Source organism: Mustelus asterias, unplaced genomic scaffold (genome assembly GCF_964213995.1).
Source record: "Mustelus asterias unplaced genomic scaffold, sMusAst1.hap1.1 HAP1_SCAFFOLD_112, whole genome shotgun sequence".
Taxonomy (NCBI): Eukaryota; Metazoa; Chordata; class Chondrichthyes; order Carcharhiniformes; family Triakidae; genus Mustelus; species Mustelus asterias.
In genome coordinates this window covers 3,293-147,471 of record NW_027590153.1, presented here as the reverse complement: position 1 = coordinate 147,471, position 144,179 = coordinate 3,293, and the positions used below count along the sequence as shown (strand labels likewise).

The window sequence follows — 144,179 nt, the reverse complement described above, 5'->3', positions numbered from 1 at the left end:
GCGACAGGGCACTGGGACAGCGACAGGGCACTGGGACAGCGACAGGGCACTGACACAGCGACAGGGCACTGGGACAGCGACAGGGCACTGGGACAGCGACAGGGCACTGGGACAGCGACAGGGCACTGGGATAGCGACAGGGCACTGGGACAGCGACAGGGCACTGGGACAGCGACAGGGCACTGGGACAATGACAGGGCACTGGGACAATGACAGGGCACTGGAACAGCGACAGGGCACTGGGACAGCGACAGGGCACTGGGACAGCGACAGGGCACTGGGACAGCGACAGGGCACTGGGACAGTGACAGGGCACTGACACAGCGACAGGGCACTGGGACAGCGACAGGGCACTGGGACAGCGACAGGGCACTGGGACAGCGACAGGGCACTGGGACAGCGACAGGGCACTGGGACAGCGACAGGGCACTGGGACAGCGACAGGGCACTGGAACAGCGACAGGGCACTGGGACAGAGACAGGCCACTGGGACAGCGACAGGGCACTGGGACAGCGACAGGGCACTGGGACAGCGACAGGGCACTGGGACAGCGACAGGGCACTGGGACAGAGACAGGGCGCTGGGACAGCGACAGGGCACTGGGACAGTGACAGGGCACTGGGACAGAGACAGGGCACTGGGACAGCGACAGGGCACTGGGACAGCGACAGGGCACTGGGACAGCGACAGGGCACTGGGACAGCGACAGGGCACTGGGACAATGACAGGGCACTGGGACAATGACAGGGCACTGGAACAGCGACAGGGCACTGGGACAGCGACAGGGCACTGGGATAGCGACAGGGCACTGGGACAGAGACAGGGCATTGTGAAAGGGCAATGTGAATCTCTCTAAATTTTTTATTCTGGTCTGTACAGGGGAATGTGGAAATTGAAACGTACTGGCTGAAGGGGAAGAGAGATAAGGACGGTAATGCACAGGCTGCTTGCCCACAATTTCAGACTCAAGCAATCAGCACAACAACCCTATCACCACAATCTTCACAGGGTGGTAAGAGAGAATTGGTGAGATATCCATTGCTTATATTATAGAAATGCACGGGACCCAGAGACAGATATGCTCAGAGCCACTGGGTGGAATTGTTTGTTTTCTGCATCAAATGGCGGCAGTGTGTGCAAATCCTGGGGAGCTTCTCCCAACGCATTGTGCAGCTCTGTGAGGGGCGACGGGGAGAGTACTGTCGGGCAGAGGTTGAGTAGTTTCGGGGGAGGCGGTAGAGGCAGGGGGAGAGTAGTGTCAAGGTGGGGAAATTAACGTCAGAGGAACATTAATATCAAGGTGGGGGAGAGTCATGTCTCAGGAAGAGAAGTGTTGGGGGTGTGAGCAGTATCGCAGGATGAGCAATGTTGGGGTGGAAAGTATTGTCATGGGGGGGGAGTAGTGTGGGGAGGGAGTAGTGTGGGGGGGGAGTAGTGTGGGGGGGGAGTAGTGTGGGGGGGGGAGTAGTGACGGGGGGGGGAGTAGTGTCGGGGGAGGAGTAGTGTGGGGGGGGGAGTAGTGTCGGGGGGGGAGTAGTGTCTGAGGGGGGAGAGCAGTGTCAGGGGGGGAGAGCAGTGTCGGGGGGGGAGAGCAGTGTCGGGGGGGGAGAGCAGTGTCGGGGGGGGAGAGCAGTGTCGGGGGGGAGAGCAGTGTCGGGGGGTGGGGAGAGCAGTGTCGGGGGGGGGAGAGCAGTGTCGGGGGGGAGAGCAGTGTCAGGGGGGGGAGAGCAGTGTCGGGGGGGGAGAGCAGTGTCGGGGGGGTGGAGAGCAGTGTCGGGGGGGGAGAGCAGTGTCGGGGGGGGAGAGCAGTGTCGGGGGGGGGAGAGCAGTGTCGGCGGGGGGGAGCAGTGTCGGGGGCAGGGAGAGCAGTGTCGGGGGGGGGGAGAACAGTGTCGGGGGGGGGAGAGCAGTGTCGGGGGGGGGAGAGCAGTGTCGGGGGGGGAAAGCAGTGTCGGGGGGGGGAGAGCAGTGTCGGGGGGGGGGAGAGCAGTGTCGGAGGGGGGAGAGCAGTGTCGGGGGGGGGGAGAGCAGTGTCGGGGGGGGGGAGAGCAGTGTCGGGGGGGGGAGAGCAGTGTCGGGGGGGGAGAGCAGTGTCGGGGGGGGGAGAGCAGTGTCGGGGGGGAGAGCAGTGCCGGGGGGGGGGAGAGCAGTGTCGGGGGGGGAGAGCAGTGTCGGGGGGGGAGAGCAGTGTCGGGGGCGGGGGGAGAGCAGTGTCGGGGGGGGAGAGCAGTGTCGGGGGGGGAGAGCAGTGTCGGGGGGGGAGAGCAGTGTCGGGGGGCGGGGAGAGCAGTGTCGGGGGGCGGGGAGAGCAGTGTCGGGGGGGGAGAGCAGTGTCGGGGGGGGAGAGCAGTGTCGGGGGGGGGAGAGCAGTGTCGGGGGGGGAGAGCAGTGTCGGGGGGGGGAGCAGTGTCGGGGGGCGGGGAGAGCTGTGTCGGAGGGGGAGAGCAGTGTCGGGGGGGGAGAGCAGTGTCGGGGGGCGGGGAGAGCTGTGTCGGAGGGGGAGAGCAGTGTCGGGGGGGGAGCAGTGTCGGGGGCGGGGAGAGCAGTGTCAGGGGGCGGGGAGAGCAGTGTCGGGGGGGGAGAGCAGTGTCGGGGGGGGGAGAGCAGTGTCGGGGGGTGAGAGCAGTGTCGGGGGGCGGGGAGAGCAGTGTCGGGGGGCGGGGAGAGCAGTGTCGGGGGGCGGGGAGAGCAGTGTCGGGGGGGGAGAGCAGTGTCGGGGGGGCAGAGCAGTGTCAGGGGGGGGAGAGCAGTGTCGGGGGGGGGAGAGCAGTGTCGGGGGGGGGGGGGAGAGCAGTGTCGGGGGGGGAGAGCAGTGTCGGGGGGGGAGAGCAGTGTCGGGGGGGAGAGCAGTGTCGGGAGGGGAGAGCAGTGTCGGGGGGGGGAGAGCAGTGTCGGGGGGGGGAGAGCAGTGTCGGGGGGGGAGAGCAGTGTCGGGGGGGGAGAGCAGTGTCGGGGGGGGAGAGCAGTGTCGGGGGGGGGAGGGCAGTGTCGGGGGGGGGAGCAGTGTCGGGGGGGGAGAGCAGTGTCGGGGGGCGGGGAGAGCAGTGTCGGGGGGGGAGAGCAGTGTCGGGGGGGGAGCAGTGTCGGGGGGGGGGGAGAGCAGTGTCGGGGGGGGAGAGCAGTGTCGGGGGGGGAGAGCAGTGTCGGGGGGGGGAGAGCAGTGTCGGGGGGCGGGGAGAGCAGTGTCGGGGGGGAGAGCAGTGTCGGGGGGGGGGAGAGCAGTGTCGGGGGGGGAGAGCAGTGTCAGGGGGGGGAGAGCAGTGTCGGGGGGGGAGAGCAGTGTCGGGGGGGGAGAGCAGTGTCGGGGGGGGAGAGCAGTGTCGGGGGGGGGGAGCAGTGTCGGGGGGGGGAGAGCAGTGTCGGAGGGGGGAGAGCAGTGTCGGGGGGGGAGAGCAGTGTCGGGAGGGGAGAGCTGTGTCGGGGGGGGGAGAGCTGTGTTGGGGGGGGGAGCAGTGTCGGGGGGGGAGAGCAGTGTCGGGGGGGGAGAGCAGTGTCGGGGGGGGGAGAGAGCAGTGTCGGGGGGGAGAGCAGTGTCGGGGGGCGGAGAGCAGTGTCGGGGGGGGGAGAGCAGTGTCGGGGGGGGGAACAGTGTCGGGGGGGGGAGAGCAGTGTCGGGGGGGAGAGCAGTGTCGGGGGGGGGGGAGAGCAGTGTCGGGGGGGGAGAGCAGTGTCGGGGGGGTGAGCAGTGTCGCGGGGGGGGGAGCAGTGTCGGGGGGGAGAGCAGTGTCGGGGGGGGGAGTGCAGTGTCGGGGGGCGGGGAGAGCAGTGTCGGGGGGGGGAGAGCAGTGTTCGGGGGGGGAGAGCAGTGTCGGGGGGTGGAGAGCAGTGTCGGGGGGGGGGGAGAGCAGTGTCGGGGAGGGAGAGCAGTGTCGGGGGTGGAGAGCAGTGTCGGGGGGTGGAGAGCAGTGTCGGGGGTGGAGAGCAGTGTCGGGGGGGGGGAGCAGTGTCGGGTGGGGGGAGAGCAGTGTCGGGGGGGGGAGAGCAGTGTCGGGGGGGGGGGAGCAGTGTCGGGGGGGGAGAGCAGTGTCGGGGGGTGGAGAGCAGTGTCGGGGGTGGAGAGCAGTGTCGGGGGGGGGGAGCAGTGTCGGGTGGGGGGAGAGCAGTGTCGGTGGGGGGAGAGCAGTGTCGGGGGGGGGGAGCAGTGTCGGGGGGGTGGAGCAGTGTCGGGGGGGGGAGAGCAGTGTCGGGGGGGGGGAGAGCAGTGTCGGGGGGGGAGAGCAGTGTCGGGGGGGGAGAGCAGTGTCGGGGGGGAGAGCAGTGTCGGGGGGGGAGAGCAGTGTCGGGGGGGGGGGGAGAGCAGTGTCGGGGGGGGAGAGCAGTGTCGGGGGGCGGGGAGAGCAGTGTCGGGGGGGGGAGAGCAGTGTCGGGGGGGGGAGAGCAGTGTCGGGGGGAGAGCAGTGTCAGGGGGGGGAGCAGTGTCGGGGGGGGGGAGAGCAGTGTCGGGGGGTGGGGCGAGCTGTGTCGGAGGGGGAGAGCAGTGTCGGGGGGGGAGCAGTGTCGGGGGGGGGAGAGCAGTGTCGGGGGGGGAGAGCAGTGTCGGGGGGCGGGGAAAGCAGTGTCTGGGGGGGGAGCAGTGTCGGCCAGGGAGAGCAGTGTCGGGGGGGGGAGCAGTGTCGGGGGGGAGAGCAGTGTCGGGGGGGGGGGGGAGCAGTGTCGGGGGGGCGGGGAGAGCAGTGTTGGGGGGGGAGAGCAGTGTCGGGGGGGGGGGAGCAGTGTCGGGGGGGGGGAGAGCAGTGTCGGGGGGGGGAGAGCAGTGTCGGGGGGGGGAGAGCAGTGTCGGTGGGGGGAGAGCAGTGTCGTGGGGGGGAGAGCAGTGTCGGGGGGGGGGGAGAGCAGTGTCGGGGGGGGAGAGCAGTGTCGGGGGGGGAGAGCAGTGTCGGGGGGGGAGAGCAGTGTCGGGGGGGGGGAGAGCAGTGTCGGGGGGCGGGAGAGCTGTGTCGGGGGGGGGAGAGCAGTGTCGTGGGGGAGAGCAGTGTCGGGGGGGGAGAGCAGTGTCGGGGGGGGGAGAGCAGTGTCGGGGGGGGGGAGAGCAGTGTCGGGGGGGGGAGAGCAGTGTCGGCGGGGGGAGAGCAGTGTCGAGGGGGGAGGGCAGTGTCGGGGGGGGAGAGCAGTGTCGGCGGGGGGAGAACAGTGTCGGGGGGGGGGCGAGCAGTGTCGGCGGGGGGGGGAGCAGTGACGGGGGGGCGGGGAAAGCAGTGTCGGAGGGGGGAGAGCAGTGTCAGGGGGGGGAGAGCAGTGTCGGGGGGGCGAGAGCAGTGTCGGGGGGCGGGGAGAGCAGTGTCGGGGGGCGAGGAGAGCAGTGTCGGGGGGGAGAGCAGTGTCAGGGGGGGGAGAGCAGTGTCGGGGGGGGAGAGCAGTTGGGGGGGGGAGAGCAGTGTCGGGGGGGGAGAGCAGTGTCGGGGGGGGAGAGAGCAGTGTCGGGGGGAGAGAGCAGTGTCGGGGGGCGGGGAGAGCAGTGTCGGGGGGGGGGGGAGAGCAGTGTCGGGGGGGGGAGAGCAGTGTCGGGGGGCGGGGAGAGCAGTGTCAGGGGGGGGAGAGCAGTGTCGGGGGGGGAGAGCAGTGTCGGGGGGGGGAGAGCAGTGTCGGGGGGAGAGAGCAGTGTCGGGGGGCGGGGAGAGCAGTGTCGGGGGGGGAGAGCAGTGTCGGGGGGGGAGAGCAGTGTCGGGGGGGGGGGAGAGCAGTGTCGGGGGGGGAGAGCAGTGTCGGGGGGGGAGAGCAGTGTCGGGGGGGGAGAGCAGTGTCAGGGGGGGAGAGCAGTGTCAGGGGTTAGTGGTGATGGGGGAGTAGCGTTGGGGAATAGTGTGTGTCAGGGAAAGAATAGTGTCTGGGGAGGTGGGAGTATTGTTGTGGGGGAGCAGTGTCAATGGGGAGGGTCTTGTTGGATGGGAGTAGTGTCAGAAGAAGAGATCAGTGTCAGGGCAGAGAGTAGTGTCATGGGAGAGCCGGGTTGCAGGAGGGACAATAGTGTCAGGGTCAGGGTGGGGAGATGAGTATCAAGCGGAGTATAGTCTTGGGGATGAGCAGTGTCAGGAGAGAATAGTGTTGGGGGGAAGGCAGTGTCGGGGGAGGGTGTGGAAGGGAAGTGAGTGCAGGGGAGAGGTATTGTTGGGGGAGAGGGAGTGGAGGTCAGTAAGGGGAAGAGGGCAGTTATATTTACTGGGGTTTATGTTTACCGGAGCAAGTCCTCCATGTTCCTTATACCAGGTGCCTGGATTTGAGAACCTGTTGTAAACACTAGTGACCTCACGTCGGTGAGGGGGAAGATCCCAATATGGGGAGTTAACTCAATGTGGGGAGTGATCTCAATGTGGGGAGTGATCTCAATATGGGGGAAATCCCAATATGGAGAGTGATCTCAATGTGGGGGAGATCCCAATGTGGGGAGTGATCTCAATATGGGGAGTGATCCCAATATGGGGAGTGATCTCAATATGGGGAGTGATCTCAATATGGGGAGTGATCTCAATATGGGGAGTGATCTCAATGTGGGGAGTGATCTCAATATGGGGAGTGATCTCAATATGGGGAGTGATCTCAATATGGGGAGTGATCTCAATGTGGGGAGTGATCTCAATATGGGGAGTGATCCCAATATGGGGAGTGATCTCAATATGGGGAGTGATCTCAATATGGGGAGTGATCTCAATGTGGGGAGTGATCTCAATATGGGGAGTGATCCCAATGTGGGGAGTGATCTCAATATGGGGAGTGATCCCAATATGGGGAGTGATCTCAATATGGGGAGTGATCCCAATATGGGGAGTGATCTCAATGTGGGGAGTGATCTCAATATGGGGAGTGATCCCAATATGGGGAGTGATCTCAATATGGGGAGTGATCTCAATGTGGGGAGTGATCTCAATATGGGGGAGATCCCAATATGGGGAGTGATCTCAATGTGGAGGGTGAGGCCCAGTTCCGCCACTGCCACCCCACATATTTACCTCTCCAATCCCACCCCACATATTTACCTCTCCAATCCCACCCCACATATTTACCTCTCCAATCCCTCTATTCTACACTTCTTTGGGCACTAAGGAGCAATTTAGCATGGCTAACCCACCTAACCTGCACATCTTGGAGTGTGGGAAGAAACTGGAGCATCTGTAGAAAACCCACACAGTGTGAGAATGTGCAAACTCCATACAGACAGTCACCCAAGACCAGAATCAAACATGGGTCCCTGGCGCTGTGAGACAGCAGTGCTAACCCCCGCTGTGCCACCGTGCCGCTCTTCTTTTGTGAAGGGAAAGCACAAAAGAAGGAAAACATCGCAATCTGGGAAAACTCTTTAATGAGATTCTGAATCATTTCATTACGGGTGAAGTGGGGTGCGGGGTGCAGGGACAATTTGAAAAAAATGTTCCTGGCAGATGCTCATTTTCTGACTCGCGTGGAATTTTGTGCCCATGTCACCTTTTGTACCATCAGTGAACATGGGTGCATACCTGGCCCCCTGCGTGGATGGATATATGTAAACAATGTACACAAGAAACATGAATATGTTTATATAATTGACATGGGAAATTAATAGGTATTGTGCGCATTATACAGGTGGTGGCTGAATGATGACTCTTTGTCGTCACTCATTGTTAATGAAGTTCCCTCATCCTGAATCACTGCTTCTTTCAAACATTGCTGCTGGAACATTGAAGTCTCCTATTCCAATTTTATTCCCCTTCCCCCATCTTCAGATCAATCCAATCAAGATGAGAGATGATGAAGAAACTGTGGAATCCATACCTGGGGAAATGGTTATTTCAACAGCGTCACTGGGAAAGTCATTGGAGGGGATCAGTACTAATGAGGATTCATTGAGTCAGGTGTGTAATTAACGTCTGGTTCAGGGGTATATCAGGCACCCAGGAATTACGAGGATATGTAAAATGTACCAAATAAAAGGGGCCACGAAAAGTCATTGTCCAGCAGGATTAAGGAAAATCCCAAGGCTTTTTATATATATATACAAAGAGCAAGAGGATAGCCAGGGAGAGGGTTGGCCCATTCAAGGATAGGGGAGGGAATCTATGCATGGATCCAGATGAAATGGGCGAGGTATTAAATGAGCACTTCAGTCAGTATTCATCTAAGATAAGGACTTGGTGGATGACGAGTCTGGGGAAGGGTGTGTAGATCATTTACACACCCTTCCCCAGACTCATCATCAATACCAGATAGTTTGGATCATGTTGAGATCAAAAAGGAGGAGGTATTGGGGTTCTTGAGAAACATTAAGGTTGGCAAATCCACAGGGCCTGATGGGATATACCCCAGAATACTGAGAGAGGCAAGGGAGGAAATTGCTGGGGCCTTGGGAAAAATCTTGTATCCTCACTAGCTACAGGGGAGGTCCCAGAGGATTGGAGAATAGCTAATGTTGTTCCTTTGTTTAAGAAGGGTAGCAAGAATAATCCAGGTAATTACAGGCCGGTGAGCCTCACATCAGTGGTAGAGAAATTATTGGAGAGGATTCTTCAGACAGGATTTACTCCCACTTGGAAATAGGTGGACATATTAGCGAGAGGCAACATGGTTTTGTGAAGGGGAGGCCGTGTCTCGCTAAGTTGATTGAGTTTTTCGAGGAAGTGACGAAGATAATTGATGAGGGCAGGGCAGTGGATGCTGTCTACATGAACTTCAGTAAGGCCTTTGACAAGCTCCCTCATGGCAGACTGGTGCAGAAGGTGAAGTCACACGGGATCAAAGATGAGCAGGTAAGATGGATACAGAACTGGTTCGGTCATAGAAGACAGAGGGTAGCAGTGGAAGGGTGCTTTTCTGAATGGAGGGCTGTGACAAGTGGCGTTCCTCAGGGATCAGTGCTGGGACCTTTGCTGTTTGTAATATATATAAATGACTAGTTTGATTAGTAAGTTTGTGGACGACACAAAGGTTGGTGGAATTGCGAATAGCGATGAGGACCGTCAGAGGATACAGCAGGATATAGATCGGTTGGAGACTTGGACGGAGAGATGGCAGATGTAGTTTAATCCGAATATATGTGAGGTAATGCAGATGGGAAATATACAGTAAATGGCAGAATCCTTAAGAGTATTGATAGGCAGAGGGATCTGGGTGTACAGGTACACGGGTCACTGAAAGTGGGAATGTAGGTGGAGAAGGTAGTCAAGAAGGCATACGGCATGCTTGCCTTCATCGGCTGGGGCATTGAGTTTAAAAATTGGCAAGTCATGTTGCAATTTTATAGAACCTTATGTTGTCCCTGCTGCACAGTCTGTTTTAACCCTTATACGGTGGACAAAGAACTGCGAGTAGACGTCTTCTTAGTACAACCAATATTTATTTAAACACACAATCAATAATCACCCACCCAATCAACAATAAGTTATCTTACAGGAAATACTAGAGTTCAAGTCCAATACAAGACCTTGACTTAACTTTGCGTGACTGGCAAGTACCCAAGCAGATATTGGCCTTTATCTGTGCGCTGGTCTCTGTAGTCCTCTGCGTAGTCTGGTCCTTTGGTCTGGCACTCTGGCTCTGGTCTTCCTTCCTTCTCGGGTGTGGTGGCTCTCCTCGTGTTGGTCGTTGCTGGCGACGGTCACGTTTTTTTTTTATTTATCCAATTCAATCAAGTCCAATTCAGAGTCTCAACAAGTTGAGACATTCCCGATCCAAGCTGACAAAACAGGGCTCTCACCTCCTGTCTTGGGCTTGATCTACGTGATCCAAGCTGATTGGAGTAGGCATTGCACCTCCTCCAAGGCTTGATCTCATTTGCATCTTAGTCAAAAGGCCGAGATGCCGCTTTTCAAAATTGCTTCAAATGAAGCTAAAATGTAACCTAATGACTTCAACCAATTACAGCATGTCAATACTACACTTGCGACAGTCACCGTTGTTGTAATTCGTTCGTGGGGTCAGAGAGAGAGAGAGAGAGAGAGAGCTTCTGTTGTGCAGCACCTTTTATCCCTCCCTGGTTTTGTGTCCTTTTAGGGCGGTCTCCTGATTCTTGTCAATCAATCGATCAGGGCTTGATCACCCTGATCGACAAGAGTCCAATCAGGTGCTGCCACACTGATCTCTGGGTGCGTACCCAACGGCCCAAAAGAATGGTCTAGTTTGGACCAGGGAGCGGCACGGGTTTGGAGGGCCGAAGGGCCTGTTCCTGTGCTGTATTGTTCTTTGTTCTTTGGCCATGCCTGTAGGTGCTGGAGGCACATAGGTCACATACCTCACTCCCAAACAAGTATGTTTGACCAGAGAGTGTCCATTGTCTTTGGGATGGCCTATTTCCTGTGTATTCATTTGTCTGAGTTGCAGCCTGTTTATCTCTGTCTTTTAGGCTGCAGCCTGTCGTTTTAGTTCTTGCCCATTTGTCCCAGAGTGCTTTACAAATTGCCATTTTAGGTGGCCCGTTTGGAGACAGAGGGTAACAGTCGAAGGGTCTTTTTCCGGCTGGAGGTCTGTGACCAGTGGTGTTCCGCAGGGCTCTGTACTGGGACCCCTGCTATTTGTGATATATATAAATGATTTGGAAGAAGGTGTAACTGGTGTAATCAGCAAGTTTGCGGATGACACAAAGATGGCTGGACTTGCGGATAGCGATGAACATTGTTGGACAATACAGCAGGATATAGATAGGCTGGAAAATTGGGCGGAGAGGTGGCAGATGGAGTTTAATCCGGATAAATGCAAAGTGATGCATTTTGGAAGAAACAATGTAGGGAGGAGTTATACAATAAATGGCAGAGTCATCAGGAGTATAGAAACACAGAGGGACCTAGGTGTGCAAGTCCACAAATCCTTGAAGGTGGTGAAGAAGGCATATGGCATGCTTGCCTTTATAGGACGGGGTATAGAGTATAAAAGCTGGAGTCTGATGATGCAGCTGTATAGAACGCTGGTTAGGCCACATTTGGAGTACTGCGTCCAGTTCTGGTCGCCGCACTACCAGAAGGACGTGGAGGCGTTAGAGAGAGTGCAGAGAAGGTTTACCAGGATGTTGTCTGGTATGGAGGGTCTTAGCTATGAGGAGAGATTGGGTAGACTGGGGTTGTTCTCCCTGGAAAGACGGAGAATGAGGGGAGACCTAATAGAGGTGCACAAAATTATGACGGGTATAGATAGGGTGAACAGTGGGAAGCTTTTTCCCAGGTCGGAGGTGACGATCACGAGGGGTCACGGGCTCAAGGTGAGAGGGGCGAGGTATAATTCAGATATCAGAGGGACGTTTTTTACACAGAGAGTGGTGGGGGCCTGGAATGCGCTGCCAAGTAAGGTGGTGGAGGCAGACACGCTGACATCGTTTAAGACTTACCTGGATAGTCACATGAGCAGTCTGGGAATGGAGGGATACAAACGAATGGTCTAGTTGGACCAATGAGCAGCACAGGCTTGGAGGGCCAAAGGGCCTGTTTCCTGTGCTGTACTGTTCTTTGTTCTTTGTTCTACACTTAGGCCACACTTGGAATATAGTGTTCAATTCTGGTTGCCACATTACCAGAAGAATGTGGAGGCTTTGGAGAGGGTACAGAAAAGATTTACCAGGATATTGCCTGGTATGGAGGGATTAGCTATGAGGAGAGGTTGGAGAAATTTTGTTTGTTCTCACTGGAACAACGGAGGTTAAGGGGCGACCTGATAGATCTAGGACAGATGTCAGAGGTAGGTTCTTTACTCAGAGAGTAGTAAGGGCGTGGAATGCCCTGCCTGCAACAGTAGTGGACTCGCCAACATTAAGGGCATTTAAAGGGTCATTGGATAAACATATGGATGATATTGGAATAGTGTAGGTTAGATGGGCTTTAGATTGGTTTCACAGGTCGGCGCAACATCGAGGGCCGAAGGGCCTGTACTGCGCTGTAATGTTCTATGTTCTATGTGTAGATTCAAGCCTCGTTTGAAGACCCTTCCGAGATATTGAGGATGATTCTCCCAGCCCGCTGCTCTGCTCTAGCAGCACAATGGGCCGGTAGGCATCAGCGGAGCCCGTTTCGCAGGCTCCCTGCTGAGCTCCACAGCCTCCACGCGTCTCGGGGGCCAAGGTTTGTGACATCATCAGCTCCATGCCGGAACTTGGCACGGAGCTGATTTCAATCTTTAAATCGTGATTTGAATGTCATTAGCAGGCCCGGGACTGAAGTCTCCGGGCCCCCTAGTGCTCCCCTGCACCAACCCCCCCTCCCCCAACACACACACACACACACACACACACACACACACACACAACTGCCGGGAGTGGTTCACTCCAGCAGAATTTACTACTGCTCCCCATGAATGGGGAATAGGCGGCCCAACCCTGCTGGAGGGAACAGAGGCCATGGAGGCCCCCCCCAGGAGGTCAAGTGTCCAGGAGGTGCCCCTGGGCATTGCCAGCCTGGCCCTCTGGCACTGCCCAAGGGGCAAACTGGCACTTCCCACAGAGCATCGGGCAGTGCCAAAGGGGCAGGGCCTTTTGGGGCAAAGCCTCTAGGGAAGCAATGGTGGGGCGGTGGTGGGGGGGGGGGGGGGCGGACAGTGCCACTGCCACTCTGCATAGGGATCGGTGGCTGTGGAAGGGACGACAGTGATTGGGGCTGGCCATCCGGATGGGGAATGGGGTTGGGGCTGCCACGGGAGGGGGGGGAAGGGGGGGAGGGGGGGGTGGTGTCAGGATTGCAGGGGAAGGGGGGCACAGTTGGGAGATCGTGGTTGGTGGGGTGGGCGGGGGGAACATCGGAACTTGCGCAGAGAGTTCCAGGAGGCCAGCAATTGGGGATAGGGGGTGTCGGAGGGGCAGCGATGGGGGGTTGTGGGGCTGGCCCAGTGATCAGGCTGGCCAGTGATTGGGAGGCCGGTCGTGCATGCGCCGATCTTGGTGCTGATTGATCAGTGTATGCGTAGTGGCCCGCTCAGCACTATGCTGCCGGCCTCATCAATGGGAATAGGCCCTGCCTATTTTCAGAGTGGACCCTGGTAGGGCACTCTGTGATGTACAGAGTATGGGAGATTCTTTCTGAAAATCCCGCTAAAAAATACAGCTGGAGTTACCCCCGTTTTCACACGAACTGGGGACTTTGAATTTTTTGGGAGATTCCCGGCCATCATCTCTGCTTTTGGAGTAATTCACTCCTTAATTAATCGTGTAACACCACCTCCCTTTTTACACTCTCCCTTGTCTTGCCTATAGATCCTATACCCCAGAATGTTGAGTTGTCAGTCCTGCCTTTCCTTCAGCCATGTCTCTGTGATGGCAAATCTATCACACTTCCATGTGTCAATCCATAATTTTTAATTCTGTCTGTCAAAATCCCCAATACCTCCTCACTTCCTATGTCAAACTGCTCAAGTTCCACACAGTCCCTTTTTGCTGAATTCTGTACCTATGTTCCCCTTTTTCTGAGTGCAGACCGATAAGAATATCATAGCATCATAGACTCCCTACAGTTCCAAAGGGGGGCCATTCGGCCCATCAAGTCTTCACCAACCACAATCCCACACAGAACCTATCCCTATAACCCCAAGAATGGGCAGAGTCAAGATGGGCAGAGTCTGGGTCAAGGGTGGGCAGTATCAGGACCATTGTCTGGGCGGCAAGGTGACACAGTGGTTAACACTGCTGACCCTCAGCGCCAGGATCCCGTGTTCGAATCCCGGCTTCAGTCACTGTCTGTGTGGAGTTTGCACATTTTCCCCGTGTCTGCGTGGGTTTCCTCCGCGTGCTCTGGTTTCCTTCCACAGTCCAAAGATGTGCGGGTTAGGTGGATTGGCCTGCTAGCCCCCCCTTAGTGTCACGGGGGGCTAGCAGGGGTTACGGAGATAAGGCCTGTGTGGGATTGTTGACGGTGCAGACCTAATGGGCCAAATGGCCTCCTGCTGTACTGTAGGATTCTATGATTCATTGATGGGCAGTGTCAGGGTCAAAGGTAGGTGGTGTCAAGGCCAAGGATGGGCAGTGGGCAGCGTCAGGGTCAAGGGTAGGCAGTGGGCAGTGTCAGGGTCAGGGTCAAGGATTGGCAGTGGACACAGATGTTAAAACCTACTACTTGATGTAGATCGGGCTAACATTCATTGAATAGATTCCATGCAATGCAGAAGTAGACCATTCGGCCCATCAAGCCTGCTCCGACAACAATCCCACCCAGGCCCTATCCCCGTAACGTCAGGTATTTACCATGCTAATCCCACTGACACTAAGGGACAATTTGTCATGGCCAATGAACCTAACCCACACATCTTTGGAGTGTGGGAGGAAACCGGAGCACCCAGAGGGAACTCACGCAGATGCAGGGAGAACATGCAATCTCCACACAGACTGTTACTCAAGGCTAGTATTGAACCCGGGTCGGGTCTCTGGTGCTGTGAGGCAGCAATGCTAACTGCTGTGCCGCCCATTATAGAGCTTGGGAACTACAATGAGATTGGGGTGAAAGTGGTAAGGATTGAAATGGCAAATTGAAAGACTACTCGAGTGAAGATGTTTGATTAGTTCACTATTGCTAACTCAATTCTTGTTTAGTTTTGTTACAGGTATTTGAGGAGGTTTGAAAGGGGAGAAAAAAACCAGAGGGCATGGGTTAAGGGTGAAGGGAGAAAAGTTTAAAGGGAATATTAGGGGGGGCTTCTTCACGCAGAGAGTGGTGGGAGTGTGGAATGAGCTGCCGGATAAAGTGGTAAATGCACTTTTAACTTTTAACACTTAAGAAAAACTTGGACGGGTTCATGGATGAGAGGGGTGTGGAGGGATATGGTCCAAGTGCAGGTCAGTGGGACTAGGCAAAATATGGTTCGGCACAGACAAGAAGGGCCAAAAGGCCTGTTTCTGAGCTGTAATTTTCTATGGTTCTATGGATTTCCCTGTTCCCGCACTCCTGATTCAACTGTTTTTTGTGAATGCAAAGAGGAGCTGCTTTGCCAATGCTGCAGAGGTCCCAGGATTTACTCTGTGAAACTGAAGAATGAGTCAAACATTGTTTCTTGGTTGAACAAGATACAGGTTTATTGAAAATATTCCCGAAAACAAAACAGACTAGATAAATCACAATAATTACTCACACATCACATTCACACATCACACACACACACACACACACAACTGCACGCCCCCACACTCATTCACTCACACTCACAAACTCACTCATACACACTCACACACACACATACACACTCACACACACACACTCACACACCCCCACACTCACTCACACACATTCATACTCACTCACACTCACAAACTCAGTCACACATACACACACACACTCTCACATGCTCACACACCCACACTCACCAATGTAACTGGTTTGATTAGTAAGTTTGCAGACGACACACAGGTTGGTGGATTTGCAGATAGTGATGAGGACTGTCAGAAGATACAGCAGGATATAAATCGATTGGAGACTTGAGCAGAGAGATGGCAAATGGAGTTTAATCCAGACAAATGTGAGGTAATGCATTTTGGAAGGTCTCATAAAGGTAGGAAATATACAGTAAATGGCAGAACCCTTAGGAGTATTGATAGGCAGAGGGATCTGGGTGTACAGGTTCACAGGTCACTGAAAGTGGCAACGCAGGTGGAGAAGGTAGTCAAGAAGGCATACGGCATGCTTGGGCCACTGCTGTTTGTCATTTTTATTAATGACTTAGATGAGGGCGTGGAAGGATGGATTAGTAAATTTGCGGATGACACTGAAGTCGGTGGAGTTGTGGACAGTGCGGAGGGAAGTGGCAGGTTACAGAGGGACATAGATAAGCTGCAAAGCTGGGCTGAGAGGTGGCAAATGGAGTTTAATGCCGAAAAGTGTGAGATGATTCACTTTGGAAGGAGTAACAGGAATACAGAGTACTGGGCTAATGGTAAGATACTTGGTAGTGTGGATGAACAGAGGGATCTGGGTGTCCATGTGCATAGATCCCTGAAAGTTGGCACCCAGGTTGATAGGGTTGTTAAGAAGGCGTACGGTGTGTTAGCTTTTATTGGTAGAGGGATTGAGTTTCGGAGCCAGGAGGTCATGCTGCAACTGTACAAAACTCTGGTGCGGCCGCATTTGGAGTATTGCGTACAGTTCTGGTCGCCGTATTATAGGAAAGATGTGGAAGTGTTGGAAAGGGTGCAGAGGAGATTTACCAGGATGTTGCCTGGTATGGTGGGAAAATCGTATGAGGAAAGGCTGAGGGGCTTGAGGTTGTTTTCGTTAGAGAGAAGAAGGTTAAGAGGTGACTTAATAGAGGCATACAAGATGATCAGAGGATTAGATAGGGTGGATAGTGAGAGCCTTTTTCCTCGGATGGTGATGGCTAGCACGAGGGGACATAGCTTTAAATTGAGGGGTGAGAGATATAGGACAGATGTTAGAGGTAGGTTCTTTACTCAGAGAATAGTAAGGGCGTGGAATGCCCTGCCTGCAGCAGTGGTGGACTCGTCAACGTTGAGAGCGTTCAAGTGGTTATTGGATAAACATATGGATGTTATTGGAATAGTGCAGATTAGAGGGGCTTTAGATTGGTACCACTGGTCAGCGCAACATCGAGGGCCGAAGGGCCTGTACTGCACTGTAATGTTCTATGTTCTATGTTCAGCAGCTGGGGCATGGAGTTTAAAAATTGGCAAGTCATGTTGCAGCTTTATAGAACCTTAGTTAGGCCGCACTTGGAATATAGTGTTCAATTCTGGTCGCCACATTACCAGAAGGATGTGGAGGCTTTGGAGAGGGTACAGAAAAAATTTACCAGGATGTTGCCTGGTATGGAGCGAATTAGCTATGAGGAGAGGTTGGAGAAACTTTGTTTTTTTCACTGGAGCGATGGAGGTTGAGGGGAGACCTGATAGAAGTCTACAAAATTATGAGGGGCATGGACAGAGTGGATAGTCAGAAGCTTTTTCCCAGGGTGGAAGAGTCAATTACTAGAAGGCATAGGTTTAATGTGCGAGGGGCAAGGTTTAAAGGAGTTGTACGAGGCATGTTTTTTACACAGAGGGTGATGGGTGACTGGAACTCGTTGCTGGGGGAGATAGTGGAAGCAGGTACGATAGCGACTTTTAAGGGGCGTCTGGGCAAATACATGAAGAGGATGGGAATGGAGAGATATGGTCCCCAGAAGGGTAGGGGGTTTTAGTTCAGCATGGTCGGGCCACACGGTCGGTGCAGGCTTGGAGGGCCGAAAGGCCTGTTCATGGGCTGTAATTTTCTTTGTTCTCACTTACTCACACACACACACAACACACACACATACGCTCACCTGCTCACACACACTCACACACACACACTCACCTGCTCACACACACTCACCTGCTCGCTCACACATACACACACACTCACCTGCTCACACACACTCACACACTCTCACACCCCCACACACCCCCACACTCACAAACTTGTTCACTCACACTCACTCACACTCACTCACATACCTGTACACACCCGCACATCCCCACACTCACTCACACACTCACAAACTCACTCAAACACACACTCTCACACACACACACACACGCACTCGCTCGCTCATTCACTCGCACACACGCACGCACGCACTCACACACACTCACAAATTCACACACACATACACATACACACAAACTCTCACACACTCGCACACTGGTAGCCACCAGAGTCAGAGTCTCCTCTGTGACCGCTTCCCGTGACATTTTTGGCTGGCTCAAAGGCAAGTTCTACCTTTCCCATGAATGAACTGTTCAAATGAAGCTACAGTGGTTGGAACACTCCTAGCTGTTCTTCGTGGGGTTGTCATGTTTCGATTCCTTGCCCGTGCTGTCCTACGAAGTTTGGGGTGATGCTCGATCCCTTTTCCCTTTGCCAGAAATGAACACCAGCAGAATGTATAGGCTGTGAAGCAGTCTTGTTGCCAGTTGTTATGTATGCACTTATCAGCTTCTGGCACCAAAAGAACCACAAGATAGACTTAGTAACTTGAACACTTGGAGCTCTTCATAGTAGGTGTGCAATGTTCCACAGTCAGGTCTCAGACTGCACAACTGGGAGGACCTAATAGAGGTCATAGAATCCTACAGTGCAGAAGGAGGCCATTCCACCCATCGAGTTTGCACCAACCACAATCCCACCCAGGCCCTATGCCTATAACCCCATAACCCCATGCATTCACCCTAGCTAGTCCCCCTGACACTAAGGGGCAATTTAGCATGGCCAATCCACCTAACCCGCATATCTTTGGACTGTGTGAGAAACCAGAGCAGCCGGAAGAAACCCACGCAGACACGGGGAGAATGTGCAAACTCCACACAGACAGTGACCCAAGCCGGGAATCGAACCCGGGTCCCTGGAGCTGTGAGGCAGCAGTGCTAACCACTGTGGGTCATCTGACCCACACTCTTAAAGTGCAGTATGCACTCCAAACCCCAACATACATTATACATATGTATACATATACATATATTACAGTGACCACCAGACAGTCCAGGAAGATTAAATAGGCAGTGCAGGAGTCCCCTGGTGTCCCGCTCACTAACCTGTATTTCATCTTGGAAGCTGGTGAGGGTGCTAGTATCTCAGAGGAGTGCAGTCAGAGCCAAGATTCTGGCACCACAAGCGGTTTTACTGTACAGTGGGGGAGCAAGAAGAAAGAACGGCAATAGTAATAGGGAATTTATTAGTCAGGGGAGCAGACAGGCATTTCTGCGGCCGAAGACATGACTCCAGGATGGTGTGTTGCCTCCCTGGTGTCAGGATGTCACTAAACAGCTGCAGGGCATCCTGAAGAGGGAAGGTGATGAGTTAGAGATCAAGGTACATGTTGATACCGACAATATGGGCAAAGTGAGGAATGAGGTATTCCATCAAGAATTCAGGGAGCTAGGCATTAGATTAAAAAAGCAGGACCTCAAAGTTGTAGTCTCCCGGTGCCAAGTGCTAGCGAGTATAGAAATTGGAGAATAGAACAGATGAATGTGTGGCTTGAGAGTTGGTTCAGGAGGGAGTGTTCTACATTCCTGGAGCTGGGGCTGTTTTTGGGGAAGGTTGGACATATACTAATGAAATGATCTGCATTTGAACCACATTGGGGCCAACATCCTTGCAGGTAAAAGGTGAAGATTTGTATCTTTGGTGCAGTCACCCTTTCCAAAAGGAGGACCTGAACGAGACACCCTCAAAGTTTCAAAAGAAAACAAGTGTCCAGCAGAGGGCAGCTGTGCGGCAAAGCTGATTGGCTGTCGGAGTGAAAATTTGGTTGTAGAGGGTTGTTTTTCAAACTGGAGGCCTGTAACCAGCGGTGTGCCTCAGGGATCAGTGCTGGGTCCACTGTTATTTGTCATTTATCATGATTTGGATGGGAATTTCAGAGGCATGGTTAGTAGATTTGCAGATGACACCAAGATTGGTGGCATAGTGCACAGTGAAGAAGGTTATCTCGGATTGCAACAGGATCTTGATCATTTAGGCCAGTGGGCTGATGAAAGGCAGATGGAGTTTAATTTAGATAAATGCGAGGTGATGCATTTTGGTACTTCAAACCAGGGCAGGACTTACTCACTTAATGGTAGGGCATTGGGGAGAGTTATAGAACAAAGAGATCGAGGGGTACAGGTTCATAGCTCCTTGAAAGTGGAGTCACAGGTGGACAAGTCGATGAAGAAGATATTCAGCATGCTTGATTTCATTGGTCAGAACATTGAATACAGAAGTTGGGACGTCTTGCTGTACAAGACATTGGTAAGGCCACACTTGGAATACCGAGAATACTGTATTCTCTACAAGTATTCTGCTTGTAGAGAATACAAGAACTCTATAATAGTTCTTGTCACCCTATTATAGAAAGGATATTATTAAACTTGAAAGAGTACAGAAAACCTTTACTAGGATGGTACCAGGACTTGATAAACTGGGACTTCTTTTTCTGGAGCGTCGGAGGCTTGGAGTGACTTTATAGAGGTCTATAAAATAATGAGGGGCATAGATACCATAGGTAGTCAACATCCTTTCTCAAAGGTAGGGGAGTCTAAAACTAGAGGGCATAGGTTTAAGGTGAGAGGGGAGAGATACAAAAGGGTTCAGAGGGGCTATTTCTTCACACAGAGGGTTGTGAGTGTCTGGAACGAGTTACCAAAGGTAGTAGTAGAGGTGGGTACAATTTTGTCTTTTAAAAAACATTTAGACAGTTACATGGGTAAGATGGGTACAGAGGGATATGGGCCAAATGCGGGCAATTGGGATTAGTTTAATGGTAAAAACAGAGCGGCATGGACAAGTTGGGCCGAAGGCCTGTTTCCATGCTGTAAACCTCTATGACTCTAGTGCTGTTGCGAGGAGTTTAAACTAGTTTGGCAGGGGTAGGGAACACAATACGTTAGTAAAATAGAGACACATCATGCTATAGTAAAGAAAACAAGTCAGAGTGAGTTCAGCTATGTTGAGAGTAAGGCAAGGCTGGACGGTCTTTAATGCTGGGAGTGTAATAGGTAAGATTGATGAGTTAAGGGCGTGGATTGATACATGAAAGTGGGATATTGTAGCCATCACAGAAACATGATTGAGGAAAGGGTAGGACTGGCAACTCAACATTCCGAGGTACAGGATCTTTAGACAAGAAAGAGGAGGGTTAAAAAGGGAGGTAGTGTTGCACTATTAATTAAGGAGTTAATTACTGCAATAAGGAGAGATGATATCTTTGAAGAGTCTTCAAATGAGGCTTTGTGGGTAGAATTTAGGAATATAAAGGGGGCAGCCACATTAATAATAAGGCCTGGGTGGGGTTGTGGTAGGTACAGACTCGATGGGCCAAATGGCTTCCTGCTGTATTGTCGGGATTTTATGATTAATGGGAGTGTATTATAGGTCCCTAGAGTCAGTGGGAAGTAGAGGAACAAATATGTAGGCTTCAATTAGAATAATAATATGATAATTATACTAGGGGATTTCAACTTCCCCAACATAAATTGGGATAGTCATAGTTTAAAGGTCTTAGACGGGGTGGATTTCTTGAAATGTTTTTAGGGGAATTTTTTGACTCCTTGCAGGGAAGTCTACAGCAGAGCAGTGGGGGGCATTCAAAAAGGAACTGGCGACAGTACAGATCAAACATGTTCACTATAGGGGGAAATGTAGGAGCAATACGTTCAAGGAACCCTGGATGTCTCGGACAATTCAGGACTGGATAATGGGCGGCACGGTAGCACAGTGGTTAGCACTGCTGTCTCACAGCTCCAGGGACCTGGGTTCGATTCCCAGCTTGGGTCACTGTGGATTTTGCACGTTCTCCCCGTGTCTGTGTGGATTTCCTCCGGGTGCTCCGGTTTCCTCTCACAGTCCAAGGATGTGTGGGTTAGGTGGATTGGCCATATTAAATTGCCCCTAAGTGTCAGGGGGATTAGCTAGGGTAAATGCATGGGGTTACAGGGATAGGGCCTGGGTGGGATTGTGGTCGGTCAGTGCACACTCGATGGGCCAAATGGCCTCCTTCTGCAGTGTAGAATTCTATGATTCGATGTGCAGGATATTCTGGAGGGTCTGAAAATAGATAAATCCCCTGGTCCGGATGGGATTTATCCAAGGATTCTCTGGGAGGCAAGAGAAGTGATTGCAGAGCCTCTGGCTCTGATCTTCAGGTCGTCGTTGGCCTCTGGTATAGTACCAGAAGATTGGAGGTTAGCGAATGTTGTCCCATTGTTTAAGAAGGGGAACAGAGACTTCCCCGGGAATTATAGACCGGTGAGTCTCACTTCTGTTGTCGGCAAGATGTTGGAAAAAATTATAAGGGATAGGATTTATAGTTATTTGGAGAGTAATGAATTGATAGGTGATAGTCAGCATGGTTTTGTGGCAGGTAGGTCGTGCCTTACTAACCTTATTGAGTTTTTTGAGAAAGTGACCAAGGAGGTGGATGGGGGCAAGGCAGTGGACGTGGTATATATGGATTTTAGTAAGGCGTTTGATAAGGTTCACCATGGTAGGCTTCTGCAGAAAATGCAGATGTATGGGATTGGGGGTGATCTAGGAAATTGGATCAGGAATTGGCTAGCGGATAGGAAACAGAGGGTGGTGGTTGATAGTAAATATTCATCATGGAGTGCGGTTACAAGTGGTGTACCTCAGGGATCTGTTTTGGGGCCACTGCTGTTTGTAATATTTATTAATGATCTGGATGAGGGTATAGTTGGGTGGATTAGCAAATTTGCTGATGACACCAAAGTCGGTGGTGTGGTAGACAGTGAGGAAGGGTGTCGTAGTTTGCAGGAAGACTTAGACAGGTTGCAAAGTTGGGCCGAGAGGTGGCGGATGGAGTTTAATGCGGAGAAGTGTGAGGTAATTCACTTTGGTAGGAATAACAGATGTGTTGAGTATAGGGCTAACGGGAGGACTTTGAATAGTGTGGAGGAGCAGAGGGATCTAGGTGTATGTGTGCATAGATCCCTGAAAGTTGGGAATCAAGTAGATAAGGTTGTTAAGAAGGCATATGGTGTCTTGGCGTTTATTGGTAGGGGGATTGAATTTAGGAGTCGTAGCGTTATGTTGCAACTGTACACAACTCTGGTGCGGCCGCACTTGGAGTACTGTGTGCAGTTCTGGTCCCCACATTACAGGAAGGATGTGGAGGCTTTGGAGAGGGTGCAGAGGAGGTTTACCAGGATGTTGCCTGGTATGGAGGGGAGATCCTATGAGGAGAGGCTGAGGGATTTGGGATTGTTTTCGCTGGAAAGGCGGCGGCTAAGAGGGGATCTTATTGAAACATATAAGATGATTAGAGGTTTAGATAGGGTGGATAGTGATAGCCTTTTTCCTCTGATGGAGAAATCCAGCACGAGGGGGCATGGCTTTAAATTGAGGGGGGGTAGTTATAGAACCGATGTCAGGGGTAGGTTCTTTACCCAGAGGGTGGTGAGGGATTGGAATGCCCTGCCAGCATCAGTAGTAAATGCGCCTAGTTTGGGGGCGTTTAAGAGATCCGTCGATAGGTTCATGGACGAAAAGAAATTGGTTTAGGTTGGAGGGTCACAGTTTTTTTTTAACTGGTCGGTGCAACATCGTGGGCCGAAGGGCCTGTTCTGCGCTGTAATGTTCTATGTTCTATGTTTTATGAAAAAAACTCTTATGTGAGGAATAAAAGAATGACCAGGGTGAGGTTAGGGCCGGTCAAGGACAGTAGTGGGAACTTGTGTATGGAGTCAGTAGAGATAGGTGAGGTGATGAATGAATACTTTTCTTCAGTGTTCACCAAGGAGAGGGGCCATGTTTTTGAGGATGAGAAGGTGTTACAGGCTAATAGGCTGGAGGAAATAGATGTTCAGAGGGAGGATGTCCTGGCAGTTTTGAATAAACTGAAGGTTGATAAGTCCCCTGGGCCTGATGAAATGTATCCTAGGATTCTTTGGGAGGCAAGGGATGAGATTGCAGAGCCTTTGGCTTTGATCTTTGGGTCCTCACTGTCCACGGGGATGGTGCCAGAGGACTCGAGAATGGCGAATGTTGTTCCTCTGTTTAAGAAAGGGAATAGAAATGACCCTGGTAATTATAGACCAGTTAGTCTTACTTCGGTGGTTGGTAAATTGATGGAAAAGGTCCTTAGAGATGGGATTTACGACCATTTAGAAAGATGCGGATTAATCCGGGATAGTCAGCACGGATTCGTGAAGGGCAAGTCGTGCCTCACAAATTTGATAGAATTTTTTGAGGAGGTAACTAAGTGTGTTGATGAAGGTAGGGCAGTTGATGTCATATACATGGATTTTAGTAAGGCGTTTGATAAGGTCCCCCATTGTCGGCTTATGATGAAAGTGAGGAGGTGTGGGATAGAGGGAAAGTTGGCCGATTGGATAGGTAACTGGCTGTCTGATCGAAGACAGAGGATGGTGGTGGATGGAAAATTTTCGGATTGGAGGCAGGTTGCTAGCGGAGTGCCACAGGGATCAGTGCTTGGTCCTCTGCTCTTTGTGATTTTTATTAATGACTTGGAGGAGGGGGCTGAAGGGTGGATCAGTAAATTTGCTGATGACACCAAGATTGGTGGAGTAGTGGATGAGGTGGAGGGCTGTTGTAGGCTGCAAAGAGACATAGATAGGATGCAAAGCTGGGCTGAAAAATGGCAAATGGAGTTTAACCCTGATAAATGTGAGGTGATTCATTTTGGTAGGACTAATTTAAATGTGGATTACAGGGTCAAAGGTAGGGTTCTGAAGACTGTGGAGGAACAGAGAGATCTTGGGGTCCATATCCACAGATCTCTAAAGGTTGCCACTCAAGTGGATAGAGCTATGAAGAAGGCCTATAGTGTGTTAGCTTTTATTAACAGGGGGTTGGAGTTTAAGAGCCGTGGGGTTATGCTGCAACTGTACAGGACCTTGGTGAGACCACATTTGAAATATTGTGTGCAGTTCTGGTCACCTCACTATAAGAAGGATGTGGAAGCGCTGGAAAGAGTGCAGAGGAGATTTACCAGGACGCTGCCTGGTTTGGAGGGTAGGTCTTATGAGGAAAGGTTGAGGGAGCTAGGGTTGTTCTCTCTGGAGCGGAGGAGGCTGCGGGGAGACTTAATAGAGGTTTATAAAATGATGAAGGGGATAGATAGAGTGAACGTTCAAAGACTATTTCCTCGGGTGGATGGAGCTATTACAAGGGGGCATAACTATAGGGTTCGTGGTGGGAGATATAGGAAGGATATCAGAGGTAGGTTCTTTACGCAGAGAGTGGTTGGGGTGTGGAATGGACTGCCTGCAGTGATAGTGGAGTCAGACACTTTAGGAACATTTAAGCGGTTATTGGATAGGCACATGGAGCACACCAGGATGATAGGGAGTGGGATAGCTTGATCTTGGTTTCAGATAAAGCTTGGCACAACATCGTGGGCCGAAGGGCCTGTTCTGTGCTGTACTGTTCTATGTTCTATGTTCTAAAAAAGGACTTGTGGACAAGATTAGCGAAAATCCTAAAATATTCTATAAATACATAAAGGGGAAGACGCTAACCAGGGAAAGAGTAGGGCTCATTAGAGACCAAGGGGGCAATCTGTGTGTGAAGCCACAGGATATTGGAAGGATCTTTGAATGAATGCTTCTCGTTGGTCTTCCCTCAGGAAAAGGAGAATGTAGGTACAGAATTCAGGGAAAGGATCTGGGAGGAACTTGCACAGTTTGACATAGGAAATGGGGAGATATTGGAGGCTCTGACGGGCTTATAAATGGACACATCTCCAGACCCAGATGAATCACATTCCAGGCTGTTGTGGGAGGCGAGGCAGGAAATTGCAGAGGCTTTAATGTAAACTTTTCATTCCACCTGGCTACGGGGAAAGTGCCAGAGGACTGGAGGACAGCTAACATGAAGGGTGATCGAGTTGAACCAGGAAAGTACAGACCGGTGAGTGGTAGGGAAACTATCGGAGAAAATCCTGAAGGATTTCCCCCTATAGTGAACATCTCCACTTGGAAAGGCATGGTTTGATTATGGATAGTCAGCATGGCTTTGTCAGAAGGAGGTCATTTGATAGAATTTTTTGAAGGAAATGCAGTTGATGTAGTTTATATGGATTTCAGCAAAGCGTTTGACAAGGTCCCACATGGGAGAATGATTGAGAAGGTTGAACCACATGGAATTCAGGGAAACTTGGCTATTGAATTGGACGATCAGCCATGATTCGTAATGGAGGCTCAAAGGGCCAAATGGCCTCCTCCTGCTCCTATCTTCTATGTTTCTATGAAATGGATCAGAAACTGGCTTAGTAAAAAGGGTGGTGCTCGAAGGCTGTTTGAATGACTGGAGGCCAGTGTCCAGAGGCTTGCCACAATGTTCAGTGCTGGGACCGTTATTGTTTGTTATATACAAAAAGAAGAAGATTGTAGGCTCCAGCAAGATATAGATGGGTTGTTCAGATGGGCAGAGCAGTAGCAGACGGTACTTAACCCTGATCAATTTGAGATGATGTTCTTTAGAAAAAGTAACAAGACAAGGGTGAATTTAATGAATGGCAGAACACTAGGAAGCTCAGAGGAAGGGATGGATCTTATTCATAGATCCCAAGGCATATGGAGCACCTGCTTTATCAGTCATGGCATAGAGGAGAAGAGCAGGAAGCTTATGTTGGAACTGTACAGAAGGTTGGTTAGGCCACAGCTGGAGTACTGTATGCAGTTCTGGCTACCTCACTCTAAGAAAGGGTGTGATTGCACTAGAAGGGATACAAGAGGTTCACTTGGATGTTGTCTGGAATTAAGCATTTAGTGTCATAGAGCAATATGGCATGGAAACAATTCTTTCAGCCGAAGCAGTTCATGGCGACAATGGTACCCTCCCAGCTAGTCCCAATTGCCCACGTTTGGCTCATATCCCTCTAATCCTTTCCCATCCACTTACCCAAATGCTTTTTAAATGTTGCTATTGTATCTGCCTCAACCACATTCTCTGGCAGCTCAGTCCATATACACACCATCCTCTGCATGAAGAAGTTTCCCCTCGGGAGCTTTTAAATCTTTCCCCTCGCCTTAAACCTATGCCCTCTAGCTTTCAATTCCCCTTCCCTGGGAAAAAGACTATGTGCGTTCATCCTATCTGTGCCCCTCATGATTTTATATACCTCAATAAGATCACCCCTCAGTCTCCTATGTTCCAAGGAATAAAGTCCAAGCCTGGCCAATCTCTCCCTATAACTCAGGCCCACTGGTCCTGGCAAAATCCTCGTAAATCTTCTTTGCGCTCTTTCCAGTTTATCAATGTCTTTCCTATGACAGGATGACCAAAACTGTACACAAAACTGTACTCTGAGTGTGGCTTCACCAATGGCTTATACAACTGTAACACAATGTCCCAACTCCTATACTCAGAGCCCTGACTGATGAAGGCCAGTGTGCTAAACACTTTCTTCACCACGCTGTCTACCTGTGACACCACTTTCAATGAGCTACGTACTTGTACTCCTAGGTCCCTCTGTTCCTCAACACTCCCCAGGGCCCTACCATTCACTGAATAAGTCCTACCCTGGTTTGACTTTCCAAATGCAAAACCTCATACCTATCCATATCGAAATCCATTAACCAATCCTCAACCCACTTCCCTAACTGATCAAGATCCCCCTGTAATTTTTGATAAACTTCTTTGCTATCAACGATACCTCCAAATTTAATGTCATCCACAAATTTACTAACCATGCCTTGTACATTCAAATCATTTATATAAATAACGAATAACAAAGGTGCCAACACTGACCCATGAGGCATACCACTAGTCTACAAAACAACCATCGACCATCACCCTCTGCTTCCCACCATCAAGTCAATTTTGAATCCAATTAGCTAGCTTGCCCTGGATCCCATGTGGCCTTACCTTCCAGAACTGCCTGTCACGCGGACCTTGTCAGAGGCCTAGCTGAAGTCCATACGGACAACATCTACTGCCCTATCCTCATCCATCCTCTTGGTTACCTCTTCGAAAAACTCTTAAAAGATTTGTCAGAAATGACTTCCCACACACAAAGCCATCCCTATCCCTAATCAGACCTTAACTATCCAAATGTTGGTAGATCCTGTCCCTCAGAATCCTCTCCAAAAACTGATGTCAGGCTCACTGGCCTTTAATTCTCTGGCTCATCTTTGCTACCCTTCTCAAACAACAGAACAACATTAGCCACCCTCCAGTCTTCTGGAACTTTGCCGTGGAAAGTGATGAAGCAAATATCTCTACAAGGGCCTCTGCAATTTCTTCCCTAACTCCCCACAAGCTCTGAGCGCCGAGGGGACCCTTAAGTAAACAAAAGTCATTAACTCTTCTTTACCACTTTTAAGGCTAAAATGAGTAATTTCCCTGCTCCCCCAGCATCTGGGTTGCATTCCCAACAGACATACCAACTGCTTGTACCATAAAGCTGAATTTTTAAACATTCCCCTTAATTATAGAAACATATATATATAATTATCAATTGCACTACTATCATCATACTTTAAAAACATCCTCATAACCATAATTATCTTTATTATTGGTTAGTTTTGTTCAGAATTCTTAGCTATGCTCTTAGATCTTGTCGCTGATATCATGATTGTTTTACTGCTGTCTTCCTGTTAAACACAGTTGGGTACTGGTTCTGCAATGAATATATTGTGTCTTTTGCAGGGCCATTACAAAGAGTCGTTCCTGGAAAATGCTTCAGAAGCAATGACCCAACAACAGGAATGCACCAATTTTGATGCCGCTCTGGAACCATGTGTGGCACATTTATCTGCGTCACAAAATGATGCGATGCCCATCAAGACACAACTGTGCCAACTCCTCTAGCCAGTTGCAACACTTCAAACAAAGTTTCCTTTCTTTGAATGTCATTGATTAAACAACGTATTTTAGACAAAATGATGTAGTATATTGGAGGTAACCGGCTAGATGTAGGAAGACACTCCATAGATATCTGGGGTGGAATTCTCCCCCCAAAAATCTAAGTGTTGAATTCGCGGGAAAACTGGAGGAATCCACGCTGATTTTTTTCAATGGGAGTTTACACTAGAATCTCCCACACTCTGAATAATGCAGAGTGAATATCTTTAAATTAAATTTCAGGGGGCGGGGCCTATTCTCGCTGGAGAGGCTGAAATCAGCAGGCCTCTGCACATGCGCAGTGGCCCAAACTATCAGCCTCTAGTTTGCTGGCCAGCGTCCCCACACTGCTGCCTCCCCAACCCCCCCACGACCCAATCGTGGCCCCCCTGTCCATTCGTGATGGGCCATTGGCCGATGTGCGATTCTCCTGGCCCACTGCATTAAAAAATTAATGCAGCGGGATGGGAGAATCGCCCCCTAATGTTCAAAACCTCCACACCAGGAAAGTGAAATAGTTCACAATCAATATGGCATTTCATTGATTTTACTAGTAGAATAGTTGGTCAACTATCAATCTGAGGCTCAGTCTCTTTCTCTTAATCTGTCTCCGTCTTTACTAAATCTGAACTACATTATCCTTGTCTCCGCTTGTGGTTATATTACCATCAACTGAGTCCTAGGCCATCAAACACGAGGCCAGATTTACTTCCCTGAAGGACATTAGTGAATCAGATGGGGTTATCGAACAATTTCGAACAATGGTCATCATTAGACTTTTAATTCCAGACTATTATTGAATTCACATTTCATTAGTTGCCGTGGTGGCATTTAAACCAGGGTCCCTGGGTCCACTCATACTACCACTGCACCACTGCCTCTTTGTTATTACCACATGGTCACCAAATGCCTAATTTAAAAACTGGAAATACTCAGGAGAGAAATCTGTGGAGAGAGAAACAGAGTTAAATATTCAGGTCAATGACCATTCTTCAGAATTTGGAAAAGTTAGAGATGTAATAGGGTTAATGTAACAGGGTGAATTGGGGGAAGAGAGGAAAAAGGACAAAAGAGATTAAATAACAATAGAGTTGGTTGGAACAGAATCGCAGAATTGTTACGGTGCAGGAAGTCATATGGCCCATTGTGTCCACACCAGCTCTCCAAACAAGCATGACTTTGTGCCATTCCCCTACTTTTCTCTCATGCACATTGTTTCTATCCAAATGATAAGCAGCACAGTGGTTAGCACTGCTCCCTTATAGTGCCAGGGATCCTGGTTCGATTTCGGCCTTGGTTGACCACATGGAGTTTGCACGTTCTCCCTGTGTCTGCGTGGGTTGCCTCCAGGTGCACCAGTTTCCTCTCCCAGTCCAAAGATTGGATTGGCCATGCTAAGTGTGCAGGGTTAGGGGGATAGGGTGGCGGGGAGGGCCTGAGTGGGATGTTCTCATGGAGAATTGGTCCAGACTCAATGGGCCAGATGGTCTCTTTCTGTACTGTTAGGATTCTACAAATTGAATGCCTCGATTGAAGCTGCCTCACCACACTTCCACCACACTTCCAAGCCCAAACCACTCGTGTGAAAATAATTCACACCAAACATATTTTTTACGTTTTGGGGAATAGTGGGGAAAGTGGTGGAAGGGTTTCTGAGCTGATTATCATCCCTTTGAACAGCGTTGAATGCTTCTTCCATGGCAAACAGGTTCTGGCATTGTACTTGAACCCAGAGCATCTGATCCAGCAGGATGGGTGCTACCACTGTGCCACAAGGTCTCCTGCCATCTGCTCCATGAAAAGTAGTAACCTTGACCTTCCTGCCTCTCTATCACTTTTCTATTTAGCATAGCTTTCCTTACTAGCACAAAGTAATTAAACTGTCTCCTGCTACCATACAACCATAGAAAAGTTACAGCACAGAAGGAGGCCATTCGGTCCATCTTATTCATGCCTGCCTGAGGACACTAGGTGCCCGTTCTAATCCCACTTTCCTGCACCTACCTACCAGGTACCTTGAGGTTCTGGAATTCTAAAAGCAATTCATAGAGTCATAGACGTCTACAGAAAAAGGCCATTTGGCCCATTGTGTCTGTTTCGATCAAAAACAAACCACCTAACTATTCTAATCCCATTTCCCAGCACTTGGCCCATACCCTTCTATGCCTTGGCATTGCAAATGCATCTCTAAATACTTCTTAATTGTTATAAGGGTCTCTGCCTCCACCAGTGAGTTCCAGACTCCCACCATTCTTTGGGTGAAAACGTTTTCCTCACATCCCCTCTAAACCTCCTGCTCCTTACTTTAAATCTATGCCCCCTAGTCATTGATCCCTCCATCAAGGGAAAAAAAATTCTTCCTGCACCTCATAATTTTATACATCTCAATCATGTCCCCCCTCAGTCCCCTCTGCTCCAAGGAAAACAACCTCAGCCTATTCAATGATTTCTTTCTGGTTGTATCACAGATTGGTATGGCTCCCACTCTGCCCAAAACCGCAAGAAACTACAAAAGCTCGCGAATGTAGCCCAATCCATCACTCAAACCAGCCTCCTATCCATTGACTCTGTCTACACTTCCTGCTGCCTCGGCAAAGCAGCTGCATAATTAAGGACCCCAGGCACCCTGGACATTCTCTCTTCCAACTTCTTCCGTCGGGAAAAAGATACAAAAGTCTGAGGTCAGGTACCAACTGACTCAAGAACAGCTTCTTCCCTGCTGCCATCAGACTTTTGAATGGACTTACCTTGCATTAAGTTGATCGTTCTCTACGCCCTAGCTATGACTGTAACACTACATTCTCTCATTTCCTTCTCTATGAACAGTATGCTTTGCCTGTATAGCTTGCAAGAAACAATACTTTTCACTGTATGTTAATACATGTGACAATAATAAATCAAATCAAATCAAAATCAAATCAATCTCTCTTCATAACTAAAATTCTCCAGCCCAGGCCCCATCTTAGTGAATCTCACCCGCACCCTTTCCAGTGCTATCACATCCCCCTTATGTGGATTCCAGAACTGCACACAATTGCCGGCATCCATTTAGTACCCAAGGCAAAATTCCATGGCTAACATGAGCAAACCAAAGGATTTTGCCCCATGAATATGTAGCCAGTTGATAAACAGCAGGACTATCAAGTTGGTCAACCACCCCCCCCCCCCCCCCACCAACCCCACAAGTAACCCTCAATTCCCTGTATGCCTACTCACCCATGTGACAATGTAGCTGTTTATCTGCTGGGTTGCATCATAACATAATTGCTTCTCAGTCAGCTCACAGCAAAGCTGGAGACTCATACAATTTGCATGTGGCTTTAAAATTGAGAACACTACAGGTTAAAATGGAGATTAACATACTCCAGAAACCCACCTGTAACACAACAACAACTTATATTTATAGGCACCTTTACTGTATTTAACATCCAAGATTCTTCACAGGAGCTTGATGAAACAAAATATGAGTCAGATATGAGGGCAGATATCCAAAAGCTCGGTCAAAGAGCTTTTGCGGAGTGCCTTAAGGAAGAATGTGTGGTAGAAACATTTGTGGTTATTGTCCCTTTAAGGGTGTTAGGGAGAATGAACTCAGAAGAATCATTCAGCACTCAAGCCTCATTCAATCAACAAACAGTTTATTAAATTACGCCAGTGGGGAGAGGTCACGGGGGCAGACCATGTGTAACTCCACTGAACAAAGAAAATCATCAATTCTTATACTCAGCCCATCCCAGCTGGACATACCATCCAATCATAAAGATTACATACAGATCCAATAAAATTAATAACTGGGCATCATGAGGCTGCGTGATCAGCTCATGAACAGAAAAGTGTTCTCGCTCATGTTTCCCAGACCCCCTTTATGAACTGTACTTGGGTCTTGTCTGTACATAGGCTCCTTTGTCTCAATTTTGTCTCTGCCTCATAGCTGTTAAGAGTTACTCAGAGGCAGCTGCCTGTGGGTGGCTAAAGTGGGAAGCCCTGTTGAGTGAGCTGTTTTCTATGTCTGTATTACTGAATACCCCCTGGAATGTGGTCAAGTCAGCTAGCCCCACGGTGTTTCTTGAACTGTTATACTCCATTTTGATTCGTATCATCTATTACTAGTATGAAATAGAATAAATATATATTTTGCAGGCACCTTGCCTTGGGCCTACCCCAACAAGGGCAACACCTCACCTGGCCTGGGCGATCAATTAGAACTCAGAGTGCAGAATCACCCCAGGGGGAAGAGTTCTCTTAGGCAGGAGGCATCCTACAGCTAGCTGCAGACATGTTGCTGCTCTTGTTAATCCTTGTAAATAAATCTTTTGTTGTTCACTAATGAAGACTCTGAAAATGCATTATACAAACATAGAGATGTTTAGGGAGAGATTTCCAGAGCTTAGGACCTAGGTAACCAAAGGCACTTTTGGTAGAATGCTTAAAATTGGGGATTCTGTTAATGCCAGTATTAGAGGAGCATAAAACCATAAGATAGAGGAGCAGAATTAAGCCATTCGGCCCATCAAGTCTGCTCCGCCATTCAATCATAGCTGATAAGTTTCTCAATCCCATTCTCCCATCCTTTTCCCCGTAACCTTTGATGCCCTTACCAAGAACCTATCAGTCTCTGCCTTAAATATACTCAATGACCTGACCTCTGCTGCCTTCTCCTCTGTGGCAATGAATTCCATATATTCACTACCCTCTGGCTGAAGAAATTCCTCTTTAGCTCAGTTCTAAAGGGTCATTCTTTTACTCTGTGGCTGTGCCCTCGGATCCTAGTCTCCCCTTACTAATGGAAACATCTTCCCCACGTCCACTCTATCCAGGCCTTTCAATATTCTGTAAGTGATCCCCCTTCATTTTTCTAAACTCCATCGAGTACAGATCCAGAGTCCTCAAATGCCAAGCTTTCCATTCCTGGGATCATTCTTGTGAACCTTCTCTGGACCCTCTCCAGGGTCAGCACATCCTTCCTTAGATGCGGAGCCCAAAATTACTCACAATACTCCAAATGTGGTCTGACCAGAGCCTTATAAAGCCTCAGCAGTACATCCCTGCTCTTGTATTCTAGTCCTCTCAAAATGAATGCTAACATCGCATTTGCCTTCCTAACTACCAACTCAACCTGCAAGTCAACCTTAAGAGAATCATAGAAACCCTACAGTGCAGAAACAGGCCATTCGGCCCATCAAGTCTGCAACCTCACCTAGGCCCTATCCCATATATATTTTACCCGCTAATCCCTCTAACCTACGCATCCCGGGACACTAAGGGGCAATTTAGCATGGCCAATTAACCTAACCCGCACATCTTTGGATTGTGGGAGGAAACCCACGCAGACACGGGGAGAATGTGCAAACTCCACACAGACAGTGACCCAAGTCGGGAATCGAACCCAGGTTCCTGGAGCTGTGAAGCAGCAGTGCTAACCACTGCTCACCGTGCCGCCCAGAATCCTGAGCTCGGACTCCCAAGTCCCTTTGCACTTCCAATCCTCAGGCCTATTGCTTTTTCTTTCCAATTTGTATTCTTCTTATATGCCGTGTCTGCGTGGGTTTCCTCCGGGTGCTCCAGTTTCCTCCCACAATCCAAAGATGTGCGGGTTAGGTTGATTGGCCATGCTAAATTGCGCCATAATATCAGGGGGATTAACTGGGTAAATACGTAGGGTCAAGGGATCAAGCCAGGGTGGGATTGTGGTCAGTGCAGACTTGATAGGCCGAATGGCCTCCTTCTGCACTGTAGGGATTCTATGATTCTTCCTTGAATCTGATACTATCTTTAATTTCCCTTGTAAGCCATTGTTTGACCACAGTTCCTTACCACTCTTGTGCCAAACAGGAATCAACAACTTCTGGAGTTCACCTATTCATCCTTTAAATGCCTGTCATTGCCTGCCCACTGTCTTTCCTTTCAGTAATATGCTTATAATATACATATGCTTCCTTTTTCCTTTTGAATAAATTCACAACCTCCCTCGTTATCCAAGAGTCTTTTACCTTACCATCTTTGTTCTTCCTCTTTACTGGAACATTCCGATCCTGAACTCTGGTCGGTAGGTCTTTAGACAACTCCCACATGTCAAATGTAGACTTACCCGATATCAGCTGCTGCCAATCAACTCTCCCTACCTCCTGCCTAATTCTGTCATAATTTTCCCTCCCCCAATTTAGTACCTTCCCACAAGGCCCTGACTTATTCTTATTCATAGCTATCTTAAAACTTAAGTTGTGATCACTGTTTCCAAAATGCTCCCCCACTGAAAAATCAGTCTCTTGGCCAGGCTCATTTGCCAGTACAAGGTCCAGTATGGCCCCTCCTCTAGTTGGACTATCCACATACTGTTTTCAAGAAACCCTCTTGTATGCACCTGACAAATTCTGCCCCATCTAAGCCTTTTGCCCTAAGGAAATCCCAGACAATATTGGGAAAGTTAAAATCAACCACTATGACAACCCTCTTCTTCTTGCATCTTTCCATTATCTGGCTACATATTTGTTCCTCAATGTCCCTGTGGCTGTTGGGAGGCCTATAGTATAGTCTCATCAGAGTGATTGCACCTTCCTATTTTAGCTCTACCCACAATGCCTCAGTGGATGAGCCCTCCAGTATGTTCTCTGAGTGCAGATATGACATTCTCCCTGACTAGTGATGCAACTCCTCCACCTCTTTTACCTCCCTCTATCTTTTTTGATTTGATTTGATTTATTATTGTGACATGTATTGGTATACAGCGAAAAGTTTTCTTTCTTGCGCACTATACAGACAAAGCATACCGTTCATAGAGAAGGAAAGGAGAGAGTGCAGAACGTAGTGTTACAGTCACAGTTAGGCTGTAGAGAAAGATCAACTTAATGCGAGGTAGGTCCATTTAAAAGTTTGATGGCAGCAGGGAAGAAGCTGTTCATGAGACAGTTGGTACGTGTCCCCAGACTTGCGTATCTTTTTCCTGACAGAAGAAGGTGGAAGAGAGTAGTCCGGGGTGCGGGGGTCCTTAATTATGCAGCTGCTTTTCCGAGGCAGCGGGAAGTGTAGACAGAGTCAATGGATGTGAGGCTGGTTTGAGTGATAGACACTGGGCTTCGTTCATGAACTTTTGTAGTTTCTTGGATTCTTGGACAGAGCAGGAGCCACACAAAGCTGTGATACAACCAGAAAAAATGCTTTCTGGAGTGCATCTGTAAAAGTCCAAGTCCAAAACGTCGAAACCCTGGAATGTTCAGCAGCCAGTCCTGTCTCTCTCTCTCAACCAATGGCCACAACATCATAGTTCTATGGACTGATTCAGGCTCTTAAGCTCATCTGCCTTACCCATAATACTCCTTGCATTGAAATAAACGCGCTTAGCCCATCAGTCCCAAGGTGTTTATTAACCTGCCCCTGCCTGTCCTTCCTTACAGACTTACTGGTCCTAACATCTACCTTCCCCTCAATCCCTCCACTTGCTGACCTGCTGCTCTATTTCCCAGCCCCCTGCCACTGTAGATTAAACCCTCTCGAGTAAAACTTCCATCCAGGGATTTTTGTAATATTGTAACCAATGGATCCACTATTTCCAACACCATTTCCTTTAATATCCTAGGGTGTAGGTCATCAGTCCTGAGGACTTGCCTGCCTTTAACCCCAATAGTTTGCTCAATACTTTTTCCTTAGTGTTGATGGTAGATGTAAGTTCCTCCCTTTCTATAATAGAACATAGAACATAGAAAAACTACAGCACAAACAGGCCCTTCGGCCCACAAGTGCGCCGGTCATGTCCCTACCAACCTAGGCCTATATAGACTTACCTATAACCCTCAATCCTATTAAGTCCCATGTACTCATCCAGGAGTCTCTTAAAAGACCCTATCGAGTTTGCCTCCACCACCATTGACAGCAGCCGATTCCACTCACCCACCACCCTCTGGGTGAAAAACTTACCCCTGACATCTCCTCTGTACCTACTCCCCAGCACCTTAAACCTGTGTCCTCTCGTAGCAGCAATTTCAGCCCTGTGAAAAAGCCTCTAAGAATCCACCCGATCTATACCTCTCAACATCTTGTACACCTCTATCAGGTCACCTCTCATCCTTCGTCTCTCCAAGGAGAAAAGACCGAGCTCCCTCAACCTATCCTCATAAGGCATGCCACCCAATCCAGGCAACATCCTTGTAAATCTCCTCTGCACCCTTTCAATAATTTCTACATCCTTCCTGTAATGAGGCGACCAGAACTGAGCACAGTACTCTAAGTGGAGTCTGACGAGGGTCTTATAAAGCTGCATCATTATCTCCCGACTCCTAAACTCAATCCCTCGATTGATGAAGGCCAGCACACCATATGCCTTCTTAACCACCTCCTCTACCTGCGAGGCTGATTTAAGAGTCCTATGGATAACTGCACTTTCTGTCATTTGGAATAATACTTGTATCCTTCGCCATGGAAACAGAGGCAAAATATTGATTTAGTGTCTCAGCCATTTCTGTATTCCCCACTATAACTCTCAGCCTCATTTTCCAAGGGTCCAACATTCACTTTAGCTACCCTCTTCCTCTTTATATATTTATCGAAGCTTCTGCTGTCCGTTTTTATATTTTGTGCTATTTTCTTTCATAATTTACCTTTGCTCTCTTTATTACACTTTAGTGACCCTTTGTTGATCTTTAAAAGCTTCCCAATCTTCCAATGTGCCACTAGCCTTTGCAATATGGATTGCTTTTGCCTTTGTCTTTATGTTATCCCTAATTTCCTTGCTTAGCCTTAGACTTTTCCCCTGTTACCACCTTTCCTTCTCTCTGGAATATATTTTAGTTGGGAGGATGTTAACACCTCCTTAACTATCTGCTACTGTTCATCAAATGTCCTACCTTCTAGTCTTCCTGCCCAGTCCACTGGAGCCAAATCTGTCCACATGTATATGGAATTTCATTTGTTTAAACCCAGAATGCTAGTGTGGAACTCCAGTTTCTTGCCCTCAAACTGAATTTGAAATTCTTATATGCTATGATCACACTTCCCTAGCAGATCCTTAACGGAGAGATTATTAATTAATCCCTGCTCATTACACAATACCAAATCCAGAACAACCTGCTCCCTGGTTGGTTCCACAACACATTGCTTCGAGAAACAATCTCAAATACATTCAATGAACTCGCTCTCGAGGCTACCCTTGCAATTTGATTATTCTTGTCAATATGCAAGTTAAAATCACCCATGATTATTGCCATACCTTTGTTACAAGCACTCAGTATTTCTTGGTTTGTACAGCAACAGGTACAGGCAGTGGGCGACTGAGGGGGTTGTCCGACCTGATTGTCTGCCCCTCTTGGCTCACTGTCAGTGTAGAGTTTGCACATTCTCCCTGTGTCTGCGTGGATTTCCTCTGGGTGCTCCAGTTTCCTCTCACAGGCCAAAGATGTGCGGGTGAGGTGCATTAGCCATGTTAAATTGCCCCTTAGTGTCCCCGGACACATAGATTAGAGGGATTATTGGGGTAAATATGTGGGATTATGGGGTTAGGGCCTAGTTGGGATTGTTGTTGGTGCAAAGTCGATGGGTCAAATGTCCTCCTTCTGCACTGTAGGGATTTTATGATTCTCTACCATGACTATGTGCCCCTGAGACGGAACATGCGGTGCCCACGGGCACCATCATTGGACACGTCAGGGACTGAAGTGCATTATTGACTCCTGCAATCACCTTTTGATTTGATGTTTTAAGTTTAATTTGTGCTTTGTTTTGTTTCAGGTGGTCCCCTTTTAAGGAGCTACATTGCTTGCTTTGTCCCTCAGTTAATTTAATTTAATTTATTTTGTTCATCCAAAAAGAATGGCAGGGACTAGCATGTGTATACCACTGTAGTGGTTTTACTTTGCATTCTGTAATAAACTATGGTCTACTTCTCATTCTGTAATAAACTACAGTTAGAAATGGGACAATTCATTATGGGAAATAAAGAAATGGCCAAGAATTATACTTGTACTTTGCTTCAGTCTACACAAAGGAAGACATGAATAGTGTACCAGAAGTGCTGACAGAAAAAAGTTTTAGTGAGGAGCTGAAGGAAATCAGCATTAGTGGAGAAATGGTTTTGGGAAAATTGATGGGATTGAAGGTGGATATATCTCCAGATCCTGATAATCTTCATCCCAGAGTACTTAAGGAAGTGGCCCTGAAAATAATAGATCCATTGGTGGTTATTTTCCAATATTCTTTGGACTCTGGACTGGTTCCTCCAGATTGGAGGGTAGGTAATGTAAGCCCGCTATTCAAAAAGGGAGGGAGAGGCAGGGAACTATAGACCAGTGAGCCTAACGTCAGTACTGGGAAAGTTGGGAGAGTCCATTATCAAGGATTTCATAACTCAGCATTTGGAAGGCAGTGGTATAATCAGACAAAGTCAGCATGGATTTACAGAGGGGAAATCATGCTTGATGAATCTATTGGAATTCTTTGAGAGTAGAATTGACCGAGGAGAACCAGTGGATGTGGATTATTTAGACTGTCAGAAGGGTTTCTACAAGGTCTCACAGAACAGACTACAATGTAAAGTTAAAGCACATGGGATTGCAGGTAATGTCTTGAGATGGATAGAACAAATAACAAAGAAAAGTACAGCATAGGAACAGGCCCTTTGGTCCTCCAAGGCTGTGCCAATCATGATGCCCTAACTAAACTGCTTTATTAAAATACCTTCTGATCTTACTGGGTCCGTATCCCTCTACTCACTTATTCACGTACCCATCCAGATGCCACTTAAGAGTTGCAGATGTGCCTGCTTCCAGCACCTCCTCTGGCAGCGTGATCCAGGTACCCACCACTCTCTGTGCGGAAAACCGCCCGTGCACATCTCCCTTAAACTTTCCCCCTCACCTTAAACCTGTGCCCGCTTGTAACTGATACTTCCACCCTGGGAAAAAAACCTCTGACTATCCGTCTTGCCTACTGCCTCTCATAATTTTGTAGGCCTCTATCCGGTCTCCCCTCAGCCTCCACCTTTCCAGTGAAAACAATCCTAGTTTATGCAACCTCTTCTCATAGCCAACACCCTTGAGACCAGGCAACATCCTGGTGAACCTTCTTTTCACTCTTTCCAAAGCTTTCACGTCCTTCTGGTAGTTTGGTGGCCAGAACTGCACGGAATACTCCAAATGCGGCCTAACCAAGATTTTATATAGCTGCAACATGATTTCCCAACTCATGTACTCAATGCCCCAGCTGATGAAGGCAAGCATGCCATTTGCTTTATTAATCATCTTGGCCACCTGTGTTGCCACTTTTAGGGAACTGTGGACCTGCACACTCAGATGCTTATGTATGTTAATGTTCCTAAGGGTTCTGCCATTTACAGTATAATTCACACCTAAATTTGATCCTCCAAAATGCATCACCTCGCATTTGTCCAGATTAAACTACATCTGCCATTTCTGTGCTCAAGCCTCCAATCCATCTATATCCTGTTGAATCCTCTGACAATCACCAACACTATCAGCAACTCCACCAATCTTCATATCATCTGCAAACTTACTAATCAGACTCCACCCATTTTCCTCTAGATCGTTATATACTACAAATAACAGAGGTCCCAGCACTGATCCCTGCGGAACACCACTAGCTACAGATCTCCATTCTGAAAACAACCTCCTACCGCTACTCTCTGTCTTCTATAACCAAGCCTGTTCTGTATCCATCTAGCCAGCCCCACCCGAATCCCATATGATTTTAGTTTTTGTACCAGTTTGCCATGTGGGACCTTGTCAAACACCTTACTGAAGTCCATATAAACTACATCCACACTCCTTCCCTCATCAATTATCTTTGTCACCTCTTCAAAAAACTCAATCAAGTTGGTGAGATATGCATGATCTTCCCCATACAAAACCATGCTGGTTACCAGATAGGAAGCAAAGAGTTGGCATAAATGGGCCTTTTCCTGATTGGCAGGCAGTGACTATTGGGGTACTGCCTGCCAATCTGTGCTAGGGCCCCAAATGTTCACTTTATATATTAACGATTTGGAAGAGACATCTAAACGTTTTATCTCACAATTGCAGATGATACAAAGTTGGGTGGGAGGGTGAGCTGTGAGGAGGATGCAAAGATGCGTCAGCGTGATTTGGACAGGCTGAGTGTTGTGGGAAATTCTTTTAGGTGGCTTGATTAATTTAAAGAATAAATCTTTTCATTAAACATTTTATTTCATGAAGGCAAGAAAAGTGTATTCAGTTCAATGAAATTCTTCAATTTAAACTAGTTTTATTAAAACATTGAAATGTTAGAATCAGAAACATTACAAATTAACAATATTCAGACAATTAAGACAAGACAAATCTCATTTTAGACAAAATGGGAGACCTATGGTTCCGCCTACACAGCTAATGCGCGAGCAGGTTTTTCACAAAGATCTCAGATTTCGTGGCAAAGAGCAGAATTGGTTATAGTTTTTGTTATCAGATTATACAGCCCAGATCTTAATTACAAGCAATCTCATTCATTCGCTGTTCTGTCAATTTAACAATGGCATGTCCTTTAATCAATCATATTTTGACACCTTCAAATATTGATCTGTCATTCGCCTGCCCGTTTTACAGAAGTTCTCTCCCAAAAATGGCTTCTTATGATTCAGCATTTCTCTAACCAATTTAAACCCGTTCTATTGAAGGCACCTTTATCTATTGGACTTATTCCCCTGGCTTAGGTATGCATTGGCTATTTACTCTGTTGCATTATTTGTGCCTGACTTGTGCTGATATCTTTCATGAATACATCTTTCATTTTAATGGCATGTTAAAAAACATTTCTTCGAGACATTATTAAGATGTTACTTACATATTTTGTATTATTCTCAAACCACATATTAAAACATTAGCTGCTAATTATCCTCATGTTGGGTATTTAGAATTAATCAGAATTCCCAACTACACTGAGTGTGTGGGCATATGCATGGCAGATGCAGAATAATGCTGATGAATGCGAGGTTATCCACTTGGGTAGCTATAATAGGAAGAAAAATTATTATTTGAATAGGCCTTGAGGGAGGTGGATACTCAGCAAGACCTTGGTGTCCTCATGCATCATTCACTGAAAGTAAGCCACAGGTACAGCAGGCAGTAAACTTAGCTATGAGGAGAGATTGGGTAAACTGGGCTTGTTCTCCCTGGAAAGACAGAGAATGAGGGGAGATCTAATAGAGGAGTATAAGATTATGAAGGGGATAGATAGGGTGAACGGTGGGAAGCTTTTCCCCAGATCAGAAGTGACGATCACGAGTGGTCACGGGCTCAAGGTGAGAGGGGCGAAGTATAACTCAGATATTAGAGGGATGTTTTTTACACAGAGGGTGGTGGGGGCCTGGAATGCGCTGCCAAGTAGGGTGGTGGAGGCAGACACGCTGACATGGTTTAAGACTTACCTGGATAGTCACATGAGCAGCCTGGGAATGGAGGGATACAAACGATTGGTCTAGTTGGACCAAGGAGCGGCACAGGCTTGGAGGGCCGAAGGGCCTGTTTCCTGTGCTGTACTGTTCTTTGTTCTTTGTATATGGTGAACAGTTGAGGCCCCAGCACCGATCTCTGCGGCACGCCACTAGTCACCAACTGCCAACCAGAAAAGCACCCATTTATTCCAACTTTCTGCTTCCTGTTAGATAGCCAATCCTCAATCCATGCTAACACTTTACCCCCAACTCCGTGGACCCTAATCTTCTCAGCAACCTTTTGTGAGGCACCTTATCGAACGCCTTCTGGAAATCCAAAAACACCACATCCACCAGTTTCCCTCTGTCAACCGCACTCGTTACATCTTCATAAAAATCCAGTAAATTCATCAAACACGACTTTCCCTTCATGAATCCATGCTGCGTCTGCTTGATCGAACCATTTTTTTCCAGGTGTCCTGCTATTTCTTCTTTAATGATGGATTCCAGCAATTTCCCAACTACGGACGTTAAGCTAACCGGCCTGTAGTTACCCACCTTTTGTCTACCTCCTTTTTTAAACAGTGGCGTCACATTAGCTGTTTTCCAATCAGCCGGCACTTCCCCAGAGTCCAGCAAATTTTGATAAATAACAACCAACGCATCTGCTATTACTTCTGCCATTTCTTTCAGTACCCTGGGATGCATTCCATCCGGGCCCGGGGACTTGTCTACCTTCAGTCCCATTAATCTACCAAGCACTACCTCTTTAGTAATAGTAATCGTTTTAAGGACCTCACCCCTACAGTCCCACGACCATCAATTTTCAGTAAGCTATTTGTGTCCTCTATCGTGAAGACCGACACAAAAAACTTGTTTAAGGCCTCGGCCATTTCCTCGTTTCCCATTATTAAATCCTCCTTCTCGTCTTCTAAGGGTCCAACATTTACTTTAGCTACTCTTTTCCTTTTTATATATTTGTAAAAACTTTTACTATCAGTATTTATATTTTGTGCTAGTTTAGTTTCATAATCTATCTTTCCTTTCTTTATCGCTTTCTTAGTAGCTCTTTGTTGTTTTTTAAAGCTTTCCCAATCTTCTAATTCCCCACTAGTTTTGGCCACTCTGTACGCATCGGTTTTTAATTTAATACTCTCCTTTATTTCCTTAGTTATCCACGGCTGGTTATCCCTTTTCTTACATTCCTTTTTTATCACAGGAATATATTTTTGCTGAGTACTGAGAAAAATCTCCTTAAAAATCTGCCACTGTTGCTCAGCTGTCTTACCAACTAGTCTGCGCTCCCAGTCTAATTAGCCAATTCTGCCCTCATCCTATTGAACTCCCCTCTGTTCAAGCAGAGGACACTGGTTTAGGACCCTACTTTCTCACCCTCCATTTGCATTAGAAATTGAACCATATTGTGATCACTCATTCTAAGAGGATCCCTCACAAGAAGATCATTAATTTTACCTGTCTCATTACACAGGACCAGATCCAAGATAACTCGCTCCCTCGTAGGTTCTGTAACATACTGTTCGAGGAAACTATCCTGACAGTATTCTAAGAACTCTTCCTCAAGTCCACCGCGTCCGACTTGAGTCAACCAATCAGGTTAAAATCCCCCATGATTATTGCTGTTCCGTTTTTGCACACATCCATTATTTGCTTGTTTGTAGCCCGACCCATCTCAAAGTTATTAGTTGGGGGCCTATAGACCACGCCCACCGGTGACTTTCTCTCCTTACTATTCCTTATCTCCACCCACAACGATTCCACATTCTGCTCCTTAGAGCCTATATCGTCTCTCACTACCGCCCTGATGTTATCTTTAATTAACAGAGCTACCCCACCTCCTTTTCCTTCGTGTCTATCCTTCCGAAATGTCTGATTCCCCTGGATATTCAGTTCCCAGTCCTGGTCACCCTGCAACCACGTTTCTGTAATGGCCACTAGATCATACCCATTTGTACTGATTAGTGTCATCAAAGAACAAAGAACAGTACAGCACAGGAAACAGGCCCTTCGGCCCTCCAAGCCTGTGCCGCTCCTTGGTCCAACTAGACCAATCGTTTGTATCCCTCCATTCCCAGACTGCTCATGTGACTATCCAGGTAAGTCTTAAACGATGTCAGCGTGTCTGCCTCCACCACCCTACTTGCCAGCGCATTCCAGGCCCCCACCACCCTCTGTGTAAAAAACGTCCCTCTGATATCTGAGTTATACTTCGCCCCTCTCACCTTGAGCCCGTGACCCCTCGTGATCGTCACCTCCGACCTGGGATAAAGCTTCCCACTGTTCACCCTATCTATACCCTTCGTAATCTTGTACACCTCTATTAGATCTCCCCTCATTCTCCGTCTTTCCAAGGAGAACAACCCCAGTCTACCCAATCTCTCCTCATAGCTAAGACCCTCCATACCAGGCAACATCCTGGTAAACCTTCTCTGCACTCTCTCTAACGCCTCCACGTCCTTCTGGTAGTGCGGCGACCAGAACTGGACGCAGTACTCCAAATGTGGCCTAACCAGCGTTCTATACAGCTGCATCATCAGACTCCAGCTTTTATACTCTATACCCCGTCCTATAAAGGCAAGCATACCATATGCCTTCTTCACCACCTTCTCCACCTGTGTTGCCACCTTCAAGGATTTGTGGACTTGCACACCTAGGTCCCTCTGTGTTTCTATACTCCTGATAACTCTGCCATTTATTGTATAACTCCTCCCTACATTATTTCTTCCAAAATGCATCACTTCGCATTTATCCAGATTAGACTCCATCTGCCACCTCTCCGCCCAATTTTCCAGCCTATCTATATCCTGCTGTATTGCCCGACAATGCTCTTCGCTATCCGCAATTCCAGCCATCTTCGTGTCATCCGCAAACTTGCTGATTACACCAGTTACACCTTCTTCCAAATCATTTATATATATCACAAATAGCAGAGGTCCCAGTACAGAGCCCTGCGGAACACCACTGGTCACAGACCTCCAGCCGGAAAAAGACCCTTCGACCACTACCCTCTGTCTCCTATGGCCAAGCCAGTTCTCCACCCATCTAGCCACTTCTCCTTGTATCCCATGAGCCTTAACCTTCTTAACCAACCTGCCATGTGGGACTTTGTCAAATGCCTTACTGAAATCCATATAGACGACATCCACGGCCCTTCCTTCATCAACCGTTTTTGTCACTTCCACCAAATTTGTAAGGCACGACCTCCCTCTTACAAAACCATGCTGTCTGTCACTAATGAGATTGTTCCGTTCTAAATGCACATACATCCTGGCTCTAAGAATCCTCTCCAACAACTTACCTACCACGGACGTCAAGCTCACCGGCCTATAATTTCCTGGGTTATCCCTGCTACCCTTCTTAAACAACGGGACCACATTCGCTATCCTCCAATCCTCAGGGACCTCACCCGTGTCCAAAGAAGCAACAAAGATTTCCGTCAGAGGCCCAGCAATTTCATCTCTCATCTCCCTGAGCAGTCGAGGATAGATGCCATCAGGCCCTGGGGCTTTGTCAGTTTTAATGTTCCCTAAAAAACCTAACACTTCCTCTCTTGTAATGGAGATTTTCTCTAACGGGTCAACACCTCCCTCCGAGACACTCCCGGTTAACACGCCCCTCTCCTTCGTGAATACCGATGCAAACTATTCATTTAGGATCTCCCCTATTCCCTTGGGTTCTAAGCATAATTCCCCTCCTTTGTCCCTGAGAGGTCCGATTTTCTCCCTGACAACTCTTTTGTTCCTAACGTATGAATAGAATGCCTTAGGATTCTCCTTAATCCTGCCTGCCAAGAACATCTCGTGACCTCTTTTTGCCCTTCTAACTCCCCGTTTGAGTTCTTTCCTACTCTCTCTGTATTCCTCCGGAGCTCCATCTGTTTTCAGTTGCCTGGACTTAACGTATGCCTCCCTTTTCATTTTAATCAGATCCTCAATTTCCCTGGTTATCCACGGCTCTCGAATCCTACCTTTCCTATCTTTCCTTTTTACAGGCACATGCCTATCCTGCAACCTTATCAATAGTTCCTTAAAAGACTCCCACTCACTTTGTTTCGAATGCTACGTGCATTCAGGTAAAGTGTCTTTATGTTAGCCTTTATATGGACCCGATTTGTTAGTGCATTCTTTTGATTGCACGCTCTGTCCCTACCTGTCGCAAACTGGTTATCCTTCCCCAGACCATCTCCTTGCACTGCGTTGACCACCTGCCTTCTTGTGTTTGTCACCTTTTTTACTCTGCCTGAGCCCTTGACTCCTTTAACTCGATGAATGTCCTCATCATTAACCCTCACTCGTACCCTCTCCTTTACCTTTGATTTTGTAATTCCCCATACCCCGGAACCCTCCCCCCCACTATTTAGTTTAAAGCCCTATTTACAGCCCTGGTTATACGATTCGCCAGGACTCTGGTCCCAGCACGATTCAGATGAAGACCATCCCATCTGAACAGCTCCCATCTTCCCCAATACTGGTGCCAATGTCCCATGAATTCAAACCCATTCCTCCCACACCAATCTTTGAGCCACGCATTTACCTGCTTAATCTTATTGACCCTGCAATTCGCTTGTGGCTCAGGTAGTAATCCAGAGATTACCACCTTGTTGGTTCTGCTACTGACTAAACCAAGTCTGAACCTCAAGATGAGAAATTGATGCAGCTAAATTGCATCACTGTACCCAAAGTGGCCCCAATCCAGATCCAACTACAGGTGAATAACTGCTCCCTAGACATGGAAGTAGACACAGGAGCCTCTGTATATATTATTGGGGAGCAAACCTTTAAGCGACTCCGATGGGGTATCTTGTCTTTGAGCCTCTGGGACACCAAGGCTAGATTAGCCACATACATTGGGGAGCCCTTATTGTGAGGACCACTAGAAGTCCAGTTATGCATGGGCAACTGATAGTCTGACTCCACCTAACAGGGGTGAGAGGACCAGGGCTCAGCCTTTTGTGAAGGAACTGGCTCCAGAAAATCCGCCTGGATTGGCAACCGATCTTTAAAATGGGTCCTGGCAATTCATACCAAAGACAAAGTACAGAAGCATCCTGAAGTGTTCCAAGAAGGCCTCGGGAAGTTTAGGGGTGCGAGGGCCACGATCTATGTGGGCCAGAGGCCCGACCTAAGTACTTGAAGGCCCTATGTGCCAAAGTAGAGGCCGAATTTGAATGTCTAGAGCAACTCGGTATTATATGCCCAGTACAATTTGTTGAATGGACCATGCTAGCCCCAGTTTTAAAACCTGCCAATTTTGGGCGGCATGATGGCACAGTGATTAGCACTGCTGCCTCACAGCACCAGGGACCCGGATTCAATTCTGGCCTTGGGTGACTGTCTGTGCAGAGTTTCCACGTTCTTCCTGTGGGTTTCCTCCCACAGTCCAAAGGTGTGCAGGTCAGGTTGATTGGCTATGCTAAATTGCCCCTTAGTGTCCAAGGATGTGTGGGTTAGGGGGATTAACAGGGTAAATATATGGGGTTTTTGTGGGATAGGGTCTGGGTAGGACCCTCTGTTAGAGAGTTAGCGCAGACCTGATGGACCGAATTGGCCTCCTTCTGCACTGTAGGGATTCTATGATTCTTTGAATTTGGTCCATCTCTGCGGGGATTATAAATTGCTGGTCAACAGAGCTTCTCACTTAGACAGACAAAGAACAAAGAACAATACAGCACAGGAACAGGCCCTTCGGCCCTCCAAGCCTGTGCCGCTCACTGGTCCAAACTAGACCATTCTTTTGTATCCCTCCATTCCCACTCCGTTCATATGGCTATCTAGATAAGTCCAGTGTGTCCGCCTCCACCACCTTGCCCGGCAGCGCATTCCAGGCCCCCACCACCCTCTGCGTAAAATATGTCCTTCTGATATCCGTGTTAAACCTCCCCCCCTTCACCTTGAACCTATGACCCCTCGTGAACGTCACCACCGACCTGGGGAAAAGCTTCCCACCGTTCACCCTATCTATCTATGCCTTTCATAATTTTATACACCTCTATTAAGTCTCCCCTCATCCTCCGTCTTTCCAGGGAGAACAACCCTAGTTTGCCCAATCTCTCCTCATAACTAAGCCCTTCCATACCAGGCAACATCCTGGTAAACCTCCTCTGTACTCTCTCCAAAGCCTCCACGTCCTTCTGGTAGTGTGGCGACCAGAACTGGACGCAGTATTCCAAATGCAGCTGAACCAACATTCTATACATCTGCAACATCAGACCCCAACTTTTATACTCTATGCCCCGTCCTATAAAGGCAAGCATGCCATATGCCTTCTTCACCACCTTCTCCACCTGTGACGTCACCTTCAAGGATCTGTGGACTTGCACACCCAGGTCCCTCTGCGTATCTACACCCTTTATGGTTCTGCCATTTACCGTATAGCTCCTCCCTACATTACTTCTACCAAAATGCATCACTTCGCATTTATCAGGATTGAACTCCATCTGCCATTTCTTTGCCCAAATTTCCAGCCTATCTATGTCCTTCTGTAGCTTCTGACAATGCTCCTCACTATCTGCAAGTCCTGCCAATTTTGTGTCGTCCGCAAACTTACTGATCACCCCAGTTACACCTTCTTCCAGATCATTTATATAAATCACAAACAGCAGAGGTCCCAATACAGAGCCCTGTGGAACACCACTAGTCACAGGCCTCCAGCCGGAAAAAGACCCTTCCACTACCACCCTCTTCTGTGACCAAGCCAGTTCTCCACCCATCTAGCCACCTTTATCCCATGAGATCCAACCTTTTTCACCAGCCTACCATGAGGGACTTTGTCAAACGCTTTACTAAAGTCCATATAGACGACATCCACGGCCCTTCCCTCGTCAACCATTCTGGTCACTTCTTCAAAAAACTCCACCAGGTTAGTGAGGCATGACCTCCCTCTCACAAAACCATGCTGACTATCGTTAATGTGTTTATTCCTTTCTCAATGCGCATACATCCTATCTCTAAGAATCCTCTCCAACAACTTCCCCACCACGGACGTCAAGCTCACCGGCCTATAATTACCCGGGTTATCCTTCCTACCCTTCTTAAATAACGGGACCACATTAGCTATCCTCCAATCCTCTGGGACCTCACCTGCGTCCAGTGACGAGACAAAGATTTGCGTCAGAGGCCCTGCGATTTCATCTATGCTATGCATAGAAGATTTAAGATTTGTATTCCAAACTAGACATGAGCCACGCCAACTCGAACTGCAGCTTGAGGTGTCATCCAGGAAATATATCACCATAAATATTCACAAAGGTCCATTGAGTTTACTTGTTTGCCCTTTGGGGTGACTTTGGCTGGCGCCATTTTTCAAAGGGTGATGGAAAGCATCCTTCAAGGGCTGCCCAGAGTGGTAGTCTATCTGGATGACATGTTAATCTCAAGAGCGACTGGGAAAGGAACATTTGGAGAGTTTGGAGGAGGTGTTGTGGTTTTCTTTCTGACGCTGGTGTCTGATTAAAAAGGGGAAAAATGTGTTCCAGGCCAACGAGGCAACGTACCTCAGGTACAGAGTTAGAACATCACAGTGCAGTACAGGCCCTTCGGCCCTCGATGTTGCGCCTACCAGTGAAGCCAATCTAAAGCCCCTCTCACCTACACTATTCCAATATCATCCATATGTTTATCCAATAACCATTTAAATGCCCTTAATGTTGGCAAGTCCAATAGTGCTGCAGGCAGGGCATTCCACGCCCTTACTACTCTCTGAGTGAAGAACCTACCTCTAACATCTGTGCTATATCTCTCACCCCTCAATTTAAAGCTATGTCCCCTCGTGTTAGCTATCGCCATCCGAGGAAAAAGGCTCTCACTATCCACCCTATCTAATCCTCTGATCATCTTGTATGCCTCGATTAAGTCACCTCTTAACCTTCTCTCTAACGAAAACAACCTCAAATCCCTCAGCCTTTCCTCATAAGACCTTCCCACCATACCAGGCAACATCCTGGTAAATCTCCTCTGCACCCTTTCCAATGCTTCCATATCCTTCCTATAATACGGCGACCAGAACTGTACGCAATATTCCAAGTGCGGCCGCACCAGAGTTTTGTACAGCTGCAACATGACCTCCTGGCTCCGAAACTCAATCCCTCTACCAATAAAAGCTCACACTCCGCACGCCTTCTTGACAACCCTATCAACCTGGGTGCCAACGTTCAGGGATCTATGCACATGGACACCGAGATCTCTCTGCTCATCCACACTACCAAGTATCTTACCATTAGCCCAGTATTCTGTAATCCTGTTACTCCTTCCAAAGTGAATCACCTCACACTTTTCCGCATTAAACTCCATTTACCACCTCTCAGTCCAGCTCTGCAGCTTATCTATGTCCCTCTGTAACCTGCAACAACCTTCCGCACTGTCCACAACTCCACCAACTTTAGTGTCATCCGCAAATTTACTAACGCATCCTTCTACACCCTCATCCAGGTCATTTATAAAAATGACAAACAGCAGTGGCCCAAACATATCCTTGCGGTACACCACTAGTAACTGAACTCCAGGATGAACATTTCCCATCAACCACCACCTCTGTCTTCTTACAGCTAGCCAATTCCTGATCCAAACCGCTAAATCACCCTCAATCCCATGCGTCCGTATTTTCTGCAATAGGTTATCGTGGGGAACCTTATCAAAGGGTGGCACGGTAGCACAGTGGTTAGCACTGCTGCTTCACAGCTCCAGGGTCCCAGGTTCGATTCCCGGCTCGGGTCACTGTCTGTGTGGAGTTTGCACATTCTCCTCGTGTCTGCGTGGGTTTCCTCCGGGTGCTCCGGTTTCCTCCCACAGTCCAAAGATGTGCGGGTTAGGTTGATTGGCCAGGTTAAAAAAATTGCCCCTTCGAGTCCTGGGATGCGTAGGTTAGAGGGATTAGCGGGTAAATTAGCGGGTAAAAAAAGTGGGGCCTGGGTGGGATTGTGGTCGGTGCAGACTCGATGGGCCGAATGGCCTCCTTCTGCACTGTAGGGTTTCTATGATTTCTAAATGCTTTACTGAAATCCATATACACCACATCAACTGCTTTACCCTCATCCACCTCTTTGGTCACCTTCTCAAAGAACTCAATAACGTTTGTGAGGCTCGACCAACCCTTCATAAAACCGTATTGACTCTCCCTAATCAAATTATTCCTTTCTAGGTGATTATAAATCCTCTTATAATCCTTTCCAAAACTTTGCCCACAACAGAAGTAAGGCTCACTGGTCTATAATTACCAGGGTTGTCTCTACTCTCCTTGAACAAGGGGACAACATTTGCTATCCTCCAGTCTTCCTGCACTGTTTCTGTAGACAATAACGACATAAAGATCAAAGCCAAAGGCTCTGCAATCTCCTCTCTAGCCCCCCAGAGAATCCTAGGATAAATCCCATCCGGCCCAGGGGACTTACCTATTTTCACACTTTCCAGAATTGCTAACGCCTCCTCCTTATTAACCTCAATCCCGTCTAGTCCAATAGCCTGTATCTCAGTATTCTCCTCGACAACACTGTCTTTTTCCTGCGTGAATACTGACAAAAAGTATTCATTTAGCGCCTCTCCTATCTCTTCAGACTCCACGCACAACTTCTCACTACTGTCCTTGACTGGCCCTAATCTTACCCTCGTCATTCTTTTATTCCTGACATATCTTTAGAAAGCTTTAGGGTTTTCCTTGATCCTACCTGCCAAAGACTTCTCATGTCCCCTCCTGGCTCTTCTTAACTCTCTCTTTAGATCCTTCCTGGCTAACTTGTAACTCTCAAGCGCCTTAAGGTCTCATCTTTACATAAGTCTCCTCCATCCTCTTCACAAGAGATTCAACTTCTTTAGTAAACCATGGTTCCCTCGCTTGACCACTTCCTCCCTGCCTGACAGGTACATACTTAAATCCTTGACAAGAAGTTGACAAGAATGGATTACACCCTGTTGAAATGAAGGTGAAGGCTATAAAAGGTGCTCTGACTCCTTATGCAAATTTAGTGTTTGTAAAATTATAAAAAAATTGTAAAGATGCTAAGAGTTGTAAAATTGCATTGTCTGTTCATAGAAAGGTAGTTTTCTTTGCTAAACTCAGACTTTAAAAAAAAATGCAGGTGCAAATGCAAGTACACAGAGATCCAAAGTGAAACATTATATTGAGAGGCTAGGAATAGTGTTCCCACGACAACAAGTAGTTTTTAAAGTTTGCCCAATCAATTTAACATAGGCATTTGAATAGCAGCAGCCTATCAGATTTGAACTTGATGTTTTGATAACCTGTAAACCAATCCTATTGTGGAGTTTTTTGGTCTGTCATCGGGAATATAAAGGCCACAGCTCCCAGCTCCAAACTGCTAGTGGTTGAAGGGTCTTTTTCCGGCTGGAGGTCTGTGACCAGTGGTGTTCCGCAGGGCTCTGTGCTGGGACCTCTGCTATTTGTGATATATATAAATGATTTGGAAGAAGGTGTAACTGGTGTAATCAGCAAGTTTGCGGATGACACGAAGATGGCTGGACTTGCGGATAGCGAAGAGCATTGTCGGGCAATACAGCAGGATATAGGTAGGCTGGAAAATTGGGCGGAGAGGTGGCAGATGGAGTTTAATCCGGATAAATGCGAAGTGATGCATTTTGGAAGAAATAATGTAGGGAGGAGTTATACAATAAATGGCAGAGTCATCAGGAGTATAGAAACACAGAGGGACCTAGGTGTGCAAGTCCACAAATCCTTGAAGGTGGCAACACAGGTGGAGAAGGTGGTGAAGAAGGCATATGGTATGCTTGCTTTATAGGACGGGGTATAGAGTATAAAAGCTGGAGTCTGATGATGCAGCTGTATAGAACGCTGGTTAGGCCACATTTGGAGTACTGCGTCCAGTTCTGGTCGCCGCACTACCAGAAGGACGTGGAGGAGTTAGAGAGAGTGCAGAGAAGGTTTACCAGGATGTTGCCTGGTATGGAGGGTCTTAGCTATGAGGAGAGATTGGGTAAACTGGGGTTGTTCTCCCTGGAAAGACGAAGAATGAGGGGAGATCTAACAGAGGTGTACAAGATTATGAAGGGGATAGATAGGGTGAACGGTGGGAAGCTTTTTCCCAGATCAGAAGTGACGTTCACGAGGGGTCACGGGCTCAAGGTGAGAGGGGCGAAGTATAACTCAGATATTAGAGGGATGTTTTTTACACAGAGGGTGGTGGGGGCCTGGAATGCGCTGCCAAGTAGGGTGGTGGAGGCAGACACGCTGACATCGTTTAAGACTTACCTGGATAGTCACATGAGCAGCCTGGGAATGGAGGGATACAAACGATTGGTCTAGTTGGACCAAGGAGCGGCACAGGCTTGGAGGGCCGAAGGGCCTGTTTCCTGTGCTGTACTGTTCTTTGCCAGAAGAACCGCCTGCCAGCACCGGCCACAGATCACACGCTAGAGAGAGAGAGAGAGACACAGACAGTAACTGTTCTCTGCCAGTGTAACAGCCACATTGATGTCTTGAGATGCCTCATTTCAATTGTAAAGGTACTAACAGAAGAACAGAACAGAGGACAGAAAAAGATCAGCACAGAAGATGACAAACTGGATGCATTTTGAGAGTGACTAAAAATTCTATTTTTTTTGTTAATAAGTGGGAATTGTAATTATCTAAACAGCATTCCATTAGAATAGTATTTTATTCAGTTGGTTAATAGTTTAATTAGCCTGTTTACTGTTAGTTAGATAAATAAAGTGTTACTTTTTTTTAAAACAGTGTCTCAGGTAGTTATTTTGATTTGACCACTAAAAGCTGTTGAGGGGCAGATAATCCCCCTTCTCTCACACACTTTAACAGATAATGAAGGGAAGTACTTCTCTTTGAGTTGTTCAGTGTTAATTCTCAGGGAGGAGATCGCCTTTCCCTTCATCACAGTCCAAGGAACACAACAGAGTTTAAGTCTTTCCTCGGTCTCATAAAATTGCTATGGAAAATTCATACTGTACTTTGGCGAACCTGCTGGCACCCCCTCCACATACTGTTTAAAAAAAATCAGAAATCGTCAGGGCAAATGCCACCAGAGAAAGCCTTTGCAAATGTCAAACAATTGCTGTCAACAAATATACTAGCTCATTACAACCCCTGCGATCACTCATTGTAACCCACGACGCTTCCCCCTGTGGGATAGGAGTGATATTATTATACTGTTGGGATGGTGGGACAGAACATCCAATCGCTTTTTCTTCACAAACCCCGGCAGTTGCACCGAGGAAGCATGCCCAGATCAAAAAAGGTTTTGCTATGGTGTTCACAATGAATAAATTCCACCAGTACATCTACAGTTTGCATTTCATCATAGTAACCGATCACAACCCTTTGATGAGCTTCTTCAAGGAAGACAAGGTGATTCCTCCCATTGCATCATCCCAGATCCAACATTGGACACTGCTACTAGGTGCCTATGAACATACCTTAGAACATCATTCAGGCAGACATACCACCAACACGGGTACCTTGAGCCACCTGTGCTACCCACCATAGAACATTACAGCGCAGTACAGGCCCTTCGGCCCTTGACGTTGCGCCGACCAGTGGAACCAATCGAAAGCCCCTCTAATCTACGCTATTCCAATATCATCCATATGTTTATCCAATAACCATTTGAATGCTCTTAATGTTGACGAGTCCACTACTGCTGCAGGCGGGGCATTCCACGCCCTTACTACTCTCTGAGTAAAGAACCTACCTCTAACATCTGTCCTATATCTCTCACCCCTCAATTTAAAGCTATGTCCCCTCGTGATAGCCAACACCATCCGAGGAAAAAGGCTCTCACTATCCACCCTATCTAATCCTCTGATCATCTTGTATGCCTCTATTAAGTCACCTCTTAACCACCTTCTCTCTAACAAAAACAACCTCAAGCCCCTCAGCCTTTCCTCATACAATTTTCCCACCATACCAGGCAACATCCTGGTAAATCTCCTCTGCACCCTTTCCAACACTTCCACATCTTTCCTATAATACGGCGACCAGAACTGTACACAATACTCCAAATGCGGCCGCACCAGAGTTTTGTACAGTTGCAGCATGACCTCCTGGCTCCGAAACTCAATCCCTCTCCCAATAAAAGCTAACACACCGTATGCCTTCTTAACAACCCTATCAACCTGGGTGCCAACTTTCAGGGATCTATGCACATGGACACCCAGATTCCGCTGTTCATCCACACTACCAAGTATCTTACCATTAGCCCAGTACTCTGTATTCCTGTTATTCTTTCCAAAGTGAATCACCTCACACTTCTCCGCATTAAACTCCATTTGCCACCTCTCAGCCTAGCTCTGCAGTTTATCTATGTCCCTCTGTAACCTGCCACTTCTCTTCACACTGTCTACAACTCCACCGACTTTAGTGTCATCCGCAAATTTACTAATCCATCCTTCCACGCTCTCATCCAGGTCATTAATAAAAATGACAAACAGCAGTGGCCCCAAAACAGATCCTTGCGGTACACCACTAGTAACTGAACTCCAGGATGAATATTTCCCATCAACCACCACCCTCTGTTTTCTTACAGCTAGCCAATTCCTGATCCAAATCACCCTCAATCCCATGTGTCTGTATTTTCTGCAAAAGCTTATCATGGGGAACCTTATCAAACGCTTTGCTGAAATCCATATACACCACATCAACCGCTTTACCCTCATCCACCTCTTTGGTCACCTTCTCAAAGAACTCAATAACACCAGTCTACCTTCTCTGAAGATGGATGAAGTTGTCATGACTCTGAACTTCGTGGACACTGCCAGTGTCTCCCAAGCAGTTCCAGGCATGGACACAAAAGGATCATATTGATGAGACTACGTCAAGTTGTCCTAAGTGGTGAACCACAAAGGCGTCCTGCAGAAGAATTGAAATCTTATTTCTCTAAATATCAGGAGTATAGAAGATGGCATTATCTTGTGAGGAGCCTGGGTGGTTCTCCCGTGTCAATGCCAATGACCAATATTTCAAGAATTGCACAATGGCCACCCAAGAATTTCCAAGATGAAAACATTTGCAAGGGCTATGTCTGGCAGCTTGGCATAGGCAGTGCTATGGAAATAAAGGCAAAATACTACGGATGCTGGAATCTGAAACAAAAACTGAAAATGCTGGAGAAACTCAGCAGGTCTGACAGCATCTGTGGGGAGAGAATAGAGCCAACGTTTCGAGTCTGGATGACCCTTGGTCAGAGCTGGTGATATGGAAAACCTGGTCAAGTGGTGCAAAATTTGCCAGGAAAACCAGAAAGGCCCCACTAGCAGTCTCATTGCACCCTTGGCCTGGGAGGCCCTGGGTGCGAATACATGCAGACTTCACCGTGCCTTTTGTGGGTTCCATGTTTTTAATTCTCATTCAAAGTTTTGTTTCCAGGAGACTCCCCACCAATGAAATTAAGTTGCCAGGTCTGTAGTTGCTGTATATAAAGATGTATCCTTTTTTGAACAAGGGTGTAACATCTGCAATTTTCCAGTCCTCTGGGACCACTCTTGAGTGAAAGGAAGACTGAAGAATTATGGCCAGTCCCTCAGCAATTTCCACTCCCACTTCTCTCAATACGTTGGATGCATCTCACCTTATTATATTTAAATACAGACAGTTTGCCCAATATCTGCTCTTTGTCAATTTTAAACACTTCAAGTGTCTGAATGACCTCTGCTTTGTTTCATAGAATCCCTACAGTGCAGAAGGAGGCCATTCGGCCCATCAAGTCTCCATCGACCACAGTCCCAACCAGACCCTATTCCCGTAACCGCACATATTCACCCTGCTAATGCCAACACTAGGGTCAATTTAGCATGGCCAATCAACCTAACCCGCACATCTTTGGATGGTGGGAGAAAACTGGAGCATCCGGGGGAAACCCACACGGGGAGAATGTGCAGACTCCACACAGACAGTCACCTGAGGCTGGAATTGAACCTGGGTCTCTGGCACTGAGGCAGCAATGCTAACCATTCTGCCACTATGCTGCCTATGTGAAGCATGTCTAGATCAAAAAAGGTTTTGCCGTGGTGTTCACAATGAAAAAAATTCCACCAGTACATCTACAGTTTGCATTTCACAATAGTAACCGATCACAACCCTCTTTAAGGAAGACATGGTGATTCCTCCCGTTGCATCATTCCAGATCCAACATTGGACACTGTTACTAGGTGCCTATGAACATACCTTAGAACACCTGTGTGGGTTTCCTCCGGGTGCTCCCATGGTCCAAAGATGTGTGGGTTAGGTTGATTGGCCATGCTAAACTGACCCTAGTGTCAGGGGATTAGCAGGGTAAATACATGGGGTTACGGGAATAGGGTCTGGGTTATTTGGCCATGGCTTGGATAGTATCTTTTTCCTTAGTAAAGACAGATGTAAAGTATTCATTTAGTACCTCAGCCATGCCCTATGCCTCCCATGTGTTTTGGAATGTAATCAGCCCCACTCCTCCTTTGATCACCCTTTGACTACTTTGTGCCTATATAAGACTTTGGGATTCCCTTTTTTGGTTAGCTGTCAGTCTCTCTTCATGCTTTCTCATTGATTCTTGTCAGATTCACTGTCAGTGCCTCAGTGCTGCACTGTTGTGCCTGCTGGAAATTTGGGCTCTGGAGTGAGAGCTGAATGCACAACTTTCTTACTCAGAGGCAAGAGTCACCAATAGAGTCCCAGCTGACACGAGAGGGGGTTACTATTGAGCTGCAGAGCACATTCGCCTCTTCAACAATCACAACTTGATCCACAGATATTACTTCACGATGTGAATGAAGGACAGGACAGGTTAATGTGATCAACCATTACTTTATTGCAATCTCAGCACATTGGACAATAATCAAAATATCAAAAATCACATGATCTGTAAATACACCTCAGTGCTGCAATCTAATTGACAGTGATAAACAGAGAGATAGAAAATAATTAAAGATCCTGTCCGGGGTGAGTCAGTGAAAGCAGGGTCTGGCTAGACTTTCTCTTTGACAGAATCACTTAAAAATATTATATTATCTGTAAAACAAAAATGACAAACTGGTTAAACAGGAAAATTTGAGGAATAATAAAACACCATGTTACTGTATCATTTTTAGGCCTATTCTAAACTTGTCACCTTTGATTATTTCATATCTGAGATCAGTCTCAAGGGAGACTCCAAATAGTTTAATCTTATATGACCTAGCCTTCCATGAGTTATCTACGCAATGACGGGTTGGATTTTACAACCCCACCAAATGTGTATTCAGTCGGGAGGGGAGCAGGTGGGGGGGGTCACATAAGGTTAGTCAGATAGTTAGTCCACTGTGTTCCCGACCACTTCTAAACTCCAGTGAATATAATCCTAACACACTCAATTTATCTTCAAACATCAATCCTTTTTATTCCAGGAATCAGTCTGGTAAACCTTCTTTGCACTCCCTCTACAGCAAGAATATCCTTCCTCAGATAAGGAGACCAAAACTGCACAAAATATTCCAGGTGCAGCCTCACCAAGACTCTGTATAACTGAAGAAAGACATCCCTGCCCCGTGCTCTAATCCTCTCACTATGAAGGCCAACATACCATTTGCCTTTTAACTGCCCGTTGAACCTGCATACTTACCTTCAGTGACTGGTGTATGAGGACACCCAGGTTTCATTATACATTCTCTTCTCCTAATTTATGGCCATTTAGATAGTAATCTGCCTTCCCCCTTTGGTTATCAAAGTGGATAACCTCACATTTATCCAAATTCTACTGCATTCATTTTCCCACTAGCTCAACTTGTCCAAATCACACTAAAGAATCTCTACATCATCCTCACAGCTCATCCTCCCCCAGTTTTGTGTCATCTGGGAATTTGGAAATATTACATTTAGTTCCTTCATCTAAATCATTTATATGGTGAATAGTTGGGGTCCCAACAATGATCCCTGCTGTCGTCCACTAGTCACTGCCTGTCATTTGGAAAAGACAAATGTATTTCTGCTCTTTGTTCCCTGTTTGCCAACCAGTTTTCTATCCATCTCATGCACTACCCCCAATCCCATGTGCTTTAATCTTACACGCTAATCTCTTATGTGAGACTTTGTCAAAAGTCTGCTGAAAGTCCAAATTCACCACATTTACTGGTTCCCCCTCATTAACTCTATTAGTTAGCTCCTTAAAGAATTCCAGTAGATTTGTCAAGCATGATTTCCCTTTCATAAATCCATGCTGACTCCTGATCCTGCCACTGTTTTCCAAGTGTTTTGCTATAAAATCTTTCATAATGGATTCTAGCATTTTCCTCAATACCAACTTCAGGCTTACTGCTCTATATAATTCCCTGTTTTCTCTCTACTTCCCTTTTTAAATAGTGGGGTTACAATAGCTACCCTCCAATCTGTAGATACTGTTTCAGAGTCTACAGAATCTTGGAAGATGACCACTAATACATCCACTAATTCTTGGATCACTTACTTGAGTACTCTGGGATGTAAATTATCAGGCTCTGGGGATTTATTGGCCTTCAATTCCATCAGTTACCCCTTCTCTACTAATACTGATCTCCTTTAGTTGTTCCCTCTCACTAAATCCTGCGTTCCCCAACATTTCTGATATCTTGTTTGTGGCCTCCTTTGTAAAGACAGAACCAAAGTAGGTATTTAGTTGGTCGGCCATTTCTTTGTTCCCCATTATAAATTCCCGTTTACGACTGACTGGGGGACCTACACTTATCTTCACCAATCTTTTTTCCCTCACATACCTATAGAAACTTTCACAGTCAGTTTTTATGTTATCTTCAAGCTTACGCTTGTGCCCTCCTTAATCAGTTCCTTCATCCTTCTTCGCTGAATTCTAAACCGCTTCCAATTCTCAGGTCTGTTGTTTTTCTTGGCCAATTTGTATGCTTCTCCGTTGGAACTAATATTGTCTCTAATTTCTCTTGTAAACCATGGTTTGGCCACCTTTCCAGTTTTACTTATGTACCAGACAGGAATAAACAATTGTTGCAGTTCACCCATGCACTTCGTGAATGTTTGCATTGCCTATCCACCTAAACCCCTTTCAGTAAGGTTTCCCAATCTATCATAGTCAACTTGCGCTTCATATCATTGTAGTTTCCTTTATTAAGATCAGGACACTAGACTCAGAATAAACTATATCACTTTCCACCTTGATCAACATTCTATCATTTATGATGCTCATCCCCAAGGGATCTTGCACAACTTTCTCATTTTCCTTTCTCATTACACAATACCAGTTTAGGATGGCCTATTCTCTAGTTGGTTCCTCAATGTATTGATGCAGAAAACCATCCCGTATACACTCCAGAAATTTCTCCTCTACGTTATTGTGAATAATCTGATTTGCCAAATCTATATACAGATTCAAGTCATCCACAATTACACATGTTCCTTTATCACATGCACCTCTAATTTCCTGTTTAATATCATTCCCAACATCACCATTACAATTTGGTGGTCTATATACAGCCCCCACTCAAGTTTTTTTGTGCTTAGAGTTTCTCAGCTCCACCCATACAGGCTCCACATCAAAGAAAGAACAAAGAAAGTTACAGCCTTCGGCCCTCCAAGCCTGCACCGACCATGCTGCCTGACTTAACTAAAACCCCCTACCCTTCCGGGGACCATATCCCTCTATTCCCATCCTATTCATGTACTTGTCAAGACGCCCCTTAAACGTCACTGCCATATCCGCTTCCACTACCTCCCTCGGCAATGAGTTCCAGGCACCCACTACTCTGTGTAAAAGATCTGCCTCATACATCTCCTTTAAACCTTGCCCCTCGCACCTTAAACCTCTGCCCCCTAGTAATTGTCAGAGCTAATATGTTTCCTCACTATTTCATCAATTTCCTCTTTCACCAGCAATGCAACTCCACCACCTTTTCCTCTTTGACTGTCTTTCCTAAATACTGAATACTCCTGGATGTTCAGTTCCCATCCCTGGTGACCCTGCAGCCATTTCTCCATAATCCCAACTATATCATGCCCATTTACATCTATTTGCGCAATTAATTAATCCACTTTATTGCAAATGCTCCACACTTTAAGGCACAAAGCCTTAAGGCTTGTCTATTTAATATTACTTGCCTCTTTCCCATTATTTTTCACTGTGGCCCTGTTTATTCTGGCCCTTGATTTCTCTACCTATCATTTTTCTTATTCCCCTGACTGTCTTTTGTTCTTGTCCTTGATTCCCCCTCCTCTAAACTCCGTGCGTAGGTTCCCTACCCATCTTAGTTCCCCTTCCAACCACTCTAGCAAATTATGGGGATAGGGTTGAGGGGAAGGCCTGGTTGAAATGCACTTTGGCAAGTCAGGCTTGATGGGCAGGATGTCCTCTTTCTGCACTGCAGGGATTCTATGGTTCAAATACTCTGCCTAGGACAACCATTCCGATCCTGCCCAGATGTAAGCTGCCAAGTTTGTACTAGTCCCACCTCCCCCAGAACTAGTCCCAATATCCCAGGAATCTCAAACCATCCCCCAAACACCATCTCTTCAGTCACATATTCACTAATATATCTAAAATTTCCACTCTGACCAACATGTGGTTCTGAGATCACTATCTTTGAGGTCCTACTTTCCAATATAGAATCATAGAATCCTACAGTGCAGAAGGAGGCCATTCAGCCCATCGAGTCTGCACTGACCACAATCCCACCCAGGGATTATCCCCAAAACCCCATGCATTTACCCTAGCTAGTCCCCCTGACACCAAGGGGCAATTTAGCATGGCCAATCCACCTAACCCGAATGCACTACCATGTGTGGTGGTTGAGGCAGTTATGTTAGCCACATTTAAGACGTATCTTGATAGGCATATGAACAAACGGGGAATAGAGGGATATAAGTGATTGGTTTAGATAGGTAAATGTGATCGGCGCAGGCTTGGAGGGCCAAAGGGCCTGTTCCTATGCTGTACTGTTCTTTGTTCTAACCCGCACATCTTTGGACTGTGGAAGGAAACCAGAGCACCCGGAGGAAACCCATTCAGACACAGGGAGAATGCGCAAATTCCAACTAGACAGTGACCCAAGTCGGGAATTGAACCCGGGTCCCTGACGCCGTGAATCTGCAGTGCTAACCACTGTGCTGCCCTCAAACATATTTCCTAATTCTGCTTTTAGGACTTCATCCTTTTTTTAACCAATATCAGTTGTACCAATATGCACCATCATCTTCATTTAGTGAGAAACTTGTAGAATGAGACTTGCAGAATAATGAAGCTTTAATCTGCAACCTGAATCAGGCAGCCTGCAACATGGCATCTGCATGATGTGGCCTGCATGGTGGAACTGGCTTAGCCATAGAAGACAGAAAGTAGCTTTGGAAGGGTGCTTTTCAGAATAGAGATCAATAACTGGGACCTTTGTTGTTTGTAATTAGCTGGAGGAACATGTAGGTGGTCTGATAAGTAAGCTTTGGGATGACACAAAAATTGGCAGAGTTGCAGATTTTGACAAGGATTGTCAAAGGATACAACAGGGTATAAATAGATTGCAGACTTGGGCAGAGAAATGGCAGATGGGGTTTAATCCAGACAAATGCGAGGTGATGCATTTTGGAAGATCAAATTCAGGTGCGAGTTATACAGTACATGTCAGAACACTTCAGAGCATTGACATACAGATCCACGGATCCCTGGAAGTGGCAACACAGATGGATAAAGTGGTCAAGAGGTCATACAACATGCTTGCCTTCATTGGCCAGGGCGTCGAGTATGAAAGTTGGCAAGTTATCTTACAGTCATATAAAACTTGCGTTAGGCTGCATTTGGAATAGTGTGTGCAGTTCTGGTCACCACACTACCAGAAGGACGTGGATGCTTTGGAGAGGGTGCAAAGGAGGTCTACTAGGATGTTGTCTGGTCTGGAGGGTTTTAGGAACGAGGAGAGGTTGGATAGACTTGGATTGTTTTCACTGGAAAAACGGAGGCTGAGGGCAACCTGAAAGAAGTCTACAAAATTATGACAGGCATAGGCAGGGTGGACAGTCAAAGGCGTTTTCCCAGGGTGAAAGGGTCGACCACAACAGGGCACAGGTTGAAGGTGAGAGGTAGTAAGTTTAAGGGAGATGTGTGGAGGAAGTTTGTATAGGTTGGACATGTGCTCATTGGAGTTTGGAAGACTGAGAGGTGGCCTTACTGAAACACAAGATCCTGAGGAGACACGGATGCTGAGGGGATGTTTCTCCTTTTAGGAGAGACTAGAACTAGGGGACGCAGTTTAAAAATAAGGGGCTTCCCATTAGACAGAGGCAAACAGAATTTATTTTCTCTCAGAGGGTCGTGAGTCTGTGGAACTCTCTTCCCTGTAGAGATTGATAGAGATGATCTGGAGATGCCGGCGTTGGACTGGGGTAAACACAGTAAGAAGTCTCACAACACCAGGTTAAAGTCCAACGGGTTTATTTGGTAGCAAAATCCACTAGCTTTTGGAACGCTGCTCCTTCGTCATGTAAGTGGGAGTTGTGTTCACAAACAGGGCATATAAAGACACAAACTCAATTTACAAAATAATGGTTGGAATGCGAGTCTTTACATGTAATCAAGTCTCAAAGGTACAGACAATGTGAGTGGAGAGAGCGTTAAGCACAGGTTAAAGAGATGTATATTGTCTCCAGACAGGACAGTTAGTGAGATTTTGCAAGCCCAGGCAAAGAGAACAAAGAACAAAGAAAATTACAGCACAGGAACAGGCCCTTCGGCCCTCCAAGCCTGCACCGACCATGTTGCCTGACTTAACTAAAACCCCCTACGCTTCCGGGGACCATATCCCTCCATTCCCATCGCATTCATGCACTTGTCAAGATGCCCCATAAAAGTCACCACCGTATCCGCTTCCACTACCTCCCCCGGCAACGAGTTCCAGGCACCCACCACTCTCTGTGTAAAAGATCTGCCTCGTACATCTCTTATAAAACTTGCCCCTCGCACCTTAAACCTGTGCCCCCTAGTAATTGACTCTTCCACCCTGGGAAAAAGCTTCTGACTATCCACTCTGTCCATGCCTTTCATAATCTTGTAGACTTCTATCAGGTCTCCCCTCAACCTCCTCAGAAGACAAACACGGGACACGGTAGACAGAGTACTCTTCGTCGTCCAGTACTTCCCCGGAGCGGAGAAACTACGACATCTTCTCCAGAGCCTTCAACATGTCATTGATCAAGACGAACATCTCGCCAAAGGCCATCCCCACACCCCCACTTCTTGCCTTCAAAACAACCGTACAACCTCAAACAGACCATTGTCCGCAGCAAACTACCCAGCCTTCAGGGGAACAGTGACCATGACACCACACAATTCTGCCACAGCAACCTCTGCAAGACATGCCGGATCATTGACACGGATGCCATCATCTCACATGAGAACACATCCACCCGGTACATGGTACATACTCTTGCAACTCGGCCAACGTTGTCTACCTGATACGCTGCAGGAAAGGATGTCCCGAGGCATGGTACAATGGGGAGACCATGCAGACGCTACAACAACGGATGAATGAACACCGCTCGACAATCACCAGGCAAGAGTGTTCTCTTCCTGTTGGGGAACACTTCAGCAGTCACGGGCATTCGGCCTCTGATCTTTGGATAAGCGTTCTCCAAGGCGGCCTTCACGACACACGACAACACAGAGTCGCTGAGCAGAGACTGATAGCCAAGTTCCGCATACATGAGGACGGCCTCAACCGGGATATTGGGTTCATGTCACATTATCTGTTACCCCCACGACTTGCCTGGGCTTGCAAAATCTCTCTAACTGTTCTGTCTGGAGACAATACACATCTCTTTAACCTGTGCTTAATGCTCTCTCCACTCACATTGTCTGTACCTTTGAGACTTGATTAGCTGTAAAGACTCGAATCCCAACCATTATTTTGTAAATTGAGTTTGTGTCTTTATATGCCCTGTTTGTGAACACAACTCCCACTTACCTGACGAAGGAGCAGCGAGCGCTCCAAAAGCTAGTGGCTTTTGCTACCAAATAAACCTGTTGGACTTTAACCTGGTGTTGTGAGACTTGAGACTGATAGAGGCAGGATCAAGGAATATTTTTAAGGCTGAGGATAGGCAGATTCTTGACCAACAAGAGAGGCAAATGTATTTGGGGGGTAGACAGAATATGAAGTTGAGATCACGATCAGATCAGCTGTGATCTTATTAAATAGTGGAGCAGACTTGAGGGACTGAGTGACCTAACTCTTGCTCCTAATTCGTATGTTCACATGGGTCCAATTAGGGACCAGAAAATTGATTTACACTTGGAGGCAGGGCACATGACTGAGGTATTAACTAAATAATTTGCAACTAACTTTACCAAGACTAGCAGACATCTGGACACAAGTGGATGTAAATTGCCCTATTAGTGGGAAACAGCTTTACTAGACGATTGAGCGATCAGTGGAGGTGTACACATGCTAATTTCTGGACCCAGGTCCCTGGCACTGTGAGGCAGCAGTGCCACCGTGCTGTCCCTAGTGCTTTTGGGAGGAGTTTAATCTAATTTGGCAAGAGGAGGAGACACAGAACTTTAGCAGAGACTTATCATGCTATAGTAAAGGAAGCAAGTCAGAGTGATTTTCAGCTATGTTGAGTGTCAAGAGAGTAAGGCAAGGCTAGATGGTCTTTACTTTAATGCTAGGATGGTATAGGTTAGACTGATAAGTTAAGGGTATGGATTGACACATGGAAGTGTGATATTGTTGCTATCACAGAAACATGGTTGAGGGAAGGGCAGGACTGGCAATTTAACGTTCCGGGGAATTGGATTTTAGGCAAGACAGAGGAGGGTGTAAAAAGGGAGGCAGTGTTGTATTATTAATTAAGGAATGAATTACTGCAATAAGGAGAGATTATATCTTGGAAGGGTCTTCAAACATAGCTTTATGGGTAGAATTTAGGGATATAAAGAGGCAGCAACATTACTCGGAGTGTATTACAGGCCCCTAAAGAGTCAGCGGGACATAGAGGAGCAGATATACAGACAATTCACTGAGGTATGTAAGAAGAATAATTGGGTAATTATTCTAAGGGATTTCAACTTCCCCGACATAAATTGGGATAGTAATAGTGTAAATAGTTGCGAGGGGGCAGATTTCTTGAAACGCATTAAGGGGAATTTTTTTGTATTAATATGTAGAGGCCCAACAAGGGATGGAGCAGTGCTGCATCAGGTACCTAGGGAATGAAGCTGAACGAATGTTCAATGCGGCATTTTAGTTACTGTGACCACAACACATTACAATTCAAGTTTGTTATGGACAAGGAGAAAAATGGCCTGCAAAAGACAGCTTTGAATTGGGGGCAGGCAGATTTTATTAAAATAAGGCAGGATCTGGCCAAAGTTGACAGGGAAGAGCTCCTTGCAGAAAAATCTACAGCAGAGCAGTGGCGGGCATTCAGAAAGGAAATTGGAAGAGTACAGGTCCAATATGTTCTCTATAGAGGGAAATGTGGGAGCAATAAGTTCAGGGAACCTGGATGCCGAGAACAATTCAGGAATGGATAAGGGAGAAGAGAGGCTTTTAGCGAGTCCAAAGGCAGCAATTCAGCTGTGGCCCTAGAAGAATATAGAAAGTATAGGAGAAAACTTAAGACGACATTTAGAAGAGCAAAAATGGGCATGAAAAGGACTTGTGAATAAGATTAGTGAGAATCTTAAGATATTCTATCAATACATTAAGGGGAAGAGGTTAACCAGGAAAAGAGTAGGGTCCATGAGAGGCCAAGGGAGCAATCTGTGTGAGAAGCCGCAGGACATCAAAAGGGTGTTAAATAAATACTTCTCATCTGTCTTCCCTCAGGGGAAGAAGAATGTTGGTACAGAATTCAGGAAAAGGAACTGTGTGGAGCTTGAGCAGTTTAACACAGGAATTGAAGATGTATTTGAGGCTCTGACAGGCTTAAAGATGACAAATCCCCGGGCCCAGATAAATTGCACCCTGGTATGCTGTGGAAGGCGAGACAGGAAATTGCAGGGGCGCTGATGCAAATTTTAAATTTCTCTCTGGCTACAGAAGAAGTAAGAAGTCCCACAACACCAGATTAAAGTCCAACAGGTTTATTTTGTAGCAAAAGCCACTAGCTTTCGGAGCGCTGCTCCTTTGTCAGGTGACTGACGAAGGAGCAGCAGGCGCTCCGAAAGCTAGTGGCTTTTGCTACCAAGTAAACCTGTTGGACTTTAACCTGATGTTGTGAGACTTTTTACTGTGTTTACCCCAGTCCAACGCCGGCATCTCCACATCATGACTACTACAGAAGAAGTGCCAGAGGACTGGAAGACGGCCAAATGTGGTTCCATTTTTTAAGAAGGGTGGTAGAGATGGACCAGGGAATTACAGACTGTTGAGTCTCATGTCAATGTGAGGGAAACTATTGGAGAAAATTCTGAAGGAGAGAATTAATAACTACTTGGAAAAGCATTGGTTAATTAGGGATAGTCAGCATGCCTTTGTCAGAGGGAGATCACGCCTAACAAATTCGTTATAATTTTTCAAAAATTCGACTGGTTCTGTTGTTCAGCAAGGAGGGTCAAAGCGCAGAAGAGCGATAGTTATTGGGGACTCTATAGTCAGGGACACAGACAGGCATTTCTGTGGCTGGGAAAGAGACTCCAGGATGGTATGTTGCCTCCCTGGTGCCAGGGCCAAGGATGTCTCTGAATGGGGATAGGACATTCTGAAAGGGGAGGATGAACAGCCAGAGGTCGTGGTACACATTGGTACTAACAACATAGGCAGGAAGACTGACAAGGCGAGTTCAGGAAATTGGGTAGTAAGTTAAAAAAAGAGGACCTGTAGAGTTGTAATCTCAGGATTACCAGTCTGCCATGAGGGACCTTGTCCAAGGCCTTACTGAAGTCCATGTAGACAACATCTACTGCCCTACCCTCATCAATCATCTTCGTCACTTCCTCGAAAAACTCGATCAAGTTCGTGAGACACGACCTCCCCTTCACAAAACCATGTTACCTCTCACTAATACGTCCACTTATTTCCAAGTGGGAATAAATCCTGTCTTGAAGAATCCTCTCCAATAATTTCCCTACCACTGATTTCCCTACCACGAACAGTGGTCATAATTCCATAAGTTTTGGGGTGCTTGTGGATAAGGACAAGAGTGGTCTTTGGACAAAGGTGTTAAACTGGGGGGAGACTAACTACAATAATATTAAGCAGGATCTGGAGAGTGCAGACTGGTGCAGAAGGTGAAGTCGCATGGGATCAGAGGTGAGCTGGCAAGATGGATACAAAACTGGCTTGGTCAAAGTCCTTTACATAGAACATAGAACAGGTTTTCACTCCATCTGACGAAGGGGCAGCGCTCCGAAAGCTTATGGTATTTGCTACCAAATAAATCTGTTGGACTTTAACCTGGTGTTGTGAGACTTCTTACTTGGTCAAAGAAGACAGAGGGTAGCAGTGGAAGGGTGCATTTCTGAATGGAGGGCTGTGACAAGTGGCGTTCCTCAGGGATCAGTGCTGGGACCTTTGCTGTTTGTAATATATATAAATGATTTGGAGGAAAATGTAACCGGTTTGATTAGTAAGTTTGCGGACGACACAGAGGTTGGTGGATTTGTGGATAGCGATGAGGACCATCAGAGGATACAGCAGGATATAGATCAGTTGGAGACTTGGGCGGAGAGATTGCAGATGGGGAGGCTGTTTGTGGGTAAATCAACATCCGACGTGTGGGAGTCTTTCAAATGTCAGTTGATTGGAATTCAGGACCGGCATGTACCTGTGAGAGTGAAGGATAAGTGTGGCAAGTATCGGAAACCCTGGATAATGAGGGATATTATGAGCCTTGTCAAAAAGAAAAAGGAAGCATTCGTAAGGTCTAAAAGGCTTAGGATAGATGAAGTCCTTGAAGAATATAAAAAATGTAGGAAGGAACTTAAGGAAGGAGTTAGGAGGACTAAAAGGGTCATGAAAAGTCCTTGGCAAACCTAAGGAAATTAAGGAAAATCCGAAGGCATTTTATATATATGTAAAGAGCAAGAGGGTAGCCAGGGAAAGGGTTAGTCCGCTCAAGGATAATGGAGGGAATCTATACATGGAACCAGAGTAAAAGGGCGAGATACTAAATTAATACTTTGCCTCAATATTCACCAAAGAGAGGGACTTGATGGATCAGGAGCCTAGGGTAGGGTGTGTAGATATTCTGGGTCATGTCGATGTCAAAAAGGTGGTATTGGGCATTTTAAAAAGCATTAAAGTAGATAAGTCCCCAGGGTCTGATGGGATCTACCCCAGAATACTGAGGGGGGCAAGGGTGGAAATTGCTGGGGCCTTGACAGATCTCATCTTTAATAATGGACTCTAAAATCTTGCCAATGACCGAAGTCAGGCTAATCGGTATATAACTCCCCGTCTCCTGCCTCCCTCCCTCCCTTCTTAAACAGGGGTGTTACATTTGCTACTTTCTGGGACCCTCCTGTCTCCAGTGATTCCTGAAAGATCACCACCAATGCCTCCACAATTTCCTCAGCTATCTCTTTTCAAACCCTGGGGTGTAGTCCATTTGGTCCAGGTGATTTATCCACCTTCAGACCTTTCAGTTTCCCCAGAACCTTCTCCTTAGTGATGGCCACAACACTCACCGGTGTCTCCTGATTCTCCTGGAGCTCTGGCATCCCACTGGTGTCTTCCACCGTGAAGACTGATTGCAAAGTAACTATTCAGTTCCTCTGCCATTTTTTTGTTTCCTATTCTTACTTCTCCAGCCTCATTTTCCAGTGGTCCAATGCCTATTTTTGCCTCTCTCTTACCTTTTATATATTGAAAAAAACTCCTCCTATCTTCTTTTATATTACTAGCTAGCTTACACTCATATTTCATCCCCCCCCCCCCCCCCCCCCCCCCACCCCACCCCTTATTGCTTTTTTAGTTGTCCTCTGCTCGCTTTAAAAGACTTCCCAATCGTCTGGCTTCCCACTAATCCTCACCACTTTGTATGCTTTTTCTTTTGCTTTTATGCTGTCTTTGACTTCCCTCGTCAGCCTCATCCTCCCCTTAGCATGTTTCCTCCTCCTTGGGATGAATTTCTGTTGTGCCTCCCGAATAACTCCCAAAAACTCCTGCCATTGCTCTTCCACTGTCTTCCCTGCGAGGCTCCCTTTCCAATCAACTCTGGCCAGCTCCTCCCTCGTGTCTTTGTAGTTACCTTTATTTAATTGTAATGCCGTTACATCTGATTCCAGCTTCTCCCTCTCAAACTGCAGGGTAAATTCTATCATATTGTGGTCACTGCTCCCTAAGGGTTTCTTCACCTTAAGTTCCCTAATCAAGTCTGCCTCATTACACATCACTAAATCCAAAATTGCTTATTCCCTAGTAGGTTCTGTCACAAGCTGCTCCAAAAAACCATCTCTTAGACGTTCCACAAATTCCTTTTCTTGGGATCTACTACCGACCGGATTTTCCCAGTCCACCTGCATATTGAAGTCCCCCATGATTATTGTACTATTGACTTTTTTATTTGCCTTTTCTATCTCCCGATTTATTTTCTGCCCCACATCCTGACGACTGCTAGGGGGCCTGGACATAACTCCCATCAGGGTCTCTTTACCTTTGCGATTCCTCAACTCTACCCACAGAGATTCTATGCCTTCTGGTCCTATATCGCTTCTTGCTATCGATTTAACTTCATTCCTTACTAACAATGCAACCCCGCCCCCTTTGCCCATCTGCCTGTCATTTCAATAGGACACATATCCTTGGATATTTAGATCCTAGCCCTGATCTCTGTGATGCCCACAACATCGTACCGGCCAATTTCAATGTGCGCAACAAGCTCATTGACCTTGTTCTGTATACTGCACTCATTTAGGTCCAACACCCTCAGTCCTGCATTGACCACCTCCCTCCTCATACTGGTCACCTTTTTTGCTTTGCCTGAGGTTAGATTCCTGCCACCTCTCTGTTCTATTATGTGGTCTTGAAACTTTACGAACCTCTCCTGAGCCCTCGGCTCCTTTAACTAGTTAAAAGTCCTCATCATTAACCTGCACTTCTACTCTCTCCCTTAACTTTGTTTTTTTAATTCTCCATACAACTGAACCTGTGTCAGTGCAACTCGATGGGCCGAAGGGCCTCTTCTGAACTGTATGATTCTATGATTCAATGATATGGGACAAGTGCTGGAAAATGGGATTAGCGCGACTTTAGTGGTAGTTGTTTTTGTTGCAGACTCTATGACTATGACTTCAAAAGGACATAGACAGATTGGTGGATTGGGTAGACAGTGAAATTTATTGTAAGAGCAGTGTGAAGTAATTCATCTTGGTAGGAAGAACATGAGGATATAAAATAAAGGATACAATTCTTAAAAGCATGCAGGAGCAGAGGGACCTGGGTGTGTGTGTATATGTGAAGGTCATTGGTGGTGGCAGGATAGCTTGAGAGAGCAGTTAATAAAGCAGACAGTAGCCTGAGCTTTACTAATAGAGTCACAGAGTTCATAAGCAAGTAAGTTGTGTTAAAATTGTATAGAACAATTAGTTTTGTAGCCAGTTCTGGGTGCCACAGGATGTGAAGGTTTTGGAGAGAGTGCAGAAAAGATTCATGAGAATTGGTTAGCACTGTTGCCTCACAGCATCAGGGACCCGGGTTCAATTCTGGCCTTGGGTCACTGTCTGTGTGGAGTTTGCATGGTTGCCCCATGCCTGCGTGGGTTTCCTCCGGGTGCTCCTGTTTCTTCCCATACTCCAAAGATGTGCAGATTAGGTGGACTAGCCATGCTAAATTGCCTTAGTGCCCCATGATGTGTAAGTTAGGGCGATTGGTGGGGTAAATATGTGAGGTTAGTACGTGGGGTTACAGGGTTAAGGCCTGGGTAAGATAAAAAGCTGGGTCTGTGCAGACTCAATGGGCTGAATTGCCTCCTTGTGCACAGTAGTGATTCTATGATTCTGAGCTATGAGAATTGTTCCAGTAATCAGGAAATTCAGTTATGATGATAGATTGGAGAAGCTGGGACTGTTTTCCTTGGAGAGGTGAATGTTGAGAGGAGATTTGATAGAGGTGTTCAAGATCATGAGAGTTCCCAACAGAGTAGAGAGGGAGAAACTATTCCCATTGGTGGAAGGATTATTAAGAAGTGTGACACAGATTGAAAATAATTGGGAAAAGAAGCATTGGAAGAACCTTTTCACACAGCGAGCAGTTAGGATCTGGAATGCACTGTCTGAGAGTGTGGTGGAGACAGATTCAATGGAAACATTGAGGAGGGAATTATGTAAAAAGGAAGAATGTTCAGGGCTTCTGGGAAACGGTACGGCACTGCCGCTGGATAAATTGCTGGAGAGCCAGTACAGACATGAGAGGCTGAATGGCCTCCTTCTGTGGTGCAATCATTCTGTGATTCAGTTATTTTCAGCTAATTGCTATGATTTGGAATTCCCTGCCTCAAATGTTAGAGTCAGTACAGCATGGAAGGTCGCCATTTGGCCCATCAAGCCTACGTGGGGATAGGACGGAGAATGATGGTGGAAGCAGATTCAATAACAACGTTCAAAGAGAACTGGATGTGCAGGATGAAGATTTGCAGGCATGTCAAAATGAGCTAGAGGATCAAACATGACCATATTGAATGATGGAACAGGCTCAAAGGGCCAAATAGCCTACTCTTGCTCCGAGTTGCTATGTATCTATGCAGAAAAGCAGGAAAGGAGAATGATGAGACAGCACTTTCAAAGAATGATTTCCTACGTTGCTCTAAGATCCTATAATTTGGTATCTCAATATTAAGCAGATTTCATCTTGGTCACTAACTGACCTTCCCCCAATCCCCAATCACTTTATTTGACTGATTTCAGTCAGGAAACTGGGAGGAACTCACCTGCCACCACGGTAGTTGCCTGTCTTCGAACGTTGCTCTTGTCCACATATTCACCATAATCTAACTTTCCCTCCACGTAAATTCTGGCTCTGCTTGGTGAAAGAGTGAGAAATAATTCCAGAAGAGGCAGCACAAATTTTACACACTCTGGGATGCTTCCCAAAATTAGGGAAAATCTTGAGAAAATCCACAGAGGTCACTCCATATAAATGGGGGTTTAACTATAGGCCTCCCAACAGCCAGAGGGAGATAGAGGAATAGATATGTAAGCAGATTTTGACAATGTATAAAAGTAACAGAGTTGTTGTGGTGGGAGATTTTAACTTCCCCTATATTGACTGGGACTCACTTAGTGCCAGGGGTGTGGATGGGCAGTTTGTAAGCAGCATCCTGGAGGGCTTCTTGAAACAGTATGTAGATAGTTCAATGAGGGAATGGGCCGTAATGGACCTGGTATTGGGGAATGAGTCTGGCCAGGTGGTCGACGTTTCAGTAGGGGAGCAGTTCAGGAACAGTGACCACAATTCAGTAAGCTTTAAGGTACTGATGGATAAAGACAAATGTAATCCTCAAGTGAAGGTTGGGGGAAGGCTAATGACAACAATATCAGGCAGGAACTGAAGAATGTCAATTGGGGGCAGATGTTTGAGGGCAAATCAACATCTGGCATGTTCAAGTATAAGTTGATAGGAATTCAAGATCGGCACATTCCTGTAAGGATGAAGGATAAGTATGGCAAGTTTTGGGAACCTTGGATAATGAGAAAAATTGTCAAAGAGAAAAAGGAAGTATTTGTCAAGGCTAGGAGGCTGGGAACACATGAAGCAAGTGTGGAATACAAGGTAAGTAAAAAGAAACTTAAGCAAGGAGTAAGGGTGGCTAAAAGGAGTCACGAAAAGTCATTGGCCAGCAGGATTAAGGAAAATCCCAAGGCTTTTTATACATAAAGAGCAAGAGGGCAGCCAGGGAGGGAGTTGGCCCAGTCAAGGACAGGGGAGGGAATCTATGCGTGGAGCTGGAGGGCAAGGCATTAAATGAGTACTTTGCGTCAGTATTTACCAAAGAGAAGGACTTGGTGGATAATGAGTCTGGGGAAGGGTGTTAGATAGTTTGAGTCATGTTGAGATCAAAAAGGAGGTGGTATTGGGGTTCTTGAGAAACATTAAGGTAGACAAGTCGCCAGGGCCTGATGGGATATACCCCAGAATACTGAGAGAGGCAAGGGAGGAAATTGCTGGGGTCTTGAGAGAAATCTTTGTCTCCTCACTGGTTACAGGGTAGGTACAGTAAGAAGTTTAACAACACCAGGTTAAAGTCCAACAGGTTTATTTGGTAGCAAAAGCCACACAAGCTTTCGGAGCTCTTAGCCCCTTCTTCAGGTGAGTGGGAATTCTGTTCACAAACAGAGCTTATAAAGACACAGACTCAATTTACATGAATAATGGTTGGAATGCGAATACTTACAACTAATCAAGTCTTTAAGAAACAAAACAATGTGAGTGGAGAGAGCATCAAGACAGGCTAAAAAGATGTGTATTGTCTCCAGACAAGACAGCCAGTGAAACTCTGCAGGAAACCCAGCCTTCAGGAGAACAGTGACCATGACACCACACAACCCTGCCACAGCAACCTCTGCAAGACGTGCCGGATCATCGACACAGATGCCATCATCTCACGTGAGAACACCATCCACCAGGTACACGGTACATACTCTTGCAACTCGGCCAACGTTGTCTACCTGATACGCTGCAAGAAAGGATGTCCCGAGGCATGGTACATTGGGGAAACTATGCAGACGCTGCGACAACGGATGAATGAACACCGCTCGACAATCACCAGGCAAGACTGTTCTCTTCCTGTTGGGGAGCACTTCAGCGGTCACGGGCATTCGGCCTCTGATATTCGGGTAAGCGTTCTCCAAGGCGGCCTTCGCGACACACGACAGCGCAGAGTCGCTGAGCAGAAACTGATAGCCAAGTTCCGCACACACGAGGACAGCCTCAACCGGGATATTGGGTTCATGTCACACTATTTGTAACTCCCACAGTTGCGTGGACCTGCAGAGTTTCACTGGCTGTCTTGTCTGGAGACAATACACATCTTTTTAGCCTGTCTTGGTGCTCTCTCCACTCACATTGTTTTGTTTCTTAAAGACTTGATTAGTTGTAAGTATTCGCATTCCAACCATTATTCATGTAAATTGAGTCTGTGTCTTTATAAGCTCTGTTTGTGAACAGAATTCCCACTCACCTGAAGAAGGGGCTAAGAGCTCCGAAAGCTTGTGTGGCTTTTGCTACCAAATAAACCTGTTGGACTTTAACCTGGTGTTGTTAAACTTCTTACTGTGTTTACCCCAGTCCAACGCCGGCATCTCCACATACAGGGTAGGTCCCAGAGGATTGGAGAATAGCCAATGTTGTTTCTTTGTTTAAGAAGGGGAGCAAGGATAATCCAGGTAATTACAGGCCTTACGTCATGGTAAGGAAATTATTGGAGAGGATTCTTAGAGACAGGATTTACTCCATCTTCAAAATAAGTGCATGTATTAGCGAGAGGCAACATGGTTTTGTGAAGAGGAGGCCGTGTCTCACTAACTTGATCGAGTTAATCGAGGAAGTGACGAAGATGATTGATGAGGGTAAGGCAGTGGATGTTGTCTTTGATAAAGTCCCTCATGGCAGACTGGTTCAGAAGGATCAGAAGTCGCACAGGATCAGAGGTGAGCTGGCAAGATGGATACAGAACTGGCTCAGTCAAAGAACACAGTAAGAGTTTTAACAACGCCAGGTTAAAGTCCAACAGGTTCATTTGGTAGCAAAAGCCATTAGCTTTCGGAGCGCTGTTCCTTTGTCAGATGGAGTGGGTATCTGCTCTCAGACAGGGCACAGAGACACAAAATCAAGTTACAGAACACTGATTAGAATGCGAATCTCTAAAGCCAACTAGGTCTTAAAGATACAGACAATGTGAGTGGAGGGAGCATTAAGCACAGGTTAAAGAGATGTGCATTGTCTCCAGACAGGACAGCCAGTGAGATTCTGCAAGTCCAGGAGGCAAGCTGTGGGGGTTACTGATAGTGTGACATAAACCCAACATCCCGGTTTAGGCTGTCCTCATGTGTGCGGAACTTGGCTATCAGTTTCTGCTCAGCGACTCTGCGCTGTCGTGTGTCGTGAAGGCCGCCTTGGAGAACGCTTACCCGAAGAAGTCAAAGAAGACAGAGGGTAGCAGTGGAAGGGTGCATTTCTGAATGGAAGGCTGTGACAAGTGGCTGGGACCTTTGCTGTTTTATATATATATATATATATATATAAATGATTTGGAGGAAAGTGTAACTAGTTTGATTAGTAAGTTTGCGGACGAGACGAAGGTTGGTGAAATTACGAATAGCAATGAGGACCGTCAGATGATATAGCAGGATATAGATCGGTTGGATCATGGTCCACTGGAGCAAGCGGAGAGGGAGTGATTGGAGGCAGCAGTGCTGGTGAGAGATTAATTGAATTGTTTATTTAATTAGTCAGCTAGTGTGTGTTTTTTTTTGGCCTTTACTTTTGCAGTAGAATTTTAAGTTTAAAGTGAAAACTGGAAGTGGGCTGCTAAGGAGTCTGGGAAGGGTTTTTATTTTAACTTTAAAAGTCAGTTACCTGGGAGGTTCCCCCTCATTGTTCCACTGGAGCAAGCTGAGAGGGAGTGATTGGAGGCAGCAGTGCTGGTGAGAGATTAATTGAATTGTTTATTTAATTAGTCAGCTAGTGTGTGTTTTTTTTGGCCTTTACTTTTGCAGTAGAATTTTAAGTTTAAAGTGAAAACTGGAAGTGGGCTGCTAAGGAGTCTGGGAAGGGTTTTTTAAGCGCGCGAAGTATAAAAGGTAGGCTGCAGTATACAGCGGGCAACGTCGGGAGCGGGCAGGGGAGTGAGTGAGAAGCAGAGTGTGAGCTATAAGGCTTTGGCTCACAGGGCTTAGGCAGTAAGGGCGAGCAGAGGTGAGTTTAAATTCATTTCTGCACTTTCTACCTGGTACTGGCAAGGTATCTAGAGGGGATGGGTGTGCAGGCAGTGCTATGTTCCTCTTGCACTATGTTTGAGGTGAGGGACGACGACAGTGTCCCTGCTGATTACACCTGTGGGAAGTGCACCCATCTGCAGCTCCTCCAAAACCGTGTTAGGGAACTGGAGCTGGAGTTGGATGATCATGAGGGACGCAGAGGTGGCCATAGACAAAAGCTTTAGGGATACAGTTACTCCGAGGAATGAAAACAGATGGGTGACGGTGAGAGGGGCTGGGAGGAAGCAGTCCGTGCAGGGATCCCCGGTGGTCGTTCCCCTTAGCAACAAGTATTCCGCTTTGAATACGGTTGAGGGGGATGACATACCAGTGGTGAGCCGCAGTGAGAGGATCTCCAGCACTGTGTCCGTCTCTGTGGCTCGGGAGGGTAAGGGGCAGAGCGGGAGGGCAATAGTTATTGGGGACTCGTTAGTTAGAGGGATAGATAGGAGGTTCTGTGGCAACAAAAGAGACTCACGGATGGTATGTTGCCTACCGGATGCCAAGGTCCGTGACGTCTCAGACCGTGTTTTCCGGATTCTGAAGGGGGAGGGGAAACAGTCACAAGTTGTGGTACACATTGGTACCAATGACATAGGTAAGAGAAGGGACGAGGATTTAAAGCAGGAATTTCTGGAGCTGGGCTAGAAGCTGAGAGCCAAGACGAAACATGTGGTCATCTCTGGTATGTTGCCGGTGCCACGTGATAGCGAGTTGAGGAACAGGGAGAGAGTGCAGTTAAACATGTGGTTGCAGGGATGGTGTAGGAGGGAGGGTTTCAGATACGTGGATAATTGGAACACATTCTGGGGAAGGTGGGACCTGTACAAACAGGACGGGGTGCACCTGAACCAGAGGGGCACCAATATCCTCGGAGGGAAATTTGTTACGGCTCTTCAGGGGGGTTTAAACTAATTTGTCTGGGGAGTGGGAAAAGGAGTTGTAGTCCAGAAGTCAGTGAGGGTGGTGAGGTATTGGGGAAGGTATCAGGGTCAAGGGTGGGTACCGGTAGACAGGAAGGTGGGTTGAAGTGTGTCTACTTCAATGCAAGGAGCATCCGGAACAAGGTAGATGAACTTGGGGCGTGGATTGGTACTTGGGACTACGATGTTTTGGCCATTACGGAGGCGTGGGTAGAACAAGGACAGGAATGGTTGTTGGACGTTCCGGGGTATAGATGTTTCAGTAAGTGTAGGGAAGCTGGTAAAAGAGGTGGAGGAGTGGCATTGTTAATCAAGGATAGTTTAACGGCTGCGGAAAGGCACTTCGAGGGGGATCTGCACACTGAGGTAATATGGGCTGAGGTTAGAAATAGGAAAGGAGCGGTCACGTTGTTAGGAGTTTACTATAGGCCCCCAAATAGTAATAGACATGTGGAGGAAGAAATTGCTAAGCAGATTATGGATATGTGTGGGGGTCACAGGGTAGTTCTCATGGGGGACTTTAACTTTCCAAGTATTGATTGGAGCCTTTGTAGGTCAAATAGTTCGGATGGGGCAGTTTTTGTGCAGTGTGTGCAGGAGAGTTTCCTGACACAATATGGGGATAGGCCGACAAGAGGTGAGGCCACATTGGATTTGGTACTGGGAAATGAACCGGGCCAAGTGTTAGATTTGGTTGTGGGAGAGCACTTTGGAGATAGTGACCACAATTCGGTGTCTTTTGTTATGGCAATGGAGAGGGATCGGGCCGTACGGCAGGGCAAGGTTTACAATTGGGGGAGAGGTAATTATGATGCGATTAGGCAAGAATTAGGGGGGCCATGTTTTTGAGGAAGAGAAGGTGTTACAGAAGAGCGGTGGATGTGGTCTATATGGACTTCAGCAAGGCGTTCGATAAGGTCCCCCATGCAAGACTTCTTGAGAAAGTGAGAGGGCATGGGATCCAAGGGGCTGTTGCCTTGTGGATCCAGAACTGGCTTGCCTGCAGAAGGCAGAGAGTGGCTGTGGAGGGGTCTTTCTCTGCATGGAGGTCAGTGACCAGTGGAGTGCCCCAGGGATCTGTTCTGGGACCCTTGCTGTTTGTCATTTTCATAAATGACCTGGATGAGGAAGTGGAGGGATGGGTTGGTAAGTTTGCTGACGACACCAAGGTAGGTGGTGTTGTGGATAGTTTGGAGGGATGTCAGAAGTTGCAGCGAGACATAGATAGAATGCAAGACTGGGCGGAGAAGTGGCAGATGGACTTCAACCCGGATAAGTGTGTGGTGATCCATTTTGGCAGATCCAATGGGATGAAGCAGCAGTATAATATGAAGGGTACCATTCTTAGCAGTGTAGAGGATCAGAAGGACCTTGGGGTCCGGGTCCATAGGACTCTTAAATCGGCCTCGCAGGTGGAGGATGCGGTCAAGAAGGCGTACGGCGTACTGGCCTTCATTAATCGAGGGATTGAGTTTAGGAGTCGGGAGATAATGCTGCAGCTTTATAGGACCCTGGTTAGACCCCACTTGGAGTACTGCGCGCAGTTCTGGTCACCTCATTACAGGAAAGATGTTGAAGCCATTGAAAGGGTGCAGAGGAGATTTACAAGGATGTTGCCTGGATTGGGGGGCATGCCTTATGAGGATAGGTTGAGGGAGCTTGGTCTCTTCTCCCTGGAGAGACGAAGGATGAGAGGTGACCTGATAGAGGTTTACAAGATGTTGAGAGGTCTGGATAGGGTAGACTCTCAGAGGCTATTTCCAAGGGCTGAAATGGTTGCTACGAGAGGACACAGGTTTAAGGTGCTGGGGGGTAGGTACAGAGGAGATGTCAGGGGTAAGTTTTTCACTCAGAGGGTGGTGGGTGAGTGGAATCGGCTGACGTCGGTGGTGGTGGAGGCAAACTCGTTGGGGTCTTTTAAGAGACTTCTGGATGAGTACATGGGATTTAATGGGATTGAGGGCTATAGATAGGCCTAGAGGTGGGGATGTGATCGGCGCAACTTGTGGGCCGAAGGGCCTGTTTGTGCTGTGGCTTTCTATGTTCTATATGTTCTATAAGTTGGGAACAGAAACTGTCAGAGGAAGGAACTAATGAAAAGTGGAACTTTTTCAAGGAACAAATACTGGATGTCCTTGATAGGTATGTCCCTGTCATGCAGGGAGGAAATGGCCGAGTGAGGGAACCATGGTTCACGAAAGAGGTGGAATGTCTTGTGAAAAGGAAGAGGGAGGCTTATGTAGGGATGAGGAAACAAGGTTCAGATGGCTCGATTGAGGGTTACAAGTTAGCAAGGAATGAGCTGAAAAAGGGGCTTAGGAGAGCTAGGAGGGGACACGAGAAGTCCTTGGCGGGTCGGATCAAGGAAAACCCCAAGGCTTTTTACTCTTATGAGAGGAATAAAAGAATGACCAGGGTGAGGTTAGGGCCGGTCAAGGACAGTAGTGGGACCTTGTGTATGGAGTCAGTAGAGATAGGCGAGGTGATGAATGAATACTTTTCTTCAGTGTTCACCAAGGAGAGGGGCCATGTTTTTGAGGAAGAGAAGGTGTTACAGGCTAATAGGCTGGAGGAAATAGATGTTTGGAGGGAGGATGTCCTGGCAGTTTTGAATAAACTGAAGGTCGATAAGTCCCCTGGGCCTGATGAAATGTATCCTAGGATTCTTTGGGACGCAAGGGATGAGATTGCAGAGCCTTTGGCTTTGATCTTTGGGTCCTCACTGTCCACGGGGATGGTGCCAGAGGACTGGAGAATGGTGAATGTTGTTCCTCTGTTTAAGAAAGGGAATAGAAATGACCCTGGTAATTATAGACCGGTTAGTCTTACTTCGGTGGTTGGTAAATTGATGGAAAAGGTCCTTAGAGATGGGATTTATGACCATTTAGAAAGATGCGGATTAATCCGGGATAGTCAGCACGGATTCGTGAAGGGCAAGTCGTGCCTCACAAATTTGATAGAATTATTTGAGGAGGTATCTAAGTGTGTTGATGAAGGTAGGGCAGTTGATGTCATATACATGGATTTTAGTAAGGCGTTTGATAAGGTCCCCCATGGTCGGCTTATGATGAAACTGAGGTGGTGTGGGATAGAGGGAAAGTTGGCCGATTGGATAGGTAACTGGCTGTCTGATCGAAGACAGAGGGTGGTGGTCGATGGAAAATTTTCGGATTGGAGGCAGGTTGCTAGCGGAGTGCCGCAGGGATCCGTGCTTGGTCCTCTGCTCTTTGTGATTTTTATTAATGACTTAGAGGAGGGGGCTGAAGGGTGGATCAGTAAATTTGCTGATGACACCAAGATTGGTGGAGTAGTGGATGAGGTGGAGGGCTGTTGTAGGCTGCAAAGAGACATAGATAGGATGCAAAGCTGGGCTGAAAAATGGCAAATGGAGTTTAACCCTGATAAATGTGAGGTGATTCATTTTGGTAGGACTAATTTAAATGTGGATTACAGGGTCAAAGGTAGGGTTCTGAAGACTGTGGAGGAACAGAGAGATCTTGGGGTTCATATCCACAGATCTCTAAAGGTTGCCACTCAAGTGGATAGAGCTGTGAAGAAGGCCGATAGTGTGTTAGCTTTTATTAACAGGGGGTTGGAGTTTAAGAGCCGTGGGGTTATGCTGCAACTGTACAGGACCTTGGTGAGACCACATTTGGAATATTGTGTGCAGTTCTGGTCACCTCACTATAGGAAGGATGTGGAAGCGCTGTAAAGAGTGCAGAGGAGATTTACCAGGATGCTGCCTGGTTTGGAGGGTAGGTCTTATGAGGAAAGGTTGAGGGAGCTGGGGCTGTTCTCTCTGGAGCGGAGGAGGCTGAAGGGAGAATTAATAGAGGTTTATAAAATGATGAAGGGGATAGATAGAGTGAACGTTCAAAGACTATTTCCTCGGGTGGATGGAGCTATTACAAGGGGGCATAACTATAGGGTTCGTGGTGGGAGATACAGGAAGGATATCAGAGGTAGGTTCTTTACGCAGAGAGTGGTTGGGGTGTGGAATGGACTGCCTGCAGTGATAGTGGAGTCAGACACTTTAGGAACATTTAAGCAGTTATTGGATAGGCACATGGAGCACACCAGGATGATAGGGAGTGGGATAGCTTGATCTTGGTTTCGGATAAAGCTCGGCACAACATCGTGGGCCGAAGGGCCTGTTCTGTGCTGTACTGTTCTATGTTCTATGAGACTTGGGCAGAGAGATGGCAGATGGAGTTTAATCCGGACAAAACGTAAGCTAATGCATTTTGGAAGGTCTAATACAGATAGGAAATATACAGTAAATGGCAGAACCCTTAAGAGTATTGATAGGCAGAGGGATCTGGGTGTACAGGTACACAGGTCACCGAAAGTGGCAACGCAGGCGGAGAAGGTAGTCAAGAAGACATACGACATGCTTGCCTTCATTGGCTGGGTCATTGAGTTTAAAAATTGGCAAGTCATGTTGCAGCTTTAGAGAACCTTAGTTAGGCCGCACTTAGAATATAGTGTTAAATTCTGGTCGCCACACTACCAGAAGGATGTGGAGGCTTTGGAGAGGGTACAGAAAAGATTTAGCAGGATATTGCCTGGTATGGAGGGCATTAGCTAGGAGGAGAGGTTGGAGAAACTTGGTTTGTTCTCATTGGAATGACCGAGGTTGAGGGCGACCTGATAGAAGTCTACAAGATTATGAGGAGCATGGATAGAATAGATAGTCAGAAGCTTTTTTCCAGCGTGGAAGAGTCAATTACTAGGGGGCATAGGTTTGAGGTGCAAGGGGCAAGGTTTAAAGGAGATGTACGAGGCAAGTTTTTACACAGAAGGTGGTTGGTGCCTGGAACTCGCTGCTGAGGGAGATGGTGGAAGCAGATACGATAGTGACTTTTAAGGGGCGTCTTGACAAATACATGAACAGGAAGGAAATAGATGTTTTAGTTCAGTAGGGCAGCATGGTCGGTGCTGACTGGGAGGGCCAAAGGGCCTGTTGATGTGCTGTAATTTTCTTTGTTCTTTTAATGATATGGAGGAAAATATAAATGATCTGGAGGAAAATGTGGGTGCTCTGATCAGTAATTTTGGGGATGACACGAAGATTGGCGGGGTTGCTTATAGTGCCGGGGACTGTCAGAGGATACAACAGGAGATACATTGGAGACTTACCGAGTTTAATCTGGAGAAATGCGAGCTGATGCATTTTGGAGGATCAAATTTAGGTGTGAATTATACTGTAAACGGCATAACGCTTAGGAACATTAACATACTGAGGGATCTGGGCGTGCAGATCCACAGGGCCCTAAAAGTGATAACACAGGTTGCCGAGGTGATTAAGAAGGCATATGGCATGCTTGCCTTCATTGGCCAGGGTATTGAGTACAAGAGTTGGGAAATCATGTTGCAGCTATATAAAACTTTGGTTAGGCCACATTTGGAGCTTTGCGTGCAGTTCTGATTGCCACACCACCAAAAGGGCGTGGAAGCTTTGGAGAGAATGCAAAGAAGATTCACCAGGATGTTGCTTGGTCTTGAGCATGTTGACTACGAGGAGAGGTTGAATAAACTAGGATTGTTTAAACTGGAAAGACATAGGCTGAAGGGAGACCTGATAGAGGTCCACAAAGTTATGAGGCATAGACAGGGTGGATAGTCAGAGGCTTTTTCCCCAGGGTGGAAATGTCAATTACAAGGCGGCACAGGTTCAAGGTAAGAGGGGGAAAGTTTAAGGGAGATGTGCGGGCGAGATTATTCACACAGCCAGTGGTCGATGCCCGGAACACGCTGCCAGAAGAGGTGGTGTAAGCAGGCACATTCGCACCATTTAAGAGGCATCTGGGTGGGTACATGAATAGGGAAGGAATAGAGGGATAAGGGCCAAGTAATGGCAGAAGGTTTTTTTTGTATTTTAGTTAGGGCATCATGATCGGCACAGGCTTGGAGGGCCTGTTCCTGTGTTGTACTTTTCGTAGAATCAACAGTGCAGAAGGAGGCCATTTGGCCCATTGAGCTTGCACCGACAACAATCCCACCCAGATCCTATCCCCGTAACCCCACATATTTTACTCTCCTAGTCCCCTGATGCTAAGGGACAATTTAACATGGCCAATCAACCTAACCCGCAAATCTTTGGAGTATGGGAGGAAACCCACGCAGACATGAGGAGAACGTGCAAACGCCACACAGACAGTGACCCAAGCCGGGAATCGAACCTCGGTCCCTGGCGCTGTGAGGCAGCAGTGCTAACCACTGTGCTACCATGCCGCCTCTTTGTTCTTTGTTCTAAAATCATCATAACTCCACTCTGAAACTCACTGCCACTCTATCAGGTCTCATCACTGCTTAAGAACGTCTCATCAGAGCTGGAGAGGAACTGGGGTTGGCTGGGAAAGGATAAAATTGCCGTGGTGGGTACAAGAACAAAGAAACTAAGAAAATTACAGCACAGGAACAGGCCCTTCGGCCCTCCAAGCCTGCACCGACCACGCTGCCCGACTTAACTAAAACACCCTATCCTTCTGGGGACCATATCCCTCTATTGGAGGGTGGCTCATGTTGTTCCGTTGTTTAAAAAAGGTTCCAAAAGAAATCCGGGAAATTATAGGCCAGTAAGTTTGACGTCGGTGGTGGGCAAGTTATTGGAAGGTGTGATAAGGGATAGGATCTACAAATATTTGGATAGACAGGGACTTATTAGGGAGAGTCAACATGGCTTTGTGCGTGGTAGGTCATGTTTGACCAATCTATTAGAGTTTTTCGAGGAGGTTACCAGGAAAGTGGATAAAGGGAAGGCGGTGGATGTTGTCTACCTGGATTTCAGCAAGGCCTTTGACAAGGTCCCTCATGGGAGGTAAGTTAGGAAGGTTCAGTCGCTAGGTATACATGGGGAGGTAGTAAATTGGATTAGACACTGGCTCAATGGAAGAAGCCAGAGAGTGGTTGTGGAGGATTGCTTCTCTGAGTGGAGGCCTGTGACTAGTGGTGTGCCGCAGGGATCGGTGTTGGGTCCATTGTTGTTTGTCAACTATATCAATGATCTGGATGATAATGTGGTCAATTGGATCAGCAAGTTTGCTGATGATACAAAGATTGGAGGTGTAGTGGACAGTGAGGAAGGTTTTCAAAGCTTGCAGAGGGATTTGGACCAACTAGAAAAATGGGCTGAAAAATGGCAAATGGAATTTAACGCAGACAAGTGTGAGATATTGCACTTTGGAAGGACAAACCAAAGTAGAACGTACAGGGTAAATGGTAGGACTCTGAAGAGTGCAGTTGAACAGAGGGATCTGGGAACACAGGTACAGAATTCCCTAAAAGTGACGTCACAGGTGGATAGGGTCGTAAAGAGTGCCTTTGGTACATTGGCCTTTATAAATCGGAGTATCGAGTATAAAAGTTGGAGTGTTATGGTAAGGTTATATAAGGCATTGGTGAGGCCGAGTTTGGAGTATTGTGTACAGTTTTGGTCACCTAGTTCCAGGAAGGATGTAAATAAGGTTGAAAGAGTGCAGGGAAGGTTCACAAGGATGTTGCCGGGACTTGAGAAGCTGAGTTACAGAGAGAGATTGAACTGGTTGGGACTTTATTCCCTGCAGCGTAGAAGATTGAGGGGAGATTTGATAGAGGTGTATAAGATTTTGATGGGTATAGATAGAGTGAATGCAAGCAGGCTTTTTCCGCTGAGGCTAGGGGAGAGGGCATGGGTTAAGGGTGAAAGGAGAAAAGTTTAAAGGGAATATTAGGGGGGGCTTCTTCACGCAGAGAGTGGTGGGAGTGTGGAATGAGCTGCCGGATAAAGTGGTAAATGCGTTTAACATTTAAGAAAAACTTGGACGGGTTCATGGATGAGAGGGGTGTGGAGGGATATGGTCCAAGTGCAGGTCAGTGGGACTAGGCAAAAAAATGGTTCGGCACAGACAAGAAGGGCCAAAAGGCCTGCTTCTGAGCTGTAATTTTCCATGGTTCTATGGTTCTATTCCCATCCTATTCATGTACTTGTCAAGATGCCCCTTAAAAGTCACTACTCTATCCACTTCCACATCTCCTTTAAACCTTGCCCCTCGCACCTTAAACCTGTGGCCCCTAGTAATTGACTCTTCCACCCTGGGAAAAAGCTTCTGACTATCCACTCTGTCCATGCCTCTCATAATCTTGTAGATTTCTATCAGGTCTCCCCATAACCTCCGTTGCTCCAGTGAGAACAAACCAAGTTTCTCCAACCTCTCCTCATAGCTAATGCCCTCCATACCAGGCAACATCCTGGTAAATCTTTTCTGTACCCTCTCCAAAGCCTCCACATCCTTCTGGTAGTGTGGCGACCAGAATTGAACACTATATTCCAAGTGCGGCCTAACTAAGGTTCTTTTAAGCTGCAACATGACTTGCCAATTTTTAAACTCAATACCCTGGCCGATGAAGGCAAGCATGCCGTATGCCTTCTTGACTACCTTCTCCACCTGCATTGCCACTTTCAGTGACCTATGTACCTGTACACCCAGATCCCTTTGCCTCTCAATACGCCTAAGGGTTCTGCCATTTACTGTATATTTCCTATCTGTATTAGATCTTCCAAAATGCGTTACCTCACATTTGTCCGGATTAAACTCCATCTGCCATCTCTCCACCCAAGTCTCCAGCTGATCTATATCCTCCTGTATCCTCTGATGGTCCTCATCGCCATCGGCAAATCCACCATAGAATCATAGAAACCCTACAGTGCAGAAGGAGGCCATTCGGCCCATCAAGTCTGCACCGACCACAATCCCACCCAGGCCCTATCCCCACATATTTACCCGCTAATCCCTCTAACCTACGCATCCCAGGACTCTAAGGGGCAATTTTTAACCTGGCCAATCAACCTAACCCGCACATCTTTGGACTGTGGGAGGAAACCGGAGCACCCGGAGGAAACCCACGCAGACACGAGGAGAATGTGCAAACTCCACACAGACAGTGACCCAAGCCGGGAATCGAACCCGGGACCCTGGAGCTGTGAAGCAGCAGTGCTAACCACTGTGCTACCGTGCCGCCCACCTTTGTGTCGTCCGCAAACTTACTAATCAAACCAGTTACATTTTCCTCCAAATCGTTTATATATATATTACAAACAGCAAAGGTCCCAGCACTGATCCCTGAGGAACGCCACTTGTCACATTCAGAAACGCACCCTTCCACTGCTACCCTCTGTCTTCTTTGACCCAGCCAGTTTTGTATCCATCTTGCCAGCTCACTTCTGATCCCATGCGACTTCACCTTCTGCACCAGTCTGCCATGAGGGAGCTTGTCAAAGGCCTTACTGAAGTCCATGTAGACAACATCCACTGCCCTACCCTCATCAATCATCTTCGTCAGTTCCTCGAAAAACTCGATCAAGTTCATGAGACACGACCTCCCCTTCACAAAACTATGTTGCCTCTCTCTAATACGTCTACTTATTTCCAAGTGGGAATAAATCTTGTCTCGAAGAATCCTGTCCAATAATTTCCCTACCACTGATGTAAGGCTCACTGGCCTGTAATTACCTGGATTATTCTTCCTACCCTTCTTAAACAAAGAAACAACATTGGCTATTCTCCAATCCTCTGGGACCTCCCCTGTAAGAAGTCTAACAACACCAGGTTTAAGTCCAACGGGTTTATTTGGTAGCAAACGCCACTCCAACTAAACCTGTTGGATTTTAACCTGGTGTTGTTAGACTTCTTACTGTGTTTACCCCAACGCCGGCGTCTCCACATCATGACCTCCCCTGTGGCCATTGAGGATAAAAAGATTTCTCTCAAGGCCCCAGCAATTTCCTCCCTTGCCTCGCTCAGTATTCTGGGGTATATCCCAATCAGGCCCAACAACACAAGTAGGACTAAGTATGGATACCAACAACACAGGTAGGACTAAGAAAGAGGTTTTACTAAGAGCATATAGAATCAGAGTCATACATTACAGAAAAGGCCCTTTGGCCCATCAAGTCTGCACCAACAAAACGACACAAAATCTACACTCATCCTACTTTCCAGCACTTGACCCATAGCCCTGAATGTCATGAAATTTCAAGTGCTCATTCATGTACTTTTTTAAGTTTGGGATATTTCCCACCTTTACTACCCTCTCAGGCAGAGCATTCCAGACTCCCTCTGGATGAAGGGCGAAATGGACTATTATTTATAACAGCATAATGGACTATCATTTAAATGGTAAAAAAATTGCAGCATGCTGCTGTGCAGAGGGACCTGGGTGTCCTTGTGCAGGAATGTCAAGGAGTTGGTTTGCAGGTGCAGCAGGTAATTAAGAAGGCAAATGGAATTTTGTCCTTCATTGCTAGAGGGATAGAGTTTAACAACAGCGAGATTATGTTGCAGCTGTATAAGGTGCTGGTGAGGCTGCACCTGGAATACTGTGTACAGTTTTGGTCTCCTTACTTGAGAAAGGATATACTGGCACTGGAGGGGGTGCAGAGGAGATTCACTAGGTTGATTCCGGAGTTGAGAGGGTTGGCTTATGAGGAGAGACTGAGTAGACTGGGGCTATACTCATTGGAATTCAGATGAATGAGGGGAGATCTTATAGAAACATATAAGATTATGAAGGGAATAGATAAGATAGAAGCTGTTTCCACTGGCAGGTGAAACTAGAACTAGGGGGCATGGCCTCAAAATAAGGGGGAGCAGATTTAGGACTGAGTTGAGGAGGAACTTCTTCACACAAAGGGCTGTGAATCTGTGGAATTCCCTGTCCAGTGAAGCAGTTGAGGCTACCTCATTGAATGTTTTTAAGGCAAAGATAGATAAATTTTGAACAGTAAAGGAATTAAGGGTTATGGTAAGCAGGCAGGTAAGTCCACGAAAAGATCAGCCATGATCTTATTGAATGGCGGAGCAGGCTCGAGGGGCCAGATGGTCTACTCCTGCTCTTAGATCTTATTAAAAAACTGTTTCCTTGAATCCCCTTTAAACCTCCTTCCCCTCACTTTAAAATTATGCCCCCTTGTTACTGACCCTTCAACGAAGGGGAACAGCTGCTTCTGATCCGACCCCTCAAAATCTTATATACCTCAATCAGGTACCCCTCAGCCTTCTCTGCTCTAATGATAAACAACCTGAGCCTATCCGGCCTCTCTTCATAGATCAAATGCTCCATATCCCAGGCAGCATCCTGGTGAAACTCCTTTGCACCCCCTCCAGTGAAATCACATCCTTCCTATAGTGAGGTGACCAGACCTGCACACAATACTCCAGCTCTGGCCTAACCTAAGTTTTGTACACCTCCACCATAATCTCCTTGCTCTTAGACTCTATGCCACGACTGATAAGACAAGAGTTCCGTACGTTAACTTAACTACCCTTTAATATGTCCTGCCACCTTCTATGGATCTATGGATGAACACCCCAGGATTCCTCTGTTCCTGAGCTTCCTCGTGTCATGTATGAGTAGCTAGAGGCTAAGTTAAAAAGCAGAACCACAAAGACAATAATCTCTGGATTACTACCAGAGTCAGAAGTAAATTGGCACAGGGTAAATAAGATTAAAGTTGAATGCGTAGCTCAAAGATTGGTGTGGGAGTAATGAGTTAACATTCATGGAGCACTGGCACCAATACTGGGGAAAGTGGGAGCGTTCCCTTTGGGAAGCTTTGTTAACTTTGCAGAAAACACTGATCCACCCTCAAGTGAAGTATTGAATCACAGAATCTTCACAGAGCAGCAGGAGGCCATTCAGCCCATCGAGTATGCACCGGCTCATTGAAAGTCCCCACTCTCCTGCCTTATCCCCGTAATCTTGTACATTCTTTCTTTTCAGATAGCAATCCAATTCCCTTTTGAATACCTAGATTGAATCTGCCTCCACTATCCTCTTAGGAAGTTCATTCCAGACTCAAACCATCCTCTGGGTGAAATAGTTTTTTCTCACATCACTTCTACTCCTTTTTTATTATTTTGAATCTGTGTCCTCTGGTTCTTGATGCTCTTGAGAGAACAAAGAAAAGTACAGCACAGGAACAAGCCCTTTGGCCCTCCAAGCCCATGCCGATCAAGATGCTATAACTAAACTAAAAAAACCTGCCCTTACTCGGTCCATATCCCTCTATTCATGTACTCATTCAGATGCCTCTTAAATGGTGCTAATGTGTCTGCTTCCACCAACTCCTCTTGCACTGCGTTCCAGGCACCCACCACCCTCTGTGTAAAACATTTCTTCCACATATCTCCCTTAAACTTCCCCCCTTTCACTTTGAACCTGTGCCCCCTTGTAATTGACACTTCCACCCTTGGAAAAAGCTTCCGACTATCCACCTTGTCTATGCCTCTCATAATTTTGTAGACCCCTATCAGGTCTCCCTTCAGTCTCCGTCTTTCCAGTGAAACTGTTCCCAGTGAAGGGAACAGTTTCTCACCATTTACCCTGTCCACACCCTTCAGGATAGCTCTATCAAGTCTCCCCTCAGCCTCTTATTTCCAGACCTAAGCTCTCCAATCACAGCTACAGTTTATTCCTGGAATCTCCTCTGTACTGTTTCCAATGTCTTCACATTTTTCCTCAAGTATGGCGCCCAGAATTGGCACTACAGACTACAAACACGAACCACAGATCCAACCAAAGAACACACCCGTCAACTCAACAGACTGATCAATACCTTTGATCCGGACCTTCAGAGCACCCTCCGTGCTCTCATCCCACGTACTGACCCAGTCTGACCCAGGTCAGAAATGACAAACACAAGGGGTCACAAGTTCAAGGTAAGCGGGGACAAGGTTCATTACGTATATGCGGGGGACGTATTTTACACAGAGGGTGGTTGGGGGCCTGGAATGCACTACCAAGCAAGGTGGCTGAGGCTAGGATCATTTAAGACTTATCTAGATCCCCCATGGTCGGCTTATGATGAAAGTAAGGAGGTGTGGGATAGGGGGAAAGTTGGCCATTGGATAGGTAACTGGCAGTCTGATCGAAGACAGAGGGTGGTGGTGGATGGAAAATTTTCGGACTGAAGGCAGGTTGCTAGCGGAGTGCCACAGGGATCAGTGCTTGGTCCTCTGCTCTTTGTGATTTTTATTAATGACTTAGAGGAGGGGGCTGAAGGGTGGATCAGTAAATTTGCTGATGACACCAAGATTGGTGGAGTAGTGGATGAGGTGGAGGGCTGTTGTAGGCTGCAAAGAGACATAGATAGGATGCAAAGCTGGGCTGAAAAATGGCAAATGGAGTTCAACCCTGATAAATGTGAGGTGATTCATTTTGATAGGACTAATTTAAATGTGGATTACAGGGTCAAAGGTAGGGTTCTGAAGACTGTGGAGGAACAGAGAGATCTTGGGGTCCATATCCACAGATCTCTAAAGGTTGCCACTCAAGTGGATAGAGCTGTGAAGAAGGCCGATAGTGTGTTAGCTTTTATTAACAGGGGGTTGGAGTTTAAGAGCCCTGGGGTTATGCTGCAACTGTACAGGACCTTGGTGAGACCACATTTGGAATAGTATGTGCAGTTCTGGTCACCTCACTATAAGGAGGATGTGGAAGCGCTGGAAAGAGTGCAGAGGAGATTTACCAGGATGCTGCCTGGTTTGGAGGGTAGGTCTTATGAGGAAAGGTTGAGGGAGCTAGGGCTGTTCTCTCTGGAGCGGAGGAGGCTGAGGGGAGACTTAATAGAGGTTTATAAAATGATAAAGGGGATAGATAGAGTGAACGTTCAAAGACTATTTCCACGGGTGGATGGAGCTATTACAAGGGGGCATAACTATAGGGTTCATGGTGGGAGATATAGGAAGGATATCAGAGGTAGGTTCTTTACGCAGAACAAAGAACAATACAGCACAGGAACAGGCCCTTCGGCCCTCCAAGCCCATGCCGCTCACTGGTCCAAACTAGACCATTCTTTTGTATCCCTCCATTCCCACTCCGTTCATATGGCTATCTAGATAAGTCTTAAACATTCCCAGTGTGTCCGCCTCCACCACCTTGCCTGGCAGCGCATTCCAGGCCCCCACCACCCTCTGTGCAAAATATGTCCTTCTGATATCTGTGTTAAACCTCCCCCCCGTCACCTTGAACCTATGACCCCTCATGAACGTCACCACCGAGCTGGGGAAAAGCTTCCCACCGTTCACCCTTTCTATGCCTTTCATAATTTTATACACCTCTATTAAGTCTCCCCTCATCCTCCGTCTTTCCAGGGAGAACAACCCCAGTTTACCCAATCTCTCCTCATAACCAAGCCCCTCCATACCAGGCAACATCCTGGTAAACCTCCTCTGTACTCTCTCCAAAGCCTCCACGTCCTTCTGTAGTGTGGCGACCAGAACTGGACGCAGTATTCCAAATGCGGCCGAACCAACGTTCTATACATCTGCAACATCAGACCCCAACTTTTATACTCTATGCCCCGTCCTATAAAGGCAAGCATGCCATATGCCTTCTTCACCACCTTCTCCACCTGTGACATCACCTTCAAGGATCTGTGGACTTGCACACCCAGGTCCCTCTGGGTATCTACACCCTTTATGGTTCTGCCATTTATCGTATAGCTCCTCCCTACATTATTTCTACCAAAATGCATCACTTCGCATTTATCAGGATTGAACTCCATCTGCCATTTCTTTGCCCAAATTTCCAGCCTATCTATATCCTTCTGTAGCTTCTGACAATGTTCCTCACTATCTGCAAGTCCTGCCAATTTTGTGTCGTCCGCAAACTTACTGATCACCCCAGTTACACCTTCTTCCAGATCGTTTATATAAATCACAAACAGCAGAGGTCCCAACACATGATCGGTTGGAGAGTGGTTGGGGTGTGGAATGGACTGCCTGCAGTGATAGTGGAGTCAGACACTTTAGGAACATTTAAGCAGCTATTGGATAGGCACATGGAGCACACCAGGATGATAGGGAGTGGGATAGCTTGATCTTGGTTTCAGATAAAGCTCAGCACAACATCGTGGGCCGAACGGCCTGTTCTGTGCTGTACTGTTCTATGTTCTATATTCTAGATAGCCACATGAACAGACTGGGGATAGAGGGATACAAATCGATGGTCTAGTTAGGAACACATGATCGGTGCAGGTTTGGAGGGCCGAAGGGCCTGTTCTGTATTGTTCTTTGTACTCCCCGCGTTGGAGATCTCTACTGCCTCCCAAAGATACACAAGGCAAACACACCCGGCCGTCCCATCGTATCAGGCAATGGGACCCTGTGTGAGAACCTCTCCGGTTACGTCGAGGGCATCCTGAAACCCATTGTACAAAGAACCCCCAGCTTCTGTCGCGACACTACGGACTTCCTACAGAAACTCAGCACACATGGAGCAGTTGAACCAGGAGCACTCCTCGTCACAATGGATGTCTCGACACTCTACACCAACATCCCCCACGTCGATGGCATTGCTGCAACTGCCTTAATACTCAACGCCAACAACTACCAATCTCCAGATGCAATTCTACAACTCATCCGCTTCATCCTGGACCACAACGTCTTCAACAACCAGTTCTTCATCCAGACGCACAGAACAGCCTCAATATGCCAACATCTTTATGCACAGGTTCGAACAAGACCTCTTTACCGCACAGGACCTTCAACCGATGCTATACACTAGATACATCAATGACATTTTCTATCTTTGGACTCATGGCGAACAATCATTGAAACAACTATATGATGACATCAACAACTTCCATCCCACCATCAGACTCACCATGGACTACTCTCTGGAATCGGTTGCATTCTTGGACACACGCATCTCCATTAAGGACGGTCACCTCAGCACCTCACTGTACCGCAAGCCCATGGATAACCTCATGATGCTCCACTTCTCCAGCTTTCACCCTCAACACATTAAAGAAACCATCCCCCATGGACAAGCCCTCCAATTACACAGGATCTGCTCAGATGAGGAGGATCGCAACAGACACCTCCAGACGCTGAAAGATTCCCTCATAAGAACAGGATATGGCGCTCGACTCATCGATCAACAGTTCCGACGTGCACAGCGAAAAACCGCACCAAACTCCTCAGAAGACAAACACGGGACACGGCGGACAGAGTACCCTTCGTCGTCCAGTACTTCCCCGGAGTGGAGAAGCTACGTTCTGGTTCGCCATACTACCAGAAGGACGTGGAGGCTTTGGAGAGAGTGCAGAAAAGGTTTACCAGGATGTTGCCTGGTATGGAGGATATTAGCTATGAGGAGAGATTGAGTAAACTAGGGTTGTTCTCCCTGGAAAGACGAAGGTTGAGGGGCGACCTAATAGAGGTGTATAAAATTATGAAGGGCATAGATCGGGTGAACAGTTGGAAGCTTTTTCCCAGGTCAGAAATGACAAACACAAGGGGTCACAAGTTCAAGTTAAGGGGGGCAAGGTTCAATACAGATATGCGGGGGACGTATTTTACACAGAGGGTGGTGGGGGCCTGGAATGCACTACCTAGCAAGGTGGTTGAGGCAGACACACTAGGATCATTTAAGACTTATCTAGATAGCCACATGAACAGACTGCGAATAGAGGGATACAAACGAATGATCGGTGCAGGCTCGGAGGGCCGAAGGGCCTGTTCCTGTGCTGTATTCGTCTTTGTTCTTTTGACATCTTCTCCGGAGCCTTCAATATGTCATCAATGAAGACGAACATTTCGCCAAGGCCATCCCCACACCGCCACTTCTCGCCTTCAAACAACCTCAAACAGACCATTGTCCGCAGCAAACTACCCAGCCTTCAGGAGAACAGTGACCACCACACAACCCTGCCACAGCAACCTCTGCAAGACATGCCGGATCAATGACATGGATGCCATCATCTCACGTGAGAACACCATCCACCAGGTACACGGTACCTACTCTTGCAACTCAGCCAACGTTGTCTACCTGATATGCTGCAGGAAAGGATGTCCCGAGGCATGGTACACTGGGGTGACCATGCAGACGCTACAACAACGGATGAATGAACACCGCTCGACAATCACCAGGCAGGAGTGTTCTCTTCCTGTCAGGGAAAACTTCAGCAGTCACAGGCATTCAGCCTCTGATCTTTGGGTAAGTGTTCTCCAATGTGGCCTTCACGACGCTGAGCAGAAACTGATAGCCAAGTTCCGCACACATGAGGACGGCCTCAACCGGGATCTTGGGTTAATGTCACACTATCTATAACCCCCACGACTTGCCTGGGCTTGCAAAATCTCACTAACTGTCCTGGCTGGAGACAATACACACCTCTTTAACCTGTGCTTGGCCCTCTCTCCACTCACATTGTCTGTACCTTTAAGACTTAATTATCTGTAAAGACTCGCATTCCAACCATTATCTTGTAAATTGAGTTTGTGTCTATATATGCCCTGTTTGTGAACATAAGTTCTCACTCACCTGATGAAGGAGTGACACTCCGAAAGCTTGTGCTGCCAAATAAACCTATTGGATTTTAACCTAGTGTTGTGAGACTTCTTACTGTGCCCAGAATTGGACACAGTACTCCAGATGATGCCTAACCAGTGTCTTATATAAGTTCAGCATGGCGTCCTTACTCTTGTATTCAATGCCTCTGTTGATTAAACCCAGGATATCATATGCTTTGTTAACTGCTCTCTCAACATGCCCTGCCACCTTCATTTACTTATGTATATATATATATCGATATATATATCAAAGTCCCTTTGTCCCTGCATCTCCTTTCGAGTTTCTCCCTTTATTTTATAGTGTCTCTCCCTATTCTTTGTGCCAAAATGAATTACCTCACATTTCTCTGCATTGAACTGCATTGCCACTTGCCTGTCCAATCCACCAACAAGTCTTTTAAAATTCAAGACCATCTTCATCGCAACTGACAATGCTTCCAATTTTTGTATCATCCACAAATTTGGAAATCATGCCCTGAACATTACAGTCTAGGTCATTAATATATATCAGGAAGAGCAAGGGTCCGAACACTGACTCCTGGGGAACTCCAATACAAACATTTCCCCAAACTGAAAAACAACCGTTTATCACTACTCTCTGTTTCCTGTCACAACCAATTTCTTATCCAATTGCCCACTTAGATATATACACATCAATAACACTGCCTTCTCTGGGTGGTAGAGTGGCACAGTGGTTAGTTAGCACTGCTGTCTACAAGTGCCAGGGACCCAGGTTCGATTCCCGGCTTGGGTCACTGTCTGTGTGGAGTCTGCACGTTCTCCCCGTGTCTGTGTGGATTTCCTCCGGGTGCTCCAGTTTACTTCCACAATCCGAAAGACATGCTGGCTAGGTGCATTGGCAATGCTAAATTCTCCCTCAGTTGTGCCCAAACAGGCGCTGGAATGTTGTGATCTGGGGATTTTCACTGTAACTTCATTGCAGTGTTAATGTAAGCCTACTTGTGACACTAATAAATAAACTTTAAACCTGTTACCACCTCATAAAACTCCAGCGGCTTAGTTAAACATGATTTTCCCTTAATGAATCCATATTTTGGGCATTATGACTGCATATGGGAATAGTTCCAGAGCTGAGGAGCTGTAGTTAAGAGGTTGGATTTGTTAAGGTATCCCAAAAACCCAAGGTATATGATGAAATTAGATAGATATAGAAACAGAAAATAGGAGTAGACCATTTAGCCCTTCGAGCTGCTCCACCAGTCATTTTGATCATGGCTGATCATCAAATTCAATATCCTGATCCCACCTTCCCCCCCATCCTTTGATCCTTTTAGCCCCAAGAGTTATATCTAATTTCATCTTGAAATCATACAATGTTTTGTCCTCAACTATTGTGATAGTGGAGAAATTTCTCCTCATCTCAGTCCTAAAAGATTTATGCCTATCCTCAAACTATAACCCCTAATTCTGGACTCCCCCCAGCACTGGGAATATTATTTCTGAATCCACCCTGTGTAATTCTGTTAGAATTTTATAAGTTTCTATGCAAACCCCTCTCACTCTTCTAAAATCCAATGAATATAATCCTAACCGACTTGTCTCTGTTTATATGACAGATCTGCCATCCCAGGAATCATGTCGGTAAACAAGTTTTGACAAAGGGTCATCTGGACTCGAAACATCAGCTCTTTTCACTCCTGACAGATGCTGCCAGACTTGGTGAGATTTTCCCGCATTTTCTCTTTTGGTTTCATCATCCTGGTAAACCTTCACTGCACTCCCTCTATAGCAAGGACATCCTCCCTCAGAATAGGACACCAAAACTGCACAGAACTATTTGCTATTTTTGGCATTAATGTGAGGATATAGTGTCTGATAGAACCATAGAATCCTACAGTGCAGAAGGAGGCCATTCAGCCTATCGAGCCTGCACCGACAACAATCCCACCCAGGCCTTATCCACGTAACCTCACATATTTCACAGTCATAGAGTCATAGGGGTTTACAGCATGGAAACAGATCCTTCGGCCCAACTTCTCCATGCCGCCCTTTTTTTAAAAAACCCCGAAGCTAGTCCTAATTGCCCGCATTTGGCCCTCTCGACCCATCTTACCCATGTAACTGTCTAAACGCTTTCTAAAAGACAAAATCACAATACTACTACTACCTCTGGCAGCTTGTTCCAAACACTCACCACCCTCTGCGTGAACAAATCGCCCCTCTGGACCCTTTTGTATCTCTCCCCTCACCTTAAACCGATGCCTTCTAGTTTTAGACTCCCCTACCTTTGGGAAAAGATATTGACTATCTAGCTGATCTATGCACCTGCTAATCCTCCTGACACTAAGGGGCAATTTAACATGGCCCATCCACCTAACCTGCACATTTTTGGAGTGTGGGAGGAAACCGGAGAACCCGGAGGAAATGCACGCAGACACAGGGAGAACGTGCAAACTTCACACAGACAGTGATTCAAGCTGGGAAACAAACCCGGTTCTCTGGCGCTGAGAGGCAGCAGTGCTAACCACTGTGCCACCGTACCGTCCCGTCTCACTCCAGGTGCAATTTTACCGACAAACGTGGAAGCTTTTAGTCATAGAGAAGCGCAGAAAAGGCCCATCGAGTCTGCACAGAAAATAACTACCAGTAAAGTCACGCTAATCCCGTTTTCCGGCACTTGACCCATATCCTTGAATGTTATGATATTTCAAGTGTTCAGCCCAGTACGTTTTAAAGGTTGTAAGGTTTCTGGCTTCCACTATCTTCCTAGGCAGCACATTCCAGATTTCCACCACCCTCTGGATGAATTTTGTTTTCTCAAATCCCCTCTGAATCTCCTGCCCCTCACCCTAAATCTATTCCCCCTCGTGATTGATCCCTCAACCAAGGGGAACAGCTGCTTCTTATTCCCCTGCCCATACACCCCAATCATGTCTCCCCTCCTCCTCCCCCATTCTTCTCTGCTCTAAAGCCTATCCAGTCTCTCTTTATAACTCAAATCTCCATTCCAAGCAACATCCTGGTAATTCTTCTCTGTATTCTTCCTATAGTGAGGTGACCAGAACTGCACACAGTACTCCAGCTGTGGCCGAACCAATGTTCTGTACAGCTCCAACATAACCTCCTTGCTCTTATACTCTGTGCCACAACTGATAAAAGCAAGTGTCGCATATGCATTCTTAATTACCCTATTCAACTGCTCCGCCGACTTTAGGGATCTGTGAATAAGTACCCCAAGGTCCATCTGTTCCTCTGCTTCCTGGTGTCTTGCCATTCATTAAATACTCCCTTGTCGTGTTTCTTCTTCCAAAGTGCATCATCTCACATTTATCAGGATTAAATACCATCTGCCACTGCTCTGCCCATCTGATCAACCCATCTATAATTTCCCATAACCTTCTTCTTCATTATTAACCTAATAATTAACCCTACCAATCCTAGTGTCATCTGCAAACTTTCTTATCATTCCCCCCACATTTTCATCTGTATCATTTATATAACAAATAGTAAGGGGCCCTGTACTGAACCTTGCGGTATGCCATTGGAAACCATCCTCTAGTCACTCAAACAGCCTTCTACCCCACCCTTTATGTCCTATTACTAAGCCAGTTTTGGATCCATCTCGCCAAGTTTCTCTGAATTCCATGTGCTTCAACTTTCTCAATCAGTCTTCCATGTGGGACCTTGTCAAAGGCTTTGCCAAGATCCATATAAACAACATCAACTTCACTTCCCTCATCCATACATTCGATCACTTATTCAAAAAATTCTATCAAATCTGCTGGGCATGAACTCCCTCCAAAGCCATGCTGACTATCCCTAATCAACCCATGCCTTGTTTTATCAAAACAAACTTTAACACAGTTTAACTATAACAAATGAATTAGCTTAATACTTACCAATTGAACAATACTTGAACATGACAAGTTACAATTCTTAACTGCTAAGCTTTCCCTACGAGTTCCAATTCAAGCAATATTCCTCTTACAGACTTACAACCCCTCTTCAAAATCAGTTAGCAAACACAGGCTTACGTGCTTGTATTCAAGTTGTCAGTCCTAGAGTTCTCAGAGCACTTCTGGAGAAAGAGAGACATTGCTTCTTTCAGAACCAGGCAGGATCTGGCTGTTAGAAAATAAAAGAGAAGCTCCCCCCATTAGCACATGACTGTCTCTGTCAATCAACCAAATCAAAACTCTACTCTGAAACCCTAAGGGAAACGGGGTTTCATGGTGAGGGTGGCACAGTGGTTAGCACTGCTGCCTCACAGTGCCAGGGACCCGAGTTCAATTCCAGCCTTGGGTCACTGCCTGTGTGGAGTTTGCGCATTCTCCCCATGTCTGCATGGGTTTCCTCCGGGTGCTCCGGTTTCCTCCCACAGTCCAAAGATGTACAGCTTAGATTGATTGGCCATATTAAATTGCCCCTTAGTGTTGGGGGATTAGCGGGATGAATGCGTGGGATTACAGGGATAGGGTCTGGATGGGATTGTGGTTGGTGCAGGCTCGATGGGCCAAATGGCTTCTTTTTGCACTTTAGGGATTCTATGATTTTATGAAACCTAAGTAAACACAAATGCATCAACTTTGTTTAGACAAACACACCAACATTCCAGGATATAAAATCTTCAGGCGAGACGAGGAGGAGGTAAAGGGGGAGGAGACATTGCATTATTAGTTAAGGATCAGTTACTACAGTAGGGAGAGATGATAACTTGGAGGGGGCATCAAATGAAGCTTTGTGGGTAGAGCTTAGGAATGCAAAAGGGGCAGTCAAATTGTTAGGTGTTTATTATAGACTCCCAGGTAGTCCGAGGGATATTGAGGAGCAAATATGTGCTCAATTTGCAGAGATGTGTAAAACAATAACAACAGGGTTATTATATTAGGTGGTTTCAACTTTCCCAACATTAACTGGGATATACATGGTGTTAAGGGCTTGGATGGAGCAGATTTCTTGAAATGTGTACAGGAGAACCTTTTAAATCAATATACGGAGAGTCCAACAAGGGAAGGAGCTGTGCTAGACCTGATTCTGGGGCATGAAGCTGGACAGGTGGTGGTGGCAGTGGAGCATTTTAGTGATAGCGATCACAACATGGTACAATTTAAGCTTGTTATGGATAAGGAAGTAGACAAGCTGCAAAAAAAAAGGTTTTGGATTGAGGGAGAGCGGATTTTAATAAAATAAGGCAGGATCTAGCCAAGATAAACTGGGAACAGCTACATGGAAAAATCTACAGAAGAGCAGTGGGGGCATTCAAGAAGAAATCAGGGAAGGTGCAAGGCTGGCATGTTCCCTCTGGGGTGATAGGTAGGAATAACAAGCCCAGAGAACCATGGATGACCAGAGATATTCAGGATACAATAAGAAAAAAGAAGGCTTTTAAAAAGTACAAGGGGAGCAAATCCGTGGCAGCCTTAGAAGTGGATAAATCTCCAGGTCTAGATGAATAGTGCCCTAGGCTGCTGTGGGAGGCAAGGGAGGAGATTACCCAAATTTTAAATTTTTTTCTATCCACGGGGGAGGTGCCTGACGAGTAGAGAACAGCTAATGTGGTTCCGCTATTTAAGAAGGATTGTACAGAAAAAACAGGGAACTACAGACCAGTGAGTCTCATGTCAGTGGTAGGGAAACTATTGGAGCAACTTCTGAATGAGACCATCTATCTCCACTTGGAGAGACAAAGCTTGATCAGGGATAATCAGCATGGCTTCATCGCAGGGAGGTCATGCCTAACAAATCTGATTGAATTTTTTGAGGAAGTGACCAGGTGTGTAGACGAGGATCGTGTGTAGTCAATGTAGTTTATAAGGATTTCAGCAAAGCATTTGACAAGGTCCACATGGGAGACTTGTAAAGAAGGTAAATTCACATGGGATACAGGTTAATTTGATAAAGTAGATTCAAAATTGACTCAGTTGTCGGAAACAGAGGGTGATGACAGAAGGCTGCTATTGTGACTGGAAGCCAGTGTCCAGTGGTGTACCACAGGGATCTGTTTTGGGTGCCCTATTATTCATCATTTATATAAATGATATTGATGACTATGTGGGGGCTAGGATTAGTAAGTTTGTGGATGTCACAAAGATTGGGCGGATGGTTAACAGTGAGGTGGAGTGTATTGGGCTGCAAGAAGGTATAGACGGAACAGTCAAATGGGCAGATAAGTGGCTGTTGGAATTTAACCCTGAAAAGTATGAGGAGTAATTTTACAAGAAAGTACACAATGAATGGTGGGACACTAGGAGGTTCTGTGGAACAAAGCGACCTTGGTATATTTGTCCACAGATCTCTGAAAGCGGAAAGGCATGTTCGTCGGGTGGTGAGAAAGGCATATGGACACTTGCCTTTGTCAATCGAGGCACAGATTACAAAAGCAGGGAATTCATGTTGGAGTTGTATAGGACTTTGGTGAGGCCACAGCTGGTGTGCAGCTCTGGTCGCCACATTATCGGAAGGATGTGATTGCATTGGAGGGGGTACAGAGGAGATTCACCAGGATGCTGCCTGGGGTGGAACATTTAAGTTATGAAGAGAGGTTGCGTAGGCTTGTGTTGTTTTTGTTGGATGTTAACCTGTATCCAGTATTTGCCTCCCACAGCAGCCTTGGGCACTATTCATCTAGACCTGGAGATTTATCCACTTTTAAGGCTGCCAACGCCTCCAATTAACCTGTATCCCATGTGAATTTACCTTCTTTACAAGTCTCCCATGTGGACCTTGTCAAATGCTTTGCTGAAATCCATATATGTTGTTAGACTTCTTACTGTGTTTATCCCAGTCCATCTCCACATCTTGTTTTTGTTGGAGCAGAGAAGACTGAGGGGGCGATCTGATTGAGGTGTACAAGATTATGAGAGACATGGACAGGTTGGATAAAGAGCAGCTGTTCCCCTGAGTTGAAGGGTCAGTCACGAGGGGACATAGGTTCAAGGTGAGGGGCAAGAGGTTTATGGGGGATACAAGGAAAAATGTTTTTACCCTGAGGGTGGTGATGGTTTGGAATGTGCTGCCTGGGAGGTGGGTTGCCTCACATCCTTTAAAAAGTATCTGATGAGTACTTAGCACATCATAACATTCAGGGTTATAGGCCATGTGCTGGCAGATGGGATTAGGTGGGAGTTCAAGCATTTCAAATGTGTTGGCATGGACTTGATGGGCCGAAGGATGGGCTGTGTGATTCTCTGATTTTATGTTTCTATGATTGGCAATGCTAAATTGCCCCCTAGGGGCCCAAGATGTCGAGGTTAGATGGATTAGCCATGGTAAATGTACGAGGTTACAGGGATAGGATGGGGAAGAGAGTCTGAGAGGATACTCTGTCAGAGAGTCGGTGTAGACACGATGGGCAGAATGGCCTCTTCTGCGCTGATTCTATGATTATCATAGATTGGACAAGTTGATACTGTCTTCCTTGATGAAGAACAATTTGAGAGGAGATTTGATAGAGATATTCAAAATCTTAAGAGTTGTGGACAGAGAAGTCATGATGGAGTTGTATAGAACTCTGGTGAGACCACACAGCTGGAGTACTGTGTGCAGTTCTGGTCGCCACATTATAGGAAGGACGTGAACACACAGGAGAGGGTGCAGAGGAGATTTACCAGGATGCTGCCTGGGATGGAATCTTTAAGTTATGAAGAGAGATTGGATAGGCTTGGGTTGTTTCCGTTGGAGCAGGGAAGACTGAAGGGCGACCTGATTGAGGTGTACAAGATTATGAGGGGCATGGATAGAGTGGATAGGGAGCAGTTGTTCCCCTTAGTTGAAGGGTCAGTTACGAGGGGATACAAGTTAAAAGTGAGGGGTGGGAGGGGGGGGGATTTGAGGAAAAGCGTTTTTTCTCAGAGGATGGCGAAAGTCTGGAATGCACTGCCTGGAAGAGTGATGGAGGTGGGATACTTCACATCCTTTAAAAAGTACCTGGATGAGTACTTGGCATGCCATAACATTCAAGGCTATGGGCCAAGTGCTGGCAAGAGGGATTAGGTGGTCAGGCCAGGACATTTCATGCATCTGTGCAGACTCGATGGGCTGAAGGGTCTCTTCTGCACTGTAGCATTCTGTGACAGAGTAGATAGGGAGAAGCTGTTCCTATTGGTGGAAGGATCAAGAATCAGAGAGTACAGATTGAAGATAATTAGTGATAGAAGCAATGGAGACACCAGAAGGGTTTCACACAATGAGTGATTTGAATTTTGAATATGGTAGAAGTTGGTTCAAAGGAGACATTCAAGAGGGAATTGGTTTATTACGTAAGAAGGAAGAATGTGCAGCATTACAGGGTGAATGAGGTGGGATGGCACTAGGTGAATTGCTCATTCGAAGAGGCAGCACAGACATGGCAGATAAAATGGCCTCTTTCTGTGCTGTAACAATTCTGTGATTGTGTTGATTCACTGCATGTTGGTCACATGGAAACAGAGTGAACATTTCCCAACATCTGAAACAACCTCAGCTCAGGACAGACATGACACAAAGTGCCCTGTGGATATACTGCTACTCCACCTACCCCTTCTTCACATACTGATATGCCAAATCCCTCAAACCAGGTCGGAATATGGAAATTCGATGCCATGTTGTCTTCTGGCTGATGTCACCTGCAAAAATTTAGCAACAACTTTAACAAAACATTCTTCATTGTCCGGCCTGATGAAGTGTCAAGGTGATACGATTCATAGAATTGTGTCAATTATCTCATCATGCACGGGCTCTTTGCAAGGTTTATAAGATCATAAGACATAGGAGCAGAATTAGGCCACTCGGCCCATCGAGTCTGCTCTGCCATTCAATCATGGCTGATATTTTTCTCATCCCCATTCTCCTGTCTTTTCCCCATAACCCCTGATCCCCTTATTAATCAAGAATCTATCTATCTCTGTCTTAAAGACACTCAATAACCTGGCCTCCACAGCCTCCTGCGGCAGAGTTCCACAGATTCACCACTCTCTGGCTGAAGAAATTCCTCCTCATCGGGGTGGCACGGTAGCACTGCTGCTTCACAGCTCCAGGGACCTGGGTTCGATTCCCGGCTCGGGTCACTGTCTGTGTGGAGCTTGCGTGGGTTTTCTCCGGGTGCTCCAGTTTCCTCCCACAGTCCAAAGATGTGCGGGTTAGGTTGATTGGCCATGATAAAATTGTCCCTTGGTATCCTGAGATGCGTAGGTTAGAGGGATTAGTGGATAAAATATGTAGGGATATCATAGAATCATAGAAACCCTACAGCACAGAAAGAGGCCATTCGGCCCATCGAGTCTGCACCGACCACAATCCCACCCAGGCCCTACCCACACACGGGAGGAAACCGGAGCACCCGGAGGAAACCCACGCAGACACGAGGAGAATGTGCAAACTCCACACAGACAGTGACCCAAGCCGGGAATCGAACCCAGGTCCCTGGAGCTGTGAAGCAGCAGTGCTAACCACTGTGCTACCGTGCCGCCCAATATGGGGGTAGGGCCTGGGTGGGATTATGGTCGGTGCAGACTCGATGGGCCGAATGGCCTCTTTCTGCTCTGTAGGGTTTCTATCATCTCTTTTTAAAGGATCATCCCTTTAGCCTGAGGTTGTGCCCTCTGGTTCTAGTTTTTCCTACAAGTGGAAACATCCTCTCCACGTCCACTCTATACAGGCCTCGCAGTATCCTGTAAGTTTCAATAAGATCAAAGAACAACAAAAAACAAAGAACAAAGAACAATACAGCACAGGAACAGGCCCTTCGGCCCTCCAAGCCCACGCCGCTCCCTGGTCCCAACTAGACCATTCTTTTGTATCCCTCCATTCCCACTCCGTTCATGTGGCTATCTAGATAAGTCTTAAACGTTCCCAGTGTGTCTGCCTCCACCACCTTGCCCGGCAGCGCATTCCAGGCCCCCACCACCCTCTGTGTAAAATATGTCCTTCTGATATCCGTGTTAAACCTCCCCACCCCCTTACCTTGAACCTATGACTCCTCGTGAACATCACCACCGACCTGGGAAAAAGCTTCCCACCGTTCACCCTTTCTATGCCTTTCATAATTTTATACACCTCGATTAGGTCACCCCTCATCCTCCGTCTTTCTAGTGAGAACAACCCCAGTTTACCCAATCTCTCCTCATAACTAAGCCCTTCCATACCAGGCAACATCCTGGTAAACCTCCTCTGCACTCTCTCTAAAGCCTCTACGTCCTTCTGGTAGTGTGGCTACCAGAACTGGGCGCAGTATTCCAAATGCGGCCGAACCAACGTTCTATACAACTGCAACATCAGATCCCAACTTTTATACTCTATGCCCCGTCCTATAAAGGCAAGCATGCCATATGCCTTATTCAGTACCTTCTCCACCTGTGACATCACCTTCAAGGATCTGTGGACTTGCACACCCAGGTCCCTCTGCGTATCTACACCCTTTATGGTTCTGCCATTTGTCGTATAGCTCCCCCCTACGTTAGTTCTACCAAAATGCATCACTTCGCATTTATCTGGATTGAACTCCATCTGCCATTTCTTTGCCCAAATTTCCAGCCTATCTATATCCTTCTGTAGCCTCTGACAATGTTCCTCACTATCTGCAAGTCCAGCCATTTTCGTGTCGTCCACAAACTTACTGATCACCCCAGTTGCACCTTCTTCCAGATCGTTTATATAAATCACAAACAGCAGCGGTCCCAATACAGAGCCCTGCGGAACACCACTAGTCACAGGCATCCAGCCAGAAAAAGACCCTTCCACTACCACCCTCTGTCTTCTGTGACCAAGCCAGTTCTCCACCCATCTAGCCACCTCCCCCTTTATCCCATGAGATCCAACCTTTTGCACCAACCTCATCCTTCTAAACTCCAACGAGTACAGACCCAGAGTCCTCAACCATTCCTCATACGACAAGCTCTTCATTCCAGGGATCATTCTTGTGAACCTCTTTTGGACTCTATCCAAGGCCAGCACGTCCTTCCTTAGATACGGGGCCCAAAACTGCTCACAATACTCCAAATGGGATCTGACCTTATACAGCCTCAGAAGTACACCCCTGCTCTTGTATTCTAGCCCTCTCGACATGAATGCTAACATTGCATTTGCCTTCCGAACTGCCGACTGAACCTGCACGTTAACCTGAAGAGAATCTTGAATAATGACTCCCAAGTCCCTTTGTGTTTCTGATTTCCTAAACATTTTCCCATTTAGATTCTGATTTCCTAAGCATTTTCCTCCATTCCTCCTTCCAAAGTGTATAACCTCACACTTTCCCACATTGTATTCCATCTGCCACTTCTTTGCCCACTCTCCTAACCTGTCCAAGTCCTTCTGCAGCCCCCCTGCTTCCTCAATACTACCTGTCCCTCTATATATCATTGTATCATCTGCAAACTTGGCAACAGTGCCTTCAGTTCCTTCTTCCAAATCATTAATGTATATTGTGAAAAGTTGTGGTCCCAGCACTGACCCTTAAGGCACATCACTAGTCACTGGCTGCCATCCTGAAAAAGACCCCTTTATCCCCACTCACTGCCTTCTGCCAGTCAGCCAATCCCCTATCCATGCCAGGATCTTACCCTTAACAGCAGGGACACAACTTATTTAACAGTCTCCTATGCGGCACCTTGTCAAAGGCCTTCTGGAAATCTAAATAAATCACGTCCACTGATTCTCCTTTATCTAACTTCCTTATTACCTCCTCAAAGAACTCTACAGATGTATCAGACATGACCTCCCCTTGACAAAGCCGTGCTGACTCAGTCCTACTTAATCATGCACTTCCAAGTACTCTGCGATCTCATCTTTAATAATGGATTCTAAATTCTTGCCAATGACCGAAGTCAGGCTAACCGGCCTATAATTTCCCGTCTGCTGCCTCCCTCCCTTCTTAAACAGCGGTGTTAAATTAGCTACTTTCCAGTCCTCTGGTACCCTCCCTGCCTCCAGTGATTCCTGAAAGATCACCACCAATGCCTCCACAATTTCCTCAGCTATCTCTTTTAGAACCCTAGGTGTAGTCCATCCGGTCCAGGTGATTTATCCACCTTCAGACCTTGCAGTTTCCCCAGAACCTTCTCCTTAGTGATGGCCACTACACTCACCTGTGTCTCCTGATTCTCCTGGAGCTCTGGCATCCCACTGGTGTCTTCCACCGTGAAGACTGCTTGCAAAGTAACTATTCAGTTCCTCTGCCATCGCTTTGTTTCCTATTATTACTTCTCCAGCCTCATTTTCCTGTGGTCCAATGGCTATTTTTGTTTCTCTCTTACTTTTTATATACTGAAAAAAACTCTTCCTATCTTCTTTTATATTACTAGCTCGCTTACACTCATATTTCATCTCCCCCCCCCTTATTGCTTTTTTAGTTGTCCTCTCTCGCTTTTAAAGGCTTCCCAATCCTCTGGCTTCCCACTAATCCTTGCCACTTTGTATGCTTTTTCTTTTGCTTTTATGCCGTCCTTGACTTCCCTCGTCAGCCATGGATGCCTCATCCTCCCCTTAGCATGTTTCCTCCTCCTTGGGATGAATTTCTGTTGTGCCTCCCGAATAACTCCCAAAAATTCCTGCCATTGCTCTTCCACTGTCTTCCCTGCTAGGCTCCCTTTCCAATCAACTCTGGCCAGCTCCTCCCTCATGTCTTTGTAGTTACCTTTATTTAATTGTAATATCGTTACATCTGATTCCAGCTTCTCCCTCTCAAACTGCAGGGTAAATTCTATCATATTGTGGTCACTGCTCCCTAAACGTTCCTTCACCTTAAGTTTCCTAATCAAGTCTGCCTCATTACACATCACCAAATCCAGAATTGTCTGTTCCCTAGTAGGTTCTGTCACAAGCTGCTCCAAAACAAACCATCTCTTAGACATTCCACAAATTCCTTTGTCCTTTCTTTGTCCATTTAGTTGCAGTAAACTGATCCAGGCCCACCCTCGGACGGAAAAAACAGTCTTAGTGCAGAATGGAGAATGAATAATTCAAAGGAAAAGAAGGAATGGTTGTGATGGGAGAGAGTGAATGGAATAATAGGTCTGTCAGGGGCAGCGATATGGGGAAATCAATGAATCCTAAAGAAAGGACTATGGTTTCCTCACAAATCGCAAATGCAGCCTGAAAAAGTTGGTGATTCTCAAGTTTGCATGCACTTCCAATCTATAAAACCTGCTCTCTTTCTCCCAGTTCTCCAGGTGTTTGAAATCTGCCCTTCAGTTTTCTTTCAGAAATTGCTAGAAGCTAAAGAAAATTTCATAATTGGGAAGTTGTGCATGGAGCCTGAAGAGATAGGAGAGGCGCTAAATGAATATTTTTCGTCAGTATTCACACAGGAAAAAGACAATGTTGTCGAGGAGAATACTGAGATATAGGCTATTGGACTAGACGGGATTGAGGTTAATAAGGAGCAGGTGTTAGCAATTCTGGAAAGTGTGAAAATAGATAAGTCCCCTGGGCCGGATGGGATTTATCCCAGGATTCTCTGGGAAGCTAGGGAGGAGATTGTAGAGCCTTTGGCTTTGATCTTTATGTCATCATTGTCTACAGGAATAGAAGACTGAAGGATAGCAAATGTTGTCTCCTTGTTCAAGAAGGGGAGTAGAGACAACCCTGGTAATTATAGACCGGTGAGCCTTACTTCTGTTATGGGCAAAGTTTGGGAAAGGATTATAAGAGATAGGATTTATAACCATCCAGAAAGGAATAATTTGATTAGGGATAGTCAACACGGTTTTGTGAAAGGTAGGTCGTGCCTCACAAACCTTATTGAGTTCTTTGAGAAGGTGACCAAAGAAGTGGATAAGGGTAAAGCAGTTGATGTGGTGTATATGGATTTCAGTAAAGCGTTTGATAAGGTTCCCCATGGTAGGCTATTGCAGAAGATACGGAGGCATGGGATTGAGGGTGATTTTGCGGTTTGGATCAGGAATTGGCTAGCTGTAAGAAGACAGAGGGTGGTGGTTGATGGGAAATGTTCATCCTGGAGTTCAGTTACTAGTGGTGTACCGCAAGGATCTGTTTTGGGGCCACTGCTGTTTGTCATTTTTATAAATGACCTGGATGAGAGCATAGAAGGATGGATTAGTAAATTTGCAGATGACACTAAAGTCGGTGGAGTTGTAGACAGTGCGGAGGGAAGTGGCAGGTTACAGAGGAACATAGATAAGCTGCAGAGCTGGGCTGAGAGGTGGCAAATGGAGTTTAATGCGGAAAAGTGTGAGGTGATTCACTTTGGAAGGAGTAACAGGAATACAGAGTACTGGGCTAATGGTAAGATACTTGGTAGTGTGGATGAGCAGAGAGATCTCGGTGTCCATGTGCATAGATCCCTGAAAGTTGGCACCCAGGTTGATAGGGATGTTAAGAAGGTGTACGGAGTGTTAGCTTTTATTGGTAGAGGGATTGCGTTTCGGAGCCAGGAGGTCATGCTGCAACTGTACAAAACTCTGGTGCACTTGGAGTATTGCGTACAGTTCTGGTCGCCGCATTATAGGAAAGATGTGGAAGCATTGGAAAGGGTGCAGAGGAGATTTACCAGGATGTTGCCTGGTATGGTGGTTGATCGTATGAGGAAAGGCTGAGGGACTTGAGGTTGTTTTCGTTAGAGAGAAGAAGGTTAAGAGGTGATTTAATCGAGGCATACAAGATGATCAGAGGATTAGATAGGGTGGATAGAGAGAGCCTTTTTCCTCGGATGGTTTTGGCTAACACAAGGGGACATAACTTTAAATTGAGGGGTGAGAGATATAGGACAGATGTTAGAGGTAGGTTCTTTACTCAGAGAGTAGTAAGGGCGTGGAATGCCCTGCCTGCAGCAGTAGTGGACTCGTCAACATTAAGAGCATTCAAATGGTTATCGGATAAACATATGGGTGATATTAGAATAGTGTAGATTAGAGGGGCTTTAGGTTGGTTTCACTGGTCAGCGCAACATCGAGAGCCAAAGGGCATGTACTGCGCTGTAATGCTCTATGATCCATGTAAGGTCTTTCTGATTTGAGGTGTTAGATAGATGGAGAATTCTCTTCAGAGATAGTTCCTTTAGCTGGCAGGGTGGAGAACCACTCCAGGGATAGAACATAGAACATTACAGCACAGAACAGGCCCTTCGGCCCACGATGTTGCGCCGAGCTTTATCTGAAACCATGGTAGCACAGTGGTTAGCACTGCTACCTCACAGCTCCAGGGACCTGGGTTTGATTCCCAGCTTGGGTCACTGTCCATGTGGAGTTTGCACATTCTCCCCGTGTCTGTTCCGGTTTCTTCCCATGGTCCAAAGATGCGCGGGTTAGGTCGATTGGCCATGCTAAATTGCCCCTTAGTGTTCCAGGATGTGTAGGTTAGAGGGATTAGCAGGGGTAAATGTGTGGGGTTGTGGGGATAGGGCCTGAGGTGGGATTGGTGTCAGTGCAGACTCGATGAGCCGAATGGCCTCCTTCTGCACTAGAGGGTTTCTGTGCTGGCTCTCAGTTGAACTCAACCAAACCCACCAATTGAACTGCCGGCAGGCAGGCAGTTGAGCTCCTATGCTTATATTTCTGAAGATCTATGCATTTTCCACATCACAATTGGTTTGATGCTGACAACAAATTCAAATCTGATAGATTCCCTTTAGCTTTAGTCTTCTTTAATCTGATATGCTTTCAAAATGCAACTACCTGCAAAGCTTGTTACGAAGGCAACCCTGGTCCTAGTTGCAAGTGTTGCAATCTATTGACCGTGTATTTTAAACATTCAAACATTGAATACGAAACCAGCTGTTAAAGGGACCATGCACTGTTCTTTTCTAGTATCTTACATTCTTTACAAATATTCTTTACATCTTTACAAACTCAACTTCACAACAACATCTCACAGAGGCTGGAAGAGGTTTTAACACATTCATGAAATGTGTCACCTTACCAAAGGCACTCCTTCGATCTCTGATCTGGTTTGCTGATCAAACTGATCTTACACTTCAGCTATGACTAGATGCCTTTGGCTGTTATTGGTGAAAATTTGGGACAACACAGTGGCACAGCAGCCTCACAGTGCCAGGTTCAATTCTGGCCTTGGGTGACTGTGTGGAGTTTGCAGGTTCTCCCTGTGTCTGCATGGCTTTTCTCCGGGTGCTCCAGTTTCCTCCTACAGTCCAAAGGTGTGCAGGTTAGGTTCATTGGCCATGCTAAATTGCCCTTTTGTGTCAGGGGGATTAGTACGGTAAATACGTGGAGATAGATGGGAATAGGGCCTGGGTGGAATTGTCGGTGCAGGCTTTATGGGCTGAATGGTCTTCTGCACTGTAGGGATTGAATTCTATTCTATGAAAAGCATATTAGAGACGTTCATTGATGATCTGGCAGAAATGCAGCTTCTACGCTTCATTAACAGTTGCTGTATTCTACTTTGAGATCAGCTTCAACCTCCCCTTGACAGTGTTCATGTCCCTCCAATCTTCCTGGAACGCCATGATGTGCAGAAAAAACCTCCCTCTGACTATTCTCTAGCCTCCCCCAATAACCCTGGATCCCATAGTTATTGTTGCAGACATTCCTGCCCTCCCCCTTGAACACATCACTGTTGATGTCCCCAAGCCCCATTATGGACCTCACTCCCCCACATCTTGAGTGTGCGCTGTGGCCGAATGGCCTGCAGGGATTTAATTGTTAATATGCTGAAAGATCTTCAATCAAGCAAACCTGATTTCTGGGCCAAAGTTGTTTTGAAATATGTTGGGATTTCCTGTGGCCAAGCTGGCCTGAAACCTACCAAAGGACACAAGGTGTTAGATGTAACAGTTGTCTACAGCAGGAAGGATGTGTTTACAGACTTTTGGTGCCAGTGTTCCTTATATTGGCATTGGAATGTAAGCTATATGCACTTAAGACCTAACCATGAAGGGGTCTGGAGTGTCCAGAGCCTCTGTGCTAGCTTTATCTGATTGGCCCAATCGAACAAGCAATCAGGTTTCTGATCAATTCATTGGCCAGTTGCCAAGGAACCTTTGGGGTATAAGAGCTTGTGTGCAGTGTGGAAAACCCCGGGGATCAAAACTCATTGGAAAAAGAGACAACATCTGGAAAGAACAGACAGGCTGATATCCATATGGGAAAATCCTGGCCAGGTTTCATGTCCAAGTAGAAATCAACCTTAAGTAACGCATAGTGAATATTTACATAGAAAATAGGAGGAGGCGGCCATTCAGCCCTTTGACACTGCTCAGCCATTCATCACAATTATGGCTGATCGTCCAACTCAATAGCCTAATCCTGCTTTCTCCCCATAACCTTTGATCCCATTCACCCCAAGTGCTATATCCAGCCGTCACTTGAATACATTCAATGTTTTGGCATCAACTACTTCCTGTGGTAATGAATTCCACAGGCTCTGGGTGAAGAAATGTCTCCTCACCTCCATCCTAAATGGTCTACCCCGAATCCTCAGACTGTGACCCCTGGTTCTGGAGTCCCCTACCATTAGGAATATCCTCCCTGCATCTACCCTGTCTAGTCCTGTTAGAATTTTATAAGTCTCTATGAGATTCCCCCTCATTCGTCTGAACTCCAGCGAAAATGATCCTAACCTAGTCAATCTCTCCTCATACATCAGTCGGAACCAGCCTGGTAAACCTTCGCTGCACTCCCTCAAGAGCAACATCATCCTTCCTCAGAAAAGGAGACCAAAACTGCACACAATGCTCTAGGTGTGGGGCCTCACCAAGGCCCTGCATAATTGCAACAACACATCCCTGCTCCTGTACTCGAAACCTCTCGTATTGAAGACCAACATGTCATTTGCCTTCTTTACCGCCTGCAGCACCTGCATGCTGATCTTCAGTGACTGGTGCACAAGGACACCCAGGTCCCGCTGCACACTCCCCTCTCCCAATTTACAGCCATTCAGGTAGTAATCTGTCTTCTTGTTTTTGCTTCCAAAGTGAATGTCACATTTATCCAAATTATACTGCATCTGCCATTGATTTGCCCACTTACCCAACCTGTTCAGGTCATTCTGAAGGATCTCTGCATCCTCGTCACAGTTCACCTTACCACCAACTTGGTATCATCTGCAAACTTGCATTTTGTTCCCTGATCCAAATCATTAATATATATTGTGAATAGCTGGGGTCGCAGCACCGATCCCTGTGGCACCCCACTCGTTACTGCCTGCCAATTTGAAAAGCACCCATTAATTCATACTCTTTGTTTCCTCTCTGCCAACCAGTTTTCTATCCATCTCAATACACTTCCCCCAATCCCATGCGCTTTAATTTTTGCACGATTATGCAGGTCTTTCTGAAAGTCCAAATATACCACATCGACTGGCTCCCCCTTGCCAACTCTACTAGTTACATCTTCAAAGAATTCCAACAGATTTGTCAAGCATGATTTCCCCTTCATAAATCCATGCTGACTCTGTCTGATCCTGCCACTGCTTTACAAATGCTCTGCTATAAAAAGTCTTTAATAATGGATTCGAGAATTTTCCCCACTGCCGATGTTAAGCTTACTGGTCTATAATTCCCTGTTTTCTCTCTACTTCCCTTTTTAAATATTGGAGTGACATTCGCTGCCCTCCAATCGGCAAGGATTGTTCTAGAGTCCACTGAATCCTGAAAGATGACCACCAATGCATCCACTATTTCCAGAGCCATTTCCTTAAAGTAGTCTGGAATGTAGATTTTCAGGCCCTGGGGATTTATTTGCCTTCAATCCCATCAATTTTCCCAGCACCATTTCTCTACTAATATTGATCTCCCTCAGTTCTTTCCTCTCACTAAATCTTGCATTCTCCAACATTTCTGGTATCTGATTTTTGTCCTCCTTTGTGAAGAGAACACCAAAGTATGTATTCAGTTGCTCGGCCATTTCTTTGTCCCCTATTGTACATTCTCCCGTTTCTGTCTGAAGGGGACCGATATTTGTCTTCACCAACCTCTTTCTCTTCACGTATCTATAGAAACTTAGTGTCAGTCTTTATATTTCCTGCAAGCTTACTTTCGTACTGTATTTTCCCTGCTTAATCAATTCCTTGGTCCTTCTTTGCTGAATTCTAAACTGCTCCCAATCCTCAGACCCAAGGGGTCTCGTACAGCTATGATTCCCTTCTCATTACACAGTACCTAGTCTAAGATGGCCTGCTCTCTAGTTGGTTCCTCCACATATTGGTCAAGAAAACCATCCCGTATACACTCCAGGAATTCCTCCTCTGTGGCATTGTGGCTAATTTGATTTGCCCAATCTATGTGCAGGTTAAAATCACCAATGATCACCGATATTCCCTTATCACATGCACTTCCAATTTCATGTTTAATGCCATTCCCAACATCAACACTGCAGTTTGGAGGTCTGTATATGATACCCATTAATGTTTTTTGCCCCTTGGTATTTCTCAACTCCACCCATACAGATTCCACGTTGTCAGAGCTAATATCCTTTCCCACAATTGTGCTAATTTCTTCTTTAACCAGCAGTGCCACTCCATCACCTTTTCCTTTATGCCTGACCTTCCTAAATATTGAATACCATGGGACATTCAATTCCCACCCCTGGTTACCCTGCAGCCATGTCTCGGTAATCCCAATTATATCATACCCGCTTGCATGCTAATCTGCATGATTAGTCAATCCACTTTATTGTAAATGCTTCGCATATTAATGCGCAAAGCCTTTTAGCTTGTCTTCTTAACACTGTTTATTGGTATTTTTCTCTATAGCCCTGTTTGAACTTTGTCCTTGGTTTCTCTGCTCTCACTTCTCTTATTCCCTTTTCTACCTTTTGTTTTTGTCCTTGCTCCCTCCTTCCCTGGCTCCTTACATAGATTCCCATCCCCCTGGCATATTAGTTTAAACTTCTTACTATATTAGTTTACACCCTCCCTAACCACTCTAGCAAACAGTCCCCCTCGAACATCATTCCTTGAATGCTTGCCATTGCCTATCCACTGTCACCCCTGTAAGTAATTCTCCCCAATCTATCAAGGCCAACTCACGTCTCATATCTTGATAGTTTCCTTTATTAAGCTTCAGCACCCTAGTCTCCAAATCAACTACTTCACTCTCCATCTTGATAAAAAAATTCTATCATGCTATGGTCGCTCATCATAGAAATCATAGAAATCCTACAGTGCAGAAGGAGGCCATTCGGCCCATCGAGTCTGCACCAACCACAATCCCACCCAGGCCCTACCCCCATATCCTTACATATTTACCCGCTAATCCCTCTAACCTACGCATCTCAGGACGCTAAGGGGCAATTTGTAGCATGGCCAATCAACCTAACCCACACATCTTTGGACTGTGGGAGGAAACCGGAGCACCCGGAGGAAACCCACGCAGACACGAGGAGAATGTGCAAGTGACCCAAGCTGGGAATCGAACCCAGGTTCCTGGAGCTGTGAAGCAGCAGTGCTAACCACTGTGCTACCGTGCCGCCCAAAGGGTCTCCAAATCGCCAAAGGGTCTCGCACAGCTAGATTGGCAATGATTCCCTTCTCATTACACAGTACCCAGTCTAAGATGGCCTGCTCTCTAGCTGGTTCCTCCACATATTGGTCAAGAAAACCATTCCTCCTCTATGGCATTGTGGCTAATTTGATTTGCCTAATCTATGTGCAGATTAAAATCACCCATGATCACCGATATTTCCTTATCACACGCATCTCTAATTTTGTGTTTAATGCTATTCTAACATCACTTCTACAGTTTTGGGGTCTATACATGACACCCACTAATGTTTTTTGCACCTTGGTATTTCTCAACTCTACCCATACAGACTCCACATTGTCAGAGCTAATATCCTTTCTCACTATTGTGTTAATTTCCTCTTTAACCAGCAATGCTACTCCAGCCCCTTTTCCTTTATGCCTGTCCTTCCTAAATACTGAATATCCTGGGACATTCCGTTCCCATCCCTGGTCACCCTGCAGCCATGTTTTTGTAATCCCAATTATATTGTACCTGTCTACATCTATCTGCGTGATTAGTTCATTCACTTTATTACAAATGCTCCATGCATTAAGGCACAGAACTTTTAAGCTTGACTGTTTAACCTTGGTTTATACATTGCAAGTATTTACTATTGCCTTAAGGAGCTACAAAATAAAAGAAATTGTGTTTAAGTATCTTAAGTCGACTTTGAGGTTAAAACACACAGGTTTGTACAATGGTGTGCATGGTGGCATATAGAAGAGAAAACCCATCCAGGAGAACTTTGAGTATCTCCCCCCTTGATTACCTTTTCCCCAATGACAGGTTGCAGATAATTCTCCTGACAATGACCATTCTACCTGCAGTCCATACCAAGCAAAACAACCCCATCACCACTGACTGCAAGACAATGACCACATCCTATGCACCGAGCTATGCCTGATTCTCATTGAGCTCACAGTGGGACTATGGCTTGTGTGCCATGCATATGATTCTATGTTTCTCTGAGGCTGCTGTAGGAGATCAGGGAGGAGATAGCAGATGCCCTGAGGATGATTTTCCAATCTTCACTAGAAATGCAGACATAGTTCCATTGTTTCAAAAGAGATTGAAGGAAATACCGAACTTAGTCTTACATTGGTGTTGGGCAAGTTCATAAATCTTATCTTTTAGGATCGATTCTAACTGTCACGTAGAAAGGCATGGACTAGTTAGGGATGGTCAGCATGGATTTGATAGTGGATGTTGTGTATATGGATTTAAGCAAGGTGTTTGACAAGATCCCACATGACAGATTGGGCAAAAAGTAAAAGCTTATGGGATACAGGGTAACAGAGTCATAGAGGTTTACAGCATGGAAACAGGCCCTCCAGCCCAACTTGTCCATGCTGCTTTTTTAAAAACCCCCCAAGTTAGTCCCAATTGCCCGCATTTGGCCCATATCCCTCTATACCCATCTTACCCATGTAACTGAACGCTCTTTTAAAAGACAAATTTGTACCCGCCTCTACTACTACTTCTGGCAGCTTGTTCCAGACACTCACCACCCTGTGTGTGAAAGAATTGCCCCTCTGGACCCTTTTGTATCTCTCCCCTCTCACCTTAAACCTATGCCCTATCCCCTACCTTTGGGAAAAGATATCTAGCTGATCTATGCCCCTCATTATTGTATAGACCTCTATAAGGTCACCCCTCAGCCTTCTACGCTCCAGAAAAAAAGGCCCAGTCTATCCAGCCTCAATAAATGGCAATATACTAAGGAGGATAGATGAAGAGAGAGATCTTGGCGTACACATACACAGGTCACTGAAGGCAGTTCTCAAACAATGACAGGACAGAGTACAGGAAAGAAATAGAGAATCTGGTGAAATGGTGTGATGACAATAATCTCTCCCTCAATGTCAGCAAAACTAAGGAGATAGTCATCAACTTCAGGAAAGTAGTGGAGGACATGTCCCTGTCTACATCAATGGTGATGAAGTGGAAATGGTCGAGAGCTTCAAGTTTCGAGGTGTTCAGATCACTAACCATCTGTCCAAGTCCCTCCATGATGTGGGGATGCCGGCGTTGGACTGGGGTAAGCACAGTAAGAAGTCTCACAACACCAGGTTAAAGTCCAACAGGTTTATTTGGCAGCACTAGCTTTCGGAGCCTCAGGCTCCTTCATCAGGTGAGTGAGGAGTTGTGTTCACAAACAGGGCATACACAGACACAAACTCATTTTACAAGATAATGGTTGGAATGCGAATCTTTACAGGTAATCAAGTCTTTACAGGTACAGACAATGTGAGTGGAAAGAGGGTTAAGCACAGGTTAAAGAGATGTGTATTGTCTCCAGCCAGGACAGTTAGTGAGATTTTGCAAGCCCAGGCAAGTCATGGGGGTTACAGATAGTGGGACATGAACCCAAGATCTCAGTTGAGGTCGTCCTCATGTGTGCGGAATTTGGCTATCAGTTTTTGAGTAAGAAGTCTCACAACACCAGGTTAAAGTCCAATAGGTTTATATGGCAGCACTAGCTTTCGGAGTCTCAGGCTACCATCGACACCGCAAACTGCCAGCTCCAAGTGGAGAGGATCTCCAAAACGACACCACAGAACTCCGCCACAGCAACCTCTGCAAGACGTGCCGGATCATCGACACGGATGCCATCATCTCACATGAGAACACCATCCACCAGGTACACGGTACCTACTCTTGCGACTCGGCCAACATTGTCTACTTGATATGCTGCAGGAAAGGATGTCCCGAAGCATGGTACATTGGGGAGACCCCACGCAGACGCTACGACAACAGATGAATGAACACCACTCGACATTCACCAGGCAGGAATGTTCCCTTCCATTCGGGGAACACTTCAGCGGTCACGGGCATTCAGCCTCTGATCTCCAGCGTTCTCCAAGGTGGCCTTCACGATACACGACAATGCAGAATCATGGAATGATAGAAATAGAATCATAGAAACCCTACAGTGCAGAAAGATGCCATTTGGCCCATCGAGTCTGCACCGACCACAATCCCACCCAGGCCCTACCTCCATACCCCTACATATTTTACCCGCTAATCCCTCGAACCTACACATCTCAGGACACTAAGGGGCAATTTTAGCATGGCCAATCAACCTAACCCGCACATCTTTGGACTGTGGGAGGTAACCGGAGCACCCGGAGGAAACCCACGCAGACACGAGGAGAATGTGCAAACTCCACACAGACATTGACCCAAGCCGGGAATCGAACCCAGGTCCCTGGAGCTGTGAAGCAGCAGTGCTAACCACTGTGCTACCGTGCCGCCCTGAGGGGCACTGAGCAGAAACTCATAGCCAAGTCCTGGAGTTCATGTCACGCTATCTGTAACCCCCATGACTTGCCTGGGCTTGCAAAATCTCACTAACTGTCCTGGATGGAGACAATACACATCTCTTTAACCTGTGCTTAACCCTCTCTCCACTCACATTGTCTGCACCTGTAAAGACTCGATTACCTGCAAAGACTCGCATTCCAACCATTATCTTGTAAATTGAGTTTGTACAGGCATGTACCCCTGTATGTGCCCTGTTTGTGAGCACAGCTCTTCACTCACCTGATGAAGAAGCCCAAGACTCCAAAAGCGAGTGCTGTCAAATAAACCTGTTGGACTTTAACCTGGTGTTGTGAAACTTCTTACTCTCACTTTTCGCTCTGCGATTCTGCATTGTCGTGTTTCGTGAAGGCCGCCTTGGAGAACACTTACCTGAAGATCAGAGGCTGAACGCCCGTGACTGAGTCAGAGGTTTACAGCATGGAAACAGGCCCTTCGGCCCAACTTGTCCATGCCGCTCTTTTTATTTTAAACCCCGAAGCTAATCCCAATTGCCTGCATTTGGCCCATATCCCTCTAAACCCATCTTATCCATGTAACTATCTAAATGCTTTTTAAAAGACAAAATTATACCTGCCTCTACTACTACCTCTGGCAGCTTGTTCCAGACACTCACCACCCTCTGTGTGAAAGAATTGCCCCTCTGGACACTTTTGTATCTCTCCCCTCTCACCTTAAACCTATGCCCTCTAGTTTTAGACTCCCCTACCTTTGGGAAAAGATATTGACTATCTAGCTGATCTGTGCCCCTCATTATTTTATAGACCTCTATAAGATCACCCCTCAGCCTCCTATGCTCCAGAGAAAAAAGTCCCAGTCTATCCAGCCTCTCCTTATAACTCAAACCATCAAGTCCCAGTAGCAATCTAATAAATCTTTTCTACACTCTTTCTAATTTATTAATATCCTTTCTATAATAGGGTGACCAGAACTGCATACAGTATTCCAAGTGTGGCCTTACCAATGTATTGTACAACTTCAACAAGACGTCCCAACTCCTGTCTTCAATGTTCTGACCGATGAAACCAAGCATGACGAATGCCTTTTTCACCACTCTGTCCAACTGTGACTCCACTTTCAAGGAACTATGAACATGTACCCCTAGATCTCTTTGTTCTGTAACTCTCCCCAACGCCCTACCATTAACTAAGTAAGTCCGACCCTGGTTCATTCGACCAAAATGCATCATTTGTTTTGCGAGGGCATTTGTATAAATTAAATTCCATCTGCCATTCGTCAGCCCACTGGCCCAATTGATCAAGATCCCATTGCAATCCGAGATAACCTTCTTCACTGTCCACTATGCCACGAATCTTGGTGTCACCTGCAAACTTACTAACCATGCCTCCTATATTCTCATCCAAATCATTAATATAAATGACAAATAACAGTGGACCCAGCACTAACCCCTGAGGGACACGGCTGGTCACAGGCCTCCAGTTTGAAAAACAACCCTCTACAACCACCCTCTGACTTCTGTCAAGAAGCCAATTTTGTATCCATTTAGCTACCTCACCCTGGATCCTGTGAGATTTAACCTTATGCAACAATCTACCATGCGGTACCTTGTCAAAGGCCTTGCTGAAGTCCATGTAGACAACATCAACTGCACTGCCCTCATCTACCTTCTTGGTTACCCCCTCAAAAAACTCAATTAAATTTGTGAGACATGATTTTCCACTCACAAAGCCATGCTGACTGTCCCTAATCAGTCCTTGCATCCCTAAATGCCTTTAGATCCGGTCTCTCAAAATACCTTCCAACAAGTTACCCACCACAGATGTGAGGCTCACTGGCCTGTAGTTCCCAGGCTTTTCCCTGCAGCCCTTTTTAAACAGAGGTACATTTGCCATTTTCCAGCAATTTCCTCCCTAGCCTCCCACTATGTCCTGGGATACACTTCATCAGGTCCCGGGGACTGCTGAAGTGTTCCCCGACAGGAAGAGAACACTCCTGCCTGGTGATTGTCGAGCAGTGTTCATCCATCTGTTGTCGTAGCATCTGCATGGTCTCCCCAATGTACCATGCCTCGGGACATCCTTTCCTGCAGCGTATTAGGCAGACAATGTTGGTCGAGTCGCAAGAGTGTGTACCGTGTACCTGGTGGATGGTGTTCTCATGTGAGATGATGGCATCCGTGTCGATGATCCGGCACGTCTTGCAGAGGTTGCTGTGGCAGGGTTCTGTGGTGTCGTGGTCATTCTTCTCCTGAAGGCTCGGTAGTTTGCTGCGGACAAAGGTCTGGTTGAGGTTGTACGGTTTGAAGGCAAGAAGTGGGGGTGTGGGGATGACCTTGGCGAGATGTTCATCTTCATTGATGACCTGTTGAAGGCTCCGGAGAAGATTTCGTAGCTTCTCCACTCCGGGGAAGTACTGGACGACGAAGGGTACTCTGTCTGCCGTGTCCCTGTTTGTCTTCAGAGGAGGTCGGTGCGGTTTTACGCTGCGGCGCGTCGGAACTGTCGATCGATGATTCGAGTGCCTTATCCTGTTCTTATGAGGGCGTCTTTCAGCATCTGTAAGTGTCTGTTGCGATCCTCCTCATCGGAGCAGATCCTGTGTATACAGAAGGCTTGTCCGCAGCAGATGGCTTCTTTAACGTGTTTAGGGTGGAAGCTGGAGAAGTGGAGCATCGTGAGGTTATCTGTGGGCTTGCAGTACAGTGAGGTGCTGAGGTGATCCTCCTTAATGGAGATGCCTGTGTCCAAGAATGCAACCGATTCCAGAGAGTAGTCCATGGTGAGTCTAATGGTGGGATGGAACTTTTGATGTCATCATATAGTTGTTTCAGTGATTGTTCACCATGAGTCCAAAGGAAGAAAATGTCATCAATGTATCTAGCTTATAGCGTCAGTTGAAGGTCCTGTGCGGTGAAGAGGTCTTGTTCGAACCTGTGCATGAAGATGTTAGCATATTGAGGTGCGAATTTGATCCCCATGGCTGTTCCGTGTGTCTGGATGAAGAACGGGTTGTTGAAGGTGAAAATGTTGTGATCCAGGATGAAGCGGACGAGTTATAGAATTGGATTTGGAGATTGGCAGTTGTCGGCATTGAGTACTGAGGCAGTTGCAGCAATGCCGTCGTCGTGGGGGATGCTGGTGGAGTGCCGAGACATCCATTGTGACGAGGAGTGCTCCTGGTTCAACTGCTCCATGTGTGCTGAGTTTCTGTAGGAAGTCCGTAGTGTCGCGACAGAAGCTGGGGGTTCTTTGTACAATGGGTTTCAGGATGCCCTCGACCTACCAGGAGAGGTTCTCACACAGGGTCCCATTGCCTGATACGATGGGACGGCCGGGTGTGTTGGCCTTGTGTATCTTCGGGAGGCAGTAGAGATCTCCAATGTGGGGAGAATGTGGAATGAGAGCATCGAGGGAGCTCTGAAGGTCCGGATCAAAGGTCTTGATCAGTCTGTTGAGTTGATGGGTGTGCTTTTTGGTCGGATCTGCGGGTAACTGTCTGTAGTGTTCGTCGTTATTCAGTTGTCGTCGGTACACTTGTACAGTTGTCGGGGCAGCACAGTGGTTAGCACTGCTGCGTCACAGCGCCAGGTTCGATTCCCGGCTTGGGCCACTGTCTGTACGGAGTCTGCACGTTCTCCCCGTGTCTGCGTGGGTTTCCTCAGGGTGCTCCAGTTTCTTCCCACAGTCCAAAGATGTGCGGGTTAGGTGGATTGGCCATGCTAAATTGCCCCTTAGTGTCAGGGGGACCAGCATGGGGATAGGACCTGGGTGGGGTTGTATTTAGTGGAGACCCAATGGGCTGAATGGCCTCCTTCTGCAGTGTAGGATCCTGATTCAGACTTCTTTGCAGTAATCCGTTCTGTTCAGTGTGGCAGTGGCCCCTCCTTTGTCTGCTGGTTTGATGACAATGTTGCGGTTGGTCTTGAGAGCACGAATGGCGTTGCGTTGTGCTTGGGTGACGTTCGGGGCTGTCTTGTGAGTGCGGCTGATGAATCTGGCATTGATGCACCTCCTGATGGCTTGGGCATACATGTCGAGTCGAGGGCAGCGGCCTTCCAGAGGAGTCCAATTCGACTCTTTCCTCTTTGGTTGCTGCACCGTGAATCTCTCTGTTGGCTGTTCCGGTTCACTGGCTATCTCATTGTGTTTGCTGTTGGCCTCTTGGGGTTTGTTGAAGAACTCCTGCAGCCTCATTCGCCTGCCTTCTGTTGCGACACTACGGACTTCCTACAGAAACTGAGCACACATGGAGTAGTTGAACCGGGAGCACTCCTCGTCACAATGGATGTCTCAGCACTCTACACCAGCATCCCCCACAAACAAACAAAAAACAATACAGCACAGGAACAGGCCCTTCGGCCCTCCAAGCCCGCGCCGCTCATGTGCCCACTAGACCATTCTTTTGTATCCCTCTATTCCCAGTCTGTTCATGTGGTTATCTAAATAAGTCATAAACGATCCCAGCGTGTCCGCCTCAATCACCTTGCTTTGCAGTGCATTCCAGGCCCCCACCACCCTCTGTGTAAAATACATCCCCTTGACATCTGTGTTGAACCTTGCCCCCCTCACCCCTTGTGTTCGTCACCTCTGACCTGTGAAAAAGCTTCCCACTGTTCACTCTATCTATGCCCTTCATAATTTTATACACCTCTATTAGGTCGCCCCTCATCCTCCGTCTTTCCAGGGAGAACAACCCCACTTTACTTAATCTCTCCTCATCGATAAGACCTTCCATACCAGGCAACGTGCTGGTAAACCTTCTCTGTACTCTCTCCAAAGCCTCCACGTCCTTCTGGTAGTGTGGCAAGGCCATGCAGACGCTACGACAACGGATGAATGGACACCGCTCAACAATCACCAGGCAGGAGTGTTCTCTTCCTGTTGGGGAACACTTCAGCAGTCACGGGCATTCAGCCTCTGATCTTCGGGTATGCGTTCTCCAAGGCGGCCTTCACGACACACGACAATACAGAGTCGCTGAGCAGAAACTGATAGCCAAGTTCCGCACACATGAGGATGGCGTCAACCGAGATCTTGGGTTCATGTCCCACTATCTGTAACGCCCATGACTTGCCTGGGCTTGCAAAATCTCACTAACTGTCCTGGCTGGAGACCATTCACACCTCTTTAACCTGTGCTTAACCCTCTCTCCACTCACCTTGTCTGTACCTGTAAAGACTTGATTACCTGTAAAGACTCGCATTCCAACCATTATCTTGTAAATTGAGTTTGTGTCTATATATGCCCTGTTTGTGGACACAACTCTTCACTCACCTGTAGAAGCAACACTCCGAAAGCTTGTGCTACCAAATAAACCTTTTGGACTTTAACTTGGTGTTAAGACTTCTTACTGTGCCGGTCCCTCCATGCCAATGCCTCTACTTTCTCAGGAGATGAAGGAAATTCAGCATGTCGCTAAGATTCTCACCAATTTTTACAGAGAAAAATACCAGAGCTTGGCATGACTCCTGCTCTGACCAAGACTGCAAGAAACTACAAAGGGTTGCGAATGTAGCCCAGTCCATCATGCAAACCAACCTCCGACTCCCTCCCTCCATTGACTCCGTCTACACTTCCCCCCCTTCTTCGGCAAAGCTGCCAGCATAATCAAGGACCCCACGCACTCCGGACATTCTCTCTTTCAGCTTCCGTCAGGAAAAAGATACAAAAATCTGAGAACACGTACCAACTGACTCAAGAACAGCTTCTTCCTTGCTGCCATCAGACTTTTGAATGGACCTATTACATATTAAGCTGATCATTTTACTTAGACTTTATTCTTCTCGCCCCACGCACACAAAGGGGCAGCAAGACTCCATCACCAGCTCTGGTCCATTGGTCTAGCCTAGGTGCTGCCCTGCTCTTGAAGATCCTCCTTAAAACTACATCACCAAATCTTGTGTGACTGGCCACATCTTTTTCAGAATTGTGGTGCCAAAAAGGGAGGAAAAATCTGTGAATTGCCAGTCCCTCCATTTCAAGGGCGGCACAGTGGTTAGCACTGCTGTCTCACAGTGCCAGAGACCCGGATTCAATTCCGGACTCGAGCCACAGTCTGTGTGGAGTTTGCACATTCTCTCCGTATTTGTGTGGGTTTCCTCCAGGTGCTCCGGTTTCCTCCCACAGTCCAAATATGTGCGAGTTAGGGTGATTGGCCATGCTAAATTGACCCTAGTCAGGGGACTAGCAGGGTAAATATGTGGGGTTACAGGAATAGGGCCTGGGTGGGATTGTGGTTGGTACAGACTTGATGGGTCAAATGGCCTCCTTCTGCACAATAGGGATTCTATGATTCTGTGACAATACCCAGTTCTCTGTAGTAATTTTTCTTTGCGATGCTGTCTCTCCATATGATGCCCAGAACCTCATGTAGGCAACACTGGTGAAAAGGTCCCATCTATGTGACATCTTTGATGGTCTCTTCTATAGGCACAATTCTGTGTTCCCTTATACATAGAACATAGAACATTACAGCGCAGAACAGGCCCTTCGGCCCACGATGTTGCACCGACCAGTTAAAAAAAAACTGTGACCCTCCAACCTAAACCAATTTCTTTTCGTCCATGAACCTATCTACGGATCTCTTAAACGCCCCCAAACTAGGCGCATTTACAACTGATGCTGGCAGGGCATTCCAATCCCTCACCACCCTCTGGGTAAAGAACCTACCCCTGACATCGGTTCTATAACTACCCCCCCTCAATTTAAAGCCATGCCCCCTCGTGCTGGATTTCTCCATTAGAGGAAAAAGGCTATCACTATCCACCCTATCTAAACCTCTAATCATCTTATATGTTTCAATAAGATCCCCTCTTAGCCGCCGCCTTTCCAGCGAAAACAATCCCAAATCCCTCAGCCTCTCCTCATAGGATCTCCCCTCCATACCAGGCAACATCCTGGTAAACCTCCTCTGCACCCTCTCCAAAGCCTCCACATCCTTCCTGTAATGTGGGGACCAGAACTGCACACAGTACTCCAAGTGCGGCCGCACCAGAGTTGTGTACAGTTGCAACATAACGCTACGACTCCTAAATTCAATCCCCCTACCAATAAACGCCAAGACACCATATGCCTTCTTAACAACCTTATCTACTTGATTCCCAACTTTCAGGGATCTATGCACACATACACCTAGATCCCTCTGCTCCTCCACACTATTCAAAGTCCTCCCGTTAGCCCTATACTCAACACATCTGTTATTCCTACCATAGTGAATTACCTCACACTTCTCCGCATTAAACTCCATCCGCCACCTCTCGGCCCAACTTTGCAACCTGTCTAAGTCTTCCTGCAAACTACGACACCCTTCCTCACTGTCTACCACACCACCGACTTTGGTGTCATCAGCAAATTTGCTAATCCACCCAACTATACCCTCATCCAGATCATTAATAAATATTACAAACAGCAGTGGCCCCAAAACAGATCCCTGAGGTACACCACTTGTAACCGCACTCCATGATGAATATTTACTATCAACCACCACCCTCTGTTTCCTATCCGCTAGCCAATTCCTGATCCAATTTCCTAGATCACCCCCAATCCCATACATCTGCATTTTCTGCAGAAGCCTACCATGGTGAACCTTATCAAACGCCTTACTAAAATCCATATATACCACGTCCACTGCCTTGCCCCCATCCACCTCCTTGGTCACTTTCTCAAAAAACTCAATAAGGTTAGTAAGGCACGACCTACCTGCCACAAAACCATGCTGACTATCACCTATCAATTCATTACTCTCCAAATAACTATAAATCCTATCCCTTATAATTTTTTCCAACATCTTGCCGACAACAGAAGTGAGACTCACCGGTCTATAATTCCCGGGGAAGTCTCTGTTCCCCTTCTTAAACAATGGGACAACATTCGCTAACCTCCAATCTTCTGGTACTATACCAGAGGCCAACGACGACCTGAAGATCAGAGCCAGAGGCTCTGCAATCACTTCTCTTGCCTCCCAGAGAATCCTTGGATAAATCCCATCCGGACCAGGGGATTTATCTATTTTCAGACCCTCCAGAATATCCTGCACATCCTCCTTATCAACTGTAATACTGTCTATTCTACTCCCTTGCAACCCAGTGTCCTCCTCAGCTATATTCATGTCCCCTTGCGTGAACACCGAAGAGAAATATTGGTTCAATGCTTCACCAATCTCCTCCGGTTCCACACATAACTTCCCTCTGCCATCTATAACTGGCCCTAAACTTGCCCTAACCAACCTTCTGTTCTTGACATACCTATAGAACGCCTTAGGATTCTCTTTAACCCTATCCGCCAAAGTCTTCTCATGTCCCCTTTTAGCCCTTCTAAGCTCGCTCTTCAACTCCCTCTTAGCCAATCTAAAGCTTTCTAGTGCACTACCCGAGTGCTCACGTCTCATCCGAACATAAGCCTCCTTTTTCTTTTTAACCAACAAAGAAACTTTTTTGGTGCACCACGGTTCCCTAGCCCTACCAATTCCTCCTTGCCTGACAGGGACATACCTATCACAGACTCGCAGTAGCTGCTCCTTGAAAAAACTCCACATGTCGGACGTTCCCAGTCCCTGTAATCTCCTAGTCCAACCTATGTTTCCTAATTCTCTCCTAATAGCCTCATAATTACCCTTCCCCCAGCTAAAACCACTGGCCCGAGGTTCATGCCTATCCCTTTCCATCACTAAGGTGAACGTAACCGAATTGTGGTCACTATCACCAAAATGCACACCAACTTCCAAGTCTAGCACCTGGTCTGGCTCATTTCCCAGCACCAGATCCAATATAGCCTCACCTCTAGTTGGCCTGTCTACATACTGAATCAAAAAACCTTCCTGCACGCTTTGAACAAAAACTGACCCCTCTAACGAGCTAGAGCTATAACAATTCCAGTCAATATTAGTCAAGTTAAAATCCCCCATAACAATTGCCCTATTACTTTCACTCCTAAGCAGGATTGACTCCGCAATCCTTTCCTCAACCTCTCTAGAACTTTTAGGAGGTCTATAAAAGACTCCCAACAGGGTGACCTCTCCTCTCCTATTTCTAATCTCCGCCCATACTACCTCAACAGATAAGTCCTCATCAAACCTCCTCTCTGACACTGTGATACAATCTCTGACCAATAATGCTACCCCTCCCCCTCTTCTACCTCCTTCCCTACTTCGACTAAAACATTTGAACCCCGGGACCTGCAGCATCCATTCCTGCCCCTGCTCTATCCATGTCTCTGAAATAGCCACAACATCGAAGTCCCAGGTACTGATCCACGCTGCAAGTTCACCCACTTTATTGCGAATACTCCTGGCATTGAAGTATACACATTTCAAACCCTGCTCCACCCCACCTCTGCAATGCCGTGCATTGCAGTCCCCATCCATATAGGTGGAGAATAACCACAAAATTCCTCAGATGGCCTCCCCACCAGCTTCCTGCCCAGTCTGAAATTTTATGCTGGGACAAGCGAAACCTAGACCAGTCTGTCTGCCATGGCTGAGGCCCTCAAGTGAACCGTTATTGACCATGTTGGGGCTGCTTCCCATCCAGCCTCAATTTTCAGGCTGCTGGAAGGAGTTCAAGGGCAGCTCACACCAGCTAAAAGGTGACTCTGTTCAGGCCTTGAGCCAGAAGAAGTGCCTCCATTAGCAGCCTCCTTTTAACATTGGGCACCCACATCCAAAAAGGATTGGCCCTTGCAGTTCTCCCACCATCTGGTCTTTCTACCAACACCCCACGTCGCTCTGCATTCCCTCCTGGGCCTCTCTTTCTCTCCCGACCCCGAGGTGGGGCCTGGTCCTGGATAGCTGGGACTGAGACTCTTGCAGTCCCAGTCCTGTTCAATGCAGTTTCTGGCACTGCAGGAACTAAGCTGCTGGCCAATCAGACTGAGCGAGAGATGGAAGCCCCATGTCCTGCTGATTAACATTTGTGGAGTGTGTATAATGGCTGTGGGCACTATAAACCAGGATGTGTTCACTGCTGACTCCTTTGATTGTGCCAAGGGAAACCCCACCATACTAAAAACCTGACCCATATCTCGTTAGAATTGCTTGCCAATGCTTTATGGTTTGCAGCAGTGTTAACGAGCTCAATTAATGAGGACTTTTTAAAATGTTGCGTGAGTTGCCAATTTCTGCCCCGCAGATGCTCACATCCCAGAGCACAAAAAAATACGTAACAGTCAGACTCTCAGCAGAAAACATTAACTGGAAATTGTAAAGTATTTGGAATTGGGCGTCACTACCTGTTGCAAAAGTATCACTGTCTCCCGATCGCCACATTTCATTGGTTGCCAATGAGAAGATCGTTACAGGATTCTTCCCATCGACCTGTCGCATCACAGGGTCCTGCCCAACCCGGCCAAGCAGCTGGACCCGGTTCAGGGCTGGAAAGAAAAAAAAGACAATGAATTATCTCAGCAGTTTGATAGCAATCTCACTGACCAGCCAAATACATCTGGCAAAGATTCAACATGCAGTTCAGTGAGAATGCCTCCCAATATGACAACATCCAATCACAGTCCAACGTAAATGTCTCAATGCTTTTTATACATATATAAAGAGCAAGAGGGTAGCCAGGGAGAGGGTTGGCCCACCCAAGGGAGGGGAGGGAATCTATGCGTGGAGCCAGAGGAAACGGGCGAGGTATTAAATGAGCACTTTGTGTCAGTATTCACCAAAGAGAAGGATTTGGTGGACAATGAATTTGGAAAAGGGTGTGTAGATAGTTTGAGTCACGTTGAGATCAAAAAGGAGGTGGTATTGGGGTTCTTGAGAAACATTAAGGTGAACAAGTCTCCAGGGCCTGATGGGATATACCCCAAAATACTGAGTGAGGCAAGGGAGGAAATTGCTGGGGCCTGGAGAGAAATCTTTGTATCCTCACTGGCTACAGGGGAGGGCAGATTTCCACTCCATCTGACGAAGGAGTAGCCCTCGAAAGCTAGTGGCGTTTGCTACCAAATAAACCCGTTGGACTTTAACCTGTTGTTAGACTCCTTACTGTGTTTACCCCAGTCCAACGCCAGCATCTCCACATACAGGGGAGGTCCCAGAGGATTGGAGAATAGCTAGTGTTGGTCCTTTGTTTAAGAAGGGTAGCAAGATTAATCCAGGTAATTACAGGCCGGTGAGCCTTACGTCAATGGTAGGGAAATTATTGGAGAGGATTCTTCAAGACAGGATATACTCCCACTTGGAAATAAGTGGACGTATTAGCAAGAGGCAACATGGTTTTGTGAATGGGAGGTCATGTCTCACTAACTTGATCGAGATTTTTGCGGAAGTGACGAAGATGATTGATGAGGGTAGAGCAGTGGATGTTGTCTACATGGACTTTAGTAAGGCCTTTGACAATAGAACATAGAACATCACAGCGCAGTACAGGCCCTTTGGCCCTCGATGTTGCGCTGACCAGTGAAACCAATCTAAAGCCCATCTAACCTACTCTATTCCAATATCATCCATATGTTTATCCAATGACCCTTTAAATGCCCTTAATGTTGACGAGTCCACTACTGTTGCAGGCAGGGCATTCCACGCCGTTACTACTCTGAGTAAAGAACCTACCTCTGACATCTGTCCTATATCATAGAAATCATAGAAACCCTACAGTACAGAAAGAGGCCATTCGGCCCATCGAGTCTGCACTGACCACAATCCCACCCAGGCCCTACCCCCATATCCCTACATATTTACCCACTAATCCCTCTAACCTACACATCTCAGGACACTAAGGGCAATTTTTAGCATGGCCAATCAACCTAACCCGCACATTTTTGGACTGAGGGAGGAAACCGGAGCACCCAGAGGAAACCCACGCAGACACGAGGAGAATGTGCAAACTCCACACAGACAGTGACCCAAGGGATATCTATCACCCCTCAATTTAAAGCTATGTCCCCTCGTGATAGCCAACACCATCCGAGGAAAAAGGCTCTCACTATCCACCCTATCTAATCCTCTGATCATCTTGTATGCCTCTATTAAGTCACCTACCTCTTAACCTAATTCTCTCTAACGAAAACAGCCTCAAGTCACTCAGCCTTTCCTCATAAGACCTTCCCACCATACCAGGCAACATCCTGGTAAATCTCCTCTGCACCCTTTCCAATGCTTCCACATCCTTCCTATAATGCGGCGACCAGAACTGTACGCAATACTCCAAGTGCGGCCGCACCAGAGTTTTGTACAGCTGCAACATGACATCATGGCTCCGAAACTCAATCCCTCTACCAATAAAAGCTAACACATTGTACGCCTTCTTAACAACCCTATCTACCTGGGTGCCAACTTTCAGGGATCTATGCACATGGACACCCAGATCTCTCTGCTCATCCACACTACCAAGTGTCTTACCATTAGCCCAGTACTCTGTATTCTTGTTACTCCTTCCAAAGTGAATCACCTCACACTTTTCCGCATTAAACTCCATTTGCCACCTCTCAGCCCAGCTCTGCAGCTTATCTATGTTCCTCTGTAACCTGCAACATCCTTCCGCACTGTCTACAACTCCACTGACTTTAGTGTCATCTGCAAATTTACTAACCCAGCCTTCTACGCCCTCATCCAGGTCATTTATAAAAATGACAAACAGCAGTGACCCTAAAACAGATCCTTGTGGTACACCACTAGTAACTGAACTCCAGGATGAACATTTCCCATCAACCACCACCCTCTGTCTTCTTACAACCAGCCAATTTCTGATCCAAACCGCAAAATCACTCTCAATTCCCTGCAATAGTTTACCGTGGGGAACCTTATCAAACGCTTTACTGAAATCCATATACACCACATCAACTGCTTTACCCTCATCCACTTCTTTGGTCGCCTTCTCAAAGAACTCAATAAGGTTTGTGAGGCACGACCTACCCTTCACAAAACCGTATTGACTATCCCCAAATCAAATTGTTCCTTTCTAGATGATTATAAATCCTATCTCTTATAATCCTTTCCAAAACTTTGCCCACAACAGAAGTAAGGTTCACTGGTCTATAATTACCAGGGTTGTCTCTACTCCCCTTCTTGAACAAGGGGACACCATTTGCTATCCTCCAGTCTTCTGGCACTATTCCTGTAGACAATGATGACATAAAGATCAAAGCCAAAGGCTCTGCAATCTCCTCCCTAGCTTCCCAGAGAATCCTAGGATAAATCCCATCTGGCCCAGGGGACTTATCTATTTTCACACTTTCCAGAATTGCTAACACCTCCTCCTTATGAACCTCAATCCCGTCTAGTCTAATAGCCTGTATCTCAGTATTCTCCTCGACAACATTGTCTTTCCATCAGGTCCCTCGTGGCAGACTGGTGCAGAAGGTGAAGTTGCATGGGATCAGAGGTGAGCTGGCAAGGTGGATACAGAACTGGTTCAGTCACAGAAGACAGAGGGTAGCAGTGGAAGGGTGCGTTTCTGAATGGAGGGCTGTGACAAGTGGCGTTCCTCAGGGATCAGTGCTGGGACCTTTGCTGTTTGTAATATATATATATAAAATGATTTGGGAGAAAATGTAACTGGGTTGATTCGTAGGTTGCGGATGACACAAAGGTTGGTGGATTTGCGGACAGCGATGAGGACCATCAGAGGGTACAGCAGGATATAGATCAGTTGGAGGCTTGGGCGGAGAAATGACAGATGGAGTTTAATCCGGACAAATGTGAGGTAATACATTTTGGAAGGTCTAATAAAGATCAGAAATATACAGTAAGTGGCAGAACCCTTAAGAGTATTGATAGGCAGAGGGATCTGAGTGTACAGGTACACACTGAAAGTGGCAACGCAAGTGGAGAAGGTAGTCAAAAAGGCATACAGCATGCTTGCCTTCATCGTCCGGGGCATTGAGTTTAAAAATTGGCAAATCATGTTGCAGCTTTATAGAACCTTAGTCAGGCCGCACTTGGAATATAGTGTTCAATTCGGGTCGCCACACTACCAGAAGGATGTGGAGCCTTTGGAGAGGGTACAGAAAAGATTTACCAGGATGTTGCCTGGCAGGGCAGGCATTAGCTATGAGGAGAGGTTGGAGAAACATGATTCATTCTCACTGGAACAACGGAAGTCGAGGGGCGACCTGATAGAAGTCTACAAGATTATCAGGGGCATGGACAGAGTGGATAGTCAGAAGCTTTTTCCCAAGGTGGAAGAGACAAGGTACTAGGAGACATAGGTTTAAGGTGTGGGGGGCAAGGTTTAAAGGGGATGTACGAGACAAGTTTTTTTACACAGAGGGTCGTGTATGCCTAGAACTCACTGCCGGGGGAGGTAGTGGAAGAAGATAAGATAGTGAGTTTTAAGGTGCGTCTGGACCAATACATGAATAGGATGGGAATCGAGGGATACGGTCCCCCGAAGGGTAGGGGGTTTTAGTTAAGTCGGGCAGCATGGTCGGTGCAGGCTTGGAGGGCCAAAGGGCTTGTTCCTGTGCTGTAATTTTCTTTGTTCTTTGCTCGCACCCATCTCACACCAGTCAGTGGCCTCATGCCCGGTCCCAGCTCACACTGGGCAGTATCCCCATGCTCACACCAAGCAGTGTCCCCATTCTTGGGCCCAACTCACACCAGACACTGTCACCATGCTCGGACCCAGCTCCTCACACTGGACAGCCTCCCAAAGGCTGGACCCAGCTCACAGCAGTTTCCTCAATTGGAAATATTCCCTGGACCCAGTTGACACAAGGCAGTATCCCCATGCACGGACCCAGCTCACACCAAACAATGCCTCATGCTCGCACCCAGCTCAGACCGGACAATGTACCCATGCTTTGACCCAGCTCACATAAGACAATGCCCCATGCCCAGACCTAGCTAACACCAGACAGTGCCCCATTGCCCATAGCCAGCTCATACTGGACAGTGTCTTCTAAGACGCAGGCTATTTGGCCTATCGCATCTGCTTTATCATTCAATGAGATCATGACTGATCTGAAGTGTTAATCCTCAACTGCACTTTCCTGCCTTATCCTCATTACCAACAAATCATGTTGCAGCTATATAAAACCTTGGTTCGGCCGTATTTGGAGCCTTTTCAGTTCTCAGCAAAAATATATTCCAGCAAAAAACAAGGATTGTAAGAAAAGGGAGAACCAGCCGTGGATAACGAAGGAAATAAAGGAGAGTATTAAAATAAAAACAGCTGCGTACAGAGTGGCCAAAAATAGTGGAGAAACAAGTGATTGGGAAAAATTTAAGAAACAACAAAGAGAGACTAAGAAAGCGATAAAGAAAGGAAGGATAGACTATGAAGCTAGGCTAGCAATTAATATAAAAAATGATAGTAAAAGTTTTTATAAATATATAAAAAGGAATAGAGTGGCTAGAGTGAATGTTGGACCCTTGGAGGACGAGAGGGGGGAGTTAATAGTGGGAAATGAGGATATGGCTGAGTCTTTAAATAAGTTTTTTGTGTCGGTCTTCACGGTGGAGGACACAAATAGTTTGCCAAATATTAACGATAGAGGGTTGGCAGCAGGAGAAATACTTAATACAATTAATGTTACCAGAGAGGCAGTGCTGGGTAGACTAATGGGACTGAAGGTGGACAAGTCCCCGGGTCCGGATGGAATGCATCCCAGGGTATTGAAAGAAATGTCAGAGGTAATAGTGGATGCGTTAGTGATTATTTATCAAAACTCGTTGCATTCTGGGGTAGTGCCGGTTGATTGGAAAACGGCTAATGTTACGCCGCTGTTTAAAAAAGGAAGGAGACAAAAGGCGGGTAACTATAGGCCGGTCAGCTTAACGTCTGTAGTAGGGAAAATGCTGGAATCCATTATTAAAGAGGAGATAGCAGGGCATCTGGATAGAAATGGTTCGATCGATCAGACGCAGCATGGATTCATGAGGGGAAAGTCGTGCTTGACGAACATGTTGGATTTTTATGAAGATGTGACTAGGGCGGTTGATGGAGGAGAACCGGTGGATGCGGTGTTTTTGGATTTCCAAAAGGCGTTTGATAAGGTGCCCCATAAAAGGCTGCTGAAGAAGATTAGGGCACACGGAGTTGGGGGTAGTGTGTTAAAGTGGATTGGGGACTGGCTATCCGACAGGAAGCAAAGAGTCGGAATAAATGGGTGTTTTTCCGGTTGGAGGAAGGTAACTAGTGGCGTGCCGCAGGGATCGGTACTCGGGCCGCAACTGTTTACCATTTATATAGATGATCTGGAGGAGGGGACGGAGTGTAGGGTAACGAAGTTTGCAGACGACACAAAGATAAGTGGAAAAGTGAATCGTGTGGAGGACGGAGAAGATCTGCAGAGAGATTTGGACAGGCTGAGTGAGTGGGCGAGGATATGGCAAATGGAGTATAACGTTGAGAAATGCGAGGTTATACACTTTGGAGGAAATAATAACAAATGGGATTACTATCTCAATGGAAACAAATTAAAACATGCTACCGTGCAAAGGGACCTGGGGGTCCTTGTGCATGAGACGCAAAAGCCCAGTCTGCAGGTACAACAGGTGATCAAGAAGGCAAATGGGATGTTGGCCTGTATTGCGAGGGGGATAGAATATAAAAGCAGGGATGTCTTGATGCACCTGTACAGGGCATTGGTGAGGCCGCAGCTGGAATACTGTGTGCAGTATTGGTCCCCTTATATGAGGAAGGATATATTGGCATTGGAGGGAGTGCAGAGAAGGTTCACCAGGTTGATACCGGAGATGAGGGGTTTGGATTATGAGGAGAGGCTGAGGAGATTGGGTTTGTACTCGTTGGAGTTTAGAAGGATGAGGGGGGATCTTATGGAGACTTATAAGATAATGCGGGGGCTGGATAGGGTGGAGGCGGAGAGATTCTTTCCACTTAGTAAGGAAGTTAAAACTAGAGGACACAGCCTCAAAATAAAGGGGGGTCGGTTTAAGACAGAGTTGAGGAGGAACTTCTTCTCCCAGAGGGTGGTGAATCTCTGGAATTCTCTGCCCACTGAGGTGGTGGAGGCTACCTCGCTGAATATGTTTAAAGCGCGGATGGATGGATTCCTGATCGGTAAGGGAATTAAGGGTTATGGGGATCAGGCGGGTAAGTGGTACTGATCCACGTCAGATCAGCCATGATCTTATTGAATGGCGGGGCAGGCTCGAGGGGCTAGATGGCCTACTCCTGCTCCTATTTCTTATGTTCTTATGTTCTTATGTGTGCAGTTCTGGTCACCACACTACCAGAAGGATGTGGTAGCTTTGGAGAGAGTGCAAAGAAGGTTCACCAGGCTGTTGCCTGGTCTCAAGGGCATTGACTATGAGGAGAGGTTGAATAACCTAGGATTGTTTTCATTGGAAAGATGGAGGTTGAGGGGAGGAGACCTGATAGAGGTCTGCAAAGTTATGAGAGGCATTGACAAGGTGGATAGTCAGAGGCTTTTTCCCAGGGCGGAAGTGTCAATTACAGGTGGGCACAGGTTCAAGGTGAAAGGGGGAAAATTTAAGGGAGATGTGCAGGGAAAGTTTTTCATGCAGAGAGTGGTGGTTGCCTGGAACGTGCTGCCAGAGGAGGTGATGGAAGCAGGTACATTAGCAACATTTAAGAGGTATTTGGATGGGTACATGAACAGGGAGGGAATAGAGGGATATGGACCGAGTAAGGGCAGGAAGTTATTTTAGTTTAGTTAGGGCATCATGATCGTCATGGGCTTGGAGGGGCGAAGGGCCTGTTCCTGTATTGTACTTTTCTCTGTTCTTTGTTCTTAGCCCTGGATTCCATTGCTGATTACAAAGCTATCTCAGCATCGAACATACTTAATGACCCAGCCTCCACAGCCCTCGACAGTCAAGAATTCCAGATTCACCACACCCTGAGAGAAGTTATTCCTTCTCAGCTGTGTCTTAAATAGGTGACCTCTTTCTCTGAGATTATGCTTTCTGACCCTGGACTCTCCACAAGGAAACAACTGCTCAGCATCTACCATGTCAAGACCCCTGATAATCCTATATGTCTCAATAAGGGTCACCTCTCATTCTTTTAAACTCCAATGGGTACAGGCCCAACCTACTCTCATAAGAAAAACCCGCCATACCCAGGATCAACCTGGTGAACCTTCCCTAGACTGCTTCCAATACCAGTATAACTTTCCTGAGATATGGGGACTGAAACAGCACAGTATACAAGATATGGTCTAACTAGTGCCTTTTATAGTTTTAGCAAGAGTTTCCCATTTATATTCTCCATTTCCCTTTGAAATCAAGGCCAATAATCCATTTGCCTTCCCTATTTTCTGCTGAACTTTCATGCTAGCTTTTTTGCGAATTAAACATTATAACAGTGCTCTGCTACCATATTCTTTACAAAGGATTCTCATATTTTCCCAATGATGGATGTTAAGCTAAGTAGTCTATAGTTGCCCGTATTTTGCTTCCTCCCTTTTTGCATAAGGCAGTTTTCCAATCCTCTGCGGCGTTTCCAGAATTTAAGGATTCTTGGAAGATTACCACCAGTGCATCCTCCACTATCTCTATAGCTACTTCCTTTAATATCTAGGGGACCTTTAGCCACTTTCCCTATCACGTTTTCTCTAGTGATTGTTATTTTATTTATCCCCTCCCCCCGACACATCCCCACCTTTGGCTCGTGGATTATTTAGTATTTTGGTATGCTATAGTATCTTCTGCTGTGAAGACTGATGCAAATTTTAATATTTAACTTGATTGTCTTTTCCTAGTTCCCCATTGTTAATTCCTCAGTCTTATTCTCCAAGAATCTATGTTCACTTTGACCTCTCCCTTCGTTTTTATATCTTGTCTGTTTTTCCTATTACTCGCTAGTTTACCGTCATAGTTTATCTTCCCCTCTTTGCTCTTTTATTGGTCACCTTTTGTTGGTTTTTAAAACTTTCCCAATCCTCTGGCTTATTATTATTTTTTGTCACATAGTATGCTTTTTCTTTGTTTACAATGACCCTGGCTCACACTGGTCAGTGTCCCCATGTTCAGATCTGACTCACGCAGCGTGTCCATGCCTGAATTCAGTTCACACTGGATAATGGGTTCACATTGGTCAATCTGTAGCTAGCATTGCACTGAAATTCATAAGCCGCATTACTGAATAAATCATAGAATCCTTATAGTGCAGAAAGAGCATCCCACCCAGGCCCTCCCCTCTGCCCTATCCCCGTAACCCCGCACATTTACCATGGCTAATCCACCTAACCTACACATCTTTGGACTGTGGGAGGAAACCGGAGCATCCGCAGGAAACCCACGCAGACACAGGGAGAACATGTAAACTCATTGGTGTAGTAAATAGAACATCGTTTTTGGTTTGAAGGCAACTACAACTTGTGTTGCTATTGTATTTCAGTTGCTCAAACTGTTGCAAAGCCTTACACTTCCAGCATAATTTGAAGTAGACTGGACATTTTTCAGGTCCAAAAAATTTAATCTTAGTTTCATTTGTGAGCACGTGTGATAAACAGCGATTGGGAATAAATTACAGCAGCTTTAATTTTTTGGAGGGCCGAAGGGCCTGTTCCTGTGCTGGACTGTTCTTTGTTCTTTAATGGTCCAATAAAAAATGCAAACCTAACTTGATGATGGGTCCAAATTCATATCCATTGGACCTGTGGCTAAATATCACAACACAGCCCTGCTCAAAAGCAAGTTATAAAAACATGTGTTAGACCTGTCTAAGAGTAATGAGCTGTCTAGTGAAGTATATGATAGGATTAACCCTTATTGTTAATAAACCATGTGTGTATGGGCTGCCCAACACACACAAAAGTGATGTCCCATTGTCCCTCTTATCTGTGCCTGGTTCTTCACAATCAATTAGCTAAATGGTTGAACGAGTTGCTACAACCAGTTCAGAGCAAGTGTTCCACATACATGGTGAAACATTCCTTCACCTTTGTAAAGACTACACGGCTTGCAAATCAATAGCAATGTGGTGTCTTCATTCCACATTGATGGCCCATTCACCACTATACCACTTAAGAAAGCCATAGACATGTGCACCACGTCACTAAATCATGGTGATCTAAACGCACCACCAATATCTGAACCTGTATTCACTGAGCTTTCTCATACAGTTGAGTTCAGCTTCAATGACACCAAATAGATAGTGTTTCATGGGAACCCCTTTAGGCCCAACGTTTGCTAACAATTTGTCGGGAAACAAATATTTGATGGAATGATATCTAATCTCTTATCCCTTGCATATTTCTGATACGTAGATGATATTTTTGTTATATTTCAATATAACAAAATTGAAGTTAGCACTGCTGCCTCACAGCGTCAGGGACCCAGATTCGATTCCTGGCTTTGGTCACTATCTGTGCAGAGTCTGCACGTTCTCCCAGTGTCTGCATGTGTTTCCTCCGGGTGCTCCGGTTTCCTCCCATAGTCTGAAAGACGTGTTGGTTAGGTGCATCGCCATGCTAAATTCTCCTCAGCGTGCCCGAAAAGGTGCCAGAGTGTGGCGGCCAGGGGATTTTCACAGTCACTTCATTGCAGTGGTACTTGTGACTAATAAATAATTTTTTTTTAAAATTAAGCCACTTGAGAATCCACTAATGGGTTCCCTACTACTAGCTACCTTCACTAGTCAATATACGAATTGGGATTCCTCTAGTTCCACATGCTATAAGATTGGCTTTATTGGCAACATTGTAAATAGGACCAGAGTCATTAGCCTACTGTGCCAGTTTGATGCTGAGAATGGACAGATGATAGCTATCGTGATCAGATCATTGCCTGCTGCGTATTGCACAATCTCACAAATGAGCTCAAGATCCACTTTCAGAGCTGAACAATGCCTCGTCTGCCTCAGATTATCCTGGAAGGATACGGCACCTAAGAAATTTGAGCAACAGCTGAAACTAACTATTCCATGTTGCTATTATGCAGTAACAACACAAGTTGTATTTTCCACTGCCAGGATTCTGCTGTCTTGTCAGAGAGGTGCTTTGCCCATCACACAAATGAATAATGTGGCTTATGAATTTTGTGTGATATCAGGATGTACATTGGCTGTACATCCTAGTGACTGGCACGTTGTATCAAACAACACGTACGTGACCTTGAAACACAAACAGATCAGCTATGATCTCATTGAATAACACAGCAGGTTCCAGGGCCAAATTGTCTCCTGTTTATATTTCATATGTTTGTATGTTTGCAATATAGTACTGAGCATACTCAACCAACACACGCATGCAAAACTCAAAACATAATGTCTAATGTTAGATGTGATTCTGGGATTGAACAGCACTTGCAAAACAACTCAAGACTGTGCTAAAAATTATACTAACTACCAATTTAAGATTACGAGTAGGGTTCACAATGTAGTCACATGCAATTTCTAGAAGTTACATACATTAATGTGCAGAAAGAACATGTCCAGACATCATGCCGTTTTTTTGAATTAAACCAAAGTTCCCTGGTGCATTTTCCATGGCATCACCCCGACCAGAGTTGAGTTGGAGGGTAGCTAATGTAAGCCCGCGATTTAAAAAGGGAGGTAGAGAGAAAACAGGGAACTATAGCAAGAACTGAGCAAGTTGCTAGAGTCCATTATCAAGGATTTCATAGCTTAGCATTTGGAAGGCAGTGATATAATCAGACAAAGTCAGCATGGATTTACAGAGGGGAAATCATGCTTGACGAATCTATTGGAATTATTTGAGGATGTGACTGGTAGAATTGACCAAGGAGAACGAGTCTTTGTATCCTCACTGAATCTTTGTATCCCTACTGGCTACAGGGGAGGTACACACAGCAAGAAGTTTAACACCACCAGGTTAAAGTCCAACAGGTTTACTTGGTAGAAAATGCCACTAGCTTTCGGAGCGCTGCCCCTTCGTCAGGTGGAGTGGAGAAATGCTCACAAACTGGGCATACAGAGACACAAACTCAATTTACAGAATAATGATTGGAATGCAGTCTTTACAGATAATCAAGTCTTAAAGGTACAAACAATATGAATGGAGGGAGCATTAAGCATAGGTTAAAGTATTGTCTCCAGACAGGACAGCCAGTGAGATTCTGCAAGTCCAGACAAACTGTGGGGGTTACAGATAGTGTGACACGAACCCAACATCCCGGTTTAGGCCGTCCTCATGTGTGCGGAACTTGGCTATCAGTTTCTGCTCAGCGACTCTGCGCTGTCGTGTGTCGTGAAGGCCACCTTGGAGAACGCTTACGCGAAGATCAGAGGCCGAATGCCCATGACCGCTGAAGTGCTCCCCCACAGGAAGAGAACACTCTTGCCTGGTGAATGTCGAGCGGTGTTCATTCATCCGTTGCCGCAGCGTCTGCATGGTTTCCCCAATGTACCATGCCTCGGGACATCCGTTCCTGCAGCGTATCAGGTAGACAACGTTGGCCGAGTTGCAAGAGTGAGGGCGGCACGGTAGCACAGTGGTTAGCACTGCTGCTTCACAGCTCCAGGGACCTGGGTTCGATTCCCGGCTTGGGTCACTGTCTGTGTGAGTTTGCACATTCTTCTCGTGTCTGCGTGGGTTTCCTCCGGGTGCTCCGGTTTCCTCCCACAGTCCAAAGATGTGCGGGTTAGGTTGATTGGCTGTGCTAAAATTGCCCCTTAGTGTCTTGAGATGCGTAGGTTAGAGGGATTAGCGGGTAAATATGTAGGGATATGGGGGTAGGGCCTAGGTGGGATTGTGGTCGGTGTAGACCCGATGGGCCGAATGGCCTCTTTCTACACTGTAGGGTTTCTATGATTCTTTCTATGAGTATGTACCGTGTACCTGGTGGATGGTGTTCTCACGTGAGATGATGGCATATATGTCGATGATCCGGCACGTCTTGCAGAGGTTGCTGTGCCAGGGTTGTGTGGTGTCGTGGTCACTGTACTCCTGAAGGCTGGGTAGTTTGCTGCGGACAATGGTCTGTTTGAGGTTGCGCGGTTGTTTGAAGGCAAGAAGTGCAGGTTTTCACTGTGGCGCGTCAGAACTGCGATCGATGAGTCGAGCGCCATATCCTGTTCTTATGAGGGCACCTTTCAGCGTCTGGAGGTGTCTGTTGCGATCTTCCTCATCCGAGCAGATCCTGTGTATCCGGAGGGCTTGTACGTAGGGGATGGCTTCTTTAACGTGTTTAGGGTGGAAGCTGGAGAAGTGGAGCATCGTGAGGTTATGTGGGCTTGCGGTACAGTGAGGTGCTGAGGTGACCGTCCTTAATGGAGATGCGTGTGTCTAAGAATGCAACCAATTCCGGAGAGTAGTCCATGTGAGTCTGATGGTGGGATGGAACAAGTTCCGACGCGCCACAGCGAAAAACTGCACTGACCTCCTCAGAAGACAAACACGGGACACAGTGGACAGAGTACCCTTCGTTGTCCAGTACTTCCCCGGAGCGGAGAAGCTACGGCATCTCCTCCGGAGCCTTCAACATGTCACTGATGAAGACGAACATCTTGCCAAGGCCATCCCCACACCCCCACTTCTTGCCTTCAAACAACCGCACAACCTCAAACAGACCACTGTCCGCAGCAAACTACCCAGCCTTCAGGAGTACAGTGACCACGACACCACACAACCCTGCCACAGCAACCTCTGCAAGACGTGCCGGATCATCTCACGTGGGAACACCATCCACCAGGTACACGGTACATACTCTTGCAACTCGGTCAATGTTGTCTACCTGATACGCTGCAGGAAAGGATGTCCCGAGGCATGGTACATTGGGGAAACCAAGCAGATGCTACGACAACGGATGAATGAACACCGTTCGACATTCACCAGGCAAGACTGTTCTCTTCCTGTTGGGGAGCACTTCAGCGGTCACGGGCATTCGGCCTCTGATCTTCGCGTAAGCGTCCTCCAAGGCGGCCTTCATGACACATGGCAGCGCAGAGTCGCTGAGCAGAAACCGATAGCCAAGTTCCACACACGATGACAGCCTCAACCGGGATCTTGGGTTCGTGTCACACTATCTGTAACCTCCCAGTTTGTCTGGACTTGCAGAATCTCACTGGCTGTCCTGTCTGGAGACAATACACATCTCTTTAACCTGTGCTTAATGCTCCCTCCATTCATATTGTTTGTACCTTTAAGACGGCGGTACGGTAGCACAGTGGCTAGCACTGCTGCTTCACAGCTCCAGGGACCTGGGTTCGATTCCCGGCTTGGGTCACTGTCTGTGTGGAGTTTGCACATTCTCCTCGTGTCTGCGTGGGTTTCCTCTGGGTGCTCCGGTTTCCTCCCACAGTCCAAAGATGTGCGGGTTAGGTTGATTGGCCATGCTAAAATTATCCCTTAGTGTCCTGAGGTGTGTAGGTTAGAGGGATTAGCGGATAAATGTGTAGGGATATGGGGGTAAGGCCTGGGTGGAATTGTGGTCGGTGCAGACTCGATGGGCCGAATGGCCTCCTTCTGCACTGTAGGGTTTCTATGATTTCTATGACTTGATTATCTGTAAAGACTGCATTCCAATCATTATTCTGTAAATTGAGTTTGTGTCTCTGTATGCCCTGTTTGTGAACATTTCTCCACTCCACCTGACGAAGGGGCAGCGCTCCGAAAGCTAGTGGCATTTGCTACCAAATAAACCTGTTGGACTTTAACCTGGTGTTGTTAAACTTCTTACTATGTTTACCCCAGTCCAACACCGGCATCTCCACTACAGGGGTGGTCCCAGAGGATTGGAGAATAGCCAATGTTGTTCCTTTGTTTAAGAAGGGTAGCAAGAATAATCCACGTAATTACAGGCCGGTGAGCCTTACATCAGTGGCAGGGAAATTATTGGAGAGGATTCTTCGAGACAAGATTTATTCCCACTTTGAAATAAGTGGATGTATTAGTGAGAGGCAACATGGTTTTGTGAAGGGGAGGTCGTGTCTCACGAACTTGATCGAGTTTTTCGAAGAAGTGATGAAGGTGATTGATGAGAGTAGGCAGTAGATGTTGTCTACATGGACTTGAGTAAGGCCTTTGACAAGGTCCCTCATGGCAGACTGGTGCAGAAGGTGAAGTCGCATGGGATCAGAGGTGAGCTGGCAAGGTGGATACAGAACTGGCTCAGTCATAGAAGTGGAGATGCCGGCGTTGGACTGGGGTGAACACAGTAAGAGCTTAAACAACACCAGGTTAAAGTCCAACAGGTTTATTTGGTAGCAAATGCCATTAGCTTTCGGAGCGCTCCGAAAGCTAATGGCATTTGCTACCAAATAAACCTGTTGGACTTTAACCTGGTGTTGTTTAAACTCTTACTCAGTCATGGAAGACAGAAGGTAGCAGTGGAAGGGTGCGTTTCTGAATGCAGGGCTGTGATAAGTGGCATTCCTCAGGGATCAATGCTGGGACCATTGCTATTTGTAAAATATATAAATGATTGGAGGAAAATGTAACTGGATTGATTCGTAAGTTTGCGGATGACACAAAGGTTGGTGGATTGGCGGATAGCGATGAGGACCATCAGAGGATACTGCAGGATAGAGATCAGTTGGAGACTTGGGCGGAGAGATGGCAGATGGAGTTTAATCCGGACAAATGTGAGGTAATGCATTTTGGAAGATCTAATACAGATAGGAAATATACAGTAAATGGCAGAACCCTTGAGAGTATTGATAGGCAAAGGGATCTGGGAATACAGGTACACAGGTCACTGAAACTGGCAATGCAGGTGGAGAAGGTAGTCAAGAAGGCTCACGGCATGCTTGCCTTCATCGGCCAAGGTATTGAGTTTAAAAATTGGCAAGTCATGTTGCAACTTTATAGAACCTTAGTTATGCCACACTTGGAATATAGTGTTCAATTCTGGTTGCCACACTACCAGAAGGATGTGAAGCTTTGGAGAGGGTACAGAAAAGATTTTCCAGGATGTTGCCTGGTATGGACGGCATCAGCTATGAGGAGAGGTTGGAGAAACTTGGTTTGTTCTCACTGGAGCGACGAAGGTTGAGGGGAGACCTGATAGAAGTCTA

At 46.8% G+C, this 144,179-nt stretch overlaps 1 protein-coding gene across 4 annotated transcripts; it reads right to left on the bottom strand.

The window, feature by feature from the left end:
• Nucleotides 1–57,351: 57,351 nt before the first annotated feature.
• Nucleotides 57,352–128,700, bottom strand: ssbp1 (single-stranded DNA binding protein 1). 4 transcript variants are annotated; one of them, XM_078203004.1, is made up of 5 exons: nt 128,560–128,694; nt 111,288–111,353; nt 103,178–103,265; nt 72,395–72,486; nt 57,352–57,571 (listed from the first exon to the last, which is right to left on the bottom strand). In XM_078203004.1, exons 1-5 carry the CDS (start codon nt 128,651–128,653, stop codon nt 57,528–57,530), a joined length of 384 nt encoding a protein of 127 aa, XP_078059130.1. In that variant the 5' UTR covers nt 128,654–128,694; the 3' UTR covers nt 57,352–57,527. The 4 variants fall into 4 exon arrangements, with proteins under 4 accessions (XP_078059130.1, XP_078059131.1, XP_078059133.1 ...); XM_078203005.1 differs by having other exon boundaries at nt 72,395–72,483; XM_078203007.1 differs by lacking the exon at nt 111,288–111,353 and having other exon boundaries at nt 72,395–72,483; nt 128,560–128,700.
• Between the last annotated feature and the right edge of the window lie 15,479 nt (nt 128,701–144,179).

Coding starts and splice junctions, on each gene's coding strand:
- ssbp1 (XM_078203004.1), bottom strand. CDS start 128,653: ATGCGACAGGTCGATGGGAAGAATCCTGTAACGATCTTCTCATTGGCA. Junction 111,354..128,559: donor CAGTGATACTTTTGCAACAG/GTAGTGACGCCC, acceptor GTCCTTTGGTAG/GTTTCAGGCCAGCTTGGCCA. Junction 57,572..72,394: donor GGCAACTACCGTGGTGGCAG/GTGAGTTCCTCC, acceptor TTTGTTTTACAG/ATAATATAATATTTTTAAGT.